General features: G+C 33.6%; 4 protein-coding genes and 2 pseudogenes across 4 annotated transcripts; 2 read left to right on the top strand and 4 right to left on the bottom strand.

Annotated features, from left to right (window-relative positions):
• Positions 1 to 8,087: 8,087 nt before the first annotated feature.
• On the bottom strand, positions 8,088 to 11,898 carry LOC126691039 (probable LRR receptor-like serine/threonine-protein kinase At3g47570). The gene is made up of 4 exons (XM_050386117.1): positions 11,428 to 11,898; positions 9,195 to 11,361; positions 8,418 to 8,845; positions 8,088 to 8,093 (listed from the first exon to the last, which is right to left on the bottom strand). The coding sequence occupies exons 1-4, from the start codon at positions 11,896 to 11,898 to the stop codon at positions 8,088 to 8,090; spliced, it is 3,072 nt and encodes a 1,023-aa protein (XP_050242074.1).
• Positions 11,899 to 24,255: 12,357 nt separating this feature from the next.
• Positions 24,256 to 27,120, bottom strand: LOC126691037 (putative receptor-like protein kinase At3g47110; annotated as a pseudogene).
• An 11,427-nt stretch (positions 27,121 to 38,547) lies between these two features.
• On the bottom strand, positions 38,548 to 40,715 carry LOC126691036 (probable LRR receptor-like serine/threonine-protein kinase At3g47570; annotated as a pseudogene).
• A 4,757-nt stretch (positions 40,716 to 45,472) lies between these two features.
• LOC126691035 (putative receptor-like protein kinase At3g47110) lies at positions 45,473 to 50,913 on the bottom strand. The gene is made up of 4 exons (XM_050386116.1): positions 50,196 to 50,913; positions 49,629 to 50,110; positions 45,624 to 45,707; positions 45,473 to 45,517 (listed from the first exon to the last, which is right to left on the bottom strand). Exons 1-4 carry the CDS (start codon positions 50,911 to 50,913, stop codon positions 45,473 to 45,475), a joined length of 1,329 nt encoding a protein of 442 aa, XP_050242073.1.
• A 27,730-nt stretch (positions 50,914 to 78,643) lies between these two features.
• Positions 78,644 to 80,514, top strand: LOC126692340 (uncharacterized). Its single transcript, XM_050387918.1, has 2 exons — positions 78,644 to 80,128; positions 80,430 to 80,514. Exon 1 carries the CDS (start codon positions 78,804 to 78,806, stop codon positions 80,100 to 80,102), a length of 1,299 nt encoding a protein of 432 aa, XP_050243875.1. The 5' UTR covers positions 78,644 to 78,803; the 3' UTR covers positions 80,103 to 80,128; positions 80,430 to 80,514.
• A 7,219-nt stretch (positions 80,515 to 87,733) lies between these two features.
• Positions 87,734 to 91,584, top strand: LOC126690842 (uncharacterized). Its single transcript, XM_050385967.1, has 2 exons — positions 87,734 to 87,817; positions 89,876 to 91,584. Exon 2 carries the CDS (start codon positions 90,105 to 90,107, stop codon positions 91,368 to 91,370), a length of 1,266 nt encoding a protein of 421 aa, XP_050241924.1. The 5' UTR covers positions 87,734 to 87,817; positions 89,876 to 90,104; the 3' UTR covers positions 91,371 to 91,584.
• Positions 91,585 to 105,967: the final 14,383 nt, after the last annotated feature.

The raw sequence follows: 105,967 nt of genomic DNA, 5'->3' as shown, positions 1-105,967 counted from the left end.
CCACTCTGTTGTGAAATTTGTTATAAAATAAGCTGTGTTCGAAGTATTGCTGCAATAATTTATTTTTAGGCGCCAAATTGTTGATATGATTGAGCGTTCACGGTTCAGAGACCAGCTAGTATTTAGTATTTACTATATATATCAAGACAACTGTCAATTTTATTTAGAGTATGATTAATGACTATCTTATGCAAATTCTATAATGCAATTGATTGACTTTTTGATAAATAAGTCAAAGCCACTTTCCATTCAAAGGGCATCTTACTTCCAAATGCAAGTATGATTCTTTTGAAGCCTCTTTAACAAGTGCACAAAGATATCCATTAACAAAAACCTTTAATTATTGGTAATGATTAATGTGGTTTACTCATAAGTTTGTCAACACTTTCAATCATCCATTGTTTTTGGTGGATTGACTTTTGTAATCAACAAGTGCGAGAACATGGAAGTATTGTAAATACTAAAAATAGAATAGATAGTCATTATTATTGTTCTTTAGGTTATGTTAACGTGCATTGTAAGGTGCTCGTTAACAACAGCTTTTTGTCATTTTTTTTTGCAGCTTTATAGGCTGAGGCCAGCTTCATAGAGATAAAAAAAAAATTTAAAATAGACTGTAGAGCTAGTTTTATGTCTTTTTCTTTCATTTATCCAATTATTTTTATTAAATGAGACTCACATTAATCCAACCTTAACAAACACTGCACAATACTTGTTAACATTTGCCTTATTCTTTTGCATTTTAGCATCTGTTGTACTAGAAGGACATTTTTCTATAGGTTGTAACTTGTAACTTGACCATTTTGTAAGCAAAAACACATTGTCCTTAGAAATTCATTGTTATCTTTTAGCTTGTCTTCTTATAAGACAATTTTTACTTACACACTTTTATAAGAAAGCAAGGAATAATAGAACTTCAGCTTTCCTTCAGTTTTCCTTTGTGTTTTATTTCATTTTGTACTAGTTTATTTAGTTTATATTTGAACTAGTACAATGTCATGAAAGAAAAATTCCTAAGGTAAGGGATTTAAAGTTTTTCAGAAAGAATAAAGCCCATTAAGCCTGTCCACTCCTTATTTATCACGCAATTAAGTTGGAGCCCATTACTTCTCACTCTCATTATTGAATTCATTTGTAAGGAAACTCAGCCCAACATAAGAAAAGCCTAACCAAGCATAATTTAAAAAATAAAAAAATAAAAGCTATTTTTAGCCTAGTCCAATTGAGCAGACCAAGCTTCCTGTGCCGATTGCACAAATGACATTATAGCCGACAGAAATGGGCCAACCAGAACCAGCCTACAGGTGTGGTGAGAATGTAAGATTGGAGTAATGACCAAACCGATCTATGTGACTGGTTGCAAAAATGGTCCGTTCCACCTACAACGGTAAACCGTGTACACAGTCTACTTTATTCTACGGCCCATGGGCCCATGCCAATGATATAGCATCCATCTGACCTTGGTAAATAATTTGAGCTTGTCACAAGAAGCATCTATACCTCTTTCAAAAACATTTGATTTGATTTGATTTTTTTTTTTTTTAATTTTTAATATTCAATACTTACAACAGGCAACAAAAAATTTATTTGAACCCAGGATGTTTCTTTGAGAAATACTAACAGGTGTTAATTAAGTTATCGAGATCTTGGCACTATTTTATTCAAAACTTAAGTATAAAACCAACAATTATGTGCACTTTTGGGTTAAGGAACAATAGGTTTGAGTAATTTCAAAAATTTAGTAGTCTAAATCAAAAGAACTCTTTTTTTTTTTTTTTTTGGGGGGGGGGGGGGGGGGTGGGGCGGGGGGTGTTGTTGAGAATCCTAGACCCAAAGGATTGATATTTCTATCAAAGTACAATGGGTGTGAGGAATTGAGGAGTTAAACCAAAAGATAGTTATTATGAATTGCTCTATTAAAACGGTAATATTTTAGTGATGAATTGGCTATATTAGAGGGAAATTAAATTTAACAAAAAAAATCAAGAAAAGAAAATGACAGAAGAATAGGTCCCAGAGAAACAGGGGTATGTTTCTAAGTTAAGAAGAGTATGGACAAAGCTAATTTGCCAACATCTGGTGTAGGTTTCTAAGCAATAAGGTACAAATAGTGTATCGAATACAAATTGAAATCAAAGGACGGATCGTATATCCCGTTTAAAAAAGAAAAAGAAAAAGAAAAAGAGAAAGAAATATGGTTTAAAAAAATGTCATTGACAAATAACGGTGAACGATGTATTAATCTAAAATCAAAATCTTTTGATATGTGGAGGACAGTTGGGACCAAAGTCAACAAACCTTTATAGTGTTTTCTATGTATCAGACTTGAAGTCTTATTTCTTGATAGATAAGATATACACACTTTTCTTAGTGGTCAGGAAATACAAATCTAAACTAAGTCAAATTAAGAATGTAAAACAATTTCTAGAATATGCAGACTAACCTCGTCGTAAACAATGTTAAGCACTTTAATGATTTAGAGATTAGCTCTACGTAATAAGAGGGAAAACAAATCAATAAAAGAAAAAGACACGGGAATAGGTCCTATGAAACTCTTAAGTACTGCAGATAAACATTTCAAGGTTTGGAAGAGCAAGGCCAATATATATCTGATTGTAGACTTCCCTGCAGTCGATTTCGACAGAAAGAGAAATAGAGTATAGAAGATGCATTACAAATTAGAGATCTCATACGTACCGGACAGACATTATTACCATAGACTAGTTGAAGAAGTTAGAAATCCCAAGACTGATGATGGCCATGCTTAATTTCTAACTAGGACCAGGAAAGCTTCCTTCGTGAATTTTCTAGGAGAAGTTAAAGAACATTACGATTTACAAAGAAGAAAAAGTGTACTATCAAAGCTGGGATAGCTAGTTCAAGGCCCAGGTGCCCCAACTGAGTTGGATTGGAATTGAAAGTCAAATTAGGATTGTTGGAACGTTGCCCTCAAAGGTATTGGAAGTCAAATTTAGATGCTGTAGTGTAATTGGGATTTAGATCCTCTAGATTTCCTAGGGCACTTGGTAGACAATGATACATTAATTTCTTGAAAAAAAATTTCATAGCAAAATTTCATATGTTAATTCCAGCGATTTATTGTGTTAAGCGACAAGGATAGTTACACACTGTTGGTCCCAAGCCTAGAAAAAGGAGAGCTGTTGTTATAAATGGACGACTGATATAAAATTTAATCTTTTTTATTTTATTTTGTTAGTATTATTTGAAAAAATGGGTCTTTTACAATTACAACGTAGGGCATTAATGTAGACACCTCTCACCTCTTCCCAAATTTTGCTACTCAACCAATCCGTAGTTCATTGTCTCCTAAGAGTAAGACAATTAATTGAGACATTGATTTCTTCACAAAATTGCTTGAAGTCTAAACATTCAATTCACTTTTGGAAGGCAATAGATGAAGTGGAAGAACATGAACTTGAACCAAGTAATGTACTAAAATAATTTGTTTTTATAGTATTTCTTTTTTTTTTGAAATATTTCCTCCCTTGTTGTTGAAATTGATGTGAAAGCAGTTTGTGGATTCTTAACCCAAACTATCAGAATAATGTTATATCGTCTATTTTGGATGATTATAGGCCGATGGTGCTCCAGTTTCACCAGATTCAATTTAGACATTGCTATCGTCAAGCCAATCGGTGTGCGGATTAGCGGATATGCTTGCTAGGATGAGCACCGATCAAGATGTTGATTTTATTTCTTTTGATTGTCCGCCTGTGGACATGAGGGGTATTCTAGATGATGATATTGCTGGTTTGTATGTAAACAGATTATGCACTATTTCTGATGTAGTTGTTTAGCTTTTGAATGAATCGTCTTTTTTAACCAAAAAAAGGAAAAAAAGAAAGGATGCAATGTATGTGTTGCCAATAATGAACTTTTTATTTTTTTCTTAAAGGATTGAGAGTATGCATTTTTTCGTTACTCTATCTTTTGGTAAGATCTGGACTGCAAGTCATGGGGTATGCTAAGTTTAGTTCCAACCAATTAGAGCTCTAATTTATGAAAATATATCTTCATTGAAGACTTTTCAGCTTTGTTTGAAAATTGAAACAGAAAATTTTAAATTTTGTATAACGTTTTGCTTTAGACGCATGCAAATTTTCACTGGACATAACAACGTACACTAAATTTGTTGAGTTTTATGAATTAAAAAAACCCCTTCCTCCTTTAGCATCTCATATTTATAGCCAAGTGTTAGTGGAGTGATTATAATTGCTTTCAAAGTTAGTGCATTAAGAGGTTCAATATTATTAATCGTAAGTGGGTGTTTAGGTGGGTGTTTAGGTGGGAGTGGGGTGTGGTTAGAGTGGTCTTGGAACTGGTTCCCACTCTAGTAGATACGCTAGTGATATTCCTCGAGGCATTGCGCATACAAGGGATGGTGTATCCGAAGACCTTTCTTCTTACTCGAGAATGGCTTGCCGAGCAAAGACCAAGTGGCAAAACGAGGTGCGTGTCAATGTAGACTGTCTACTCTTCAGGCTTTTGGGTTGTGCGAAGCTTGGGCCCGTGGCTATTGTAGGTTCGGGTTGGGGCCATGGGTAGAGAGAGATTGGGGCCATGGGCCTCACTGCTGAGTCAGAACCCAAGGCCCAAATGGGTCTGGGTACCACAGTGTGGTACAAGAACATTACTGTTTTTTTGAAAAAAAAAAGAAAAAAGAAAAAGAAAAGAAAAGAACATTTACAATTTAGAGAAAAGAAAAGTGTGGTATCAAAGGTAGGATAGTTCCTGTAACTTTAAGACCCAAGTACACGGTACACTAAGTAAGTTGGATTGGAAGTCAAATTCAGGTGCTTCAAAACTACGTTAGGCGACAACCCATTTCTTGAGGAATGATTCCGAAGAAGAGAGGTTTAGCTTATCTTCACTCTTCAGTACTTTTTAATTGGAATATCTTTTTGTTTTAATGAGAGATTGTCGCATCACTCATTAACTAGATAAAAGGTAAGGATTAAAACTCATTACCACTTACCATTGTATGTTTAAAATAAAAGGACATGTCCAGTTAAAAAAGTACTGGAGGTAAACCAAACTCTTTATTATTTATTATTTATTTATTTATTTTTACATCATGAAAAAGGTTAGTTCACAGGTTAATTACAACAACCTATTGATAGCTCACATAAATCTAGTCACTTCACACTATAAATGAATCTTTTTTTTAATACAAGTAGGGGTGTTATAGTCTTGTAGACACTACATTTCGCAACAATGAAATTTTCCATTTATGAACAAAATTGTATTCAATGACAAAATTGTCATTTTACAGTTTTAAAAATTCCATAGTTAGTTCTTCATGAAATTTGAAGGTTAGATGGTCTTTTCTGAGTGAAAATCAAGGTATTTTATTTTTTATTTTTTTATTTTTTTATGGAGAAAATCAAGGTTTTGGTAGAGAATTCAAATGAACATTTTTTATTGACTATAGGATGGTCTCAAGATATGCGTGCATGAGATTAGATTTAGTTATTTTTTATTGGTACTTAAAAGATTGATTAAAGGTCAACTAAATACTTAATTCTCATTGATTAAAATGGCACACAATAATAAGTATGTAAGCGTAGGATAATCCTAGGATATATTGTGGAAATTCTGAATTATTAAAAATAATTATTTCTCTCTTGAAGAATAGATTATTATGTCCATTATTTAAGTAAATTATTCATAATTGGGTTCAAAGATACCCAAAAAATTGGATAAAAATGGAAAAAACAAGACACCAATCGATTTTTGATGTAGGCAAGAATTAAATCTGAAATATCTTATTTAACTATTAGAGACTTTACCAGTTAACAACTTTATCAGTTAAGTTAACTAAAACTCACAAGTTATAAAAAAATCTAGTCATCATGTTGGTCGACACTTTTATTAGGTGGCAGTGTGTCAATTTGGGCATTTTGAGTATCAATTGATTCTCACTATCAACATGTATATGTGGGTTAAGAATATGTAATTCAATGGTTATATTTTTAAAATTCACATCTAATAAAAAGATATATAAGAAGTTTTAAGGATTTTTCTCTTAAAAGCTTGTGGTTTCCAAATTTACGTATTCTTCCCATTTTCCAATGTGATATTTTCTAAGGCCTTTATAAAATTATATCAATGTTTTGGATTCCATCTCAAAGACTATTTTGGTTTAGTCACTTAAACAGAATATTTTGGCATTGATGTCTCGTTTCGTAATTATCCCATATATATATATATATAAGCATTCATATCTTATGACCAAAAAAAGAACCCATAAAACTTATGATTTTAATAGGTCCATAAAACTTGTGATTTAAAAAACGGCCCAGTCATGGTTCACAGATATGAAATGAAAAAAAAAGTTTAGATTGCAAAAAGAACTAGGCCCCCTATACGAGAAATTATTAAACCCATAAGGAGAATTGCTGAAGTGATTCTCTTGATCCTTCTAACCAATAAAACACTGTTATTTATGCAAATGTTATATCATATAGTGATTTTTTATTTTTAATTCTTGTGTTGATTAGGAATTTGACTCATATTTGCATTAGTGACATTTTTTCTTTGGTTGAGAAGACCACTTCAACAACCTTCCTAATGGACCTAATAACTTCTCCCCCTATACCTCCAAATTTGTGTTACTTACCTTTGGCTTATTAGAATTGACAAAATTGCTCATTTTCATTTATGTAAATTGTAACTGACGAATCGTTGTCTCATCCACCATATTTATTTTTTTCACTTTCCCGTAATTTCTTACTCACCAAATAGAGAATGTCCTCACTTCTCAAAGAGCCACCAAAAACAAACTATTATTATCATTATTTCACTTTTGCAGACTTTCTCAGTTCTCACCATCAAACAAATATAGACCATAAAAAAAATCCCAATGAATATTATTGATGAAAGAATCAATTAATGTATAAAGCAAAGAGTCAACAAAGTCTCAAGAAACAGAAGAGAGAGAATTGCACAACTGCAAAACACATGAACCCTATCTTCTTATTTTATTTATTTATTCATTTTATGTCATGTTTTCGAATTAAAATATGTTTTTCTGAGAGCAAATGTAGAGGTGATTATGGAAGCTTAATAGAATAGAGCTCAGTTGAGCAAAGTGTTAAATTTCAAATTAAAAGTAAACAACTTAAATTTGAGTCAAACCACAGACAAATAAATTATAATTAGACATTTCTTCTTTCTTCCCTGTTCAACGCCCCCTACCTTCTTCTCTCTTCTTCAATTCCATTTGAATTGCACAAAAGAAACTAACAGAGACAAATACCTCAAACACCTCAACGAGTTTCTCCAACAAATTGTCCAAGCCCATCATTAAAAACACCCCTTTCATTCCCACAATCAAAGTCAACATCTTAATTAAAAAAAAAAAATTAAAAAAGTTGATAGGGTAAAAAGAGTAAAAAGATTAAATAGTTAAAAAGTGAGAAATGCATTTTTACTCAACCAACGTCTTTTACATCTCACCTGGGATGGTAATTGCACGTACTGAATTCAAATCCTAGTTTGTTATATCTGCTAAACTATAACAATATTAAAATTGATTTATAAGAAAATCCAGCCCAGCCCAAGAAGAGCCCAACCGTTCATAACATAAAAATAAATAAATAAAATAAATAAGTTGTTTTGAGCCTAATCCAATTGAGCGGCCCAAATTGCCTCAACTGACCATACCAACGTCACAAAAGCGGAACAAAATCGGCCATCCGAAACCAAAAGATAATTATTATATTCTTTATAAACACAGTTTGTATTTTACTGATTAATTATCTAAATTACGTGGAAAAGCAAATTGAGAAAAAAAAAAAAATCAAGAATAGAAAATGACATAGGAATAGCCAAATAGGTTCCATGAAATAGTGTATTACAATACAAACACCAAAGGAGGGATCGTACATCCCATAATCAAAACGACATAGAAATATGGTTTAAGCAAAAGTCATTGACCAATAATAGCAAGCCATTGATCGAAATTAACTTTGACATGGAAAATAAATACTAACATAAATGGTTGAATGTCACCACCCCATAATGTATGGCCAACACGAGCCTCGGAAATATTACTCCATCAAGGGTCATTGCTACAAAACAGAAAATAGCATGAATTAATTAATAACGCAACAAGTGTATGACTAATAAAATTAGGGAAGAATGAAACAACTCTAATTATTTTCTTGCACCAACATGAACAAACACCAATTATATTCCATTAGTGTTAATAAACAGTAACCTGCGGACTTGACATTCCTAATAGCGATTGATATTCTTTTCTTTTTGCTTCTACATTTTTTTGTTTCCCTCAATTTTATATTTATGTTATTATTATTACTATTTTCTTACAATGAAGTGACCAATTTGTATGTCCATTAATAATTTAAAAAAAAAAAAAAAAAGACTTAACATACCTTGCTCATTCTTCTTCCGTTTTGCTTCTTATGTTTAAGAAATTTGTCTCTAATTGCATTCATTTCATTGACGACAACATTTGTAGAAATCCGCTCATTCGGTGATGTTTTAGAACACAATAATCCAATTTGGAACACTGATATCAAGCAATCTTTTATTCTGCTACTGACATTGACATTGAGATCTTCAATTATTTGTTTTTCTTCTATGTCATCATCAACATCTTCTTCATCCTCCTCAAAGAACATTGATGAATCAACATAATCCATGATATGTTCGGGCAGAGCCATTGCAGTGAATTGGTGAATGCTCATACCATCTTTGAACATTTCATCAGTTGGTCTTTTTCCAATGAACATCTCTAGCAAGAGTATCCCATAGCTGTAAATGTCTCCTAGCGTTGAAACTTGACCACCCATCCCATACTCTACAATTCATCAATACATAAGTAGTAACAAATCATAGTCCTATGTGCTTGAAATTTAACCATAATGCATTATGCATTGTTGGCATGTATAGCCCTTCATAAAATTTTGTGGATATGTGGGTTTTTTTTTTTTTTTTTTTTTGGTATGTGTATTAATTTTTTAGAAAAATCAAAAAGTTTTTTTTTGGTCCCTTCAATTGGCCAAAGCTATCAAACATTTTTCTTCACTAAAAAGTGGTGTCAAACTTGAGCGTAGAATTACTTTTTGAAAGAATCTCTACTTTAGTTTAATATCAATGCAAAATGATATACAAGAAATGAAGCGTGCTTCATGTACTTGAAAAATTACCTGGAGGAATGTATCCAATGGAACCTTTGAGCCCAAGTGACAAGGTTTGAGATTTGGAGGGATTGTTTGAGGCTTCAAAGAGGAAATTCACCAATCCGAAATCACCAACATGGGCTACCATATCTTCATCAAGGAGTATATTACTTGGTTTTAGATCACAATGAACAATTGGGGTTTGGCAATGGTGATGAAGATACTCTAATGCATAGGCAACATCAACGGCAATGTTCAGTCTTTGAATAAATCTCAATCTCTTGCTCTGATGTTGCTCATCATTTTTAGAATGCAGCCATTGTTCTAGACTTCCATTGCACATAAACTCAAAAATTAGACTTTTAAAGTCATTCCCTTCATAATCAGTGCTTGAGCAAGCAGAGATAATCTTGAGGAGATTACGATGACGTATACTTCTCAAAACATTGCATTCGTTAATAAAACTCTTGGATGCACCTTTTTGTTGAAGATTCAACACTTTAACAGCAACAATTGCTCCATTTCCAGAAAGAATTCCTTTGTATACCGAGCCAAAGCTACCCGAACCAGTCAAATTTTTTTTTGAAAATCCGTTTGTTGATTTTAGTAGTTCTGCATATGAGACACGCAACTTCCTATCTTCAAAGGAAGATGTAGTTAATGCTCTCTCTCTTGAATTGTTCACATTAAAACATGTAGGGTAAAAATATAACAGAACAAGTACAAATATGACCATACTAGTAACAGGAAATACTATTTTGAGTGCAAGAAGCTTTCTAGATGAATGAAGATTTTTCCTAGTGCATGTAGGTAAATGTAATTCTTGGACACCACCACATAGCTTATTATTTCCAAAGATTGAAATCTGGCTTGCATTTTCAAAAATCCCCTCACTTGGAACTTCGCCCTCCAAATCGTTATAAGAAATATTAAGATGCTTAAGTGACATAAGCTTTCCAAGAAATTTAGGAATATTCCCGGAGAAGTTATTCCGTGAAAGATCTATTTCTTCTAAGCCTCTTAACTTCTTCAAAGATTGAGGTATTGTTCCTTGGAATGAATTACCCTCTAAATACAAGCGCTCCAAACTATGACAAGTATCAAGGGTGGTGGGAATTTTGCCTGATAATCTATTATTTGAGAGATATAATTCAGAGAGATGTATTAAGTTTCCCACTTCAAATGGCAGTGCACCTACCAAAAAATTTTGAGACATGTCCAAATAAATTGAGAGGGAAGATAGACCAATAACTTGTTTTGGAATGGTGCCAGTGAGATTGTTATTAGAAATGTTTAGTGAAAGCAAATGTTGGCAGTTTCCTAGGCTTGGGGGTATTCTTTCCTCAAAGTTGTTGTTCTCCATATAGAGCATTATCAATGCAGTTAAGTTACCCAGGGAGGAAGGGATTGACCCAAAAAATTTGTTATCATTCAAATATAATGCCTGTAACTTTTGTAGCTTCCCAAGAACATTTGGGAGAGTACCTCCCAAATTGTTATAACACAGTGCTAGTATTTCTAAGTTAACAAGGTTCCCGATTCCCATAGGGATGCCACCACGGATCATATTCCCAGCCATAGTAAGATGTGTTAGTTGGGTGGAAAGATTGGTTATGGAGCTGGGCAATACTCCTCCAAAATAATTAAAACTGAGAGCCAAATCCTCCAAATGAGTACAATTAATTAAGAAACTGAGAAAATTCAAGTCACCATCTTTCCCACTTCCAAGTCTATTCCTATTAAGATTAAGTCTGACCAAGCCTTGCAAGCTTCCTAGATTTTGAGGCACTGTCCCCGTTAGACCATTTTGACCTAAGTCAAGAAATTGAAGTTGAGAAGCATTTGACAATGACACAGGAATAGGTCCCGTGAAATCGTTGCCATAGCCAAGAAAGATTTTCAATTTTGGAAGAGTAAGACCAACATCTGGTGGAAGGCTTCCATGTAGTCGATTCTTTGTAACAGAGAAAAATTGTATGGATGAAATATTAAAGATCAGAGGAGGGATGGTATCGGTCAGATTATTCAAAGCAAGCTGAAAAAATGTCAAGCCTGTTAGACGACTAAGTTCACTAGGTATGCTTCCTTGAAAATTGTTTTGAATAAGACTAAGAGCACGCAAAGAAGAAATGTTTCCTATCCAAGCTGGGATACTTCCTGTAAGGTTGTTCATACCAAGTAATAGATACACCAACTTTGACAATGAGCTGAGGTGGTTTGGAATCTGCCCAATAAGATTGTTGTAAGTGGCATCAAGCACTCTAAGTTGTGTACAGTAGCTTAGATTATTCGGAATTTTACCACCAAAGGAATTCCCACTCAAATTGAGATGTAGCAGGTGTTGTAGACGTCCCACTTCTTGAGGAATTTCACCATAGATGCTGTTGTTTTCTAGGTTGATTCCTGTGAGGTAAGTAAGATTTCCTATGGAGGGTGGTATGGAGCCAGACAATTTCTTAGCTTCTAGGTCCAAAACCATGACTCGTTTACTGGAGGGGCTACATGTAACACCTAACCAGTTGCAGAAATGTGTGGAGTCATTCCAAGAGCTCATGATTTGAAGTGGGTCTTTATTGATCCGATTCTTGAAATCAAGTAATGCCATGCGATCAGTCTCGTTTGCAAAAGCGGGAATTGTAGCAGATTTCAAACATGTGCTCATGCACATTAGAAGAATTCCCTGAAAGAATATTAGCAAAACCCAATCGTAACACAGCCAAGAGTACATCATTCTGTTGGAGTTGCAAGTTTGAAAGGAAGGACAAAATCTGATACCAGAGTTTGCTTCTGTGGAATACAAAAATTCAATTAGAGTTGATAGAAATATATTTTAGTAGGACACAGCTTTATGTGGAAATGCAAAACTTTAGCACAGACTCTAGATAATGAAATAATGGCTTGGAGATTCATTTTCTCACATGAGCGTAAATAAGAATGATCTAGAAGAGAAGGCTTTTGGCCTATAAGAAACGGCCATATTTGTTAGTTCTGTTAAATAAAACTAGTCCCAAGTAGAATTCAGGCGCTGTTGTCCCGCTAGTAATTATGATTCTGTCAAAAGTTTTTATTTTTATTTTTTGTTTTTTTGGTAAAACTAGTGATAGGCCAGTGCATTGCATGTTTTTTTTTTTTTTTTAAATATTTGTTTTGTAAATTAGTATTATTATTATTATTGTAATGCATGAAAACTCATAAGTCTTGATATATAAAATATTAGTTAAAAGTAACAATTTAACAAAAACATAATCATAATCCTGAGAAAAAAAAAATTGTAATTTTTGCTTCCAATCATTGCTAATCAATAAACATTATCAGTGAAACAATGAATAAAATTTATTTTCTATTATTTGAGTTAATAATATTACATAAAATTCCACTAAAATCTCTTAATTTATTAACATTATTTATTTAACACTTAGAAAGATTATTATATAAAATTTGAGACTATACTATGATATATATTTATATATATATAATATTTATATCATTCTTAATGTAAAGGAAAGAAAAATAAGGGAGAGTAAAATTTATTTGATAACGAGATAAAAATTAGGAGGTAAATAAAACATCTAAAACAATTTTTTCCTTTAAATGTAGAGTGTTAATTTTTACCATTTATGTTTTTAGTGAGTTTCAATGAGAATAAAAAAAAATATATGTACCTATTTTTAGGAGATTGCATTTGCATAAAAATGGAGATAAAACTTTTTATTTGAAACATGAAAGGAAAAATTATACAATTTAAGGATAAATAAAAAAATTCTAACCCAAATATTGGATACAAAAATATTGACATAACTATTAGAAACTTTCATATATACAATGATTTCCACAATCATAAAAATACTAATAAATATTTGGATTACAATTGGAAAAAAGTTATAAAAAATAACAAAATTGAATATCACCTACTAATTAACATCAAAATAATAGCAACAATTTCTAAACAATAAAAATACATAAATCAATCTTTTGTCTTAAATATTGTTCAATTTTTAATTCCATATACAAGAAAAAAAAACAATATGTAAAATGAAAAGTATTAAAGCAAATCAGAGAATTAGGTTAGAAATTAATATATTATAGATGTGCGTGCGTGTGAGCGTGCGTGTGTGTGAGAGAGAGAGAGAGAGAGTGGAGAACAAAAACAAAATACAATTGTAAAACAAAATTTTCATCAAAAATTTCTAAGCTTGACGGTTATTATAAGAGGGATAAAAAGAGAATGTATTTAAAAAAAAAGAAGAAAAAAAAGTAAGGGGGTTGAGGGGGATGAGGAAGATGAAAGGTTGGGGAAGAGGATGAAATACATGTAGATAATAGAAGTAAATATAATTATAATTGCTAAAATAATGATGATATATAAAAGTAAAAACAGTTCCCGTTAATATATATATAAAGAAATTAAATATCAAAAGCTAAAATTTAGGAGAATGTTGTAGACATTTTATTTTATTATTATTTTTATATATATAGAAAATAGATAGAGGTGGCAATTCGTGTTCGCGTGTCGGGTTTGTGTCGTGTCAACTCTTGAGTATTCAATTATATAGGTCAACACTAACCCGACATGTTTGTTAAACAGGTCAAAATTCCTTAACTCTAACACGACCCATTTATTAAACGGGTTAGTCGTGTTGACCTGTTTATCAAATTTTATCAAAATGAAAAAAAAATTATGATAAAACAAAAAAATAAATATTTTTAATATAAAATTCAAAACTAACGAGTAATTGCATCACAAATAATCATTCAAAATTAAAGCATATCTAAATATTACAAATAATCAATCACAATATTTCAAAGAAAATAAACCACAACAACTAATAAGTTTATGTACCTTGGGTTTGATTGGTATATTAGTAAAATGTCATTTAATTAAATAGGTCAAACAGGTTTCATATGTTGAACACTAACACAACCCATTTATTAAACGGGTCAGCTATGTCATCTCGAATATGACACTAACCCATTAAGCCTCAACCTATAACCTACTAATTTCATGTTCTGTCACGTCAGGTTCACGGGTCGTGTCCAATTTTGCCATCCCTAAAAATAGATAGATAGACATTTTGTTGTTACATGTGAACAATTTTAATTTCATGTGTTAAAAAAATGACTTCTAGGCTTCTTTTCTAATTGTGATGTATTTAATTATGGTTCCAAAATAAGTTTCTTAAAGTAATCTCAATATATAAAACCCAATATCTAATTAGATTACACATATATTACTCAATTAAATAATTTTTTCAACAAATTAATTTTTTTTAAAATAATTGAATAGTCTTTAAAATGAGAATGGTTAGGAAAATAAATAGACAAATGACAAATTAAGAATTAGTGGTCATAAATAAGAATATGAATGTGAACTTAAATATCATACTAAGGAAATGTATTTATTTAATTTAAAATTTTAATTATATGTCACGTGTCTAGTATTATGGCTAATACATTGACATGTACAAATAATATTTTAACATGTGGCATTGTTTGTCCAATTATACCCATTAAATATAAAAGTTGCCACATGTCATTATCGTATGCTTTGAAAATGAATAAGTATTATATCATAGCATGCATCCACTAGTTTTAGAATCCAACTTTTATAATATTTTATAGATAGATAGATAGATAAATAGTTTGATATCCTAATTCAATAGGGATTGTGAGCACGCCAGGTTGAAAAAATAGGCAACTTCAAGTCAGATTTTCTTATTATAATTGAGCTAGTCAAGGATCTACGATTCTAAGAATATATACTTATTTTATAATAGGATATTATTATAATTTATTTATTTATTAAAATATTTGTAAGATTATATATTAAAATTTATTAATAACAAAGTATTTTTCTTATAAAACATTTCATTTTAGGTGTACTAAACTATTAATATTTTTTAAAAGTTTATTTTGCCCTTTACAAAACCAAGGGCAAGGATCATTTTTTGTTTCACTAAAATAAATAATGTCATATTACCTTCTATTTTGTTTAAGATTTTATCTACTCATGAGCTAATTTGTTAGTTATTGAATATTGTAGGGATTAGGTTTTTCCAATCATGGAAGTTGGAAAGGAAAGAGAAAAGTAGAAATTTTCATGATTCAAAAACTTCAACTTGTAACCCTCTATTTTAAAATTTTCTTTAATTACAAACCACTACATTATGATTTAATATTATAGTTATGTATCTTATGAAGTAAACAAAAGTATGATCATGATCTTTCCTATTGAATACATTACTTATCTTGATACATTCATTAATAACAAGCAAAGCAATATATACCCATATAAAAGATGTCTTGTAAACAAAGGACAAAATGACATATTAGGAAATTTCGCTCAACAATTATTAGCTGTACCAATTAAGAAAACAACTTGCTTTTGATAACCTCTTTTTTTTTTTTTTTTTTTTGATAACCTATTAATATTACTTTCTTCACAGAAATTGCAAAATTTTCCACACTAAAAGTCTATCAAATAAACCAATAAGAAAAATCTCATAATTAAGCTTCTATATGCATCATTTTATATATATATATATATATATAAATGAAAGTTTAATTATAAAGCCAAAATATGTCACTTATTTGATTATTTTTGTTTGACTAACTATTGTGTTTTTCTGAATAACAACCACTAAAAAGTACTATAAAAACACAACTATTGAGAGTATTTTCTCTACAAAAGTTACAAATTTCTCCATCCAAAAGGATAAAATAAAATAGATCTTAGCAAAGCCTCAAAGTTCAAGTTCTAAATGGATCACTAAAAAAAGAAACTAAATTTCTCGCTTTCAAAATAACTAATTATTAACCTAAACTCAAATCAAATCAAAGTGATATAGAAAAAGAACATGTGGTTGGGAATTGAAGCACTAAAACACATAAATGCATAAGCCAAAATAGATTTACTAAAAAAAAATGTGATTTGACAATTAAATCAACAATAACAAAAAAGAATCATTTGAGGAAATAATGTGGTAAAAAAAAAAAGGATTAGGTGAGAGAAAAAATAAGAATGCATAGTAAAACTCTAGAAGTTAAAAAGATATAAAAGAGAAAAAATAAGAATGCATAATTGATATGAAATAAAAAAATTAAGGTTGCATGAAGGAAATGAAATGGAAAATTTAAAAAGACAATGGTTAGAGAAGTTGAAAGATTGAACTATAAAGACAATGGTTGTGAGTTCCAATTTGCTTAATTGTTAAAGTCTCTTGTTCTCAAATAAGAAATTTGGGATTTGCTCCTCAACTACACAAAAAACTAATTGATATCTTAATTTAAAGATAAAGAGCAATTATCAAGAATTGATGTTATAAGTTAAAACTTTATAATAAAAAAGAAAAAAAAGAAGGCAATGGTTGAAAGAGATAAAAGGTTGAGTAAAAGTGAAAATTTAAAAGAGAGAGAGAGGGAGAGAGAGAGAGAGAGAGAGAGAGAGAGAGAGAGAGATGTTGATGAGGTGGCGCAACAAAAGCTTTGCAAAATTTATTGCAAGGCTTCCATTATTAGATATAATATAGTATAGATTAGAAGACTCAAAATATATTGTGCTTTTAGTATATATGGGTGTGTAAAGTCAATAAATTTGATCACTACAATTTTTTTTTTTTTTTTTTTGATACAAGATAGAAATTTTACTCTAACCTAATCTAAGTGTATATGTTTGTGAAAACTTCATTCTAGAGACTTGAACCCCGACCCTTGCCCCCCATACCCCACAAGCACTTATACTTATAGTGATCATTGCAATTTAAGTCCTATGAAGTTTGACTTTGAAATGTTACTCGATATCTTTGAACTGAATAATGAAGGGTCTTGATTTAAAGTAGTAGGTTGGTGGTTTTATCTCAATCTAAATTAAACAGAAGCTATAGGAACAATTCCTACTTTAATTTTAGGGAGTAGGAGTGGCTTTAATTTTGAGTGAGCAAGAGTGTTTTTGGGGATTTACTCTTTTTTGATTGAGTCAACAACTCAACATGATGTTTATAAGTGTATGTGTTTTTCCCATAAGATGAGCTTTTATTTATTGGCAACTAGTAGTACTTGATTTGGAATCTTTGATAAAAGCCTTATATTTCAATTGACACTTCCTAGTCTTTATATATAATAATAGGTAAAGAAGAGAGAAAATCCAATTAAATTTCAAATTGGAATTCAATTAGAGTCTAATTTTGTGCCATGTGTTTCATTTAATCTAAATTTTAGAATTTTGTGCCAAGTAAGTTAATTTAGTGTAAAAATTGAATTTCAATTAGAGTTTAATTTTGCGCCATATGTTTCACCTAATCTAAAATTTTAAATTTTTGTGTCAAATTAGTTAATTTAGCGTAGAAAATGAGGAATCCAATATAATAAACCATAAAAAACATAATCATATAACTAAAAAAAAATTCAAATTTATAAGTCATCTATATATATATATATATATTAATAGGTAAAGCTTAGAGAAATTAGAATTAGAATTTGAAATTATAATCTAATTTTGTGCCATGTGTCTACTTAAGTTTTTTAATCTTTGTGTCAAGTGAGTTAATTAGTGCAAAATAGTAAGAATCTAATATTAATGAACTATAAACAATTTTAAAAAAAACAATCACATATACTCAATAAAAATCACTATATGTTTTTCAATAAATAAATAAAATGAAAATCACCACATAACAAAAATCACCACACGTTCTATTTTATTAAAAATTAGAAAAAAAAAAATGATCATAAGTAGTATTAAATTTAGGTAAGAATTTTAATATGTGACTAATTACATTTACTTAAAAAAAATAATTTGACTAATTATCTATATTTTTTGACAAAAATTGTGTTTAATTTTAAATGTATCTATATGTATGCATGTGCTTTAAAAAAAATTAATTTGACTAATTATTTATATTTTTTATAATAAAAATTTTGTTTAATTTTAAATGCATCCATGCGTTTGCATGGAGTTACATGCTAGTGTTTTTAATAGAGATGTCCAAACTTCAAATCCCTCATCTTCAACTGCATTATAAAATAAAAAATTGGAATTTTTGTTTAAAATTTGATGCGATTAATTATGAATTATGAAATTGAATTTCATCTTTCTTTTAAATAAAACTAGTCAATATGCAATGCAATATGTGTGTATGCTATTAGTACACTTTGAATATTTTTAATAAGAGATTATTTTTATAGGTTAAGTATAATTCTCATTAAGGCTGGGTTTGGATCCAGCTTTTTGCGTTTGCGTTTACGTTTCTTCACTTTTTTTTTTTCCTGTTGCTGCGCACTCATTTAGGGAACAACGGCTACTGTTCATGTGAACAGTAGCCGGTAATTGTTGACTTCTCAGTCTTTTTATTAGTTCTGTGGGTCCCGTGAACAGTATACGGGACCCACAAATCTCACTTTTGAGTAACTTTTTCATTAAAATTGGGTCCCACAATACTATTCACACATTTAAAAATTATTTTGCTACAGTGTTTTCAGTTTTCAGTTTTCAGTTTCAGCAAAATAAGTTCTATCCAAATAGACCCTAAGTATTATAATTTTTATGAAATTTATTGATTTTATTACATGTCTTCGATTATATTTGGAAAATTTGACCAAACTAGTTATGTTTGATATGAATAATGTCTACTTTGAGTCAGTTTAGCGTTAGAATGATAATTTAGGTTCAATCAACTTTAGATTACTTTTAATTAGATTGTTTAAGTTCAGTTCATTTCAAATTATCTTTCTTAGATTTAGTTCACTTTAAACCATTTTACTACGAATAATTGACAATGGAGATAACTTAGAATCATAACTTAGCACTAATTAGTTTCTTAACAGCTAGAGTCATTTTTTTATTTCCATGTTTCATTGTTATTTGCATATTCGACAAGGATTCCTCTTGAGGTAGGTGTATTCAAACCCCTACCCTAATCCACAAAATCATATTTTACTTCAAACCATAATTTTATCTCAAACCATAATTTTGAATTAGTTGCATTCAACATAAAAGGCCAAACTTAATAAAATTGATTTCTAATCAAACATTTTGTTTGTCGATTTCTAGGGTTTTGGCAAGGAATATGTTATATGTTAGACCAAGCACTTACCTATTGCACCAAAAGCTATAGTTAATAGTAAGGGAATAACTTTATATTCCATCAAAGGGTGACAATCTAATGCTAACAGGTTGATTGAGACTAAGGGCTCAATTTGGCCTAAGCCTCTGTAGGATGTTGGACTTGGCCCACCAAGCCTCTGCCTAACATTATATTAATGGGAATATATATTATGATAAATACATGAAATAAATTGGTGAGTGATCTAACTATTTCTCTGGGAGTCTATATTCCCTAAAATTGTTTGCTTAGGGAACTATCAAGTTCAAATAGTATGAGATAGTGCCGATCCTCCAAAATCAAGTTTGATAATCAAGGCCAAAAAGATTGGTAATAACTCTATGGGAATCTAGAGGCTGTGAAACAGTAATACTTTGGAGAGTTTTGTTTTGTTTTGCTAAACAGTAAATATTTTGGAGAGTAGCTCTATTAATAAGTGTGAAACTTTGATATATGTATTATAAAGCAAAGGAGGGATGATATACGTACCGGACTGACAGTATTGGCTTAAGACTAGTTGAAGAAGTTTCTAAGTCCCAACAGTACCGATGATGACAACGCTAGCTAACTAGGACTAGGATAGCTTCCTTGTGAATTGTACAGGAGAAGGTATAGAACGTTACTATTTATAAAGAAGAAAAAGTGTAGTATCGAGAGTGTGTTTGGGACGTGACCAAACTTGTAACTTATTCGAGTTGTTATTTTATTTTTGCTATTATTTATGGGTTCTACTATACTAAGTGAGTTTGGTTCAGCTTTTTAAAACTGGGCTTTTTGAAAAAGTAGAGTTTTCAAAAAATGTAATATGAAAAAGTGTTTTTTATAAAAGTTGAGTGTTTGGTAAAAACTGTTAAAAAGTGCTTTTTGAAAAAGTTGAGTGTTTGACTAGCACTTATAAAAACGGCGGTTTGAGTGATAAATTACCAAAAAAGACAATATATATATAAAAGAGTTTATTTCAGATTTAAATCAACTATTTCATAATACTTACTCAAAAAAAAAAAAAATTTACTTGATAATAATAACAATAATAATAAAAAATATATATTATTGGTATTATTTTAATATTATTTTTTTGCAAGGAAGCTTCCTTTTTTCACTTTTTAACCCCCCGCCACATATATCTCATCGATGTCTTTTCTCTTCATCTTCCTTCTTCTTTTATTTATTTATTTATTTTTAATCTTTTCCCTTGTCGGGCCCTCAAGCTCTTGTTTCTCCCTTGTCATCTTCAGATCTTCTTCATTGTTTGTTTCATTCACCTCCTCGGTTTATCAATTTTCACATAGGAGAGGAACCTGGGGCTGCACCGTTGATCAAGCTTGTTTGTGAATTTGTGATCTGCTCTGATTCTTTGGGGCTGCTGCTACAATCCTTGATTTGTGTTGCTCACTTTCACCGTGTAAAATTGTGTTAAAAGCAAAGGGATAAAATTGGGTTTTTAAGAATAACTAGTGGGCAATTTGGGAAATATGTGCAACCTCCAACGGTAACCTGAAAAGCACATCAGCGCTTTTGTGCAATGGTGCTATTTGCTGCTTTTTCTCCACAAATGAAACGCAGTTTTTAACAAAAAGCAACTTTGAAATCCTTACCAAACGCACATAATTTTTTTTTTTGGTTTCAAAACGTGTGTTTCAACTTCTAAAAGCTGAAACAAACGGGCATACTATTCAGTTAACTTTTAGCTTTTTTCTATAGTACTTTTAGCTAAAAATTTTTAGTTTCAACTAAATAAGTTGTTTATAAACGAACCTCAAATCTAAGAAACTATCAAAACGGTTGTCTCCATCATGACCTAGGTCGACCAACTGAGTTTGTGCGGAATTTAAAATCAAAATTAGAATTGTTGGAAAGGATTTGGAAGTAATACGTAGATGTTGCTACAAAGTTAGTGCGGTAGAAGATGACTCATTTCTCACTAAAGAGAAATTAATGGATTGATTACGGTGACCTATTATGTTTTACGCACTAGCATGTGTTGCATCCAAATTTTATTTTAACACATAAAAATTTACTTTAAAAAAAAAATTATAATATAATGTTTGACATTACACTCAACATCATTTTTTCTCTTTCTCCTCTCTTCCTCTCGGTGTTTCTCTTCTCTCTTCCCTTCATCTAATATTGTAATACATCTCTATCTCATAAACAAACCCATCAATAGTCAACCACCTTTCCACTAGCAAACCCACCACCACCTCAAACGGCTCAAACTCACAACTCGTAACCACCAACACCATCAAAACCATCAACAAGTACACCAAATCTGACAAACCCACACCAATCTCCTCCAACAAACCAACAAACAAGAGAGAGAGGAAAGAGAGAAAGAGAGATATGAGTGAGGGAAGGAGGCGGAGGCGCTTGCTGAGGTAAAAATAGAAAAAAAGCCGGATTTCCAGCTAAATGCTGGAGTCTCACTCTCACCTACAAATACCTATTTCTTCAAATCTAATAGATTTCCACCATGTTTGACACTTTCTGTCCTACCTACCACGTTGCCTTTTTCGCATTGGAAGAAATTTGGAGCATGATAATTCTCCACTGTGTTGTCACTTTGCTCCTTTTTTTTTTTCTTTTAACCTTTTCTACATTTTTTTCTCTGCCTTTTTCCACGTTGAAATGATTGAATGTATCGAGTCTACCGACCACGATTACCACATTGTACCGAGTCTACCAACCAAGATTATTTTTTACATCGTGGTTGACAAAATATTTTAATCCCCTTGTGATATTACAGGGTAAATATGCTAAAGCATTTACATAATAAAAAAATGTGAAAATTTTATATTATTTTGCTTTAAAATTTCTTATATAATTGTGTAAATTTACAAGTTTGTTATGTTGGTCGTTGATATTATTTATTTTGCATTTAGTTGTTTATTATTATTTTTTACATATCTCGAGGATGAAAAAAAAATAAAAAAGAGTGGATGATAGTTGTTATATGTGAATAAAGAAAAACAATTCAAAAAATAATAATTGATATTTTAATGAAATGTAGTGTAAGATAGATAATCTAATGATGGGTATTTTGAAAAGTGAGTGTATAAAAAAAAAAAAAAAAAGTAAGTTCTTATACTAATATAGACATGAGTTTTTGCACGAACTAACGCAAATGTTCTAGTTAGCTCCACGTGGATTTAGACTCGGTGTGCAATTATGAATTAACCCTTTCTCTTTTGCAAAAAGTTGTTGCGACTTCACTTAAAAAAAATGCTATTTAACTGTTTAGATTGAATATTCTTTTATTTCAACTCTCAATTTAAGCGATTGATAATAATATTCTCGAACTCTATTTGTGTGTACAGTACATTGTTTTTAAACATTGGAGTCATGATTTAAATCTAGATAAATATGAGTATATGACCCAAACCCAATTGGGTTGAACTCAAGAGCAGCTCAACTCGAACTATTGCCATGTCTAGATATGGCTTAGATTAAAAAATTATTCATGTTAATTGAATATATGCATTTCTTTGATTTAGGATAAAGTTTTGATATCTTTCCAAATGGGTATATGAACATAAGAAAGAGTACCCGAATATCCTCATCAAAGAGTAGTTAAAAAAAAAAAAAAAAACCTTATTCCTTGTCTATTCCTCTTCGGCGACTTTCCCATCAAGTGTAGCTTTAGGTGATCGGTTAAGAGTGTAACAAGCTATACACATTGCTTTAGTTTAGAAAACTTTAGAAAGCTCAACATTCAGTTTGATGCATTTGGCTATCTCACTAATTGTTTTGTTAATTCTCTTAGCCATCCTACTCCATGGAGGTGTTCCTCTGCTGTAAAGTACCTCTTGGTACCATGCTTTTCACAAAATTTCAAAAATTCACCATCCTTTTACTCAATGCCATTCTCAAATTTAAGGCACTTGATATTCCTTCTAGTTTGGCTTTCCACTTCATCCTTTTTTATGAAATAAATCCAAACCTTTTTAGAATAGTTATCAATTGAACTCATAAAATACATAACTTACATCCATTATATTTGTAAGTGAACTTACATCCACAATAAAAATTCTTCCTGGTGAACTAGTATCATAAATAATTCATTACTCTTATCTTTTGGTAAGTTTAGAATTCTTTACTCCAACTTGTCTGGACCAGTCTCTTTTTTATTTATTTTTTTTCTTTGATAATTTAATAGTCAAGGGTGAGAGAATTTGAACCTTGGATATCTTTGTTGGAAATACTAGAATGTGTCAACCAATTGAACTATAAGACTCTTGACAATGTTTGGACTAGTCTAACTATTGACGCATCTTAGTAGTATACTTCTATTAATTAGGTCATTTAACTGCTAAGTTTATTGATTGTAGTCCCAACCAATGAGAGAGAGAGAGAGAGAGAGAGAGAGAGAGATCTAACTTATGAACCTGAATCTTCTTTGAGGATATTTCAACTCAGTTTAGACGTGTGCAAATTTTCACAGAACATTATAAATTTGTTGAGTGTTACGATTTTCACATTTATCTCAAGATACTTAATATGAAAAACTGATGATTTTTTTTTAATTTTTTTTTTCATTCATTTGAACGGGTACATTGTGATAATGAGAATTCCTAACTGAAGGATTTAAAGTTTTTCATGAAGAATAGGCATAGGAATGCCATGTCGTAAGAAGGGACACTGGGCTACTTACAAATCCACCCCTTATCACACAATTATGTAGGAGCCCATTGCTTCTTTTCTCTCATTATTGAATTCATTTGTAAGTAAACCCAGCCCAGCCCAAGCAGACCCAACCGTTCATAACATAAAATAAAAAAAAATAAAAGTTGTTTTCGGCCTAGTGCAATTGAGCTGCCCATATTGCCTCAGCCGGATTGACAAGCCTATATGAGACTACAGGGGTGTGAAAGATCGAGGTGGTATCCAAAATATAGTTATTATGGATTGCTCATTAAACTCGGTAATATTTTAGTGATTAGTTAGCTATATAAGGTACAAAATCAAATTAAGAAAAGAAAATGGCACAGGAATAGTGTATGGAATATATATTACAATTCAAAGGAGGGTTCTTACATGAAATAATCAAAACATAGGAACATGGTTCAAGAAAATGGCATTGACAAATAACAATAGCCTCAGAAATAGTAAGGGTCATTACTTCCTTCCAATTCGGTCATTCTACAAAACAGACAATCACATGAATTAATTAGTGCAACGAGCGTATGATTAACGTGAACAAACAGCAATTGTATTCCATGAATCAAATAAAATGACTTAACATACCTAGTTCATTCTCCTTCTGTTTTTCTTCTGAGATTTAAGAAATGTGTCTCTAATTGCATTAATTTCATTGACAACAACATTTGTAGGCATCCGCTCATCAGGTGATGTTTTAAAACTTGACAATCGAATTTGGAACACGGATATCAAGCATTCTTTTATTCTGCTACTAACATTGACATGGGGATCTTCTTCAAATTATCGTTCTTTCTTCTACGTCATCATAGACATCTTCTTCATCCTCCGCAAAAAACATTGATGGGTCAACTATATTCATGACATGTTCTAGCAAAGCCATTGCAGTGAATTTGTGAATGCTCAGACCTTCTTTGAACATTTCATCAATAGGTCTTCTTCCAATGAACATTTCTAGTAAGAGTATCCCATAACTATAAATGTCTCCTAGTGGTGAAACTTGGCCACCCATCCCATACTCTACAATTCATCAATGTATATGCTGTAACAAGTAGTAGTCTATGTCTCTATGAGCTTAAAATTTAACCACTAATGCATTATGCTTTGTTGGCACATACAGCCCCTTATACAATTTTGTGCATGTGTGAGTTTGTATGTTTTTTTTTTTTTTTTTTTTTTTTTTTTTTTTTTTTTTTTTCCTTTTTTTATGTGGTGGGTGTATTGTTTAGATATTTTTTTCTACAACAGGCCAAAGGTGTCAAACAGTGTCAAAGTTGAGAATATAGTTACTTTTTGAAAAAAATTCCTAATTTAGTTGAATATCAATGCAAATGTTATACAAAAAATGAAGTGTGCTTCATCTAGTCTAAATTGTACCTGGAGGAATGTATCCAATGGAACCTTTGAGCCCCACTGACAAGGTTTGAGATTTAGAAGTATTGCTTGATGCTTCAAAGAGGAAATTTACCAATTTAAAATCACCAACATGGGCTACCATATCTTCATCAAGGAGTATATTGTTTGGCTTTATATCAAAATGAACAATTGGTGTTTGACAATGGTGATGAAGATATTCTAATGCATAAGCAACATCAACAACTATGTTCAATCTTTGAATAAAGCCCAATCTCTTGGTATGATGTTGGTCATCATTTTTAGAATGCAACCATTGTTCTAGACTTCCATTGCACATGAACTCAAAAACTAGACTTTTAAAGTCATTTCCTTCAGATCAGTGCTTGAGCAAGCGGAGATTATCCTGAGGAGATTACGATGAAGTATACTTCTCAAAGCATTGCATTCATTGATGAAACTCTTGGAAGCTCCTTTTTGTTGAAGGTTTAATACTTTAATTGCAACAATTGCTCCATTTCCAGAAAGAACTTCTCTGTATACTGAGCCAAAACTACCCGAACCAATCAAATTGTTTTTTGAAAACCCATTTGTTGATTTTAAGAGCTCTGTATAAGAGATACACAACTTCCTATCACCAGAGGAAGATGCAGCTAATGCTCTCTCTCTTTTTTTGCCCACATGAAAACATGAAGGGAAAAATACAATAGAATGAGTACAAATATGATCATGCTAGAGGTAGGAATTACTATTTTGAGTGCAAGAAGTTTTCTAAATGAATGAGGATTTTTCCTTGAGCATATAGGTAAATGTAATTCTTGGACACCACTGCATAGCTTATCATTTCCAAATATTGAAATCTTGCTTGCATTTGCAAAAACTCCTTTACTTGGTACTTCGCCTTCAAAATCATTATAAGAAATATTGAGATACTCAAGTGACAAAGACTTGCTAAGTAATTTCAGAATTTGTCTAGAGAAATTATTCTGCAAAATATCTATTTCTTCTAGACCTCTTAACGTCTTCAAAGATTTAGGTATTGTTCCTTCAAATGAATTACCCTCTAAATACAAGCGCTCCAAACTAAGACAAGTTTCAAGGGTGGTGGGAATTTTGCCTAATAATCTATTATATGAGAGATCTAACTCGGCAAGATATATTAAGTTAGCCTCTTCAAACGGCAATGCACCTATCAAAAGATTGTGAGACATGACCAAAGAAATTGAAAGGGAAGAAAGACCAATAACTTGTTTTGGAATTGTGCCAGTGAGATTGTTACAAGAAATGTTCAGTAAAAGCAAATTTTGGCAATTTCCTAGGCTTGGGTTTATATTCCCCTCAAGTCTATTTCCCTCCATAAAGAGAATTGTCAGTCCAGTCAAGTTACCCAAGGAGGAAGGGATCGACCCAGAAAACTTATTACCACCTAAATATAATACCTTTAACTTCTGAAGCTTCCCAATAACATTAGGGAGAGTACCTCCCAAATAGTTATATTCTAGTCCCAAATAGTTTAAGTTGGCAAGTTTCCCAATCCTAATAGGGATGTCATTGCAGATCATATTTCCACCCATAGTAAGAGATTGTAGCTGGGTGGAAAGTTTGGCTATGGAGTTGGGAAATAATCCTCCAAAATTATTATCTTGTAAACCCAAGATCTCCAGACTAGTACAGTTAGCTAAGAACTTGATAAAATTCAAGTATCCATCTTCCCCATTTCCTAGCCTATTAACATCACATTTAAGTTCAACCAAGCCTTGCAAGTTTGCGAAATTTTGAGGCACTGTCCCAGTCAGAACATTCATAGAAAAGTCAAGTTTTTGAAGTTGAGAAGCATTTGACCATGACATTGGAATAGGTCCAATGAAATTGTTAGCACCGCCAAAAAATATTTGAAGGTTAGGAAGAGTAAGACCAACATTTGGAGGAAGGCTTCCATGTAGCTGGTTTTCAGAAACAGAGAAAAAAAATATAAGGAAGAAATATTATAGATTTGAGGAGGGATGGTACCAGACAGATTATTCATAGGAAGCCGAAAAAATCCCAACCTTGATAGACGGCCAAGTTCACTTGGTATGCTTCCTTGAAAATTGTTTTGGAGAAGACTAAGGAAAGACAAAGAAGAAAAGTTTCCTATCCAAGCTGGGATACGTCCTGTTAGGTTTTTCACACCAAGACTTAGATTCATCAACTTTGACAATGAGCTTAGGTGCTCTAGAATCTACCCAACAAGATTGTTGTAAGCAACACCAAGCACTCTAAGCTATGCACAGTGATAGGCCAAGAATGTATTGACTCTTTGTGATAAATTAACCAATTAATTTGTCAAGTGAATTAATTAAGTTAATTAACATGCAATACGCGTGGTAGCATAAACAAATCACCAACTAAGTTAATATGCAGTGGAAAATAAATTAATACGGTGATTTGTTTACGAATGGGGAAAACCTCTACGGCAAAAAACCCTACTAGGTGATTTTAAGGTCACCACTCTCGAGAATTCACTATTATCACAACAAGTGATTATAAGTAAAGGAATCCCAGTACCTTATACCAACCTATAGTTGAACCCTTATCCCAATACCCAATTGGACTTGTTCTATAGTGAAAATATCTCCTTTCAATGCACGGCTCCCAGTACGTGACTAACAAATTCGATGCGCGAATCCCAATACGCGGCTTACACATCAACTTGAAAAGGATTTTGGTTGCAAAGTTCTTCAGTTCATCAACACAATGAAGATCACAAAGCTCTTTGGTTACAAAACCCTACGGTATACAATCACAGCAACTTCTTGAAGAGAAAGATGAACTAAGACACATGTCTTCGATTCATAATATGCTTGTGAAAAACCTTTGCATCAAGTTGCACTCACTTGCATCAGCTGTGACGGCCCTTAAAACAATCCTTACATATGTTTAGGGTTGTGAGAAAAGAAAGCCCAAACATTTAGACACATATTAGATGAAAATCAGAACTGAAAATCTGATTTTCTTAAATCTCGATAGATACCCTATCTATCGAGCAGCTGTCGAGCATTGGGCTTAAACAACCTTTTAAACCTCGATAGATACTAGCTGTCGAGTTTTAAAATCCAACACTTTTTCACTTGATTCTTGGACAAACTTGCATGGCTTTAACACTTGAACTTGAAACCTTATTTCTTGAAGTATTAAACACATTCTAGATCTACCCAATTACAAGTAAAGTGCATTTTGTCAAAGGATTAGTCAATTCTATATTAACATATGTTCCTAACATGATTCACATATGTCCTAACACACAGTAGCTCAAATTAGTTGGAAGTTTACCACTAAAGGAATTCCAAGTCAAATTGAGATGCTATAGGTGCTATAGACGTCCCAATTCTTGTGGAATTTCACCATAGAAACGGTTGTTCCGTAAGTTGATTCCTCTGAGGTTAGGGAAGATTTCCCATAGAGGGTGGTGTGGGGCCAGCCAGTTTCTTAGCTTCTAGGTCCAAAACCATGACTCGTTTACTGGAGGGGCTACATGTAACACCTAACCAGTTGCAAAAATGTATGGATTCATTCCATGAGCTCATGAGTTGAAGTGGGTCTTGACTTATCCGACTCTTGAAGTCAAGTAAAGCCAGTTGATCAGTCTCATTTGCAAAAGTTGGAATTGTTGTAGATTTTAGACATGAGCTCATACACATTAGAAGAATCCCATGAAAGAATATTAATAAAATCCACTTGTAACTCAGACAAGAAAGCATCATTCTGTTGGAGTAGCAAGTTTGAAGGGAAGGATAGTATCTGAATCCTGATACTAGAGTTTGCTTTCTGTGGAATACAAGAGTTAATAGAAACTATGTTAGTAGGATACCTTTCTGTGGAAATGCAAAAACTTTAGCCCCCACCTATAGATAGGGAAATAATAGCATGGATTTTCTTTTGCTAAAAGTTAAAATTTAGAGGTCAAAACAGTCTTGTATTGTGACTTTGAGTAGTTAATTGGAAATTTTTATGGTAGGAATTGAAAGTAAGATTCAGATGTTGCTATCCAGCAAGTTATGATGCTACTGTACTAACTCTTGGTAGATAATTCAAACGAACATTTTTTATTGACTATAGGATGGTCTCAAGATATGCGTGCATGGGATTAGATTTAGTTATTTTTTATTGGTACTTAAAAGATTGATTAAAGGTCAGCAAAAGACCTAATTCTCACTGTTTAAAATGGCACACAATAATAAGTATGTAAGCATAGGATAATCCTAGGATATATTGTGGAAATTCTGAATTATTAAAAATAATTATTTCTCTTGAAGAATAGATCATTATTTCCATTATTTTGTAAATTATTCATAATTAGGTTTAAAGATAACCAAAAATTGGATTAAAATGGAGAAAACATAAAAATCATTAAAAAAAAAAAATATTTATTTTTTATTATTTTTTATGATGTTTCAATCTATGGTGTCCATTTTTGATAATAAGAGACTTTATCATCAGATCAAGACACTAATCGATTTTTGATGTATGCAGGAATTGAACCTAAGATCTCTTATTTAGCCATAAGAGACTTTATAAGTGTTTGTGACTTTCCCATATGACGAGCTTCTATTTGTTGGTGACCAAGGGTACTTGATTTGTAATCTTAGACGTTGTAATTCAACTGGCACCCTCTAGTGTTTCCAACAACTGACAATTTTTGTGTTTCTAATAGAAATGTCCAATGTTCAAATCCCTCATCTCCTAACCGAATTATTAAAAAAATATTGGAATTTCCGTTAAAAATTTAATGAGATTTAATTATGAGTTACGAATTTTAATTTGATATTAAGTTTGATTTAAGCTAGTCAATGTGCCACACAATGTGCATCTATGCTATTAGTACATTTTGAAAATTTTGAATCATTGACAATGGAGATTACTTAGATTCAGAACTTAGCACTTAGTTTCTCAGTAGCTAGTCATTGTTTTTCTTTGTTTTCCATCGTTATTTGCATATTCTATAAAAAAAATTTTAAAAAAAATCTTTTTTAAAAATTCCTCTTAAGTGAAAAGTTTTCAAACAAATTTGGCTTACTTCCAGTACTTTTTTAACAAGACATTTCCTATTATTTTAAATATACAATGGCAAGTGGTAGTGGGTTTTGAGTCCAAATCTTCTATCCCACTCTTCTTACTTCATTATATACTCTACAAATAAAAATATGCCACATGTTTATCGATTTTATCAAATGCTAAATTTATGCCTTCTATTATTTCAATTACCTAAATATGATGGGTTATTTATTTATTTACTTGAGGAAATTAAAATAATAGAAAGCATAAATTTAGCATTTAATTAAATAGATGGACATGTGGTATGTTTTTATTTGTAGAGTATATAGTGGAGCAAGAAAAGTGAGACAAAAAATTTGGACTCATTAAAATAAAAGGAGATTTCAATTAAAAAAGTACTGGAGGTAAGTCAAACCCTTTTCAAACCCACACCCTAATCCATGAAGTTAGATTATACATCGAACCATAATTTCATCTCTTGTCATCACTTCGATTTACTTGCATTCAACACTTAAAGAGGCCAAAGTTAATAAAATTGATTTCTACTCAAACATCTTGTTTTGGGACTTCTAGTGTTTTGTGAGGAGCAGGGGCAGCCTAACCTAATTTGGGGCCTAAGGCGAAATATATATGTGGGGCCTTTTTTATATAAATATTATTAATTAAATAAAATTATTTAATATAAATCAAATTGAGGTTAATTTGATGTATGAAATACATAATTTAATAAATAATACTAACTAAAACTAAGGTTTATTTCATATAGAGAATTGAATATCATAGTTGAAAAATTAATTTAACAAAAAGAAATTTTTTTTTAAAAGAAAATTAATTTATCTTGGATATATAACGATACATATATAGTTAATTACATTTATAACCTATGATATTAATTGATGTGTGGTTTTGTAGTAGATTAGTTTACAAATATTAAAGTTTCAAACTATTAGGGAGGATTAATCATCATTGATGATCTAACACATTTGCAAATTTTTTTTAAAGCCTTATTAGAAATAAAAAATGAAAATGTTAAAGGTACTACAAAATGTTCACATTAATGTAATGTGACAATAATAGTGAAGGTTGAGCTTCAATAATGTAATTGATGAATATTTAAAATACTTTTTTGTGATTGGTAACATGTCAGTTTGTAAATCTATAATAAAATTTGTGATATTCCTAACATCACTAATAATAAAAAGTGCACAACAATTTGAAAAAATTCATATTTTTTAATAAAATTTTGGGCATTTTACAATGAAATGGGAGTCTTTTTTTGTAAAGGGTAAATATTTATTTGTGGTGGGGGCCTTAGGCCTAGGCCTTGGGCCACCCTAGCGAGGAGTATTATGTTATATTTATGTGAAAATCATTGCCGATATATATATGAAATAAATTGGCAAGTTGGTCTATATATCTCTCTGAGTATCTATATTCGAACTATTAAGTTCGAATACTATGTGATAGTGGATCCTCCAAAATCAAGTTCGATAATAAAGACCCAAAGGATTGGTAACTCTTGGGGAGTCTAGAGGCTGTGAAACATTGAGCAATTAAATCGGAAGATATGTATCTAGTATCAAATGAAATGCAGTAATATTTTAGAGAGTAGCACTATTAAGTGTGAAACTTTTAATACTGCCTACAAACATTTCAAGTATAGGAAGATATGTATTATAAAGCGAAGGAGGGATCATACGTACCGTATAGACACTTAGACAGTATTGGCATAGACTAGTTGAAGAAGTTACAAATCCCAACACTAATGATGGCCATGTTTGCTAAGTATGACTAGGAGAGCTTCCTTGTGAATTGTCGAGGAGATCAGTTAAACAAACTTACAATTTATAAAGAAGAAAGAGGATAGTATCAAAGCTGGTATAGTTCCCGCAAGGTTGTCTCCACCAACTGAGTTGGTGCGGAATTTAAAGTCAAATTAGAATTGATAGAAAGTAATTATTTGAAGTAAAATTTCTAGATGCTGTGAGTGCGGTAAGCCGTAGTTGTGTAAGTGAATAATTATCACCAGGAAAAATGTTTTATTTATTTATTTATTTTTGAAAATTATAAAAGTGATTAGTTCACAGATTTATTTACAGCGACCTATTGCGTTAAGGCAACAAAGGTTGGTATACTGGGGATTGAAATTTGGTGCAATTAACCTCCTGTCTCTCACAACAATTTTTTTACTATTCTTACTTTTTAACTTTTTTTTTTTTTTTTTAATTAGATGGTTAAGATTTAAAATTGTTTTTTGCAATTTTAAATCTTAGCCATCCGTTGCACAAAAAAAAAAAAAAAAAAAAAAAATCTTAGCCATCCGTATCAATTGCATCAGTTGCAATACCCACTTGATCTAAATCCATGATTCCATATACTGTTGGTCCCAAGTCCAGAAAAAGAAAAAAAAAGAAAGAAGGAATGCTATAAATTAATGGATGATAAAAATTTAGTCACGTTATTATAAAAGAATTATCTAGAAATACAAGTTGGGGTGATGTAGACACTTCATTTATGATTTCATAACCATGAAATTAAAATCTCATTCTTGAACAAAATTGTACCCGAGGACTAAATTAAGAACATTACAGTTTTTTTGAGAGAGAGAGAGAGAAAAAAAAAAGGAACATTTACAATTTAGAGAAAAGAAAAGTGTGCTATCAAAGCTGGGATAGTTCCTATAACTTCAAGACCCAAGTACACGGTACACCAACTACGTTGGATTGGAATTGAAATCAAATTAGAATTGTTAATTTGTTAGAAAGAAATTGGAAGTCAAATTCAGGTGCTTCAAAAGTGCGTTAGGCGACAACCCATTTCTTGAGGAATGATTTCTTTAAGAGAAGTGGGTTTGGTTTGGTTTGGTGGTTTTTTTAGTTATTTTATTTATTTATGATTTATTTACTTATTTTTAAATCGTGAAGGATGCTAGTTCACAGGTTAATTACAACAGCCTATTGTTAGCTTACGTAAATCTAGTCACTTCACTATAAATGAATCTTTTTTTAATACAAGTTGGGGTTTTATAGTCTTGTAGACACTCCATTTCGTGATCATGAAATTTCCCATTTATGAACAAAATTGTATTTAATGACAAATTTGTCATTTATCATGTATAGAAAATTCCATAGTTAACATAGGACTAAAATTCATAACATAATAGTTCATCATGCAATTTGAAGGTACGATGGTTTTTTCTGAGTGAAAATCAAGGTTTTTTATTTTTATTTTTTTTATGGAGAAACTCAAGGTTTTGGTAGAGAATTCAAACCAATATTTTTTATTGACTATAGGATAGTCTCAAGATATGCGTACATTAGATTTAGGATTCATTTGAAAACTGCTTATTTTACTATTAAAAAAAATGATTGGGTAAAAAGAGTAAAAAGATTAAAAAGTTAAAAAGTGAGAATTTTTTTACTCAACCAACTCTTTTACATCTCATATGGGATGGTAATTGCAAGTATCAGATCTGAATCCTAGTTTTTTTATATCTGCAAGTACCGGATCTGAGTCCGAGCGGCCCAAATTGCCTCAACTGACCATACCAACGTCACAAAAGCGGAACAAAATCGGCCAGGCGAAACCAAAAGTTAATTATTATATTATTTATAAACACAGTTTGTATTTTAGTGATTAATTAGCTATATTACGTGGAAAAGCAAATTGAGAAAAAAAAAAAAAAATTCAAGAATAGAAAATGACATAGGAATAGCCAAATAGGTTCCATGAAATAGTGTATTACAAACCAAAGGAGGGATTGTACATCCCATAATCAAAACGACATAGAAATATGGTTTAAGCAAAAGTCATTGACCAATAATAGTAAGCCATTGATCTAAATTACCTTTGATATGGAAAATAAATACTAACATAAATGGTGTTAACTGTAAAGATCGCACAGTTGAATGTCACCACCCTATAATTTATGGCTAACACGAGCCTCGGAAATATTACTCCATCAAAGGGTCATTGCTACAAAACAGAAACATGAATTAATTAATTACGCAACAAGTGTATGACTAATAGAATTAAGGAAGAATGAAACAACTCTAATTATTTTCTTGCAATAACAAAATGAACAAACACCAATTATATTCCATTAGTGTTAATAGCAGCGATTGATATTCTTTTCTTTTTGCTTATACAAAAAGTCATACAGAATGTTGCTAAGATTTAGCTTATGGAGTTGCAGAAGTTTTGGGTTCAGATTGAAATTGAAAAGGCTTAGAATTATGATTTGTGGAAGAAAGTTTTGAGATTATTCTGTACTAGTTGCTAACCTGAATTTTGCATTAATGAGATATTACATATACACAATAATTATATAATATTTTTCCATGATCCAAAAGATTATAAATCCAAATAAATGTTATGAATTAGTGAATACAAAAGAGATCTATTAAAATCCATTTATAATACTGAATGGACCAAATTAGACCGAGATGGACCGAATAGACGAAAGTGGATCGAATGGGTGAAATTGGACTGAAGTGAACTGAATTGGCTGAATAAGACTGATGTGGACGGAGTAGGACCGAATTGGACCGCAATAGACCGAATTAGACTGAATAGAAACGAAGTTGACCGAATGGACCGAACTGTGCAGAATGGACTGAATTGGACCGAAATTGACCAAGGTGGACCGAAATGGGCAGAAAGGACCGAATGGGACTGAATTGGACGGAATAAAACCAAATTTACTGAATGGGACCGAAGTGGACCGAATTGGATAGAGTTGGACTGCATAGGTAGAATGGACCAAGTGAGACTGAATTGGACCGCGATGGATCGAATTGGACTGAATGGAAACGAAGTGGACCGAATGGACTGAACTGGGCAGAATGGACCGAATTGGACCAAAGTTTACCAAAGTGGACCGAAATGGGTAGAAAGGACCGATTGAGACTGAATTGGACCGAATAAAACCAAATGGACTGAATTGGACCGAATGGGACCGAAGTGTACCGAATTGGATAAAGAAGGATAGAATAGGCAGAATGGACCAAATGAGACCGAATTGGACAGACTGGGACCGCTGTGGACCAAAGTAGACTGAATGGTAAGGAAGTGGACGGAATGGTCCGAACTGTGCAAAATGGACCGAATTAGACCGAAGTTGGCCAAGGTTGATCGAAATGGGCAGAAAGGACCGATTAAGACTGAATTGGACCAAAATAAAACCAAATGAACCGAATTGGACTGAATAGGACTAAGGTGGACCGAATTGGATAGAGATGAATTGAATGGGCAGAATGGACCGAATTGCACCTAATTGGACTGAAGTGGACCGAATTGGACCTAGGTGGACTGAAATGTGTAGAATGGACTGAATGAGACGGAATTAGAGCAAGGTGGACTAAATGGTACGAATTGGACTGAGTGGGACTAAAGTCTATAGAATTGGACCAAGGTAGACTGAAATGGATAGAATAGACTGAATTGGACCGAAATGCGTAGAATGGACAAAAGTAGAATGAATTGGACTGAATGGGACCAAATTGGACCAAGGTGGACCTAAATGGATAGGATAGACCGAATTGGACCGAAATGGGTAGAATGGACTGAAGTAGAACAAATTATACTAAATGGGACCAAAGTGGACAAAATTGGACCAAGGTGGACCGAATGGATAGAATAGACTAAATTGGACTGAAATTGGTAGAACAGGCCGAGGTGGAATGAATTGGACGGAATGGGACTAAAGTGAACAGAATTGGACGAAGGTGGATTGAAATGGATAGAATAGATCGAATTGGACCGAAATGGGTAGAATGGACCGAATGCAACCGAACTAGACTGAGGTGGACCAAAATGGACCAAATAGGACTGTAATGGAACGAATGGAGCCAAAGTGGACTGAAGTGCTACACTAATGACTGAAGTGGCTCAACAAGAGTGTAGCAATAATAGATGCTACACTCTAGCTTTTAAATATTACTAGTCAAAGACCTACACGATCTGTGAAAATAAATAATTATTTTAAGAAGTGGTATAATGTATAATATATTCACAGTTTATTTTGAAGAGTGGTATAACATTCACAGTTTATTACTCCCTCTTAGTCTGGACAAGTCTCGTTATTGGGTGCAAGTATTAGTGGAATGCTTCTATAGATTATGTCATTTAATTGCTAAGTTTAGTCCAACCAGTTGCAGAGAGAGCTCTAATTTATGGACATAAATCTTCTTTGAAAAAAAATTCAGCTTTTTTCTAGAAACAAAAATCTTAAAATTTGTATACAACCTTTTACTTCGTGCAAACTTTCACTGAACATAACAAATAGAATCTGTTGAGTTTCATGATTATCACATTTATCTTAAAATGCTTGGGGACAATATACTGATGCAAGTTTTTCCTTTTTAATTCCATTTTGCATGAGTTTATTTAGTTTATATTTGAACTAGTACAATTTGATTATGATAATTCCAAACGTAAGGGATTTAAAGGTTTTAACGAAGAATAGGAGCCCATTTTGTCAGCCCAGTCCTTGTTTATTACACGATTAAGTAGCAGCCCATTACTTCTAGTCTTCTACTCTTCGTTATTGAACTCTTTTTTTTTTCTTTTTCTTTTTATGTGGTGAAATTCGTTATTGAATTCATGTGTAGGAAAACCCAGCCCAATACAAGAAAAACCCAACCGTACACAACTAAAAAAAAATCAAATCAAATCAAATTTTAGCTGACCAAGATACCTGGGCCGACCTCACAAAGGCAATAAAAGCCCACCAGTGGTGCGATTGGTGTATTGACCAAACCAATCTATATGCAGTTCGTTGCAAAAAGGGTGGGTTTCACGCAACCCTCTATGCTCTACTTTCTGCCACGGCCCATGCTAATGATAAAGCATCCATTTGACTTTCTGGCAAATAATTGAACTTGTTGCAAAAGTTTACACCTCTTTCAATCACACTTTATTTGAAACTTAGAGTACGTATAAAACCAACTATTACATACATTTTTGGGTCAAGGAACTACAGGTTTTGAGTAATACTAATACTAGATAAGTCCATCACGTAAATTTTAGTAATCAAGACCCAAAGGATTGAGAAGTCTATGCGAGTACAAAGTACAAAGGGTGTGAGGGATTGAGGAATTAAACCAAAAGATAGTTAATAATTTGTAATGGATTGCTCTATGAAATCGGTAATATTTTAGTGATTAATTATAATTATTAGGGGGAAACCAAATTTAAACCCAAAAAGAAGAAGAAGAAGAAGAAGAAAATGACAGAGGAATAGGTGCAATAAAACTATTCATACCTGCCCACAAACGTTTCTAAATTAAGAAGATTAAGGCCCAGGTCTAGTGTATGGAACGCAAATTACAAATCAAAGGAGGGATCATACAATCCATGATAAAATTAAGAATATAGTAATATGGTTTAAGAAATGCCATTGACAAATAACAGGGAGCCATTGATCTAAATTACCTTTGACATGGAAATCAATGACGATGGATGAGGCAGTATATGTGTACACTCTAAAGAACATAGTAAAATGTCAAGCATATAATTTATAGCCATCACGAGCTTAAGAAATACTCAATCAAGGGCGTTCATTACTTAGATTCCATCCAATCCGGTCATACTGCAAAACTAACAATCACAATTCACATGGATTAATTAATAACGCAACAGCTGCGTCACTGATAGAAATAGTGAATAATGAAAGAAGTATGAATTCTATGGCACATGTATTACAAACCAAAGGAGGAATCGTAAATCCTAATCCCATAATCAAAACAACATAGAAATATGGTTTAAACAAAAGTCATTGACCAATAACACTAAGCCATTCATCTAAATTACCATTGATAATTAGGAAAACAAACTCATAAATGTTTAAGGTAGCATATGCGTGTCAACTAGTTATGTCGGGCACGAACCTCGTAAGTATCTAGTAATGCTACAAAACAGACAATCACATGAATTAATTAATAACACAACAACCGTATGACTAATAGAATTTGGGAAGAATGAAGCAACTCTGATTAATTACTTTCTCGCAACAATGTGAACAAAAAACAAATTAATTTAAAAAATTTACTAAAATAGTTTATTAACAAATGCCCTAAGAGCATCCGTTAACCATATCCATTGTAAATTTATATTCTTTTCTTTTTGCTTCTACATTTTTTTCCTCAATTTTAAATTTATGTTATTATTATTACTATTTTCTTATAAGGAAGTAAACAATATGTATGTCCATTAATTTATTTTAAAAAAAAGACTTAACATACCTAGCTCATTCGTCTTCCTCTTCTTCTTCTGTTTGCCTTCTCAAGTTTAAGAAACTTGTCTCTAATTGCATTCATTTCATTGACAACAACATTTGTAGGAATCCGCTCATCTGGTGATGTTTTAGAACACAACAATCCAATTTGGAACACTGATATCAAGCATTCTTTTATTCTACTACTGACATTGACATAGGGATCTTCTTTGATTATTTGTCCTTCTTCTTTGTCATCACTAGCATTTTCTTCATCCTCCTCAAAGAACATTGATAGGTCAACTATATCCATGACATGTTCAGGTAAAGCCATTGCAGTGAACTTGTGAATGCTTAAACCATCTTTAAACATTTCATCAATTGGTCTTTTTCCAAGAAACATCTCCAGCAAGAGTATCCCATAGTTGTAAATGTCTCCTAGTGTTGAAACTTGACCACCCATCCCATACTCTACAATTCATCAATACATACACAATAACAAATAACAGTCATATGCGCTTGAAATTTTTAATCACTAAAGCATTATGCATTGTTGGCACATATAGCCCTCCATAAAATTTTGTGAATATGTGGGTTTTTTTTTTTCTTTTTTGTTTGGTGGTGTGTGTGATTTTTTAGGAAAAAAGAAAAAAAAAAAAAAAAAAAAAAAAAAAAAAAAAAAAAAAATTAAAAGTTTTTTCCCCTCCAACTGGCCAAAGCTATCAACAAATTTTCTTCACTTGAAAAGTGGTGTCAAACTTGTGCTTATGGTTACTTTTTGAAAGAATCCCTACCTTATTTTAATATCAATGCAAAATGATATAAAGAATTGAAGTGTGCTTCACCTAGTTGAAAACTTACCTGGAGTAATGTATCCAATGGAACCTTTGAGCCCAACTGAGAAGGTCTGAGATTTGGTGGGATTGTTTGATGCTTCAAAGAGGAAATTTACCAATCTGAAATCACCAACATGAGCTACCATATCTTCATCAAGAAGTATATTGCCTGGCTTTAGATCACAATGAACAATTGGGGTTTGCAATGGTGATGAAGTTATTCTAATGCATAAGCAACATCAACAGCTATGTTTAGTCTTTGGATAAATCTCAAACTCTTTCTTTGATGTTGCTCATCATTTTTAGAATGCAACCATTGATCTAGACTTCCATTGCACATGAACTCAAAAATAAGACTTTTGAAGTCATTTCCTTCATGATCAATGCTCAAGCAAGCAGAGATAATCTTGAGGAGATTGCGATGACGTATACTTCTCAAAACATTGCATTTGTTAATGAAGCTCTTGGAAGCTCCTTGTTGTTGAAGGTTTAATACTTTAACCGCAACAATTGCTCCATTTCTAGAAAGAACTCCTTTGTATATAGAGCCAAAGCTACCTGAACCAATCAAATTGTTCTTAGAAAAACCATTTGTTGATTGTAGGAGTTCTGCATAAGAGATACGTAATTGCTAATCTTCAAAGGAAGATGAAGTTAATGATTTCCCTCTTGAATTTTTCCCAACAAAGCATGAATGGAAAAAATACAATAGAACAAGTACAAAAATGATAATTATAGTGACAGGAATTACTATTTTGATTAAAAGAAGCCTCCTAGACAAAGGTGGATCTTTCTTTGAGCATGTAGGTAAATGTAATTCTTGAATACCACTACACAGCTTATTATTTCCAAAGATTGAAATCTCGCTTGCATTTGCAAAAATCCCTTCACTTGGCACTTCACCCTCCAAATCATTGTATGAAATATTGAGATACTTAAGTGACCTAAACTTGTTGAGAAATATAGGAATATGCCCAGAGAAGTTATTTCGCGAAAGATCTATTCCTTCTAAACCTCTTAACTTCTCCAAAGATTGAGGTATTGGTCCCTCGAATGAATTACCCTCCAAATACAAGTACTCCAAACTAAGACAAGTTTCAAGGGTGGTGGGAATTTTTCCAGATAATCTATTCTCTGAGAGATCTAACTTAGAAAGTTGTTTCAATTTGCCCACTTCAAACGGCAGTGCACCTATCAAAAAATGATGAGACAAAACCAAAGATATTGAAAGAGAAGAGAGACCAATAACTAGTTTTGGTATAGTGCCAATGAGATTGTTACGAGAACGGTTCAATATAAGCAAATCTTGGCAGTTTCCTAGGCTTGGGGGTATCGTTCCTTCAAATCTATTCACCCCCATAAAGAGTTTTGTCAATGTAGTTAAGTTACCCAAGGAGGAAGGGATTGGCCCAAAAAATTTGTTAGCATTCACATATAATCAATATATTACTAAAAGCTGAAGCGTAGAGTTTAATTCTGCTGCTCTCACGTTGCGCCACATCAGCTGCCACGTCATTTTCTTATTTTAAAAAAATATTCTTCCTTCAATTTTTAAATGGTTCTTCTAATTTACAGCCCTATAAATCTCATTCAATATATTACTAAAAGTTGAAGCGTAGAGTTTAATTCTGCTGCTCTCACGTTGCGCCACATCAGCTGCCACGTCATTTTCTTATTTTAAAAAAATATTCTTCCTTCAATTTTTAAATGGTTCTTCTAATTTACAGCCCTATAAATCTCATCAATATAAATCCCAACCCACTACTTCAATATAAATTTGTATGATTAATCCAACCCACCTTTTATATATTGATTTCCACTATGAAGCCTAACCCAAAGCCTTTTCAGTTCACCTTAAAGGAAAAAATAAAATAAAAATAATAATGAGGCTTAAAGGGAGGATAATATTACGTTCAGGGTTTTGAAGATATGTAACATTCATGCCGGTTTGAAAAAAAGAAAAAAAAAAAAAAAGGAAAGCTTAAAGGGAGGATTGGGTTTTAAATATGTAACGTAGAGGGGAGATTAAAGGGAGCAAAAAGGAAAACAAAAAAGGGAAGGAAATCAAAATTAAAAAAACGTACATTCTTGAAATAAAAAAAAGGTACATTCTTGAAGCAAGCCGGTTTGGAAGAAAAAAAAAAAGGAAAAACAAAAAAGGAAAGCTTAAAGGGAGGATTGGGTTTTAAATATGTAACATAAAGGGGAGATTAAAGGGAGCAAAAAGGAAAACAAAAAAGGGAAGGAAATCAAAATTAAAAAAACGTACATTCTTGAAATAAAAAAAACGTACATTCTTGAAGCAAGCCGGTTTGGAAGGAAAAAAAAAATAAAAGAAAAGGGAAGCGTTCAGGGTTTTGAAATATTGTGTTCAGGGTTTTCAAATATGTAACGTAAAGGGAAGCTTAAAGGGAAAAAGAAAAAGAAAAAAAAAACGTTGAAGTCTTCAGGTATTGCTTGAGAAGACAGAGAGTTTGAAAGCTACCCACCTTCTTGCTCTATTGTTTCTCAGTAACGGTTGCCTATCTGATTTCCTTCCTCCCTTTATTCCTTTCCACGTGGTTTATAAATGCTGACAAAACCTCCCTGCTTTGGTTGAGGTATCTCTACATCTCAATTCTTTTTTTGGGTGCAAAACTTTTATTCTCTGTTTCTTTTTTTTTTTTTTTGGATGCAAAACTTTTATGCTCTATTTATATTGATATGAGATGCTTTTATTTTATTCTATTTCATTTTTTATTTGTTTTTGTGTTTATATTATTTGAGCATCCTTGGCATGCCATTGATGTGTTTGTGAGATTGCTTGAATGTCATTTCAATAGTGCTATAATTTTACTGCCCAAAAAAGTATTTTATTTTACCTTGGTTTATTTGGAAACAGAGAGGCTTATCAACAGTTCATCTGTGGCGGCTGGGAATGGTGTCAGTGTCACACCTATTGGACATGTGGTGCTTTGTTTTGCGAATGAAGTCAAAATTACTACTCCACCGAGTTATTCTTCTATAGAACGTACAAGGTCTACCTACTACTACAAACTTTTCTTAACAGACGACCCTGCTGAGTGCTGAGGAAGAATCTAGCAGATTTCACTCCATGGCAGCAAAAGTAAATAAACATATTACAACACTAAAATGTTATTATTGTTATATATTTTGAATTAGTATCTTATTGAATTACAATTTTTTTATATTTTTAAGGTCCATGTCATAATTTATATTATATTTTTCCTTCAATTTTTAAATGGTTCTTATTGATATTTTTCACTGCACTTTCCATTGAAGAGGTATCGTGATCATCTCTATTAGCTGTATTCTTGGGAACCCACCAAACTCTTATGCTTTTGTCAAGGCTTCCACTATAGAGCAAGAACCCACCACCAATATTACTTGATGATTCTTGCAAGCATTTGACTGGACCTTCATGGCCACTTAATGTTATGATTGTTATATATTTTGAATCAGTATCTTATTGAATTACAAATTTTTTTTTTTTTTTTTTTTACATTTTTAAGGTCCATGTCAAATTTTGTTCAGATTTTTTTTTAGGTTCAAGGCCACCGTCAACTTTAATGGTGAGGAGTTGTTAGATGCCGAGCTGTTGATATCTACAAGGTTTGTATATCAAGTTGAGGCAGGTTGTGTATGTTTACTGTTTTAATTTTCATGCTGATTATCATGACATGTATTGGTTTGGGGAAAAAATATAGTTGCACTTTTAATGGTTTTCAGCTCACTATGAATATAATTTAGTATAAATGTGTCCACATCTTTATTTGATTAATCTTTAGTTGCATAAGAAAGTTAAGCTTAAAGTATGTAATATGGATATGTTTTACACATTTTGATGAATCGTTTTCCGTAAATGTCAAACATTGTAAGAAACAAAAAAAAAAAAAAAAAAATTGTTGTAGGAAAACCAAAGGCTGCCAACTCCATCAACAATCAAAGAATAGAAGTAGCAGAAAGTTTAACTAATAATTCTCCACTTGCTTCCCTCATAACTGTTGAAGCTCTAAAATGCCAATCCAAATGCTTCACAAATAATTAAATAACTTATCTTTCCTATTTTTTTCCGTGAAGGAAACATATATTTTATTGCAATTGCATCAAGGATAAATTGTTGTTGGACAAAGCTTCATCCATCCACACTATCAAATTCGTCCCAAATTAGGCATGCCTAGCCACTGTAGATTTTCCATGTTAACTTCTCTTTTTACAACAAAAACTTCAAAGTGCTCAAAGTTGTTCAGTAATGGTCTTACCTCCTCAATGATGTTTCTAACCATGTTGATCAATATCCATATGGATATGTAGCTGAATCACCTTCTAAAATATAAGCATTTTTCTATTCTTCATGAGCAAAATTCCAGCAACACAAACAGCCACCAGCTCAACTTCTAGAGGATCTACGAATTGTCTATTTTTTTTTAATGCATAGCACTGTCATTGGAAGAAACACTGAATTTTAGATAATGGCACACATTATTGTTAAAGTTTTAAATTTTATATCCAAATTTGCTGCTAAAATATGATTAAAGTTTTGGTCATTAATTTCCTTTGAAGCACTATTTGTGCATGAATTTTTCAAAGAAGAACAGGGGGTTGGTTATTTGAGTGAGAGTGCAATTATTTATGTAAATTGCAAATATGACTGCATTTTTTTTTCAGAAATTTATTGTTGAAAACTTTCACAATGTGACACCTTTGATGGTTGAACTAATTGTTACTTCCTGCCGACAATCTTTTAAAACAATTGAGTGAAAAAGATTGTTTTGACTTCGATGAGATAATGTAGAAGAGAATAAAATATATAAAACAAATTCCTATTTTGTAGAAAGTTTTTCTTCCTTCACCCATTGGTACACATAATGCATCCAGCCAAAAAAAAAAAAAAGTACACATGATGTAGCTATAGGGTCCCCAAAAGAGAGAGAGAGAGAGAGAGAGACATTGTATAAAATTTCACTGACGGCTAATTTTTGGTCACTCACACGCACACCTTTTTGAGTCTCAAGTATCAACCCTCCAGTCCATGTCTACACCTACTTTTCTTTTCACACCCAGCATTTTATTTTATTTTTTAAAGTCTTCCGTTTGTATTTTTTTTCCCTTTTATATATATATATATATATTGTAATACTGACACAACAAATTTGACAATATTTTCACAATTATTAAGGTTTCAATTTTTTATAAGTCAAAATAAAATAATAAAATATGAAACTGTGTAATTTGATATGGAGTGTAATTTGTGTTTCATACATTTATTGGATAATTGAGAAATTCTGACATTGATATCCTAATGTACAATCAAAGGGTAAAAGGCAAAGAATTGTTTACATCTTCAAATATGTTAAATATTTTTACAAATTTAGTAGACTATTGGTGATGGGATTGGTATTGAACTTGGACTTGGTCTTAATGTTTTGGTATTTAACTTTTGAAGACAATTTCAGGTTATGCAAATAGGATAGGTTTATATGGTAGAAAGAAGATGAATTGAATCACAATAGTCTTTGAGATTATGCATTTGAAAGTTTATGGGATATTGAGAAGAAGGTTTGATTTTTTAATGATTTATACCAAACAACAGTAGTAGTTGCCACTACTGCATAAGATTGGTTTAAAAAACTAAGGGGGCCATTGGAAGTTGTTATGGTTTTTAGTGCATAAAATTGTACATTCATGTTGCTAAACTCATCTAAATAGAGATTGTAGTAATGCATGTCAATGGCTACATGATTGAAGTTTCTAGCAAACCTAGGTTTGGTAGATCCAAATTTTGCTACTAAAGTTGGGATTTTTTTTTTTTTTTCATTTCGAAAGGTTGGGGAGGGGGGCATTCATGTTGAGATGAATTTTCTTTGATATTTAGGTAGCTTGGATCTTAGTTGGATAATATTATTGTTTCAAGTATATTACAAAGTGCTGTATAATAATGTGACAATCATGTAGTGCAAAATTAGGCAATATTATACCATCTGGAAAAAATTTCCCAAGACAACCCTGTAATTCCTTTTTTTTTTTTTTTCATTTCGAAGGGTTGGGGAGGGGGGCATTCATGTTGAGATTTTAGGCAATATTGTAGCGACTGTAGAAAATTTCCCAATACAGCATTTACACCTGTAAACTTTCATCCGAACCATTGTCTCTTGCCACAAACTGTGATACAAAAGCCAGATCATCACCTTCCATAGTATCTCATATGCCTTTTGGGATATGATTTTGCAAATTCTCTTTTGTAACGCACAATAAATGACCAAAGTACATCAACCATGTGCCTCTTTGGTCCACAAGTGTCATTGATAGATCCAGAGCTATTACCACTATGGATGCAAAGGTAGCAGTCTATCTGGATAAAAAACAAATATGCGAGCAGTCAGAGATTGATACAGTTGCACATAGTCAGAACATATTACTTCTACTTTTCTGCAATGTATTGTTTAATGAGTTGCTTTGCTAGGAAATTCCATAGTTGCCTGAACAGTTTGTGTAACCAAAGAAAATAACCAAAAAAAATAGGACATTGTTGAATGATTTGCTTTGCTAGGAAATTCCATTGTAAATAAAGTTGGAATGTTTCTTCAAGTATGTCCAGCACTCAATTATAAATAAAATGAAAAGGCTATGCTAAAATATTTTGTATATTTTCTTTTGGTCGTGTAGGTTGTTCATATTTTATACTAGTTGATTACGGGTTATAAAATTGAGGTTGTATTATCTTTTGGTGTGCTAAACTATTTTTTATATTATCTTTTGGTTTCTACCAAATTATAATGGATTATCTTTGGGGAATTTTATAAATAAAAAATTTTCCAATTACTTTAGACCACATGGTATTCAAATTTTGAAATAACCGTCAGATGAGATTGTATAATAATTTAGTAAAAATTCCAAATTCTTTAGAATCACATGATGTTCAGATTTTGAAATAACCATCAGATGAGATTGTAATATGTTTAGAGATTAGATATTTTCTATTGAAAAGCATGAATGGTGCAAAAATATCATATAAAAGGTCTTGGTGTTGAATGATGTGGACATCTGTCATCGTTCTGATTACTATTTTAATCACCAGTTGCTCACAAGTTACCTGTTAATTTACATGTTTTTAAGCTGGATGGTTTCTTCAAGTATTTGTAACTTTTAATTATAAATCAAATGAAAAGGCTATGCTAAAATATTTTTTAACTTTTATTTGGTTGTGTAAGTTGTACATTTTTCCTAGCAATTGATTACGAAATATCTATTAAGTTGTAAGTTGAACAGCTATAGATTGAAAAGGCTATGCTAAAATATTTTTTATTTTTATTTTTTAGTTGTGTAGGTGGTTCATATTTTGTACCAATTGATTACGGATTATCTATTAAATTGCAAGTTCAACAGCTGGATTGTTTCGTAAAGTATTTCCAACTCTCAATTAATGAAAAGGCTATTATAAAATTGAGATTATATTATCTTTTCATGTGCTAAAATAATTTTTATATTATCTTTTGGTTTCTATGAAATCATAATGGAATACCTATTAAATTACAAGTTCACACAAGTTGGATTATTTCTTCAGGTCTCTCTAAAATGAAATATGTAGCTAAAATAGTCCTCATATTTTAGCTAAAATAGTCCTCATATTTTAGAATCACATGATGTTCAGATTTTGAAATAACCATCAGATGAGATTGTAATATGTTTAGAGATTAGATGTTTTCTATTGAAAAGCATGAATGGTGCAAAAATATCACATAAAAGGTCTTGGTGTTGAATGATGTGGACATTTGTCATCGTTCTGATTACTATTTTAATCACCAGTTGCTCACAAGTTACCTGTTAATTTACATGTTTTTAAGCTAGATGGTTTCTTCAAGTATTTGTAACTTTTAATTATAAATCAAATGAAAAGGCTATGCTAAAATATTTTTTAACTTTTTATTTGGTTGTGTAAGTTGTACATTTTTCCTAGCAATTGATTACGAAATTTCTATTAATTTGTAAGTTGAATAGCTATAGATTGAAAAGGCTATGCTAAAATATTTTTTATTTTTATTTTTCAATTGTGTAGGTGGTTCATATTTTGTACCAGTTGATTACGGATTATCTATGAAATCGCAAGCTCAACAGCTGGATTGTTTCGTAAAGTATGTCCAACTCTCAATTAATGAAAAGGCTATTATAAAATTGAGATTATATTATCTTTTCGTGTGCTAAAATAATTTTTATATTATCTTTTGGTTTCTACCAAATCATAATGGAATACCTATTAAATTACAAGTTCACACAAGCTGGAATATTTCTTCAGGTCTCTCTAAAATGAAATTCGTAGCTAAAATAGTCCTCATATTATTGGTAGGGTGTTCATGTTATCCACCAGTTATTTCAAATGATCTTTTACAATAATGACGGTTAGTAAATGATGGTTGGTAGCTATTATGGAGTCACGTCAGCAGCTATGGTGTCTATCTTTCAATATGAAATTTTACTTAATTACATTCCCACAATACAAAAGAATATAAAACCCAGACAAGTTGGGAAAATGGGGAAATTTTATAAATAAAATATGTTCCAAATACTATAGAACTACGTGATATTCAAATTTTGAGATAACTGTCAGATAAGATTGTAAAATAGTTCAGTAAAAATTCCTAATATTTTAGAACTACATGATGTTTGGATTTTGAGATAACCATCAGATGAGATTGTAATATGTTCAGAGATTAGATATTTTCTATCGAAAAACATGACTAGGGCAAAAATATCTCATAATTTTTATTTATATTTTGCAGACACATTGCTTAATATTTTATTTATATTTACATTTTGAATGCAATTGCATAAAGGATGGAATATCCAAATAGTCTTACAAAAATGCCCTTCATGTTACATGTATGGACTTACTTACCAACCAGGAACACACTATAAATAGATGACAGCAAAATGAATGCACCCCAAAATCATGACATGAATGATGTTACATATATATATATATATATATATAGATATATTTTCTTCCTCATTACAATGTATATATCTATATATATATATATATATACATACATTTTCTTTCTCATAACAATGTTGGTCCGTATATCACAACTTCAAATTTCCTCTTTTCATTAACTTTTTACTTTGAAGTACTGCGCAATTCTATAAACATTGTTCTATTTCTAAAAGAAAAAATATTTTTAACTTCAATAAAATATTGCAATTGTGATAATAATAATGTTCAAGTATAATTCTTAATATATGATTATTGTCATGTTTTGTCACCAATTCATTTTTTCTAGCGCATTAGTTTCTTAATATGTCTTTTCATTTTTTTTTAAAAACAGCTGCAAGCGATTCAATCGCCTAACCAAAAGGAAAAAAGTTCTTCACCACATCAATCTAACTGGACTACTCCAAAATCCATTATTCCTTCGAAACGATGAAGAAAAACTCATTCATCAATGCTTTAGGGCTGGAAACAAACAAGCACTATTTTGGGTCGGAGCTCACAAATATTTTGTACAAGATCAAACTAAAGTGGGAAAACAAATCCTTCTTCAAGCAAACATAGAAGGAGACAAAAATGCAAAGTATGGATTGGCAATTGCGTTGTTATGCGAATCAAATGATGAAGGAATACAATTACTATTATCAATCCTAAACCAACCAGATGGAAAACAATTGCTACAAAACTATCGACAAATCCTTCGACATACAGTTTTTGGAACAAAATCATTTCGCATCCCAAAAAACCAAGCATGCAAGAAAAATGGAGTGGGTCATTGGGATCGTGAATGCCCTTACCCATATGGAAATGAAGAATTAGATGTAACATGCAAAATGTGCTCAATTGACTTGGAAATGTACAAATTAGCCAACCGAGTTTGGTAGAAATTATGTTTCCAAAAACCATAATACAATAAAATTTCCTCATCCTATTTATAATACTAATCTCTATCTTCAAAGGAATAGATCTTTTTTTATTATTAAAATTTAATTAAAAACACTTGAAACAACTTAATTACACTCCTCTAAAGTTTTCACCTACCATGACGCTAACTTTGAATTTATAAAATTCTTCCTATCTAATTTTAAGTTAATTAAAATTTCCTAACTTGGGAAGACGGATGATCAACTCTTGATTGACTACAAGGCCAACTATAGTTCTATCCTTTCCACATCTAATTCCAAGACAATACCTTCTATCATGAATCCTACAGTATATTGTTTATACATATATAACACGATCATTAAAAAAATAACCACGCGCAACGCGCGGGTCCGCGACTAGTACATTTAACTTCTGAAGATTTCCAGTAACATCAGGGAGAGTTCCTCCCAAATAGTTATATTCCAGTCCTAGTTGTTGTAAGTTAACAAGGTTCCCGATCCCAATAGGGATGCCACCATGGATCATATTTGTGCCCAATGTAAGTTTTCGTAGCTGGGTGGAAAGGTTGGCTATAGAGTTGGGCAATACTCCACCAAAATAATTATCGTGAAGACCCAAGCCCTTCAAAAAAGTACAATTGGCCAAGTAACTAAGAAAATTTAAGTCACCATCTATCCCCTTTCCAAGGCTATTGCCATCAAAACTAAGTACTTCCAAGCTTTGCAAGCTTGCTAGATTTTGAGGCACTGTGCCAGTCAAACCATTTTGACCCAAGTCAAGTGACCGAAGATGAGAAGAATTTGAGAAAGACAAGGGAATAGGTCCCGTGAAAAGGTTAGAACCACCCCAAAAGTTTTTAAGGTTGGGAAGAGTAAGACCAACATCTGGTGGAAGGGTTCCATGTAGCCGGTTTTGGGCAACAGCAAAATGGTAAATGGAAGATATATTAGATCAAAGAAGGGATGGTACCAGCTATATTATTCTCAGAAACCTGAAAAAAGCCCAAGCCTGATAGACGGCCAAGTTCACTAGGTGTGTTTCCTTGAAAATTGTTTGGACCAAGACTAAGAACATTCAAAGAAGAAAAGTTACCTATCCAAGCTGGGATAGTTCCTACTAGGTTATATTGACCGAGACTTAGAAACACCAACTTTGACAATGAACTGAGGTGGTCTGGAATTCGGCCAATGAATTCGTTTTCAGCAACATCAAGAGCTTCAAGTTGTGTACAATAACTTAGATTTGTTGGAATTTTTCCACCAAAGGAATTCCAAGTCAAATTGAGATATTGTAGGCGCAGTAGACATCCCACTTCTTGAGGAATTTCACCATAGAAGCTGTTGTTTTGTAGGTTGATTCCAGTAAGGTAGGTAAGATTTCTTATTGAAGGTGTTATGAAGCCAACCAATTTCTTAGCTTTCAGGTCCAAAACAGTGACTCTTTTACAGGAGGGGCTACATGTAACACCTAACCAGTTGCAGAAATGTATAGTGTCATTCCATGAGCTCATGATTTGAAGTGGGTCTTGAGTAATCCGATTCTTGAAGTCAACTAAAGCTAGGCGATCAGTCTCATTTGCAAAAGCTAGAACTGTGGAAGATTTCGAATTTGAGCTTATACACATTAGAAGTATCCCATGATAGAAAGTTTGCAATAACCATTTGGAACTCAAACAAGAGTGCGACATCCTGTTGCAAATGAATTTTTTTTTTTTAGTAAAGGATCAAATTTGTTACGAGAATTTGCTTTGTTTGGAAAAAAAATTCAGATAGAAATAATAAAAATAAATGTGTGTAGGACCTTAGCTTTTTCGTAGAAGTGATTTTTTTTAAATTTTTTTTTTTTTTTTTTTTTTTATAAATTTTATTGGCAACAGAAATAAATGTAAGTTGGACATGTTGCAAAAGAGCATGGAGCAATGAGACTCAACAAATTTCACGAAATTTTTCACAACCTAACAAGTTTTTACTACTATTGATATCACATTTTCACGAACCATAAATAATTTGCCACATCAGCTAGGTGTAAAAAATTTTGTCAAATTTTTGTGTGTTTCTAGACTGTCTCTATAATTAATAGCTTGGCTATCTTCTTTATCTGACTTTTTGTCTGAATTTTAGTATTTTGATTGTTATGGTAAGGTAAATGCAATTAGAAGTAAAAGTATATTTGGTATAATGTAATAAATCTTATAATATAATGTTTATCCATGTGGTATAGCTATTTGATCATTTGGTTAAAGTTTTTACTATATAGAATAGTCATTCAATAGGAATAGCTAATTCTTAAATCTGATGTGTATTGACATATTCAAAGATCAAAGGTATATTTGGATGATTTTGGCACGGTTTATCATTCTCTAATGTGTTGATTTGAGAGGGTTATTCACTCAAATTGATGCATGATTGGATTGGGTTCAACGAGGACAGAACTAGAAGGACAACAAGCCTAGTAATGGCAGCGCCTATTTCTGGCATAATGTCGGGGAGAGAAGGAAAATTATTCAGAGCCTAAGATTTTGATATCATGTGATGAGAAATTGTTTTCCGGAAAAAATACATTTTTGGTCTCTACATTTTGGGCCGATTCTCATTTTGGTTCATATTTTAATTATGCTACTATTCTAGTCCCTAAAAACAGAAAATCAATTCTATTTTAGTCCCTACCGTCAAGTTACTAATAGAAAAGTTCTATGTGACAGACAGAGTGCTCTGTTGGCAAGCTTTGCCATTAAAAAATAAATAATTGATCCTATGTGTTATTAGCCACACATCCACGTCATATCCATGTCAGCAAAAAATATAATGCCATGTTAGCATTTTACTTATTTTTTAATTAAATTTTTTTAACAGCCAAAAAACAATAATTAGTTTAAAAAAAAAAAGACGCTCAAATTAGTTTAAATTTCTTTTTCTTTAACCTCACCAGATTAAAACAAAACTCTATACTCTCTCTAATCTCAAACTCTCTCTCTCTCTTCACCGTAGCGATGTCAAATGGGTGGGTTTGGGTGGGTTTAGGGTGGGCATAATTGGGTTGGGTATATAAAACTCATTTACCCATTAAAACCCATTTAACTAATTTCTTCTAACTCGAACCCAACCCAACCCAATTATTATGGGTAAACCCCAACCCACCCAATTACCCAATTATTAAAATTACCAAAATGCCCCTAAAGTGAAAAACTCAAACCTCATGGCTCCACCCGGCCTTATCCTTCTCTGGTTCAAAAAGTGAAGTTGGAAAATTTCATCAAATCTCAACAAAGTGAAAGAAATAGATGTTTTGGGTGACTGTGAATCTGCTGTGGATATAACCGAGGAAAAACAAAACTCTAATTTTCTCAGTAACCAAACACTCCCCAAGAAATAAAAGTGGAAGTGAAAGTAGAACCCATGGAAACGTCTTCTTCAATGGCTCTGACTCCCAACTCTCCTCCAACCTCGCCGTCCTCCGCCTCCACTTCATCACCACCAGCCATGCCTAGGAGTTGGAAGAACCCATGGACCCCACTCTTGGTCACGCTTGCATAGCCGAGCCATGGCGGCTCTTGTCAATCACTGATTCCGCCATTGTTGAGAGAGTGAAGCAAGAATTTGGTGTTTCTAGGTTGGTTTGCTTAGGTGGGTTTAGGAATTTGTATACATGATTGGAGGTTGAGAAAATGAAAGAAAATTTAAAAATTTAAAAACCTAGTGAAATGATTAGAGAGGCTGAAAGAGGGGTAGGGCTAAGTTTTTATTTTTATTTTGGATGAGAAGGGCTGGGTTTAATTTGGGTTAATTGTTTTTGGGTTAAATAGGCCTCAATGGGTTTTTAGTTAAAACCCAATAATTAGTAGGTCTAATTGGGTTGATGCCCATTTAACCCAAATAATAATTGGGTGGGTTTGGGTTCAATTAGAGTGGGTGGGTTTGGGCGGACAAATGGGTTTGGGCTTATTTTGCCACCCCTACTTCACCGTAGCTCCATGGCCGGAGCTCACAAGCTTGGCCTTCTTCTCCACCATGCGCCGCCGCTATCGTGGTAGTGTGTGATCCAATAGTCGGCCTCTCCGTCGTTGACGTGCAAGAGGCAGAGATATAAGGTGATGAACGATTCTTGATGTGCTTTGAGGAGCCGGTGGAGACAACCTTTGGTGAAGCAAAATGGGCTGAGGAGAAAGAAGTTGACATTTTTGGACATTTGAGGTTTGGGGTGGAGATTTGGGTTTGGCGTTTGCTGGACATTTCACGTTTTGAAGTTTCTTTTTGTTTTTTAAGTTGTTAACTTGTTGTGGTATTAGAAGTTTCTTTGATTATGGTTTGGTTTCGGAGTGGATGAGTTGGGTGCTTTGCTGGGTTTCTAGACTTTGGATGGCTTGGTTTGGGAGTGGTTTTGTTGATGTGGTAGTGGATGATTTGATTTGGTGGTGCTTTGATGGTGGCTGGGTTTCTATTCTTTTGCTTGGGTTTGATGTTCATGTTCTTTGATTTGGTGGTGGTGATTTGGGGTTTTTGTTTTTGTTTTTGTTTTTGTTTTGTTTTTTTTTTTTTTTTTTTTTTTTTTTTTTTTTCTTTTTTCTTTTCTTTTCTTTTCTTTGTGTTTATTTGCCAAGAAAATTTATTGGTTTGAAAAATTTATTGGTTTGAAGGCTAAGGTTTACTTTTCTAAAGATATGGGTTTGGGGTTTGGTTGAGATCTGGGTTTGGGATTTGTTTTTTGTTGGAGATTGATTATGGGGGAAGAACACTAGGCAAGAACGCAAAGAACATGAACATGTTTTTCTAAAAAAATAATTAAAGGAATTAAAAAAAAAAGACAAGAAAGACATTTAATTAATTTATTTTGTTTTGATGTGTTTGGTTATAAAGAAAGTACAAGAAAGACAAAGAAAATGATAAGAAAATAAGGTTTGATTTGCTAAGAATATGAATCATATATGGGGAAGAACATAAAGAACATGAACATGTTCTTTCGAAAAAAAAGAAGATTGGAATTAAAAAAATCACTTTAATTAAAAGAAAGTAATTTTTTGTTTGTTTGTTTTTTATTTTTTTAATTAAATTAAAACTAAAATTGAGGAATTAAATTTTTTTAATTTAAATGTTGACGAGGCATTTAAAAAATGCCAAATAACTTTTTTTAATAATATTTTAATGCTCACGTCAGAGTCATGTTAGTAAGCAGGACCCTTCGTTTGCTACGTAGGACTTTTCTGTTAATGGATTGACGGCGGGGGCCAAAATAGAATTGATTTTTGGTTTTTAGGGACTAAAATAGTAGCAAAATCAAAATAGGGATCAAAATGGGAATCGGCCCAAAATGTAGGGACCAAAAATGTATTTTCTCCTAGAAATAAATGTTTGTAGGACCTAGCTTACGGTAGATGTGGTAATAATAATTTATTTATTTATTTATTTTTTTTAACAACGAAGTGGTAATAATTCAGTTAGAATTCAAAGGTCGGAGTCGCCGCAAACAGCTAGCAGCAAAGTCGTCTCCCTAAGTCCAAGTCCTGACTCCGTCCTTGAGTAGCTTTCATCAAGAAAGCTAAGCTGTTATTTCACACGTTAATTACAGATCCATATTGCTTTAAGGCAATAAGGGCGATTACTCTGTTTGTCTTATAACAAATGTTATTGGTAATGAAAAGAAGAAGGCGTTATCAATATAGGTTTTGTTTTCTACCTAACTCCCTGTAGCATCTGCGACTTCGCTAAGAAAATCTAGACTTTTTTGTTTGGTGGTTAGTTCCAGTAGATAATTATCTTTATAATTCAAGTAAATTAATCATAATTAAAGTTAAATCAATCAACATAGAGTTTTACCACAACCTTAAACCTTATTTTATCACTAAAAACACCCAAAAAATCATAATGAAAACCGATTAAACACAAAAATTGGTCGTCACTTAGTGAATCCTGAAGAGGGGCATGGTTAGGATGTCCCTGCCGGCCTGCGCTTCATGCTTTGTCTATATGTTGTTTGGCTTCTAAGAAAATCCTTATTCAGAAAATAAAATAAAATAACTCGGACGGCAATGTTATAACTAACCTAATTTTACTTTCAATCCCTTTCATGACATAACAAAAATTTGATTGCATGTTGTTGTTTAGGCAGATTACAAACCAACTCGTTTACCTGGTTTATGCTTTCACACAAAGCAAATGCTCTAAACAGATTTGAACCTTCAATAAAAAATTTGCGTTTCCATCAGGATGAAGCACTGTTGTTTGAGTTCCAATTGGTTTTTGTTAATATTCTATCATGGAATTCTTCTCATGTGTATAAGCTCATGTTCAAAATCTGCCACACTTCTGCAGATGAGACTGACTTCAAGAATTGGATAAGACCCACTTCAAATCATGAGCTCATGGAATGACTCCATACATTTCTGCAACTGGTTTGTTGAGTTACATGTAGCCCTTCCAATAAAACAGTCCTGGTTTTGGATTTGGAAGCTAAGAGATTGACTGGCCCAATATTCCACCCTCTATAGGAAATCTTACTTACCTTATTGGAATCAACCTTTGAAACAACAGCTTCTTTAATAAAATTCCTCAAGAAGTGAGACGTCTACAGCACCTGCAGCATCTCAATTTGAGTTGGAATTTCTTTGGTGGGAATGTTCCAACTAATCTAAGTTATTGCACAGTACTTAGAGTTTGATGTGGCTGTCAACAATCTTATTGGGCAAATTCCAGACCACCTTAGCTCATTGTCAAAGTTGGAGTATCTAAATCTTGGTGTTAAAAACCTAACAGGAAGTATCCTAGCTTGGATAGGAAACTTTTCTTCTTTGTATGTTCTTAATCTTTGCCTGGACAATTTACAAGGAAGCTTGCCTACTAAACTTGGTAGTCTATCATGCTTGGGAATTTTTCAACTTTATGGGAATAATCTATCTGGTACCATCCCTCCTCTGATTTATAATATCTTTTCCATATACAATTTCTTTGTTACTCAAAACCAGCTACGTGGAAGCCTTCCACTAGATGTTGGTCTTACACTTTCTAACCTTCAAACATTTGCTGGCAATGTTAACAATTTCACAGGAACAATTCCTGTGTCATTGTCAAATGCTTCTTAGCTTCAGGTACTTGACTTTGCCCAAAATGGTCTAACTGGGACAGTGCCTCAAAATCTAAATTTTGATAATAATAGACTTAGAAATGGGAAAGATGGTGTCCTGAATTTTCTCAGTTTCTTGGTTAATTGTACTCTTTTGGAGGTATTGGGTCTTCGTGACAATTATTTTGGAGCGGAACTCCATAGCCAATATTTCAATCCAGCTAAGAAGGTTAACCATAGGTGCTAATATGATTTATGGAGGTATTACTATTGGGATCGGGAACCTTGTTAACTTAAACCTTCTGGGATTAGAAGGTAATTATTTGGAAGGCCCTCTTCATGATGCTCCTGGGAAGCTTTAGAACATAAGAGGGACTACATTTGAACGTTAACAAATTTTCTGGGCTAATCCTTCCTCCTTGGGTAACTTGACAACTTTAACAAGGCTCTTTTAGGAGGAGAACAATTCTGAGGGAAGTATACCCCCAAGCCTAGGAAACTGCTAGAATTTGCTTGTACTATACCTTTCTAGTAACAATCTCAATAGCACCATACCTAAATAGGTTATTGGCCTTTCTTCCTTTTCAATTTTTTTGGTCATGTCTCATAAATTTTTAATAGGTGCACTATCATTTGAAGTTGTTAACTTAAAAAATATTTTGGGATCTCTTAGAAAATATATTATCAGGAACTCCCACCACACTTGGTATTTGTCTTAGGTTGGAGTATTTGTATTTGAAGGGTAATTCATTCAAAGGAGTAATACCTCAATCATTGGAGATGTTGAGAGGTTTAGAAGAAATAGATCTTTTACAGAATAATTTATTTGGGCATATTCCTAAATTTCTCAGTAAATTGTTGTCACTTAAGCATATCAATATTTCTTATAATGATTTTGAGGGCAAATTCCCAAGTGAAGGGATTTTTTACAAATTCAAGTGCGGTCTCATTTTTGTAGCTTAAAAAAATTAAATAATTAAAAATGCCATGACATGGCATAATAAAATTGGTGTGACATCATTTTATTAGATAAACTAAACATGTGTGACAAGTTTATGTGACACTTAGGGTCTGTTTGGATACCGCTTATTGCTAACAACTGAAAACACTATAGTGAAATAATTTTTAAATATATGAATAGTGTCATGGGACCCAGTTTTAAAGTTAGATTTGCTGAAATCCGTACTTGTGGGTCCGGTGAATAATGCCCAAGACCCACAGGAAAAAACACAGCTGCACTAACTTTCAGTTTTTAGCAACATCCAAACTCACACTTAATGAAAAATATGAAGAGAGGGCTGCCAATGCAAATGAAATAGAACTTTAGGAGAGTAAAATTCAAATTCTGAAACTTTAGGATATAATATCCAAACACTTCTAAATTTTAAGGGTAAAATTCAAATTTTAAAACTTCACACTATAAAATCCAAATTCGCTTAAACTTCAGGGGATAAAATCCAACTCCTGAAATTATAAGATGTGAAATCTAAACACTTCCAAATTTTTAGAAGTATAATTTGCAACCTAGCAAATAAAAAACAAAAACAAAAGGTAATAAAAGTGGAAAGAGAAAGAAAAGAAAAAGAATATCAACCGCTGCTGATATTCAACTTTGCATCTTGTTGTTATTTAACTTTGATGGAAAGAATATAATATAGTTGCTATCAAGTTTGTTCATGTTGTTAGAGAATACAAATCTTCTGTACCAGATTTTGTGTTCCACTTTATTTTCCATTAATCACAAATTATCATGTGTTTATTTTTTTTCATTTTAAATTTTGCTTATTTTATAAGGAAAGTTAAATAAATACGTGACAAGTTGTGATTGATAAAATATAAAGTAGAAAAAAAAAAAAAAAAAAAAAAAGTACATAGGATTTGTAATCGTTGTTTGATAATAATTATTGTTATTTCATTCTTCCCTGGTTCTTATTAGTCCGACTTCAGCGGGGATAAAAAAACTCATTTGGATTTGTCTATTTTTTTATCATGTGGGTTTGATAGATTGGTTTTAACGTGGGCTGGGCTATTTATTATTGGGTTACAATAAACCGGATTGGATCGAATTAGGATTAGCCCGCGGGTCTTATCTTCAAAGAATGTCACCCTCACCGATTTATCTTCAAAGAATCCGTTTTGACTGGTAAGTTCAAAATTAGGAAAATTTAGCTACTAATATTGGAAACTTCACATTTTAGTCTAATCTCTAATATATATTATTCCCTTGCTTTTTCACGGCAAATAAACAGTGGATTACGAATTCAATTAATTATTTAATAGCTTTCAAAAAAAAAAAAAAATTAATTATTTAATAATTAGCTCGTCCAAACTTCGTTTAAATCCTAATCTGATTTTGGGAGCTTTTGCTGTGTCAAAAAATCACATGCTGATTTCTGTTGGTCAGGAAATTTCCACGTTTATAAATTCACTACCTACCTACCTATAAGTTATGCGGTTGTTGTGGTTGTCTTTTTTTAAATAATAATAATAATAATAAATTGATTTTTTTTTTTTTTTTTTTTTTTTTTTTTTTTTTTTTATAATGAGGAAATTGATTTGGATCAGAGCAATTCTATTGCTGTGTACGCTAATCTTGTTATGGCTTCAATAAATTTCTTTTTTCCTTTTTTTTTTTTTGAATAAATTCTTGAATTGCTTTTTTAAAATAAAAATAAAATTAGGTGTAGTGTACTTATACTTATTTTTTATACTTATTTAAGTTAGACTTTTATGAATTTTGCAATGTAGTATCTATCTATTTTTCCTTCTTTTTTTTTTTTTTTTTTTTTTTTTTTTTTTTTTTTTATGGGATAGCTATTTTTTCTTTGATAATGTATGAATATTCAATTCCACATTTATCATGATGACAAGCCACCGTCGGTGGTGGCTTCTTCCTTTCTTTAGTATTATTATTATTTATTTATTTTTACCTCTCTATTTTCATCATTTTTATTCTTCCAACCAAAAACCCTTTTGTCTTCTTTCCTTTTTTTTTCTTTTTTTTTTCTTTTTTTTTCTAATCTTTCTTTTTGTTCTTTTCCTTTTCTCTTTGAACAAATTGTCCCCTTCCCCATCTTCATTTCTTTGGTTCTCTTGTTTCATTTATTTATAATTTGCTCTGAGTGTCATTTGTGAAAACTATGACACTAAGCCAAAAAAAAAAAAAAAAAAAAAGGTGTGATTTTCCAAAAATTTTCTTCAAATTGGGATGAACGAAAAGTTTGGACATTATAAAAAGTCACTTAACCATACTTTTACCCAATCTTAAAATGGTCTAAACTTTCCACAAGTATGGCTAAGTGACTAATTGGTACAGAAAAGGGAAATTGGGAATTTGATTTTCTTCTTCTTATTATTACTTTAATACTTGGTGTTGGGGACATCTCATCTTCCATGATAATGGATGATTTGTATTTTCTTGGGTGAATATGATATAGATGATTTAGACTGATACAAAATTATAGAACTGCATGGACCATCTAGCCTATAAAGAAAGATAATACTTCACCACATTGACTTTAGTTTAGTAACATGAGGGGGCTAAACGAGTGTGTGACCAATAGGTTATTTTTATTTTTATTTTTAATAAGCATGTTCTATGACCATTAAATTAGCTGTTTGAAACTGGTGAATAAGTTTAGTTCAATTTGTCATCTCTTATATATATATATATATTTTAAATTATTTCAAGGTTTGAATTAATTAATTCTCCTCTCCCATTTATTATTATATCAATGCCTTCCATTTCACTTTCTTGATGCAAGTGATAGAGACTCTATTTAATGTTTTTTTTTTTTCCTCCTTTTCCTTTCCCATTAAGGAAGTACTTAAATCTTTTTCTTTTTTTATGTGTTTTGATAAATCAATTGTTATAAAGTGGCAAATCTTTTGAAGTATTTATTAGTTGTGCTTGCTAATAATTGGGGTCATGCTATGGTACACGCTTTCTTTTTCTTATGTACCAATACTTACCTAATAGGCTAATACAACAATTAATTATCAAGATAAATCACCTTGTTTTGAGTAGAAGATAAATGACTTAAATGACTGGATTACACTTTCTTTTTTCCCCTGAAAATAAGACATGTTATAGACACAAGAATCTTTCCTCAACACATGCCAAAAAAAAAGGAGGAAAAGGACCTTGGGAATACAACCAAAAAAACATCAAAATTTAAGGTCTACTTGCTGTGAGCACTCTTATATATTTATGAATAGAAGCAAATAAAAATCCACCATGTCATCCTCATATGTCATGTATTAAGTGTTTTATTTATCTATAATATGTCATGTATATATTTTTTTATTATAAATTTTGGTTATTTTATAAGAAAGAGACAAGTAGTAAATTGCAATTCATGATAAAGTATAAAGTGAAATACTCAGAGTAAAACGGGTTCAAGCTAAAGCCATTGAATAATTGTATCTGATACAATGTTCTTAGACACACTAAAATAATCTAATGAAAATCAATTAGTGTCAAGTTCTCCCTAAGTGGTTGGTAACTTGGAAATGGAAGAAGAGTGGGAATTTGCTTATTATCTATTGTTATTCTCTAATAGTTGGTGGTAGAGACGTATCATCCTCCGTGATATTGGTCATTAAATTAATGAGAAAATAGACAAAACCCAAGTCACTATGTGACTTGTTTTACCCAATATAGAAATATATATGTGAATGAAACTTTGCCACCTGACTTTACAGGGTTACATCAGGCAGCCATGGCCCATGAGGACTAATCAGAGTGCCGCCCTGCAATGGGATATCCGGAAAGTAGGACTTGAAGCGTAATTTTTTAAACCACTAGACAATGACACAGATAAATATAGTTTGAATTGTTTCTCATATGGTTTAAAAATAAAAATATATATTCACTCAAAAAAGAAAAGCTTGTGTTTTCAGAAGAAATGGTAATAGGACGTACTCCAATAATATTTTCTTACAAGTGGGCAAATTGTGACAAGATATATAAGATGCCATTAACGCAATCGATAATAAATGAAGATCCTATAAATAATAATAATAATAATAAATGAAGATATATAATATATATATATATATATATATGTATATGTATATCTATATATATTTATTTATTTATTTTAAGGATTAAAGTTTCATGAAAAATAGACTATTATTAATTAAGTTCATATAATAATAATTTGATTACAATAAAATTAGAAATCAACAATTTTACGTGGTCAAATTGAGATGGAGTCTTCTGTTACTGTTTTATTATCTTGCTTAAATTGCGTTTAGATAATTTATTGGCCAAAACACTATTTTGGTCCCAACATTTTAGGGTTATAGTTAATTTGGTTCCTACATTTTGATAGCAGTCAATTTAGTTCCTGTTATTTTTAACTTACAATCAATTTAATCCGTACCGTTAACTTATTAATGAAAAATGCCTATGTGGTTAATGGATTTACAGTTGGCACACTTATTGCTTATATGGCTACTAAAATAATAATAAAAAGTTTATTTAACATTAAAAAAATGCCACATCATATCTAAATGGAAAAGACAAAAAACAATTTTATTTTGCAATTTTTTTAAAAGAATATTGTAGGGTCATGGGCCCAAAATCATACAATGGGGCGTGAGGCTTTGGCCGAGAGCGCGGTAGTCCAAGTCCGAGGAGGAATATATCCTCGGACATATACAATGGGGCGTGAGGCTTTGGCCGAGAACGTGGTAGTCCAAGTCCGAGGAGGAATATATCCTCGGACCAGCTAAAGCACGATCAGATATAAGTCCTAAATAGTCAGAGTGACCTTCTAGGAAGTTCTAAAGGATAGGAACTCAGGAATATTTAAGGGAAAGTTGCTAACACCGCATTTATGTGGACAAGACCCTTGAACATTGCTATCTCGGTTACCACAACTCACAGAACGCCAGAGAGGATGTCTGATGGGACAGGCACTCAAGTATAGGCTTGGATGATCAACAAGTGGAAGGCCAAGATCGTTTAAAGGGGACTATATAATAGGAGAGACTCACCATGGAGAAGGGCCCCGGGGATTAAGAGAGAAAGCACTGTAGCAATCTCAAGAACTCCTGTAACCATTATCATCCAATATATACTAGAACAGAGCTCCTCGGATTGTGCCGAGGACAAACTTTCTTGTACAAACTTGGTTCATTTCCGTTTGTTTGCCTTGGAGACTCATTATAACTGCTATCCCATTCACTAAAGCCTAGTTCTTCTACCCACTCTCTACAAATTTATTGTACTGGGTTCACTGGGCCAGTATCCCATACATTTTGGGCCTGGGCTGAAAATCGTGTCCCTACAATTGGCGCTGTCTGTGGGAAGAGCTTGTGTGATAGTAAGTGCAACGGTCAATTATGGTGGGTTCGGGTCCTCACCAGGTAGAGTCCATGGCGTCCCAACGCGAAAATCCTTTCGCCAACCTTGAGCGTAGGAGGAATCGAGAGGGCAGCGTGCATACTACGCATACAAGCAAAAGCCACTCTCGAGTTGGAAGTCACATCTCTCAGGAGCGACGTAAAGTTTGGGACCCGTGGCGGTGAGATGGTTCGATGGCCTAAGAGCAAATTCCATAGACTCCTTCAAGGGGCTCCCCTCGGGGCTGAGCCTTATAAGGCACCCGGGAAAAGTGGTTAAACAGAACCTTAGTCATGCCTGTAGTCCTCGGACCAGATGCTAAGGGGAAATTAACACACAGAGACATCTTTGCACTCGGGGCTGAGCCTTATAAGGCACCTGGGAAAAGTGGTTAAACAGAACCTTAGTCATGCCTGTAGTCCTCGGACCAGATGCTAAGGGGAAATTAACACACAGAGACATCTTTGCACTCGGGGCTGAGCCTTATAAGGCACCCGGGAAAAATGCTTAAACAGAACCTTAGTCATGCATAAGTCCTCGGACCAGATGATGCGGGAAGGTTAACACTCCATGACAACTCTACAAGTGTTTAAACTGAGCCTCAATCATGCTTCGGTCCTCAGACCAGATGATGCGGGAATGTTAACACTCCATGACAACTCTACAAATGTTTAAACTGAACTCAAATCATGCCTCGGTCCTCAGACCAGATGATGTGAGAAGGTTAACATTCCATGACGACTTGTCAAGTGTTTAAACAGAACTTTAGTTATGCCTGGCTCCTCGGACCACATATTTTGGGGAAAGTAACGTTCCATGATATCTGCTTATTTCTCACTAAATGTCAAGACAGACCCAAGATTATAACCGACTCCTCAGATTGGTAGCTCTGAAATGTGCAATTTACAGTACAAATATAGGGCGCGTGAAACGGCACTCCCACGGGTGTAAATCAAAGGATCAAGTAGAGTTAACTCTTAAAAAATTCAAAACCCCACTTTTCTCCTCAGGTGAGAGGAAGAAACCGGAGTTTTGAAGGGCTATTGTGGGGTCATGGGCCCAAAATCATACAATGGGGCGTGAGGCTTTGGCCGAGAGCGCGGTAGTCCAAGTCCGAGGAGGAATATATCCTCGGACATATACAATGGGGCGTGAGGCTTTGGCCGAGAACGTGGTAGTCCAAGTCCGAGGAGGAATATATCCTCGGACCAGCTAAAGTCCTAAATAGTCAGAGTGACCTTCTAGGAAGTTCTAAAGGATAGGAACTCAGGAATATTTAAGGGAAAGTTGCTAACACCGCATTTATGTGGACAAGACCCTTGTACAGTGCTATCTCGGTTACCACAACTCACAGAACGCCAGAAAGGGTGTCTGATGGGACAGGCACTCAAGTATAGGCTTGGATGATCAACAAGTGGAAGGCCAAGATCGTTCAAAGGGGACTATATAATAGGAGAGACTCACCATGGAGAAGGGCCCCGGGGATTAAGAGAGAAAGCACTGTAGCAATCTCAAGAACTCCTGTAACCATTATCACCCAATATATACTAGAATAGAGCTCCTCGAATTGTGCCGAGGACAAACTTTCTTGTACAAACTTGGTTCATTTCCGTTTGATTGCCTTGGAGACTCATTATAACTGCTATCCCATTCACTAAAACCTAGTTCTTCTACCCACTCTCTACAAATTTATTGTACTGGGTTCACTGGGCCAATATCCCATACATTTTGGGCCTGGGCTGAAAATCGTGTCCCTACAAATATTAAAAAAAGAAAAGAAAAAAGAGAGAGAGAGAGAATGAAGATTAATCAATGGATACAAGAAGCAAGTGAATGTGCCCTCTTCAATCCCCTAATTGCTTAACCCTTTTTTTTTTTTTTTTTTTTTTTAAAGTAAGATCGAAAATAAAACTTTTGTTTTCAGAAGAAATGGTAATAGAACTCCAATAATTTTTTCTTACAAGTGGGCAAGTTGTGACAAGATGTCATCAACGCAATAAATAATAAATGAAGATCATGGGTTTCAATTAGCTCAACTGGTAAATTCTCTAATGGTTGAATAAAAGATCTGGGGTTCAATTCTCACCTACACCAAAAACTGATTAGTGTTTTGGTTTGATTATAAAAAGTTATCATTAGGAGCGGATGCCATAAGTTGAAACTCTTTCTCAAAAAAAAATCAATAAATGAAGATATATATATATATATATATATATATATATATATGTGTGTGTATATTTATTTATTTTAAGGATTAAAGTTTCATGACAAATGGACTATTATGAATTAAGTCCATATAATAACAATTTGATTACTAGAAAATTAGAAATCAACAATCTTACGTGGTTGAATTGAGATGGACTCTTCTGTTACCGTCTTATTATTTTGCTTAAATTGCGTTTGGATAATTTATTTATATTTGTTTATTTTGTTAAAATTGTCAATCATCTCACATAATATGACTATGCAAGAAGATTGGATATAATAATAATTTTTTTTTTATTTTTTTTTAGAAACAAACACACACACAAGGGAGAGGGAAAGAGGTTATAACATAAAAGCACACCCAACTCCACTCAAAAGCTATGGTAACATTTAATGGAGGGTGGGGCAAGTTATATTACACACAATAATAATTTGATTACTAGTGTGAGCACCGGAAATGAGACTATTGGGCTTAACCATACTTGGGCTCACAACTTATTTATAAGGTGGGCCTTAGGATTTCTTACTTTGGGTCGTTCTCGGCATAGAGACTCAAAGTAATATCCTTTCTCCTTTCCTGAATAACTGTTTCTTTCTCTTTTTTTTTTCTGAACCCCATTTCTTCCCCAACTTCTCCTATTTATAGCTCTAAGTTAGTGGGGAGATCATGATTACTACCATTGTTACTGCAATTGAAGGTCCAATATTATCTGTTGTAAGTGGATGTTTAGGTGAGAGTGGAATGCTACAATTATGGCTTTGGAACTTGGTTCCAACTCAGGTTAATATGCTCGGTAGTGATGTTTCCTGAACTGCCGAGCATCCTATGGTACGTCTGGACAAGACTTCCTTATTTGTTCGGGAAATTTATGCCGAGCATCGATTAGGGGTCGAGGCTCAAAACTCATAGTTTGTGAAGGTAGTTTCAAGCAGAATTTAAAGTAATGGGGCCGTGCCATTGGACCTGAACCTAGGGCCTAATTGGGTCTGGGAACCTCGGTGCTGTACAACTAGAAAATTAGAAATCAACAATCGTATTTGGTCTAATTGAAATGGAGTCTTCTGTTATCGTTTTATTGTTTTGCTTAATTTGCGTTTGGATAAATTTATTTTCATTTGTTTACTTTGTTAAAATTGTTATCATCATGTAATGCAAGATGATTGGATGATAATTAAAAAAAAAAAAAAATTGTAATTCAATTTTATGTAATGTTTCTCACATGTGAGACCTACCCACAGAAGCAAGTTCATCATGCCCGTGTGGAAGAAATTAAAAAAAAAAAAAAAAAAATTGCATTCTCCAGATTCTGAAGAATAAACTAGATTTTATGGGATTAATTTAGGGTTATCGTTGAAAAAAAAAAAAAAATGCTCCAACACAGTGTTAATCAATTTCTATTTACTATCTCTTTCACAGTGTCCACACGATTAAATCAATTGACTATATCCTGCGTGATAAACGGTGGATAATATAATTAAGCAAAGAATCAAAGAATCTCGTGAATCGTGATGGCAAAATCATGGGCATGGCCAAGCTGTTAGCATGTTTCAGATGCAAACCTCAACGAAGAAGTGAGCAATGAGCATTTACCTCATTTAGCATGTTATATATTTTTTATTTTCTCATTTTTACTTAATTAATTAATTTTCCCATCTAAATGGTGAAAATTAATAGGTTCGTGGATCCCACACCATTTCCCCTAATACTTCAATTTTCTGGGGTAATCAACAATTTATCATGGTCATGGTATCTGATGGAACACAAGTCCGTCAGTGAGTGAGCAGATGGAATCACTCTTGGAATGTGAAGGTTTGCTCGACGAGGGACACCGGTGTGGCGCCTGCCACAAAGTCTCCGATGCCAAAGTTAGGATCACAATTAAACACAGTAAAGAAGTAAAATATAGTTTCAGAGTATTTTTGCATATATCTCCTTCTGTTGGTTGTGTGAAAGTTTTATACCTGAGGCCTTATGGGCTAGCCGTTGAAGCTGTTAATGCTTTCTTTAGTAACGCACCTGGTCAGTAATGAGACTTTTAAGAGGCTCTCCAACGGTCTGCTTGGTCGATTTGGTAACTGCTCGGATCATTGATTGACTGCATTGAATAACTCCCTGCCTTCGTCAGTGATGATGGCTTTCTTCGTTGTTTCTGATTACCTCGTCATGGATGATTCTCCCGTCATTAATGTTATCTTCGTCAGCGGGATGTAGAGTCGTCATTCCCGTCAGTTGCCCCCCAGGTTCTGTGGTCGTCGGTGACCCGTCATGACGATCACAGAAGATGAAAAGTTTTTCTTGTGACTCTTGGGGTTCTGTTCCGCTTTTAATGCTTAGTGGCGGCGCTACACGCAATCATGGCCACGTGGCGCGTGATGGTCTGTGGAATTAATGGCATGACCCTTGGGTTTCCCGCTGGTTTTTCAATCGTTTTTGGCCCACATTTAAAACTTCTCCTTTTCAATTTTTCGTCTACTTCTCAGAGAGCAAAAGCAAACCAATTTTTTAGTGATACTCTGAACATTTTGAGACTTCCTTTCTTCTCCGATTTGCCTTGCGCTGCGCTTCTGCCATTTCGCCATTGGAGGTACGTTTCTCTTTCCTTTTTCTTTCTTCTTTTTCTTCTTTTACTGTAGCATAATTTCTGATTTGCTATTCCCTTTCGCTTCTATTCTGGTGTTGGTTTTTGTTTTTCTTTTGGGGTTTCAGTTTCGTACCTTGTTTTTCTGCCTTTCGATTTCTGTTTTTTCCATGGTTGATAGCTTAGAGGTTAGGATAGCTTGCCCGTCGATCTCCTTCCTTTTTGCGCGTCTAGGGGGGTCTTTGGGTACTTACCCTTTTTTAGAAAATTTTGTGTACGAAGGCAATAGTCTGAGCGTCGTTTTGAGTGAATTGTTGCCCTTGCTCCGTCAATCGCTAAATTGGTTTGAGGGTTTAGGAGGGAGAGGATTAATGTCTGAGGTTAGGTCTAGTGACCTCGAGACTGGGCTATCGTCCAGTGGTGGCCCGGCTGAAGGAGATACAGCCGTTTCTGGTTCTCGAGAGGTTAGGGCTTTTTATGCCCTTAGGGAGATTTGTGGTCTGGATGACGAGACCGTGAATAGATTTAAGGATAGGTTTCAATTTCCGTCTAGGGTTCGTGTTCGTCGACCCAGGGAAGAAGATAGGGCTTGTCACTTCTTTCCAGGCGAAATATGCTTTTACGAGTCAACCTTCACCTGTGGGCTTAGGTTCCCCGTCCACCCGTTCCTGATGGAACTTTTAGATCATTTTGGTATAGCTCCTGGGCAGCTCATGCCTAACTCGTGGAGGATCGTCATCAACTGTATGCAAATATGGTTGGCCTCCAACGGGGATATGATCAGGATAGGCGAGCTCACCTACCTGTATCGTTTGAAAGAGTCTAAGGAGTGGGGGTATTATGAATTAGTCCCTTGGGAGAGAAAGACTAGGATCGTCAAGGGATTGCCCTCGTCATTCAGGTATTGGAAGTCGCGCTTTTTCTTTGTGTCTGGGGACGACTTCGAGACTCAATCCAGCAGTGATTGGGGTGATATCCCGAGGTTGCTCCGTCGGTGGGGAACCCCGACCTTAGGTGCGTCAGTATTTCTCCATGTTGTTTCAATCTTGCCAATTTTGAGGTTCTGGTCTTGCTGACTTCTTTGTTTCTTCGTTTGGTATAGTTAAGAGACGGCCTGGACTGAAGAGACGGTATAAGGAACGCATAGAGACCGCCATCGGGTACGCTGAGACGATTGAGAGCTGGGACGAACTGGTTGACCCCCGGTCTCTTGCATTTTACAACCTTGGTCCTGACCCATCTCCTTTCGTTCTTCGTCAGCTTGGCATTGAAGGCAAAAAGAGTAAGTTTTAACTTCGTCAATGCTGATTCTTCTTATGTATACTTAAGCAATTTTTTGACACACTTTCTTCTTGCAGAGATGACGACAAAATTCAACAAGGACATGTATGCAAAGATGAGGTCAAAGAAGGACGAACCCCTGTCCAATCTGGGAAAGAAGACTGTGCGAGTCACCGGGAAGGGTCCTGCCTCCATCCCGCTCAGCATCGTTCCTTCCATAGCCTCCGAAACGACGAGGACTGCCTCCCCGACCGTTTCAATAGAAGAGATTCCTACTCCTGGCTCCAAAAGGCCGCGTGTGTCTGGCAAAGGGAAGGAGAAGACTGATGCTCGTTCATCCACAATATGGGATGACGAGTCATTGGCCGTAGACAGGGCTCACGAGGTCGTTACTTCGGCGGACTTGAAGGCTCTCTCTGACTTGTCCTTAAACGATGTGGCCTCTCGTCATGTCCACAAACTTGTCCAGGTGTGGGGTTCTTACCTCTTTATCATCTTTTTTTTTTTTTTTTTTTTTTTTAATAGATGACCTCATAATTCCCTCCAGGTGTTGGGAGAGAGTCTCCATATCACCGCTGAGTACCTCACTCAAGGGGCCAAGGTGGCGTCTTTGGCAACCCGGATGGAGGCTTTGGAGAAGGAGAACTCTGACCTGAGGACGAACCTGATCACTTCCATGGACGAGGCAACGACCTTGAAGGAGAAGGTCAAGGTGCTGGAGGACGACCTCAGAGTTGAGCGCGGGTTGACTCTCGAGAAGGACGAGCAGCTTCAGGCAGCCAAGGAGAAACTGGTGACCATCGCTGCTCGATCCGTGGAGGCTTTCCAGACCACTGACGAGTACAATACCGTGCTCTTCAGTTGGTACTTCAAGGGTTTTGAGCTTCTCCGGAGGTACATGATCAAGCATCCTTCTGGAGTCAACCTGGAGAGCCTGGATTTGGAGGAAGTTGACAAGGAAATGGCTTTGGAGGAGGCGGCTTCATCCTCTGCCCTTGGTGATGATGCTCCTGAACCTGTTGCTGACGTACCGGCCAGTGAAGGCACAGCTGATGCTTGACTCTTAATACTTAGAAAAAAAAAAAATTTTGTTTTATGGTGGGTGCCTGTCTTGTTTTGGGCCTTTCTTTTTGTAAATCAAATTTCAAAACAGTTAACTTTATTTTGAAAACAATGATATTGGCCCAGTGGTTATGGGCTGGAATGAATCGTACTTACTTTTCTTCTTGATGTTCTGGCTGATTTACATCCGTCCACCATTTTTGTGCTTTGTTAATTAGTTGTTGATTTAATGCACTGCGCTCTTTTCTCCGTCAACTGACTTCTGCCATTTGTGACTTTTGGGAGTGCTGCATGGGCGACTTATGTCCATCCAGGCGGACTCTTGTCAATTGATCTTTTAACCCTGCTATTATTGTCGTCAGTAACTTACATCCGTCAAGGCGGAATCTTGTTACTTAGTCTTTTAACCATACTATTATGGTCGTCGGTAACTTACATCCGTCAAGGCGGAATCTTGTTACTTAATCTTTTAACCATACTATTATGGTCGTCAGTAATTTACATCCGTCAAAGCGGAATCTTGTTACCTAGTCTTCTAACCATACTATTATGACCGTCAGTAACTTACATCCGTCAAGGCGGAATCTTGTTACTTAGTCTTTTTACCATCTTATGATATTCGTCAGTAACTTACATCCGTCAAGGCGGAATCTTGTTACTTAGTGATTTATAGGCCTCATGGTCGACCTGTACTGCCTGCGCAAAAACGTCAAAGGAATAATACTTTTATTAACTTCAATAACGTATGTATTCGTGTGTTACATTTACTCATGGTATTTCTTTAAATGCTCAATGTTCCACGGACGAGGGAGCTTTTGTCCGTCCATAGTTTCCAGATGGTAACTTCCTTGCCTAGAGTAGTGAACGACGCGATATGGCCCTTCCCATGTAGGGTCCAGCTTCCCTTGAGTAGGGTCTTTAGTTGCTATGGTGACTTTGCGAAGGACAAGGTCCCCTATGGTCAGACGCCTGAGTTTGACCCTCTTGTTGTAATACTCGGCCATTTTCTTTTGATACTTCGTCATTCTACTGGACGCATTGTCTCTTACTTCATCCAAGCAATCCAGGTTGAACCGCAGTTCCTCGTCATTGAGTCCATCCCTGAAAGTTCCTCGCCTGATGCTTGTTACTCCAACTTCTACTGGGATCACTGCTTCTGTGCCATAGGTAAGCCTGAAGGGTGTCTCTCCTGTCGGGGTTCTGGCTGTAGTCCTGTATGCCCAGAGGACACTAGGTAGTTCTTCTGGCCAGGCACCTTTTGCTTCGTCCAGCTTGGTTTTGATTATCTTGAGCAGCGTCCTGTTTGTTACTTCCGTCTGTCCGTTTGCCTGGGGGTGTCCCGGAGATGAGAACTGATTCTTGATCCCGAGGTCCGAGCAGAAGTCTCTGAAGCCTTGGCTGTCGAACTGCTTCCCATTATTAGATATGATCGTCAAGGGAATCCCGAACCTGCAGATTATGTTTTTCCACACGAAGCTCCAGATCCGAGCCTCAGTGATGGTTGCTAGGGCCTCTGCTTCAACCCATTTAGTGAAATAGTCAATAGCAACTAGAAGGAATTTTACCTGACCTTTACCTTGAGGCAGAGGACCGACGATGTCGATTCCCCACTGTGCGAACGGCCATGGGGAGGCTATGGTCGTCATTTTCTCCGCTGGAAGCCGTTGCACATTCCCGTACCGCTGGCATCTGTCGCACCTTCTGACGATGTCAGCAGCATCCCCCTGCATGGTTGGCCAAAAATACCCCGCTCTTATCACCTTGTTGACTAGGGATCTGGAGCCGGCATGGTCGCCACAGATTCCTCCATGTACTTCTTCCAGGATGTATTTGGCCTCATCCTTGTCGACGCACTTTAGGTAAGGCATGGAGAAGCCTCTCTTGTACAAGACGTCATTCAAGATTGTAAACCTAGCTGCTCTCTTCTTGACCTTTCTGGCTTCGTCAATATTCTGAGGTAGGTGTCCGTCTCGGAGGAAGGATATTAAGGGCGTCATCCAGGTGTCTGTGCTCTGGGTGGTGAGCATCGCCACCTCTTCAATACTTGGGTATTTCTGAATTTCTATTGCCACGTCTGTGCTCGTCCCTCCTGCTTCTGACGACGCTAGTTTCGACACTTCGTCAGCTCTAATATTCTGGTTTCTTGGTATCTGGACGAAATCCACTGTGTCGAACTCCTGAGTTAGTTGTCTCGTCAGTTTAAGGTATTTCTGCATCCTTTCTTCCTTTGCCTCGTACTCTCCACTGATCTGTCCGACTACCAGCTTTGAATCACTCTGGATCAGCAAGTTTTTGGCACCAAGAGCTTTTCCAAGCCTCAAGCCCGTCAATATTCCTTCATATTCGGCTTCGTTATTGGTGGCTGGGAACTCCAGTTGAACTCCATATTTCATCACTTCTCCTTCGGGGGTGGTTATGACGACCCCTACTCCCCCCCTCTTTTGAGCTGACGAACCATCTGTCTGTATTGTCCATTTATCAACTTCGTCTGTAGTTCCTTCTTCGTCTGGAAGAGTGAATTCAGCGATGAAGTCAGCCAGAGCTTGTGCCTTGATAGCTGCTCTTGGATGGTACTCGATGTCAAATTGGCTGAGTTCGATTGCCCATTGGACCATTCTCCCTGCTGCTTCCGGTTTGTTCATTGATTTCTTAATTGGCTGATCCGTCATCACGAAGATAGGATTTGACTGGAAATACGGCCTGAGCTTGCGCGAGGCTACTATAAGCGCAAACGCAATCTTTTCGATCCTTGGGTACCTGAACTCAGCTCCTTGAAAGGCTTGACTGACGTAGTACACTGGGAGTTGCTTCTTGCCTTCTTCTCTAATCAAGGCTGCGCTTACTGCCGAGGCTGACACCGCCAGGTACAAGTATAGGTTCTCCCCTCCTTTGGACTGGCTCAGGAGAGGCGGACTGCTCAGATATCGCTTCAGCTCTTGGAACGCTGCTTCGCATTCGTCGGTCCAAGCAAAAGCCTGCTTGAGGGTTTTGAAAAAGGGCAGGCATTTGTCTGTGGCCCTAGAGACGAACCTATTTAGAGCTGCTATCCTTCCTGTAAGTTTTTGTACATCCTTGACGGTCTTGGGTGGGGCCACGTCAATGATAGCTTGTACTTTTTCTGGATTGGCTTCTATTCCTCTCTGGGACACCATGAATCCCAAGAATTTTCCCGAGGCTACCCCAAAAACACATTTGTTTGGATTCAACTTCATCTGGTGTTTTCTCAGGGTTGTGAAAGTCTCCTCCAGCTCGTCCAGATGAGCGAGCTCTTCCTTACTCTTGACGAGCATATCGTCTACGTATACCTCCATATTTCTGCCAATTTGTTGGTTGAACATTTTGTTTACCATCCTCTGATATGTAGCTCCAGCATTTTTCAACCCAAAAGGCATCACCTTGTAACAATAGAGTCCCTGGCTGGTGATGAAGGCGGTCTTCTCCTGGTCTTCTTCAGCCATCTGTATCTGGTTGTACCCTGAGAAGGCGTCCATGAACGTCAACAACTTGTGTCCAGCGGTAGAGTCCACGAGCTGGTCTATCCTTGGTAGAGGGAAGCTGTCCTTTGGGCATGCTTTATTCAGGTCGGTGAAGTCTACACACATTCTCCACTTTCCATTTGGTTTCTTTACCAGGACGACGTTGGTGAGCCATTCTGGGTAGTATACCTCCCGGATGAATCCAGCCGTCAAGAGTTTGGTTACCTCCTCTGCTACTGCCTGATCTCGCTCTGGAGCGAAAGTTCTTCGTCGTTGCTGAACGAGCTTCCTGTTGGGGTCCACATTCAGTCTATGCTGGATGATCTCTGGAGATATGCCTGGCATGTCCTCGTGACTCCATGCAAAGACATCTAGATTCCCTTTAAGGAACTTTATGAGTCTCGCTCTCACCTCAGGACTTAGCGTCGTCCCTATCCTGGTTGTCCTGTCCGCATTTCCTTCTACCAATTCCACGGCTTCCAGGATCTCCACTCCATCTTCCTCTTTTTCTTCTATCGTCCACTTGTGGTTCTCCTTTCTTGCCAGTACGGCCTGGTAGCACTCCCTTGCCAGGACCTGATCACCCTTCACTTCACCCACACCATCGTCTGTTGGGAATTTCACCTTCAAACAGTAAGTTGACGTTGCCGCCTTCCACTTGTTTAAGGTAGGCCTCCCAATGATGGCATTGTAGGACGAGGGGCAATCTACAACTAGGAAGTCTACTTGTTTGGTCAGCTGCAACGGATAGGTCCCTGCTGTCACCGTCAGAGTCACTATACCCCTGGGGTAGACCCTGTCTCCACTGAAACTGACAAGCGGAGAGTCGAAAGGACGGAGCCTTTTTGGATCTAACTTCAACTGCTGGAAGGCTGGGAGGTAGATGATATCCGCTGAGCTCCCGTTATCAACAAGGATTCTTCTGGTATTGAACCCTTCTATATTCAGCACTATGACCAGGGGATCTTTGTGAGGCTGCTTCACTCCCCTGGCGTCTCCTTCATTAAAAGACATATCTTGGTATGTTCGTCGGTACTTGGACGGAGGAATGGCGTGGACGCTGTTTACCTGTCTGTGGTATGCTTTTCTAAGTGATCTGAAGGACCCTCCTGAGAATGGTCCTCCCGTGATCGTGTTTATCTCCCCGATCACTTTGCGTGGAGGTTGGGACGTATGGTCGTCATCCCGAGTGAAGGATTCATGTTGGGTCCTGGTGTCGTCTCTGAACTTGCTATATTCTCCTTTCTTTACATATTTCTGCAACTTTCCTTTCCGTATTAACTCCTCTATTTGTTCCTTCAGGTCTCTGCAATCTTCTGTGTTGTGGCCGTGGTCTCTGTGGAACCGGCAATACTTGTTCTTGTCACGTACATTGGGGGACGAGTGTAATGGCCTGGGCCATTTGAGATAATGCTCGTCCTTGATCTGCGTGAAAATCTTGTCAACAGGCATAACCAAAGGAGTAAATTTTACCTGACGAGGATTTTTGTCATCTCTCTTTCTATTCCCGTCACTGTTCCGACGTTCTGGTCTGTCTCTCTTTTGCCCTCTGCGGTCGTCTTCCCTCTTGGACTTGTCTCCTAGCCTCTCGGTATCTTTTATGGCAGCTAGAGCATCTTCCGCGTTCATGTATTTTTGGGCCTTCAGGAGCATCTCAGCCATTGTCTTCGGGGGGTTTTTGGCAAGAGAGGCTACAAGGTCTCTGGATTTCAACCCTGCCTTGAAGGTCGTCAGTTGCACCTTGTCATCAGCTTCGTCCACCTCCAGAGTTTCCCGGGTGAATCGCTTGACATATGACCTCAGAGTCTCCTTCTCTCCCTGTCTTATGGTGAGTAAGTAATCTACTGGTCTCCTTGGGCGTTGTCCCCCTATGAAGTGACGCAGGAAAGCACTACTTAGCTGATCGAAGTTGTCTATGGATGAGTTTGGCAACTTTGTAAACCACTCTCTTGCAGCTCCTTTGAGAGTCGTAGGGAAGGAACGACACAATATCTCGTCAAGTGGTTGCTGAAGGCCCAGAGTCATCTTAAAGGTATTAAGATGATCCTGAGGGTCCTTGAGTCCGTCGAATGGTTCTAATTGAGGCAGGCGAAACTTTGACGGCACGGGGCAATCAAGTACCGCTGCAGTGAAGGGCGAATCTGTAGCCCTTACCATCTTGTCCACACTCCGGTCTGTCTTTTCCTTGATAGCGCTCCTTAGTTCGTCCATCTCTTTCCTCATTTCCCGAAGAAGATCTGAGTTCTGTTCGTCCGGAGTAGTTGGTCTCCGAGGGGTTTCCCTCTGTTGGCTATCCCCCTCTCCCTCCGTGTTACCCTTGGACCGGTTTTCTTCCTGTTGAGCTTGTTGAACCTGCTGGAGCCGCAGCTTCATTTCCTGGTTCTGCCTGGTGAGTTCCTCAATGGTGGCTGCCAGGGCTTGAACTTGCTGGGTCAAGGTCGTTGAATCTGGGTTGGATTCCATCTGGATATGGTGAATTGATGGAAACTACGTTTTCGAATGTAAATCTGAAAACTCGTTCCCACAGACGGCGCCAAACTGATGGAACACAAGTCCGTCAGTGAGTGAGCAGATGGAATCACTCTTGGAATGTGAAGGTTTGCTCGACGAGGGACACCGGTGTGGCGCCTGCCACAAAGTCTCCGATGCCAAAGTTAGGATCACAATTAAACACAGTAAAGAAGTAAAAGATAGTTTCAGAGTATTTTTGCATATATCTCCTTCTGTTGGTTGTGTGAAAGTTTTATACCTGAGGCCTTACGGGCTAGCCGTTGAAGTTGTTAATGCTTTCTTTAGTAACACACCTGGTCAGTAATGAGACTTTTAAGAGGCTCTCCAACGGTCTGCTTGGTCGATTTGGTAATTGCTCGGATCATTGATTGACTGCATTGAATAACTCCCTGCCTTCGTTAGTGATGATGGCTTTCTTCGTTTTTTCTGATTACCTCGTCATGGATGATTCTCCCGTCATTAATGTTATCTTCGTCAGCAGGATGTAGAGTCGTCATTCCCGTCAGTATCTACAAGATTTTGAATTCAACTCTCTCTTGATTTAGAAGACCCTATATAATTACTCCATTCCTTTCAATATTCTATTTTCCATTTCTCATTTACACTTTATTCATCTTTTTATTCCATTTCTATGACGATAAAATAGATAATTTTCATAATTTTTATTTTGTACTCCACCAATCACAACTTATATCCTTATATTGCTCAAACCAATTGATTCTCATCTTTTGATTGGTATGTGTATATATATATATATACACTAAACCAAAATTGCCAAAACTATTTTATCTTCTTGATAAAATTTTCGTCCAAACCCATTATACATATGGTTACTTATAAATAGATTAAACAAGTCATGTATATGATTTATTAAGGTGAGTTTACTAGTTTTTCAAATTATGCTTTTTTTAAAAATAAAAAAAAATTTGGTAGTTTTAATAATTGCTCAATGAAATTGGGCTTTTTTAAAAAGTGAATTAAAAAAAATTGTTTAAAGGTGCTTTTTTAAAAAGCTTATTTAGTTGTCATTTACCAAAACTGCAATTTAAGGTGTAAATTACAAAAAATGACTATATATATATAAATAAGGGAATTCTTTCATGACTATTAATAATAATAATAATAATAATAATAATAATAATAATAATAATAATAATAATATTCTAAGTAGAATCTCAAAATTAATTGAGAATTAATAATATTCTATCTAATTAAGAATTTTTTTTTTCAAATACTTCACTAAAGTACAACAAAGTACATTAACATTTTTTAGAAAATAAATCATTTTTCAAAAATCATTTTCTAAAAACTATCTCATTTTTCTATATTGGATAGCAACTTTGAAATGAATTGGAAAACTATCTTTTTACTTTCTTTATTTAGCTTGACATAAGATAGAATTGTTTTCCGTCACGCTAAATAAAGAAAGTTAAGAGATATTTTTCCTTTGTCCCACTTTATTTAGATATTACCAAACACAAAATAATACAAAAAACTATTTTTACATAAATTTTTTCATTGAAATATATAAATCCCACTCTACAAAGAAAAACTTATTTTAAATTAATGATTAATATACATTTTGTAAGCCCCGAATCCCATGCAATAGATTAATGGACGATTAATCATTGCGTTGCCTATAAATTAAAAAACTTATTCTCCTCAATTGTTATCCACTCTCTCATTCCTATCTTTCTAGATAAAAATGAATGACAAACTAAAAACAAACCTTTAACAGCCCAAACCAAAATAAAAGTTTACTGATGCAAAAGGTCAAGCAATTTTTAAGCATTGCTCAAGCAAAATGAGATCTTAGAAATTCATTTTCATTGCCATAACAATATTTGATCGATGGTTGTTGCAATGAATGTGGCTAAATAAACACTAATTTTTTTCCTAAATTTTATTTCTTGATAAAATCCATAAAATTCTTAAATTATTTCATTTCACACCCTCGATGAGTATACTAAAATAATTAGAATATTTGCTCTATGTAACTCTTTATTACCAAAGTTCTAAAGATTTTTTTTTTAAATACTACTATGATTTAAATTATACTACCAAAAGTTTTAGAAATTTAAAAGAATTCTATTAATTATTTTATATTATTTTAATAATCTATCATAAGTATTTATTTTTAATAATAAAAGATGAGACATACACATTATGCTTGCACTAAATGACTTTTAATAATGTAAACTTTATAAGTTGTGCAACATAATTCATCACATCATTCATTATAAATACATTAAAATTATTTACATAGTTTAAGTTAAATGAAATTCGTCTATTAACAAATTTTTGAAAAGAAATTGAAATACTAATCAAATTAAAACTCAATTATCAAAAGTTCAAAAATTTTAAAAGAGGTACTATTATTTTTAGAATTTTTTTATAATCTATATTTGGTTTTTGATAAAAACATTGATTGTAGAATGTGAATTACTCATTAACTTAAAATAATTTTTTTTTTGTTTTATTATTCAATTGATAATATTATTGAAATATTTGTTTAATTTACATATAATTTTTTGTTAAGCCATGTGATAGTTAAAAAAGGGAGGAAAAGAAAGTAAATCTAGGACACTAAATGCATTTGCACATATTATATGGCAAGAAAAGATACCCAAAAAAAAAAAAGATTCGATGCATTTACACATATTATCTGCACGTACCTCTACAGTCTACATGTCTCTCTTTGCGGTAAACTTTAAAAATGGCAACTTTTCTATTCACTATCATTTTATTTCTTGCTGGACCCCAATCACAATATTAATACTACATTAATCATGTTTTTTTATTGTTAAAAAAAATCATGTTTCTAATCACCGGCGTCTCTAGTCTAAATTGTCCTTATTTGACTTTGAAAGTTTCAAAAGCAGGGAACTGTTTCCAGAGATAATTGGCTACGTTCGTACATGCTTATAACACTAGTACATTTAAAGTCTCCTATGTGATTTAATTTTCTATTTTTTTATAGTTTTTATGTCAACAAGAACTTGCTATAGCTGCCAAGAAATTTCTAAATTATGTTCTCTTGTTTCAGCTTGAAAATTATATGATGGTCAGAAAACTCAGAAGATTCACAGGGGTTACAATGTTTGATTACAAGGTACTTTGCCGTGCCAAATTGTCTATCATCTTTACCATCACACTTGTTGCTATGATCTTTGTCATCTACAAAGACAGTATCATCTGTGAAAACAGTGAGGAAACTCGAGGGCAACTGAGATCAAGTACTGGCAGTATCATCTATGAAAATAGTGAGCAAACTCAAGGGAAACTGAGATCAAGTATTGGTAACAAACAACTGTATTCCATGCAAGAAAAGATTGATGAAATTGAAGAAGAAAATTTGCAATCATTAGTCTCTCCTTTGAGTGTCACAGAAGAAGAGAGAATTGCTTGGTTCCGGGAAAAGATGCCGAAGATTCAGATTTTCAAGTCCAACAACATGACACGGAAATTTCATAGTCGGGTTAAAAAATTCTTTCGCAGTGGCTGTGAGGCACAATTCTTCATGACTTGGATTTCACCAGCAGCGACTTTTGGAAGAAGGGAATTCTTCACCTTGGAGAGCCTTTTCAAGGCACACCCTCATGGATGTTTAATGATTCTATCAAGAAGTTTGGACTCTGGAAGAGGGAACAAAATCCTGAAACCTCTAGTTGATAGAGGATTCAAAGTTAAGGCAGTGACACCGGACTTGGCGTATCTATTCAAGGATACACCAGCTAAAGCTTGGTTTAAGGAGATGAAGAGTGGGATAAAGGACCCAGGTGAGATTCCATTTGCTCAGAATTTATCCAATTTGATCAGACTTGCAGTATTGTACAAGTATGGTGGGGTTTACTTGGATACAGATTTTATTGTTCTAAAGCCTTTTACTGGGTTGAAGAACTCAATTGGTGCACAAAGTATGGATATGGAAACTAAGAACTGGACCAGGTTAAACAATGCAGTTTTGATTTTTGATATGAATCATCCACTTCTGCTCAGATTCATGGAGGAATTCGCCTCAACTTTTGATGGAAATAAATGGGGTCATAATGGTCCCTATTTGGTTTCTAGAGTGGTTGAGAATATAGGAAAGCAACCTGGTTATAACTTCACAGTCTTGCAGCCTATGGCCTTCTATCCTGTTGATTGGATCAGGATAAACAGACTTTTCATGAAGCCAGCAAACCGTTCTGATTCAAGATGGGTACAAGAAAAACTGCTTCAGCTCAGTGGAGAGACTTATGGGGTACACCTATGGAACAAGCAAACCCGCAATTTGCAAATCGAAGAAGGAAGTGTCATGGGAAGACTAATCTTAGAACACTGTCTCATTTGCCAACGCATACAGAGTTCTTAAAGGAGGATGCTTGAATTTATTCTCTGGTAAATGAGATAAAGGGTATTTCTTTTGTATCTTTGTTCTTTTTTTCTTTTTCAACTTTTTTGGTTGTTTGTCAATAATTATTTGATAGTAGATCTCATACAGCTTAACAATGGTAATATACAATCAATTTTCTTACTCTGATAATGATGGCTAATGTATAATAATATCAAAACTTTCTTGCACAAATCATAATTCTAAACCTTTTCAATTTCAATCTAAATCTAAACCCTCTGCATCTCCATAAGCCAAATCCTGGCAATCTTCTGTATGACTTTTTTCGTGTCAACTTGTGGTTGCTAGTTATCACCTTTCTATTCCCAACGCCAAACTCTCTATCCATGAAACTACCTTCTGTAGCAGCCTTATTTTGACCATCAGTTCCAGAATCATTGGTGGGTCCAACTTGCTTAATTGAGGCCCATGGATCATGAATTTCATCATCTGCATCACTGCCCCACAAAGGTATAGCCTTTACTACAGGTGAGCCACTGTAATTTTCAAAAAAATTGGACAAACTAGTATGTTCCATATCAAATAATCTCCTCAAAGATGTGCTTCCTCCTTGCATCAATTCTAACAAGCTGCTACTTTTCTGGGAGGAAGAGAACGAAGAACCCGAAGGAGCTGAAATATACAAGGAAGGAGAAGATGAAGATAAATACAAAGACTTCTGGTACTCTAGAATCTGCCTGAGTCTTTCTTTGCCAACAACGAGAGGGGACTCTTCATCCTTCTCTTCTATAATCTCTGATACCGGCATAGTTTGAAAGGATTTTGTTTTATGTATGAAATAGATGGATAGGCAACCTGCATTCCTTTTCTATTTGGTTAAAAAGAAAGACAGAGATCAGAATGCAGGAGGGGGCTAATGGAATTGAAACAAGAAGAGAATGAAGATTAATCAAATGGATGCAAGAAGCAAGTGAATTATGTGCCCTCTTCAATCCCCTAATTTCTTAACCTTTTTTTTTTTTTTTGATAAGTAAAATCAGGAATAAAGAGAGCAGAATCAAGGTCTAAAGCATATACTGGTTAGTGCCACCTATAAGCAGCGAAAGAACAAAGGAAAAAACTAGAATAATGAACTAAAGGACAGCCAAACTCTCAATAAAAAATTTGTGAAAGCCGGCAATGAAAAACATTTGTTTTACTACATTTCGCTTTTAGGATAGTTACAAACACTAGACTAAAACATTCTAGCCAATCGAATGTACTGAACTATTCTAAATATACGTCCAAAACTCTAGTAAGAACCAAGAATAAAATATTATATAATTGAGCTAAGCTTACAAGTAAGCCAAACCAAGTTGGATTTATCAGGCGAGGAATGCACGTTTCATTACAAATAGAGTTGGTCCTTACATATGAACCACAGAACCAAGGAAGGTACACTATACCCAAGACAGCACCACCAGCAGTCAATATGAGATGGAAGGCACGTATGGCTATTTCTCAACTCAATTCTCAAGCATATTTGGAATATCAATAATTCTAGGAACACACTTAATTTCAACATGCTAATATATGCAATTGTGATTGGTAGATACTTTTTGCCTAGTGCTCTTTACATGGACCTGCAAATTTTAGCCGATCACTCACAATAGCACACATCATCATTATGTGAAATAGAGTGTGTCCATAGTATTGTTGTTACTTGTCAGAAGTTCAAACATTTATATTTGAGGTCTTAGAAAATAATAAATTAAGGCTAAATATTCTTTCACACTTGTTAACATCCACTATTTTACCCACATATTCATAATTGATATTGGAATATCTACATTTTATCGCATAAAAGTGGATGTGTGAGAATCGAAGCCCATAATTATTATTGTTTTGAGAAACAAAACTCATAAATTAATAATAACATTAAATATCGTAAAAGACATTGCCCAAGAACATAGGATATCTGACTATAGGGAGAACTCCCGGAGAAGCTTCTTAATCTCTTCTCTTGATAACGTAACTCCAGGTTGAATGATTACCCTTGGTTGCACAAGAAATTAACAACTTTACTAATTTGATTTTTCTTTTGTTAATAACTTCTTTGGGTATGAAGTTTCTCAGGCTTACTAAACCGTGTTTTATTGGTCAAAGGAAAGAAATTATATATTTTTCTAGAAACACCATTGACTTATTCCATTCAGACAAGATCTCAGGCAATCAATTTTCTACAAACATATACGATATCTGAAAGAGGCGAGTCAGGATTCTCTTCTTTTCAACTTTCAAAGCAAATGAAGAGAGTTTACTTCATGATGAAGATTTAATTTTTCTTCTCTATTACAAGGCAAATGGATCTAATTTATTTCACAATATAAAAAATATAGAGTATTTGACTCTGGAGATTTAATTTTTCTTGCTTTCAAAGATGTACTGTGTACATAATAGTATAATACCATGTAATCCACCATGTTCATTATTCATTTTTAAATTCTTTAAATATTTTTATTTGGATGCTTTCCATTTTTTAAGTAAATAGAGAGCATCTTTTTTCAAGGGTTACACAAAAATAATTGCATAGTCTGTTGGTTGTATTATTGGAAACTTTCGGAAGAATCAAACATTCGCAAATTGAATATCAAGAATCATCATGATTAAATTAAAAGGTCTTTTTTCTTTCATGAATGAAGATCTTATCTTTTTAATTAATCAATTATTAATTTATTATGCCCAACCTATCGTGTATTGTAATTAGCCAACAACACTAAAACTAGTAACTTACTAGTTACTGGTAGTAAAAGTTATTAAAAAATAATAATAATAAAGGATAAAATTTAACTATAAAATTGTTTGTAGTCTAAGTTACAATTTTACCCAATATCTTTTTATTGGAGGTGATTTTTGACAAATTCATTATTGGATTACATCTTCTTCTTATATCTCCATGCTTGCAAAATTTCTAGAAAATTAAAAATCAATAGCTATATCATCAATAAATTATTTAAATTGCAAGTTTTTATAATTTAAAATTATGCATAAAATATAAATTTATAGATCATATGGTTAATAATATCCAATTAACACAAAATTTGACATGTGTATTAGAACGTAAAGAACATGCAATTTAACAATTGAATTTTCAAAATATATAGTAATATTTATTTAATTGAATATGATTGTAGCTTTGAGCTACAAACAATTTTATAGCTACTATATTTTTTCATAAATAAATAAATTAAAAGTTGTATATATGGAAGCATTTTAAAAGCTGGATGTGGTTCTCTTTTGCTTTTGTGCTTTCCCTTATTACCTCTTCTTTGTAAAATTGAAAATTTCTATCTGAACAAATTGAAATTGGGAAAGATGACGCAATCACAACAAATAATAAACGTTTGTCTATAGTATAAATCTTGACATCTAAAATGGGTTTCTTTGAATCCACACTGAGAAATATGAAGTCTATCAATAAAAAATAAAAAGGAAAAAAAAAATCTCTGGAATTTTATTATTCAAAAGTTTAAATGCCCAAGGACTACTACTACTAATAATACATAAGGGGGGAAAAATCATAGGGTCGCTCGCTAGGAAAACAAAATTTGCGTTAGCCACGAAATTAGGCAAAAATAATAATAACAAAAACTTGTCAAGAAAAACATTTTATAACTGGATCCTAGTTATATCCTATCAATCAATTTTGACTAAAATATTTCTAAAAACTCTCTCAAACAAGGAAACAAAGCCAAGTTCTATAATAATAAAAAATTAAAAAAATTAATTACTATAAAAAAATTTTAAAAAAAGAATTAAACTGCAGAATTTATCCTAGATTTAATATCTGGGATTTGGAATCTGCCATGACATGATAATACTTTGATCTTTTTGTCTTCTTTTCATACCCGTAAGGAATACAAATCCTCTGTACTAACTTGCCGTGTATTTGTTTAACTTTCCTTATAAAATAGCCAAAGTTTAAAATGGAAAAAATAAAATAAAATAAACACATGACAAATTGCAATTGGTGAAACATAAAATGGAACACAAATTTTGGTATAGAGGATTTATATTCACTTGCAATTTGCAATTCATCAATTGAACAAACAAAATAGTATGAGTTTTTTCCTTGGCTTTCTGGCACTTAACAAGAATCATTGAAAACAGAGACAAAATTTGTAATTCTTGTGAAATTTTGAAGAGTTGATTTGTGTTTCTATTTTTGTAGGGTCACGTTCCGGAACGAACCATAATGGTAGTTGGGTCAGGACGTGAATGGGCCCATACAATATCATTTGTAGAGAGTGGGTTCGAAAGGCTAAGTCGTGGTTACCCGGCGGCGGTGGTTTTGTTAAGGTATTTATGCATGGTTCAGGTGTATTCACCTCTGGAGCCCTTTTTTCTTTCAGTGGGACTAGGGAGCCCTCCACTTTAGGTTACATATTTTTTCTTTTATACTCGCATGCGTTCAATTTCCTTCGTCCACGTGTAGGGTCGACCTTTCCAAGACTGATACTTGTCCCATCAGTCCCAAACCCAAGTCGTTGGGAGTAGTTGATAAAGCTAAAGGACATGGCTCTGTTAGGTGCAAAGTTCTGTCTGGGAAAGGTAGTAAGGGCAGCCTTTCCCAGATATTTCAGATTTTCTTTCAAGATTGTCCCTATGCCGCTTTTGCCCCTTTTCTTGGTGGAGCTTTGGGCCAGCCGAGGGCTGCACCGTCCTCGGCTGCTTCTCTGGGCCCATTTGTGCTTTGCGCTAATGAGCTTGGACTACCACCTTCTTCGGCTTGGGCCTTAAAGCTTCCCGCGAACAAGTGGGCCTGGCCCATATATTGTTGGGCCCCACAATTTTATTTTTTACAAATTTGTGAAAATAGACGAACTTCATCTTTGTCCTTTTTTTTGGTGAAAAATTTTTATTTGTGAAATGTGAAAGGTTGATTTATTTGTAATTAAGGAGAGAAAATGATGAAATTGGTAGAGGTTGGATGGGGGGAGAAAAAAAAAGGTTGATAACTGAGGAGAGAGAAATTAATAAAAATTACTATCGAATTTATTTTATTTTATTTTTTTTAAAAAAGTCTAGTGTATGTACATGTGATGATGTGGATATGAAGTAGCTAAAATAGAAAAATCTGAGCTTTTATTAGATAAAAATTAGCTAAACAAGAAAGTATTGGGACTAACGTGAATGCTCAAATGCAATATATTTTTTATTCTCAAAAAAAAAAAAAAAAAAAAAAATTGTAATGCATTTTTGTGTTGAATTAGGTACATAATGACTAAAAGCGTCTATTTGCCTACTCTAATGTAAATTCCCTTGAGAGCATTTACAATGGATTAGGCAAAACACAATTTCAGCCAAAACATACCTAATAAATCCTAAAAATGACCCATGTTGGATTATCAATCTATTAATGAACCTCCATCATACTGTGTTATCCGAAAATAGGAAAGTACTGTAGCCAACAAAGAGGGAGAAAATGGGTTTTTGCCCTTTTTTTTTTTTTTTTTTTTTTAAATCCAACATTTTGCCCCATTTTCCCAAACTAATTAGGGAAATGTCCCTATTTTGAAACTCGATTTTCTCAAAATCGAGTTTAAAAAAAAAAAAAAAAAAATTCTAGAGCCCTATAGTGGTGTTTTGAAACTTGAGCTCCATGAACTCGAGTAACATGCAAGTTTTTTTTTTTTTTTCCTTTTTACCTATAACTCAAGTTCATGAAGCTCGAGTTTTAAAACACCACTATAGTCTCCTTAAAACACCACCATAGAGCTTAAATTGATATTGAGAAAATTGAGTTTTAAAAAATGGACATTTCCCTAATTAGTTTGGAAAAAATGGCAAAATGTTGGATTATTTGATAGAAATGAGCAAAGGCCAATTTTGTCCCACAAAGAGATACAATACCCCTTTTTTTTCTTAATGAAGAAAGAAAAACAATATATCAGTACATTGAATTGACAAAATTTCTAAAAAAATAAAGAATAAATAATTTTGCCACTAACCAAATCTTTAAATTTTAAGTTTTTATAATCTAAAATTATGTATAAAAATATAAATTTATAGATCGAAGCCAACAAAGAGATACAATACTTTTTCTTTTTCTTTTTAACGAAGAAAGAAAGGCAATACATCAGTAAATTGAATTTAATCTAAATGGTATGCTAAGCCTATTTTATTTATTTCTTTTACCTAAAGAAAAAAGCCTCTGTTTTTGTTGCACTGTGTAACAGAGGCAAAAATATTTTGTGCATTTCTTATGGCTATATGTATACACGGGGCAAATGAATGAACTATGACAGGGAAAGTGACGCTACTTTATGGCTTGGTTTCCCGATGACAAGTGTGGCTTAAATAGTTACTCCCTCCGTCTCACTTTGTTTGTCCTCTTTGAAAAGTCAAACTTTTTAAGGGAACATCATTTATTGTTTTGTCTACCTTTTAAAGATGTATAAGTTTCCAAAACTACCCTTAAATAAATTTATCAAAAAATTGAATTAGTAAATTAATAGGGTTATAATAGGAACATTAGTAAATTAATGACTTTTATTTTTAGAAACAGGACAATATTTTGGGACATCCCAAAATGAAATAGAGGACAAACAAAGTGGGACGGAGGGAGTATTTTATGTCATTATGGTTAAATAGATGTCCACTGCTGGGATTGCCCTCCTAGTCCTGGCAGTGAATTTGAGCTATCTTGTAATTTACTTGAAAAAGTGACCCATAATATTTCACAGCTTCAGTATGACGTGGGAGAGTCTGATTAGTGAAAAAAAATAATGGGTTCATGTGTAAGTGATAATTAACCACTCACAGTCTACCACGTTAAAGTTGTGGTAAAAATATTGTGGAATAATTTGTGGTCTCAAAACTACTCAATTTACATATACACAAAGCAATAAAATCTTTAGGAAATCTATAACACTTATCTACAAAATGTTATGTCCACAATATTTTTACAACAAATTCTAAGTGGCAGGTTCTTTATATATATATACAAGATAAAAATTCTACTTTAGCCTAATTTAAGTGTATATGTGTATAAAATTCTTTCCTGAAGACTTGAATCTCAACCCTTACCCCTCACACTCCATAAGCACTTATAATTGTAGAGTGATGTGTGATGGTAGTGGCAGGTTGTTAATAGTGGGCAAAAAATTAATTTCAATTATGAATTCAAATTAGAACCAATAATAACTTACCACATATGATTTGTTGTGAAAAATGTTGTATATGTATCACTTCTCATTTTCTAAAGGCAATGCATGTTGCCAATTGCAATAGAGAACACAAATATGCAAATCCTCTCTCAACTTCCTAGATACCACTTGCCACCGACCTAGCTACAATCCAGCTTCAGGATATTGAAAGCTTAATAGTATGCAAAAACATGTTATTTTCGACACAAAGTGAACGTATTGCAAGCCTTAAAAATGCACATCAGAGCCTTATCATTCGGGCATTCAATCAAACACCTAAAAGGCACCAAGTGAAATCAACCAATCTTTAATAAGGGGAAATGAAAGTGGTACCTAAACGCATACATTTGAGGGTATATACACACCACTTTTACAAGCTTCACCATCTATAATTAGAAATAAGAGAGAGCCAGACTGTTTGTTTGTCTTATATATACACTAGTTGCAAGACAGGAAATTCATAATGTTGTGTTCAACAGCCCAATGCCATAATAGAAAAGCCATTGTACTGGTACTTATTAGATTATCTAAGTACCAGTATGCATTTTTGTAAGTTCTTATATCAATTTTCTTTTCTTTTTTAATATAATAACCAATTGTTTTTTTTTCCATGTTCAACAATTACATTAAATTAGCATTTCCAATAATATTAAATAATGATGCTGATGCTAGGAAAAGTCTTTTAACACATAGAATTTCACATACTTTTTCACACTATTCCTGTATTTTTGTGTTGTGATGGGCTCACTCAAGCACCATCTCAAATATAATGCGAGTAAGACATGAATTCGTAGTAATCAATGCCTACTATTCCACTTAATCAATATAAGAGATAAATACTCTCTCTAGTGTTTTTTTTTTTTTTTTTTTTTTTTTCCCTTACAAAAGGAAATGCTTAAAAGTTAAAACTGTTAAAGTATTTACTAGTTATGAATAATACAAGAGGTATTCAAGTAATTGTCAAGATAAATCCCTTATAAGAGAGGAGATGGGGGTGTTTAATTAATCCTTTTTTTTTTTTTTAATGTTTTTTACAAAGAGAAAAAGTTTGAGAGGATTGGAGGGGTCATTTTAAATTCCTCCAAATTGGAAAGTTTAGAGCTAGAAGGGTTCTACTTATATAAAAATATTTAATTTATCAATTTTGTCATTATGATGTAAATTTATTATGTTTTCTTTAAATTGAACTGAAGATGAGTATAATTGTCAATTTATATGATATCTTATCATTTCTTCTTCTTCCTATCAATATCCAATAAAGAAGAATGATATACATACCCCTCATACCTTTTAGGAATAAAAAAATTATCCACCCCACTTGACCTGTCATATCCCTCTCTACCCCATTGGGGTTTTCCCACCCCAAGGTAGGTTATGGATTTCTTACCTAGCCCCATATCACATTGCCCCGCCTTGAATGTATATATTTTTTTTATTTAAAAAAATTTGTATGTAAGTTTTAATTTCTCAAATTCATTTCCTATTCATACTCTTTTTTTTTTTTTCTTTTTTTTTTTTTTTTTTTTTTTTTTTTTTTTTTTTTTTTTTTTACATTTTCTATTACTATCCTCCAAAACTGACACAGGAGCATCTTCTAAGCTATTTTAAGATGTTTTTGTTTGAGTTCAAGCTAGCAGCTTTAGCTGTTGAGAACAGTTAACTATAGTTCTCTTTGTGTCCAAACAAGAGCCTTAATGTAGTTAGCTTATATAGCAGTCATTCTTATCTGAATTAATTAGCCTTGTTAATGAATTAGTTGCTAGCATTAGATGTAACTAGTGTTAGTTTGATACTTGGCAAGATACTAATGGTTGTTAGTTATGGGACAGATTGTATAAGTACTCTTGTACTCTCATTTTGTAACCGATTTTTGAGAATTAGTGATTTTTAAGTCTTTGTGTGTTTTTCATTGGAACTTAGTGTTCTTGCAGAACTACCTAACCACCTATTAAATGTTCTAAGCAACTCTCATTGCTAAACAAACCCAAAACAGTTCAGCCTACACACATTTCCTGCACCAAAAACACTTGCTTCTCCCTCTTTCTCCCAGTACTTTCACAAAGGCCCCTACCATTTTGGTTTTATCTCAACCTCACTAATGTTGAAATCACCTCATTAGAGATCACAAAAAATCTCAAACCCAACCTGTCGGGCTCCTACCCCACACAAGTTTTCCACACCCTAAAGAGGAAAAAGGGCAACCTTAATCTAACCTCACCTCACCCTATTGTTATCCCTAAATTACACTCTTCTCACCTCCAAACTTCCAAACACACTGTAAAAGTTGGTTGATCTTTCCTTCTTTTTTCCTAGGAAATATGACATGTTAAAAACACACTAACTAAATATTCAAAGTTACAATAGTCTTTCCTCAACACTTGCCACAAAATTAAGAGAGAATGGCCCTGGGAATACAAGTAAAAACATCATAATCCAAGACTTACTGTAAGCGCACCTTGATTGGCAGCACAAGATCCTCTCCATTTCACTAGAAATAAAATCAATTTCATGGTCAAGATTTTTATTTATGTGTTCCTCTATTTTATCTTTAGCATTGCTCTTATATTTGTGAATAGATAAGCCTTTGAATAATTGCATTTGTTGCAGTTTTATCCGACATAATGAAACAAACTGATGAAAGTGGATAACTGGAAGTGGAGGAAGTATGATTCCAGAGATTTGACTGCGTTAGAAAACTAAGTACCTTAGAAGTGACCTTAAAAGAAAAGGTCCTTAGAAGTCTCCTATGTGATGTTGTATATGTTCTTTTTTTTAATGTCAGTAAATTTCCTCAGAAGCATATTTTGTTCATCACTTGTTTTAGCTTGAAACTCTTATGATGGTGAGAAAATTCATCAAGGGTAAGATGTTTGATCACCAGGTACTTAGCCGTGCAAAATTTCCTCTCTTTTTTACCATCACACTTGTTGGCATGATCTTTATCATCTACACAGACAGTATCATATATGATTCTTTTGAGTTTAGTAATAATGACAATTTTAAGGTCTTGGAGGCTCATGAGAGAACTGAACGACAACTGAGATCAAGTAATGGTAACATGTCCATGCAAGAAGAGATTGATGAAGTTGAAGATGAAAATTGGAAATCTTTAGTCCCTCCTTTGAGTGCCACAGAAGAACAAAGAATTGCTTGGTTCCGGGAAAAGATGCCAAAGTTTGAGATTTTAAAGTCAAACAACTTGACAAGGCTATTTCATAGTCGGGTTAAGGAATTCTTTAACAGTGGTTGTGAGACACAGTTCTTCATGACTTGGATTTCACCAGCAAGGTCTTTTGGAAGAAGAGAATTCTTCATGTTGGAGAGCCTTTTCAAGGCACACCCTACTGTATGTCTAATGATTCTGTCAAGAAGTATGGACTCTGGAAGAGGGCACAGAATTTTGAAACCTCTAGCTGATAGAGGATTCAAAGTCAATGCAGTGACGCCGGACTTGGCATTTCTATTCAAGAATACCCCAGCTGAAGCTTGGTTTAAGGAGATGAAGAGTGGGAACAAGGACCCTGGTGAGATTCCATTAGCTCAGAATTTATCCAATTTGATCAGACTTGCAGTATTGTACAGGTATGGTGGGGTTTACTTGGATACAGATTTTATTGTTCTAAAGCCTTTTACCAGGTTGAAGAACTCAATTGGTGCACAAAGTATGGATATGGAAACTAAGAACTGGACCAGGTTAAACAATGCAGTTTTGATTTTTGATATGAATCATCCACTTCTGCTCAAATTCATGGAGGAATTTGCCTCGACTTTTGATGGAAATAAATGGGGTCATAATGGTCCCTATTTGGTTTCCAGAGTGGTTGAGAATATAGGAAAGCAACCTGGTTATAACTTCACAGTCTTGCAGCCTATGGCCTTCTATCCTGTTGATTGGATTAGGATAAGCAGACTTTTTATGAAGCCAGCAAACCGTTCTGATTCTAGATGGGTACAAGACAAACTGCTTCAGCTCAGTGGAGAGACTTATGGGGTACACCTATGGAACAAGCAAACCCGCAATTTGAGAATCGAAGAAGGAAGTGTCATGGGAAGTCTAATCCTAGAGCACTGTCTCATTTGCCAACACATATATAGTTCTTAAAGAAGGATGATCTTGTTGATTGATATTGCTTGAATTGACTGTTAAATGAGCTAAAGGGTATATTTCTTTGTATTCTTTGTTTATTTTTTCTTTTTCAACTTCTGTTGTTGTTTATTAATAATTATTTGACAGTAAATCTCATACAGCTTAACAGTGGTAATAGACATTCACTATGCTGAGTCGTGATGTGATAATGATGGGTATTTTGTATTCATATCTATCTAAAAACTGAAATATAACATTTATTGTTATTATACTTCTATTGAGTCATATCAGCGGTCATGTCCTCATTTTCTTTCCATCATTTCTAAAAAAAATATTTATATAAATATTAATATATGCAGTTATGCATTATGTTTTTACTCATTCTCAAAACTAACTATAATTTATCAATTATGATATGACCATTGCTTTTCACTATCATAACTTTACACATTCTTAAACCTAAATGTAACTTATAATAGAAAATATATGTAATACAAACACTTTGGGTGGAGATACCATTTATTTATTTCTAGTTTATACTCGCCCAAGAAAAATCTCATTTCACCACTATATTCAAATTTTGTACGCTAACGTAGTATTAAAGGCTAGGTTAAATGGTCTAGTTATGCTCCCATGTAGAGAACTATATGTCATTTTCATCAATTTCAAGAGATAACGATAATAAAAAAAATAAAAAATAAAAAAAAATTAACAAAGGGTTTTTTTCCCCTTTCTTTTTCTTTTTCTTTTGTATAAAATATTAGAGCATCCGCATCAGTGGATGCAAAATTTTTGCCTATTTTGCCAAAAAAAAAAACATACTTGTTCTATTTTACACACCCACTTTTACAAAGCACTCACATTAGTTTATCTATTCTACACCATCTTTTATTTAAATAATACATTTTCATCTTTTTTTTTTTTATTTCACACCGGTTCCACCACCTTACCAAACTCTCCAAAATATCTCTGACATTCTCTATCTCTTTATTTTCCACCTTCTTCTTCTTTCTTCTTTCTTCTTTCTTCTTTTTTCTTTTCCTTCTCCTCCTTTCTTCTTCGGCATCTTCATCTTCTTCTTCTCATTCTCATTCTTCTTCTTTTCCTTTTTCTATTTGAGTTTGATTATGGCCAGTGATTTTGGGTTTGTAATTTTGGTGGTGATTTTGGGCAGATTTTTCCACTACATGGATGGTGATTTTGGGGCTCTCCATTGACTGCTACTGCTGCTACTTCTTCTTCGACACCTTCTTATTCTTCTACAATTTCTGCATTTTCTTCTTCTTCTTTTGTGATTTGGGTTTGATATATATATATATATATATATATATATATATTGAGGAGAGGGTTTGATGAATTTGGGATCTAGATTGATTTACGTTTGAAGAATTTGATGATTTGTTGTTGGATTTAAGAGAAGATAAGATGAGTAAGAGGGTAGAGGAAGAGAGAGATCAGATGAGAGAGGAGAGATAATCAAATGAGAGATGAGAGAGAAAAAAATAGAAAGTTACAGTAATTGTGTTAATATGTACGGTTACTGTAGCAATTTTGGAAATGAACAGTGATTTAGAAGGACTGATGTGGGTGCTTTTTTGGGTAAAATGTGTAAAACCATACCCTTTTTCTATTATCCACTGTTTGATACTGATGCTCTTACATGCAAGTGGTTTTCCTAATATGCTTTTTTGTGGTGTACCAACTTTCTCTACATGGTACCGAATTCAATTTGAATAAGACCTTCTACAGGCACATAGAATTACAAACACATGCATGATAATTTAGTTAAAAAATATCAATGTGATAACAAATCTAATTGATGTTACTTTAATAACAAACCACTTCCATCACATTGGAATACATTACTTATCACAAATTATGGTTTTACATCACTTTATTATTATGATTATTATTAATTTTTTGAGTTATGTTTACTGATTACAATTTGGCATTCGGTATATTTCAATCCACTTTGGTCCAATTCAGTCTATTAGGTTCATTTTGGTCCATTTCGGTCTAATTTAGTCCAATTTGGTTTATTTAATCCACATCAATGTACTTAAGAATGGAAAAAAAACAAGTTTGGGCTGAGAGTACTATCAAAGTATCAACTATTTGAGTAATATTAGTTGTAATTATATAATAAGTTTTGATTATCATGATAATTTCATTAAGAGAATGAAAATTTGAATAATAAATTTGAAACTTAAAAATTTTAAGTGTACCAAAAGAAATTAGGAAAATATAATGCTTAATAACAATAGTTAAAAGAATATGGACTACTTCAAAAAAGAATAATATCAATCAAAAACACCAAAAATGATAAAATTATATATTTGTAAAAATAGAGAGATGAAAATTACTTTTATAAATTATTTAATTTTTAGGGAGAACAAATTATCTATAATAAAGTTTAGATAATATATTATACAATACACTATTTCTCAAAATAATTATATATTCCCACACATTGCGTAGGTCTTTGACTAGTAATATCTAAAAGTTTAAGTGTAGCATTTATTATTGCTACACTCTTGTTTAGCCACCTTAATCATTAGCATAGCACTTTAGTCCACTTCAATCTCATTTGATCCATTATGGTCCCATTCAGTCCATTTTGGTCCACCGTAGTCTAGTTCAGTCTCATTCGGTCCATTCTGACCATTTTGGTCCAATTCTGTCTATTCTATTCATTTCGGTCCACCTTGGTCCAATTCTGTCCATTTCGGTCCATTATGCCCATTTTAGTCCAATTCGGTCTATTCTATCCATTTCGGTCCACCTTGGTCCAATTCTGTCCACTTTGGTTCAGTCCAATTTGTTCCTCTTTGGTTCATTCGGCCAATTTTGGTCCAATTCGGTCTATTCAATCTATTTCTGTCCAGGTTGGTCCAATTGTATCAACTTTGGTCCCATTCAGTCCAATTTGTTCCAATTCGGTCCATTTGGTCAACATTGGTGCAATTCGGTCTCAGTCAGTCCATTTTGCACATTTCAGTCCACCTAAGTCCAATTCAATCCACTTCAGTCTAATTGGGTCCAATTCGGTCTCATTTGGTCCATTCTACCCATTCAGTCCACCTCTGTCCAATTCGGTCCACTTCGGTCCCATTCAGTCCAATTCGGTCCATATGATTTTTTCGGTCCAATTCAGTCTCATTCGGTCTATTCTACTATTTCGGTCCACTTTGGTCAACTTCGGTCCAATTCAGTCCATTCTGTCTAGTTCGGTCTATTCAGTCCACTTTGGTTCCATTCAGTCTAATTCGGTCCACACGGTCCAATTCAGTCTACCGCAATCCAATTCAGTCTCATTCAGTCCATTCTACTACCCATTTCGGTCCATCTCCGCCCAATTCAGTTCACTTCGGTCCAATTCAGTCTATTTAGTCCAATTCCATCCATTCGATCCACTTCCATCTATTCAGTCCACCTTAGTCTAATTGGGGGGAAATTATTAAATATTTCGGGAATACCATAAATACATACTCTCCTCTCTCACATAAATTGTGAGTCCCACCATAAATTTAATTAGTGAAACCCAAAGTTATATGAAAAGGGGGAGTACGCATTTATGGTACTCCAGAAGTACTCAATAATTACCCCTAATTTGGTCCATTCGGTATTATAAATGGATTTTAATAGATCTCTTTTGTATTCACTAATTCATGACATTTTTTTGGATTTATAATCTCTTGGATCATGGAAAAATATTATTTAATTATTGTGCATATGTGTTATCCTATTAATGCAAAATTCAGGTTAGCAACTAGTATAGAATAATCTTAAAACTTTCTTCCACAAATCATAATTCTAAGCCTTTTCAATTTCAATCTGAATCTAAAAATTCTACAACTCCATAAGCCAAATCTTAGCAATATCCTGTATGACTTTTTTCTTGTCTACTTGTGGTTGCTAATGTTCACTTTCCTATTCCAAAAACCAAAACTCTCTATCCATGAAACTACCTTCTGTAGCAACCTTAATTGATGGGTCCAAATTGCTTAATTGATGGCCATTGATCATGAATTTCATCATCTGTATCACTGCCCCACAAGGGTATAGTTCTTTATTATATGATTCATAGGTGAGCCACTGTGAACCTCAAAAAAGTTGGACAAGCTAGTATGTCAATTTACAACTTATTCATTTTATTTTTCTTTTCTTAATATAAGTTCTTTGAGTATGAAGGTTCTCAGGCTTACTAACCGCGTTTTTATGGTCTACAAGAAAGGCAAAAAGTATATATTTTTCTAGAAACACATGTCAATTGACTTCTTTCATTTAATACAAGATCTCATCAGGCGACCATTTTTGTAAAAAATGTGAAAAAGAGGGAAAATTATTAGGTATTCTTGGAGTACCATAAATGTATAGTCTCTCTCTCACATAAATGGTGGATCCCACCCTGAATTTAATTAGTGGGACCCACCATTCATGTGAAAGGAAGGAGTATGCATTTATGGTACTCCAGAAATACACAATAATTTCCTGAGAAAGAAAATCCTCTTCATTTCAAACTTCAAAGCAAATGAAGAGTTTACTTCTTGATGAAGTTTTTTTTTTTTTTTTTTTTTTTTTTTTTTTTTTTTCAATTTTCAATTTAAACTATTTCACTATTAAAAAAAAATTGTAAAGAAAATAGAAATAGTCTATTTCACAATAAAGATTTAATTTTTTTTTTATGCATCCAATACCATGATTACCATCCCACCCACCATTTACAGTTTCATACCTTTAAATTCTTGAAAATTAAAATATTTTTATAGGGATGTTTTCCATTTTAAAAGTAAATAGACAGCATCTTTTTTCAAGGGTTATTCTAAAGTAATCATTTCATAGTTTTTTGTATTATTGGAAACTTTAGGAAGAATCAAACATTCTCAAATCGGATATCAAGAGTCAATACAAATAAATCAAAAGATATTTTTCCTTTTTCAAGTAAAAAAAAAAAAAAAATCCTATTCTTTAATGAATGAAGATCTTATCTTTTTATGCAATTCGCACCAAACAAACTGAAGAAGATAGAGGGAATTGAAAGACAGAAAAGGAAAAACTCACCTCAAAGAGACTTTCTAACCGTGCTTGTGCTTTGGCGACTTTTACGGAGGTGGAGGGAGAATTCAAAATTTATATTTATATATAAATAATAATAAAAACAAATGAATAGGTTCTAGTTCCAGAAGTGTGGGCAATGAAGGTTTTGATAAGGAGAAGAAGAGCCCAAACAAAGAGAGTTAAAGGAGGGTCAAAATGATGAATTGGATTTAGAGTCTGAATTTGATAAGGATGAGATGTAAAACCCATGTTTTACACCATCCAATAAGAGATTGTCATATTAGCATTTTACTTAAACTTCAATACATCCTACCACATCTAATAACATTTCAATAAACTCCCAATTTAGTTGGATTTATATATAAATATTAGAATTGATTGGGTGTGGTTGTGCTTATTTTTAAATATATGATAAGATAATGTGGCATATTAGGATTGAAGGGGTAAAACATGGATTTTACACTACATTCTTACAGAATTTAATCTCTTGCATTTAATGGGAAAGTAAATAACGGAGAAATGTTAACCATTTTGTGTTTTGATGGGGCTATGGGGAGTCTTGTGAGTTAGATTAAGCGTTCAACTTTCAATTTCAATTTAGGCCAAAGAAGAATGGAAATTATGGTTTGATATTCTTACAACAAAGCAACCAACTGTTTTTAATCTATATTTATCTAAAAGTTAAAGCGTACATTTATCTGGAGAGCTTGCTTGAACTCTCTCCCTACTCGAGACAATCTGAAATGTTGAAGAGTGTAGGTGGAACCCCGGTGTGAACTCTGCTACCAACAACCCGAGATGGTCAACCATCTATTATGGAGTATCCATTTGCAAGAAATGTCTGGGCTTTGGTCAAAGGTAGCACACAAAAAAGTAACAATGCTACCCAAGATTTCTTCTTACACTTCAAGCAAATGAGAAAGAAACTAAGCTCTTTGGAGCTGGAGAGATGGGCAATAATATCCTGGGCCATTTGGAACGCAAGAAATAGGTTCTACTTTAAGCATACTCAAACCCACCTGTGAGAGACCAGGGAAATTAGGTGCTCTAAAAAAAGAGAGATTTTTGGAGTGCTTTTTAGGGGACCTCTCTTTTTGGGTAAGTGGTGTGGAGTCGCCACTTATTTTTTTATACAAAAAAAAATAAGAAAAACTAAATAAAACTTTACATAGCTGAATCGTTTCATCTCATTGATTGAATAAAAAAAATTACATAATTGAAAATTTGAAAATTACATGGCTTTGGGTCCTAGTTACAATCTACCAAAAATACATGGCTTTTTGTCCTAGTTACATTCTACCCACAAAAAAAGAAAAGACAAGGCTTAGATCTACTTAACCAAAGACCTAAATTCGGAGGCTAGGTTACGAAATGGGAAGGTGTTAGGCACCCATTCCGCCCAGACAGAGTCTGGTTTTCTAGACTCTTATGACCTATGTACCACTTTTTATGCATGCTATGATTGATATGTTGAACATGTGAAACAAAAATTAAATCACATAAATTTATTTATGAATGAATCCTCTTCTTTGTTTTAAAAAAAGTCAAATTTGTTTTAGTGATTAAAAAAATTGATTTTAGTTTGTTAAAAAAAATCATATCTGCTTTTATGACTTAAAATAAAGTCTTTTGATTTGAAAAAGTATCAGATCTGTTTTGTGATAATAAAAAAAATGGTTTTTTGATTTGTTAAAAATCAAATCTGTTTTTTATATGTTCAAAAAAACATGGAAAAGATTTTTTGAAGAGAATTCCACTCATGACATAAAGTAATGCTATATGAACAAGACAAACAACCACAAACACAATCATGTATAATCTTTTCTTTGTTTCAAAATCTGCATATGTTTAAAAAAATCAGATTTGTATCTAAAAAAATACAAATCAATTTTTTTAATTAAGAAAAAAAATACAAATCTGTTTTTTAATTAAGAAAAATTCAGATCTACATCTAAGAAAGATGCAGATCTATTTTTTATTTTAAGAAAAAGAATTGGTTATATGCAAATAATTGAAATTAAGAAAAAGAGTGTAACAATTGTATATAAGAAATTCAAGATCATGCTTTGAAAACAAATTAATAAATCATGTTATGAATATAAAAAAAAACGTGCATCATCATAAACAAGAAGCATAAAAAAGAATAGGGTGATTGAAGACAACCTCTTGCATGAGCACTCCTTGTTCTTGAGAGGATGTTTTAGGGTTCAAAGAAACTTATTCAATTATCTTTGAAACCTAAAAGCCCTAATTTCAACAAAAAATATCAGCAATTTGAGAGTCTCAAAACGTATGCCTCTCAGAGCATTAAAAAAAAAAGAAGTGTTGAATTATGAGATTCAGTCTCTATTTATAGAAGCCAGAAGACTCTAAAAAATAGGCACGGATGATTAGGATGCGAATCCACACGCATCCTTCTGCGAAAAGGTCGAAAAGGGTATGCCTTATCGTCACTCAAAGGGAGTTGGGCCAAAGCCCAAAAGGGGGCCATTCAGCCCTTTTAAAGTGCCGTTCGGCACTCCAAAAGTGCCAAATGGTGCTCTTGGACGCCAAGCGTTCTTCCATGTTTGGGTGCATTTTGGACTCTCTTTTTAGGATTTTTTGATCCGATCCTTGTAACTAGACATATTTTCATCCTTAGTTTATGATTTCTATCTCTTTTCTGGATAATTCAGGCTTTTTCAGGAATAATTATCTTGTAGATAAATACCCTAATATAAATATTGATAAAGTTTAGATTATCCACAATTTTATTGTTATCCAATCATTCATTTTATTCCTATGCATGCAATCCTATTTTAAACACTAATTATCAACCAATCACAAAATTATTTAATTAATTTTAATTGTTAACCAATTAGATTTAATTTAAATTAATCGTGTGTGGTCGACTCTACCTAGACACAATGCATGCTGACTGTGCAAACTTGATCATGCGATATCTTTCGATTCGATGGTCCGATTTGAAAACCGGAAACACCGTTATAATCATTAGAATCTCAAGATTGTCTTTATGATATGCAATGAATGAATTGATGCATGTAATGCAAGAACAAATTGATGCATGTAATGCAATCATGATCTTTAGGATACATGGAGGGTCATTCCAGTCATTCTCCTTGATTAAATCATGGGTGCAAAATCGAGTGTCTACACCACCCACGGGTAATTCATGAGAGCAATCACAATAAAGAAGGTATAATGACTATAATGTTATTTTAGCAACTAAAACACCAAAATGCAAGCTAGAGCAAAGGTGCTATAAGTTGCTGTATCTAAAAAGAAATACCAACACAGCTACAGTGGGCTATCAAATATAACAGCCCACTGTAGCTCAAAACTTTAACATCTTTCTCTCTCCTCTCCTCTTAAAAAAAAAAAAAAAAATTCTCTCTTTTTTTTCTCTTTTCTTTTTCTTCTCTAACCAACCCGTTTCTCTCTCTCTTTTCTCTTTTTCCTCTCCAACCTTCTCATTTCTTTTCCTCCATATCTCAGCCAACCTCATCTTTCTTTCTTTTTTTTCTTTTTTTTTTAATTTTTTTTATTTAATTTCTTAAGGTATGGCCGAAGATATGTCTCTCTCTTTCTTTTATTTTTTTTTTCTTTCTTTCAATTTTTCTTCTCTCTTTTGTGGTGGTGATGGGTCTTGTGCCGGTTGTGGGTGGGGTGATAATGGGTTTTATGGCCGGTTGTGGGTGTTGTTGTGATGGGTATTGTGGCCACTTATGGGTGTGATGGTGATGGGTTTTGTTGGCTTTGGTTGTGGTGGGTTGTGGCCGGTTGTGGGTGTGGTTGTGATGGGTTTTGTGGTTTTTTTTTTTTTTTTCCGGTGGTGGTGATGGTAATGGCTGGCAGTGGGTTGCAGGTTGTGGTGGTGGTTTTTTTTTTCTTTTTCCTCTTTTGTGGTGGTGATGGGTTTTGTGCCAGTTGTAGGTGTGGTGGTAATGGGTTTTGTGGCCGGTTGTGGGTGTTTTTGTGATGGGTTTTGTGGGTTTTTTTTTTTTTTTTTTTTTTTTTTTTTTTTTTTTTTTTTGGTGGTGGTGATGGTGGAGGCTGGCAGTGGATTGCAGGTTTATGGTAATGGCTGGTGGGGCAACGGTGGAGGCGGTGGAAGTGGCTGTTGCTGTTGGTTTGGATTTTGCAGTGGGTGTTTATCATTATCTTTAAGTGAGTTGCTAAAAATATAGATGTTTTGATGTTGGTATTTCGCAAAGGGAGTTGTTAAAATAAATAAAGTTACTTTTTAAAATTGTTAAAAATTATAATTTTTAACTCTTGCTGTGAATACACTTAGGGTACATTTGGAATGCTGTAATAACTCCTATAATGGAATGGTTATTCATGTGTAATAACAATTCAGTCATTTGGTTGCATCTTTATTACATGGATTAATTATTACATTGGAATGACTATTTTTTAAATTGAAGAATAGTTATTCCTCTTTAAAATGGATGTAATAGCTATTCCTTAGTATATATAATAGGTTTTAAAATTAATATATTTCCAAAAATATAAAGTTTCCTTATACATCATCTTTTACAAGCTTTCCATATGTAACAACCAAACTTATGAATAGTAATAGTTATTCCATTACAATGTCTTCTATTCCCAGTAATAAAGATTACTGTTCCTAATGTAATCTACATTCAGTGTACCAAACGTACCCTTAGCGAGCAAGGTGGGTTATAGCAACACCCTTAGCGAGCAAGGTGGGTTATAGCGACACAACAATTGCCATGAGGAATAGCTTTTTAGCCCACTCTATATTTTTAATCTGCTATGTCTTTCATTTTCTTTCTTAGGTTCATCATAGTAATCTAGCTGGGCTGTTGTTGGTCCCCCTAGCCTGAGTTGATGTGACTTAGCTTTTACTTGTATTTACTGTTTCATTTTATCAATACAATTTCTTAACTTTTCTAAAAAAAAAAAAAACTACTATTGAAGTGTAACATTTTATTGTTTCTACGTTTCAATTAAGTTACATCAATATCATGTCATCATTTTTTTTCTTTTTTATTTTTTGATTTATCGATTGAAATTTATTGAGTCTTTTCTTAAATTCAGGTATTACTTTATCTTCAACTCTATCGTGTGTCTTTCCCTTAACCCAAACTCTTCAGATGCTTTTATTATATGGAATTTTAATAATCACCGATAGATTGCAACCTCCTCACTTTTTTTTTTTTTCTATAAATTTTCAATTGTTTTCTCTCCACAATTTTATCGGTATGGCCTTCAATGGAATAGTTTCTTAAGTTTTTTTTTTTTTTTTGTTCTTTCGATCATGGCTCAAGTCCATCTACCAAAACCCAATCAAATGAGTGCAAGAGATAGAGAGCTGCAGATGAGAGAAGAACATTAGTAGCCCAGGTCCAAAGGGTATAAACTCAAAATAAGTTTTGTTATTTGTATTATTCTTATTATTTATTTATTTCCATCTCATTACTAGAAAAAAAATATATAGTTCAATTAGGGGTGACAAAGTAAGCCCAAACCCATTTGCCCACTCAAACCCACCCACTCTAATTGAACTCAAACCCACCCAATTATTAGTTGGGTTAAATGGGCATCAACCCAATTAGACCCAGTGATTATTGGGTTTTAACTAAAAAGTCATTGAGACCCATTTAACCCAAAAACAATATACCTAAATTCAACCAAGCCCTTCCCATAATTTTTTTTTTTTTTTTTTTTTTTTTTTAAAAAAAACTTTCAATGTTTTAGGGTTTTCATTTTCCATCGTCATTGTCGTCAGCGCCGTTGCCACCTGAGGGAAGAGGAGAAGGGAAAGTGGTGGTTGTTGGAGGAGAGATGATAATGGACTTTCCATTGGATGACAATGGTGCGACATCGTTTTTGTCCTCCTCTTCTTTGCCCAAATTGCCTCGTAGGCTTCACTGGAGACTCTCCGAGTCTAAGTCCCCGCAAGATTGTACTGTCAAAGATATTGAAGCCAAGCTCCGCCACACCGATCTTGGCCACTGGGTCTCTCTCTCTCTCTCTTTTTGGTGTGATTCTTGAATATGAAGACTCTCTCTCAACTTTACTCTTCTCAACTGTTGTTGTTGTGTCTTTTTTTTGGAAATTTTTTTAATTCGTTTAATTAGTTACTATTATCACTAACAAAGTTCATGTTTGTTTACTGAGAAAATTAACAGAAAAAGAATGAGAATTTTGAAGCTTTCTTTTTTGGTCTGGTTCTTGAAATTGAAGACTCAACTCTACTGTTCTTTTTCTTTTTCTTTTTTGTTAATTAAATATAATTATCATAATGTCATGTTAATTATGATAAATTAAAAAAAAGTTGGTTTGTTTGTTTTCTCAAAAAATTGAATTTTGAGCCTTTTTTTGTTGTTGAATTGATGATTATTCTGAGATTTTGTTTTTGTACTTGTAGTTGTGAATTTCATATTGTATAATTTTAATAATTGGGTGAGTTGGGTGAGTTGGGGTTTACCCATAATAATTGGGTTGGGTTAGATCTGGGTTAAAAGCAATTAGTTAAATGGGTTTTAATGGGTAAATGGATTTTATATACCCAACCCAATTATGCCCAACCCAAACCCACCCATTTGACACCCCTAAGTTCAATTTTGGGATTTCATGATGAGCAAGATTGAGTTTTCACGGTCTCAAAACTTTTTTTTTTCTTTTTCAAATTTGATTTGAGTTAGGCATTTGATCATATTTGTTATAAATTGCTTTATGGTTCCCCTTCTCTAGACTATAGGAATGTTACTCTCAATATGCTTGCTATAATGTTTGATAATTAACTTCAATGTGATGTTTTCGTTTTGGTCTTTGTTTTATAGTAAGGTAATGTTTGGTACAGGAGAATCTACATTACTCTTAGCATCCAAATTACTGGAAATGTGATATCTTGCAATCTGGATGCCTAGGAATGTAACTATTCCTATGTTTGGTGTAACTAGGAATTTAATAAGATTTCTAGGAATGTGAAATTATAATATTTGATCTATTCATAGGAATCTTAAATGAATTATTTATTTTTCCCATACTATCCTTAGATTTGTAAATCCAATATCAAGTCTTTTTTATTTTAACTCTTCATCCAAATAAATAATGACAAACAAAGTATTTAGAGTATTGTAACACCATAATCATGCGAAACTTGTATCTAATTTTTTTTTTTTTTTTAAAATTGTCATATGTTAAATGAAGCATTTTTTGAAGTTCTCACTTGCGTTTGACAAGAGCAAATTCAAAAATTCTGAAGTTCAACCAAACAAAGCCATTAATCTAAAAAAACAAAAAACCAAAAAAAAAAAAACCAAATGAAGCCACCAATCAGATCTATATTTCTCGCAACTAAACAAAACCAAGATCTAAGATACAAATAGATGCATTAACAAATTTCCATGAAAATAGATCCATTAATAATTTGTTGAGTAACACACACACAACAATAAAAGTGAATACTTGGCAATAATGGAAGGTTCCCTTCCAAAAAAAAATCGCTGTCTATCCTATTTATGTTATTTTGGCAGGAAGAGATAAAGGTAAAGAAAAAGATATTGATGATTTGTTTTATATTTTATCTCTATTGCTTAAATGATAAGGAAAAAAGGGTTAAAATTGTCAATTTATAAAAAATACAATTTCATTTAAGTTTGGGAATTTAAATACCTACATGTTCTAAAGGGAATCCACATTCTTACAAAAAGGGTGTTGAGGGGGAATCCAGATACCCCTAGTATCTGGCTCCCTCATGTGATTTGCAACCAAATATGGAAATCTTTCAACATTCCTGAAAATCTTAAAACATTACCCCGTACCAAACGCACATAAGAGTATTGTTCATTTTCATCAAAGAGAAATTGCTATTGTTCTCCTTTTCCTATCATCTTATATGCCAAACTAAATTTCATTTTTTATCTCTGTTTCATTTGTCAATTCTCCAACAGATGTCAACAATGAAGCCTCGCAATCACTGGAAGCTTTTTATTCTATTGAAGGTCATACAAATCAATTGGTAACCATTCTTTTCTTAGAACCTTTTGAAGGAAAAGGGAATAAATTTGTTGCTTTTCTTCGGTGGTTCTTAATAATTTGCTTTTTATGGTTCAATACACCTCAGCTATATAAGATTTTCATTTCTTTATACTAATAATTTGTTGTTTATTGTTTAATTTGACTGTTTGGTATCCAAAAAATTGTAGTAAAATAGAAGAAAAAAGAGAGTAGAATTTGAATCTTAAAATAAAAAAAATTGTATGGAACTTGGGATGTAACAGTTTAAATTTTTTTTTTTATCTTAATTTTTTAAAGCAAACTCTAATTCTTCAAAGTACATTAGCTTAAGTAGACTGTTGTGTGTCCCTCAGGAAAAAAAAAAAAAAGGAGTAGGCTGTTGTGTTTGTGGCTAGAATTTTTGTGTTTGGGACCTTAGTTGGCCTGTTTGGTTGATGAATAACTTTGGGGATTGTTTAGCTTATGAGAAATTGTTTGGTATTTTAGGAGTGAGGAAATTCAAAGAACTAAATTCTTTTTAAATTCCTTTAGTATCTAGATTTAAGCTAATCGTTGCGTGGATGGAACATCTAATTGGTTCTTGATTTTTAAATATGGGTACATGAACCATAGTTGGGTTTTAGTTTTAGATTTAATTTTGAATTATGCCATTTTTCAACACCTTGATTTTCTTTTTAGAATTTTCTCCTCTTGAGTATCTAGAATACTATGTACATGAGTTTTAGACAAAACTTAACAATACTATTTCTTTTGGATTTTACTATTTCTTTCATTATTAAACACAATATGATGTGTTCCAGTGAAGGCAGAAGCAATCGTTATTTTTGGGGCATAGCAACTGATACAATCTAATCATTTCCCATAGCCATTTAAAGTTCATAACCTGGAATGCTAATAGCCATATTCTCCGATAGAGTTTGACCACGTCATGGCAATACAGGTGACTCACTTACAATTCATATACGCACTATTTTGATTTTCTATGGGAATTCTGAACATTGATAAAATGAATGTAATGGCAAGTGGGTGATTGTATATGGACACATTGATAAATTTTTGTAGTGGACATGGGTGGACTCAATGGCACATTACTATGTGACAATTTGGTCTTTGATGGAAATTGGTATAAGTGAGGGTCTAATAAATTTGATCATTTTGCTGAAGTAAGGTTTGTTTAAAATGTATTTTATTTATTTGCCTTATTGTAAATAAGTTTTTGCATGTGATGATTCTAACCTGTAAAACTTCACTTTACTTTTTTTTTTGGGTGGTCTTACTCTTTTCTGTTGACAACTAACTAGACATCACTTTTAGGAATTAAGGATTTAGCAACTTGTACGAAGATTGCACCTAAAAATTTAGAAGAATTAAAATATGATACAATCTCATCATGGGAAGAAAAATAGGAAATCTAATGTTGTGTTGGCATGTCCCTCGCTTATTGAGTTACAAATATCATATCAAAAAAAAAAAAAAAAACCCAAAATAATAGAATGATATATTTGTAGAGATAGAGAGTTGGAAAATACTTTTAGAAATAGTTCAATTTTTTAAGAGAAAAT

This window comes from Quercus robur, chromosome 7 (genome assembly GCF_932294415.1).
Source record: "Quercus robur chromosome 7, dhQueRobu3.1, whole genome shotgun sequence".
In the NCBI taxonomy this organism is placed as follows: domain Eukaryota; kingdom Viridiplantae; phylum Streptophyta; class Magnoliopsida; order Fagales; family Fagaceae; genus Quercus; species Quercus robur.
This window is presented reverse-complemented; position numbering and strand designations above follow the sequence as displayed.

Excerpts from the sequence above, each read along its gene's own strand:
- LOC126691039 (XM_050386117.1), bottom strand. The coding sequence starts at position 11,898 with ATGATGTACTCTTGGCTGTGTTACGATTGGGTTTTGCTAATATTCTTT. Across the intron at positions 11,362-11,427 it reads GCTACTGTACACAACTTAGA|TTGGTGTATCTATTACTTGG; the intron begins GTGCTTGATGCC and ends TCATTGTCAAAG. Across the intron at positions 8,846-9,194 it reads CATTGGATACATTCCTCCAG|AGTATGGGATGGGTGGTCAA; the intron begins GTAATTTTTCAA and ends GATGAATTGTAG.
- LOC126691035 (XM_050386116.1), bottom strand. The coding sequence starts at position 50,913 with ATGTCGCACTCTTGTTTGAGTTCCAAATGGTTATTGCAAACTTTCTAT. Across the intron at positions 50,111-50,195 it reads TTCTGAGAATAATATAGCTG|ATGTTGGTCTTACTCTTCCC; the intron begins GTACCATCCCTT and ends CCCTTCCACCAG. Across the intron at positions 45,708-49,628 it reads GAAATCTTCAGAAGTTAAAT|ATAGACTGCTACCTTTGCAT; the intron begins GTACTAGTCGCG and ends TTTTTTATCCAG.
- LOC126692340 (XM_050387918.1), top strand. The coding sequence starts at position 78,804 with ATGATGGTCAGAAAACTCAGAAGATTCACAGGGGTTACAATGTTTGAT.
- LOC126690842 (XM_050385967.1), top strand. The coding sequence starts at position 90,105 with ATGATGGTGAGAAAATTCATCAAGGGTAAGATGTTTGATCACCAGGTA.